The 144179-nt window shown below is 41.4% G+C and overlaps 1 protein-coding gene and 1 pseudogene across 6 annotated transcripts; one reads left to right on the top strand and one right to left on the bottom strand.

The window, feature by feature from the left end:
• Positions 1 to 32471: 32471 nt before the first annotated feature.
• LOC148037166 (GDSL esterase/lipase At4g10955-like) lies at positions 32472 to 129868 on the bottom strand. 6 transcript variants are annotated; one of them, XR_015690781.1, is made up of 4 exons: positions 129659 to 129867; positions 128961 to 129374; positions 53576 to 53802; positions 53342 to 53482 (listed from the first exon to the last, which is right to left on the bottom strand). XR_015690781.1 is itself a non-coding variant. In XM_087677254.1 (4 exons), the coding sequence occupies exons 1-3, from the start codon at positions 129751 to 129753 to the stop codon at positions 53772 to 53774; spliced, it is 540 nt and encodes a 179-aa protein (XP_087533380.1). In that variant the 5' UTR covers positions 129754 to 129867; the 3' UTR covers positions 53480 to 53528; positions 53758 to 53771. The 6 variants fall into 6 exon arrangements, 5 of the variants coding, with proteins under 5 accessions (XP_087533377.1, XP_087533380.1, XP_087533378.1 ...); XM_087677254.1 differs by having other exon boundaries at positions 53480 to 53528; positions 53758 to 53802; XM_087677251.1 differs by lacking the exons at positions 53342 to 53482; positions 53576 to 53802 and adding an exon at positions 32472 to 32538.
• On the top strand, positions 97507 to 109673 carry LOC148037167 (uncharacterized; annotated as a pseudogene).
• Positions 129869 to 144179: the final 14311 nt, after the last annotated feature.

Below are 144179 nucleotides of genomic sequence, written 5' to 3'. Positions count from 1 at the left end.
GCAGCATCACGAGGGTGTAGTCCTGGGATGTGTCTATGTTGTCCTGCTTTTTTGATTGAATAATACAAGTGTATACCTTAACCTCACATATCATGTTGCCTTTCTATGCTGTGTTGAGTGTGTAACGAGTGCAGGTGCATCACACTTGGTATCAGAGCAACTCTTTCTCGGAGTGAAGGAGCGCTTACGGAAGCAGGAGAGAAGATCTAGTGCCCCAAAGAGAACGAAGTCGTAATGACCCACAGCACGACTCCCCACGTCGCATCAACCCCCGTTGCCTCACCCGCGTCACATCGACCCTCGGCATGACGTCCCAACCCGACACCACCCACCGTCGTCTGAAGTAGGACGCGGCTTCCCCATGGCATGACCACTTCCACCATAGGCGAGACTCGGCTTCCCCATGCCGAAAACACCACCAACCACATGGAGGACAAAAGGGAGAATGTCACCCTCCCAACAATGGAGGAGAGGAAGAAGAGTAGAGGGCAAGAATGGAGAGTGGCCCAAGAGGAGAACATAGCCGGACTGGAAAGGCAATTAGAGGGCATGTTAGGCATGCTGGAGTCAATATGGAGGAACATATAGATGAAGAAAGAGGAAGAGGAAAGGAAGAGAAAAATAGAAGTGGAGCAGGGCTATAGAGAATGGGTAATACAACAACAAGAAGAGGAGAAAAGACACAAAATGCATGGATTTTTGTTTGGGATGCAAGAATGGGCTAGAAGAGATGTGGAGAGACAGGAGCCAACGAGCTTAGCAGAAGCCATGAGAATGGCCGAAAGACTAGTGGACCCAAAAGGCAGAAGAACGGCCCAAGGAAACCAAAGTAGGTTCAACACCAACTCCAACAACAATGACTCATAGAACCAAAGGTCCAATGCCCTTAGAGGGCCATTCACAGATACAAAGAGCCAAAACCCCACACCACAACGGCCATGTCGCAAATCACATTGGTACCAAGAGAAGTAGTAGGAAGATGGGGAAACAACCATTACAGGCCAACCCCTAGTACATCATATGGACCGACAGGATCAAATACATCATGGTGGAGACCCCCAAGCCCTTCCAGCGGATCAGATGCTTTAGATGCAGGGACCCACACTACCAAAATAGATGCCCGATAGAAGATACAGCCTCATCAAGCGGGTCGAGGGTGAATGCGACTAGCGCATATGGAGGAGAAGAACCACAACCACCACATATTCAAGAAATCCCAAGCGAAAGTGAGGAAAGCATGGACCAACCAAGGGTAGGGACAGTCAGCGCCCAACCCCAATGCATGGTGGCCAGAGTAGTAGAAATCCACCACCTATACATCAAAGGTCGAGTGAGCAAAGGAAACCAACCCATCATGGTAGACACAGGGGCCACACACAACTTCATTACCCCAGAGTGCACAGCAACACATGGATTGAGACTATCTAAGGCCCTAGACGAGTTAATAGTAACATTCGCACAAGGAGAAGCCAAGGAAGTGAAACAAGTCTTTGCAGTCCAAGTAGAAGGGTGCAAGTGGAAAGCAAAACTCAACTTCTTAGTAATCCCCATGGATGATTTTGAAGTGATCCTAGGCTTGGAATTCTATGACAAATATGTCATTGCGATGTTCGGTAAAGGTGTAAATGAAATGATGCTAGATATGCAAGGAGAAGGCGTCAGAGTACCCTACAAAAGAATGCAATTGCCTGGCAGGACCCCAATCAAAGTGCAAATGAAGGAGTTAGCCAGGAGTGTCATGTCAAACAGTGAAGCCAAATACAACCCAACCAAGAGGCCAAACCCAAACAGCACTGGTCCAAGGGATCGTTATCAGGCCATGCATCATGACGTGTAGTGCCAAGCAGGTAGAAAATTTAGTCAAACAAGGAGATATGGTCTACTTATGTATGATCCAACCAATTGAAGAAGAAGATGGCAAAAAGTCCAAACACCAAAGCAAGAACACAAAAGCAGAGATACTTAAAGAATTCAAAGATGTAATGCCAGCAGAGCTACCCAAGGGTCTACCACCTAGACGGGATGTGGATCATAAAAGTGAATTTATTCTAGGGTTCGCGTCACCGGCTCAAGCACCCTATCGCATGAACCACACTGAGCTCATGGAATTGAAGAAGCAGCTACATGAAATAGAAGAACAAGGGTTCATCTGCCCTAGTAAATCCCCCTTTGGTATCCCAGTGTTATTTGTCAAGAAGAAGGATGGGGGACTTAGATTTTGTGTAGATTATAGAGCCCTTAACAAAATCACCATCAAAAACAAATATCCAATTCCTCATCCTTCCACCTGAAGACAGATGGACAAACAGAACGAGTCAACCAAGGCATCGAAGACTATATCTGGAGTTCTGCTCGAGCGGACTAGAAAGACTAGGCCTTGTATCTTGATGTCTTGGAATTCCACTACAACAGCTCCATCCACTTGGCAGCGGGGTACACCCCCTTTGAATTAGCCACAGGGAAAGAAGTCATTACCCCACTGGCCTTAGCTTCCGGAGCAGCCAAAGCGGAAGATCAAGATGCAAAAGAGTTCTTGAAGAAATGGAGAGATCGAAATGCAGTGATGTAATGAAAGAGACCTACCTGACCTAACTAAGGGAGAGACGAGAGAGAAGGATTGTAGAAGAAGAAGAAGAGGAGAGAGAAAGATAGAAAGAAGAGAGAGAAATAGGGGAGAGGGAGGAAGAAGAAGAAGAAGAAGAAGAAGAAGAAGAAGAAGAAGAAGAAGAAGAAGCCATGAAAGCTTGTGAAGGTGAAAATAGAGATTCTTGATAAATCTGTGATGCCTCAAAATACCCTCTTACACCTTATATACCATCAGTGTGACTGGTATGTTCCCATGCCAAGTTCCCGTGATCCCTGCTCATTACAAGCGGCCAAGCAGAGCCTAGAGCAAAGCAAAATCACCATGACCAAGAAAGCCAACAAAAAGAGGAAGGCCGTACTATTCACCAAAGGAGACATAGTCCTAATCAGCTCTAAGAATATGTCACTTTCCAAAAGCTTGACTCCCAAGTTCAATCACTGTTACTATGGACCCTAGCGAATCACTCAAGTGCTGAACAAAGTCACCTACAAACTGGACCTTCTAGACACTGTTTGTGTTCATAATGCTTTTCATGCTCGTCTTCTGCACAGGTTCTATCCAGACAACCAATGGGGACGGCGCGTACCAATGCTCCATTCCAACGGTCCCTTCGAAGTAGAAGCATTCCTCCGACACTGAGAACAAAGAGGATTCCCCGAATACCTCACCAAGTGGTACGGGCCTCCACTCAAGGAGGCCACTTGGATCTCAGAAGTAGAGGCTTGCGAATGCAGCAAAGACGCCTTCGCCCTTTGGCTCGAGGAGAACCCCCCTGCTCCTTCCAATGACCCTTGAGCCTCTCCAAACCAAACAAAGCGATTCTTAATCATAGACCCCAATATGCCTCCACTCGTCAAATGTAATTGAGTCGAGGGTGGACCCGCATGGTGATCCCAGCATCAATAAATCTACCAAAGCCCCCAAAAACTAGTCTAGATGAGCAGACACTGACCAGCTTACTAGAAAAGACCATGTTACGACCCCCAAGTCCTAGTGCGGCACACACTGGCCAGTCTGATAGTATAGACTGTGGTAAGACCCCGTGGTCACATAGACCGGTAGACACTGACCAGCTTGATAGGAAAAGCTATGTTAAGACCCTAGATGAGTCAAATAAAGTGCTACCCTTAGATTGCTGAGGACAACAATCCAGTAAGCGGGGGTGAGTGTAAGGGCTTTGTAGCTACACCATGCCGTTATCACTGAATGCACCTACATAGGGAGTAGTAGTGACTCAAAGCCCTGCCTTGTTTTCACACTACGTGTGATTCCGTATACCCAGTGGTGAACCCTCTTATGTGCGGCGTCATGAGGGTGTAGTCCTGGGATGTGTCTATATTGTCCCGCTTTTTGGATTGAATAATACAAGGAGTATACCTTGAGCTCACATATCGTGTTACCTTTCTGTGCTGTGTTGAGTGCGGAACGAGTACAGGTGTATCATACCCCCCTCCCCCCTCCCGCCAATTTGAGTCAGACCATTGGAGAGATGACGCAAGGAATGTTCCCAGGAGTATTGCAACCCCAAAGGGGAAGTATAGTTAAGATAATAAAGGACGCGGAGTAAGGGTTTTCAATGTTTGAGACCAAGGTTTTGCATGAAGTGAGAGAGATACTTCACAGCAAAACAAAGATCATGACGGTTACCGGTAACAAGATATCAGAGTTTACTAATGAGGCGGTCATAAGGGAACTGTTGCATATATTCTACTTCATGGAGTCGCTTAGGACAAACATCTAATGAGAGCTTGTAGGTCATGGAAAGGGGATTCGGAACGAGTTTGCACTGTTGGAAGCCAAAATATTTCAATATATTATGAATGAATTTCTTTTGATGAAGGAGGAGGTGGCCAGACGCCCTATGGCGGTCAACTTAGAGACCGAGAAAATAGGTTAGGGGTCCCAAGTCAGTAATGCCAAAAACAAAACTAAGCTCTGCTTTGGCCGGAGAGATTGGAAGTGATGTGATTGGAACATCGTCTACATAAAGAGCAACAGTAAGGTGAGTGGAACTAAGATGGCATATATAGATATTGGGCTCTGTGGTCAACGGATTGTACCCTTTGGACAACATAAACAAATTAAATTTATGGAACCACAAGCGAAAGGGTACATTATTTGATTAATTCAATAATCTGATCTGCAAAAACAAATTAATCTTTTATAAAACGAATCACACTCCATATATACATCGGGAGTCCATTGATGAAAAGGGACCAACGATAGATTGAAACCAATTCCTGTGATGAGATTTTACATGATAAAGGTATATGTATTGCCGCATAATTATAAAATAAACAAATTAAATTTATGAGAATTCACATGGTAAGGGCTAGCAGGCAGAGCGTGAACAGCAAGCGGAGGCACAGAAAGCAGAAGGGGATCGGATTAGAGACACGCAAAGTAACGGAGGAGGGAAAATTTTGTCGCTCAGAGGGGGAAGATCATGATCATCTAATTTTGTCGGTGTCCTATAGCGACAAAGGAGTACACCGACGAGCCAAAGATACACATGCGAGCATAGCTGGGAGGTTCACTAAACCATAGAGTATATGGTATGCCATCAAACAGAAGAGTGAAAGACATGATTTTGAACGAAGGCCACCATTAAAACAGCCTCATCCCAGAAGTGAGTATGAAGGCTAGTGACTTTCTAACATGGAGAGAACTGTGTCCATGAGAGTGCAAATTTTCCTCTCAGCTAAGCCATTTTGTTAGAGGTACAGTATATTGGTGATGAATCCCGTATTTTGAGCAATGAGCTTTGAATAATGAATTCACATATTCACGTCCATTATTCATGCGCAGTGTCTTGAGGCAAAGATTAAGTTGGTTTTCAAAAAGATTCTCAAAGTGGCAGAAGGATGAAAATACATCCGATGATTCTTTTGTACGAAGAAGAGCTACAAATGTGAAGTGGAAATAATCATCGATGAAAGTTACAAAGTATTTATACTTTGAAATGGCTTGAACAACTAGTGTTGCACACACTCGGGGAAGTTACTATATGTATATCCTCTACATCACCCACGCTCAAGGCCTATTTATAAATATCTTTATCTGTGAATTTTTCCTAAATAAAACTTAACCCCTTTATATTACACCCTTTTGTATGTAAAAAAATATATAAAAATGATATTTTAAAAATACTTTATTTTGAACCCACATGATGCACACATAGATTTATAACTTACCAAGTCTACATAATTCGAAATGAACCAATTGTAGAGGGCTAGAGCTGTGCATGTGGCTTGGACCATAGGGCTGATTGGTCATCTTCCCAAAGATACAACCTTCGTAGAGAAATAATTGTCCCATGGATAGAAGATGAAAGTGTGTGACTAATTTTTGTGTATGCATATGATGCATGAAGTGTGGGTTGACATGGGCAAGCCTATAGTGCCATAATAGCATGTTTTCATCGACGGAATGGGAGGATTCAACCAAATAGACTTCATGGGATGAAGGTGTACATCCAAGGAGGTACAAAGCGCCCAATCTTGGGACACGTGGCCAAATAGGTCTGATCATCAGGTAATCTATGTTTAATATGACAAGAATGTTCTTTGAATTCAACATATGTATGATTAGAAGTGAAGCGGCTGACACATATTGAATTCTTAGCTATATTAGGTAAGTAGTACACATGGTCAATGGTCATCATGGAAAGTTCGATGGTGGATACCCACATCTCAAAGCAGGTTGGGCCATGTTATTTATGAAGCAAACTTTGAATGGATTTTGCAAAGGATGGTAATTTTTGAGCCAATAAACATCATGTAAGATGGCATGTGGCACTTTATCTAAAATTCACATATAGGATGGTGGTTGGGTGGACAGATCAAAGGCCATGTAGGCAAGAAGAACCTCCTCTTCCTCTTCTTCATAAGTCTTACAGTAATCAAAGTCTTCCTCCTCTTGCTCAAAGGTATCCTCCTCCACACAGTAAGCTTTCCCTTTAAAAAAGGGTGGCTTTTCTTTACTCCTTTTGTGGGGCCAACAATCCCTTGTCTGATGTCTAGACTTACAACACTTATTATAGAAGTTCCAATGGACAATAAAACATCCCAAACCATTTCGAGATGAGAAATTGTTACAGGATCACATGGCTTGACAATGTGTAATATTTCCACAATATTAATGATCCTAGACCCCGCACATCCTGCACAAGAGCAACTTAAAGCAATCTCTCACAACAATAAAATTTTGGGCTAAGTACTCCCTCCGCGTGCACTAGCAAACCCCACCCCGCATCGTGTGTAGAAAGCCGTGGCTTGAAAACCGCGAGCCACCGTAGGCCTATGTGGGAACACCCCTTCAAAGGAGAGAAAGGGGATAATGGATAATTTTTTTTGCAAATTTTTTTATAATAACCCCCTCCCCTTTCAGCCGATGCATGGCGAGGAGAGGGAGTATGTGTGGAGTGGTGGAGGGCATGGGGAGGGGGCATGCGGCCTGCCACCTGTCTGGCTACCCCCCCTCCCCCCACCTTAGTGCTATAAGAAAACCCCCTCCCCAAGCTTGAGGGGAGGAGGGAAGAGAGAGAGGATAGGCTGCTGCCCTTGCCTATGGAACCAGACCGTCGCCACGTTGCCTTCATGCCGCCAGGCCATGCGGCCTGCATCACCATCATCATCATCATCATCATAATCATGGTCGTTATCCTCACCTCTATCCTCATATTCTCTCTCCACGTCATTTCCTGTCACAGAAGCATAGAAGCTTCTATTGGAAGCTTCTAATAAGGCTTCCATAAGCCTGTTTCACCCACACCTCTCGGGTTTTTAAAACCAAGTTGCAAGGGCCGATTCCTGCGAAGGGAAGTAAGTGGCCAGTAGTGAGTTCGGAAATCGGATAAAGGGGCAAGGAGAGTTTGCTGAGCCCAGGATCTACGTCATCGATGGCTCCTAAGCAAAAGTCGCGAGGTGCACACGCGGGAGTTTCCACCCCGAGTACGCGAGTGGACAACACCCCAAATCTTAATGCCCAGGTTCTGATAAATTTCCTACATGAAAGGATGCATTAAGCATGTCTTTAATTTTATGTAGGCAAGTTTGAATACATTGGAAAATTCATATACTCACATTGAATTACCAAGTTAAATTGCATGACGAGTACTTGCATGGTCAAGGTAGTTGCATTCTTGAACGCATCTTACATAAGTTAAAAGGTGGGTTTATCTAAAGGCATCCTTGTTGCCTCACGAAAAGAACAACACATATAACACATAATGCATAGTTGTGATTCGCGTATAAAATAATCGTAGACGCCCATTAAATGATGGCCGAATAGTTGCAATGCATGGAAAGGATTTAAGTACCTTGCAAATTACACGCGATGATAGATACATTTTGGGACGGGTTAAGTGCTAAAGGACGGATCAAATCAATAGTGGTCTCATGGAATTCGCTCTTGCATGGAGTTCTTTTATTAGAGTTTGTATTTAGGAAAGGACACATCTTCATATTAAAGCTTGAATTCAATGCATTAAATGTAGGGTTTATAAGCATAGTTTTGAATGTAAATCAACGTCACATAAGGCAAGGAAATGAAAAGATCACTAAAGATTCTTTAGTTACAAAAAGGTCTACGATCTTGAATTTGCATACTCGCATGGAATGATGCATCCCACTTGTCTTGCAGTTACTTACATCTTTTAGGGGGAAAGTACTTGCTAATTCGAAGAAAGTATTTGCATCTTTAATGTGAAGATTATTTTTACTCACGGGTTGGTTGGATCAACTAAGTAATCCGCATATAGAGGAGTAGTTTTACATGGAAACCATAAAGGTATGATTAGATTTCATATGACAATCACCTCAAAGTGCTAGGTAGGGTCAAGTTATGTTAAAATTATGCCTAGTATCGCACTTAGGTTGCCAATCTAATATTTCCGATCTCAAAGGTCCTAACCACATTCACGGAATGTTAGGGTTATCGAAACGCCCATACAAGAATGATCTAGGGTTCTCACCCTAGTGATCGGATGACCAAATACTAGGCTTCCGTATGAATTTAAGAGCCCTAGGGCCAAAGTGTTATCGGCCTAGTAGGGTTAGGGTTGGATTGGGTCAAGAGGACTCCCAAACCCTACATCTTAACCAAAGGTATTCTTGACCAAGGAATACCGTGTGATGGGAGAAATACTCCCATAAGTTAGGTACGACACTTGTCTCGTGCAACAAGTTGCAATGTCGCATGGTTTTTTTCTCTAAATCACAAAGTAGTATTGTCACTCCTTAGGACAAGGTTGGCAAGTTCTAAGTACAAGTCCAATTTGCAAGAGGATGAGTAGTCATCCTGCTACATCACCCTTCTTTGAGGCCGATTTGCCAAGTTAGGGTAATTATGAATTCCCTAGCAAGCGATTGACTAATCAAGTTAGCGCGACGAGGTTACCTAGGAATTATTGACCTTAATATGAGGAAACCTAAGGTATTGACAATTTGGGTCAGCAGGGTATAAACCCTAACCCAAGGATAAAGGGTAAACAAGCAACTCAGCTTACGAAACCCTTGGGATCTTGCCAAGTCGCGATTGATCCCGGATCGAAAAATGCTGGATGTATTCAGAAAGAAGGATTCACACCTTAGCACTTGGCCATACAAACGACCACTAGAATGATTGTGATTGTATACTTAGGAGCACTGTTTATACTTCTTTGTTCAAGGAACTAATGCCGAAAATATAACTAATGCTTTAGGTTGAAAGCCTGGAGGGAGAGGCAGTATCAGTTACCCCCGACTACCTTCGGATGGATTATGGAATTGTCTTCGAGCAGGATTATATGATGTATTCCAAAGGCTGATAAATAAAGATCAAATGTTGAAAAGGAACTTGCTTGATATTGTTTTTCTATGTCAGTGCTTAAGTTATGTGAAGGAACCAATGATTAGTTGGCTAATTAAGAAAGCTGTTTTTGCTTGTCAAACTAAATGTGGTAGGTAATTAGATAACTAAAACAACCCAAGGAAAGTGCGGTGGATGTGACCATGGGTCCGTCCTACGGAAGGGTGGTCCCGATTGGCCGGGAACTTTTTTCAAAGGAATTGACTGCAAGATAACGATGACCTCATAGGGGAGTTTTGAGGTCTCGAAAATGCCCTGTAAGAGATCCTAGAGAGAGAAAAAAAATTAGAAATAAAATTATTTTATAGAATTTTTAAAAGGTTTATATTTTGGTAAGTTAAAATATCAAAATTCGTTAATAAGTCATTGTCGTGATATTCTCGTGGTCACATCAAACCTAGAAATCTAGGTCATCATAAAGTTGGCAAGGTTGTCATAATGAAGATCTTACCTCTCCTCATTAAAGTGAAAAGTAATATTCAATTTGAATTTTGGTGGATACTCGATTGTCTCCCTCCATCGTTTCTCCATCGTTTCTCTCTTCTTTTTTTCTCCTCCTTATTAGTCTCTTCTTTGTTTTCGTTCTTGCTTCTAATCATATCCTTAGCTATGGATCAATCACCCAATGATCTCTGTAACTCAACTATGGATCAATCATCTAATGATCTCCGTAGCTCTCATAAAAGACCTCTCTATCATCTTCATATTGAGTTTGACAGTGAGTATGAACCAATAAGAAAGAGAACAAAATCTATCACGGTTACAGAGTCTATGAAACATATATTGAGGTTTGAAGGAAAGAAGAATATTGATCTTTGGTTAGATGGAAAGCTATATCCCAAAGATCCTAGCAAAAATAGCACTCCTCCTTTCTATAATAGCTTGTCATTAATGAGGTTTATTGGTGATGGCTACAATGGATTTTTAGGTTATACACTTAATCTTTTTGCAGAAAAGGTTATCCTTGGACTAGAGAATCATCTTTTGATAAAACACAATATTGAGTTGTTGCAGAAGCTAGAGGATTGTCAACAAAAATTTCATTCATTAGAAAAGCGTATCAAAGCTTATCAACAAAAGAAAACTTTATTAGGCCTTTGAAATCGACAAAGAGCTCTTAAAAATATTGAGAATCTCAAACGAGGAGGAGGAGGCTGTGGTAAAAGAATCCAAGCAGCAAGGTATATTTTTTTTCACTTGAAAAATCTTAAATATGGCTTTATTTAAACTACTTGCATTGATTTGTGATGTTAATTTTGCTTAGATCTCTTCTACAACCAAATGCAAGTGAAAGAGATTCTTTAAAAGCAGCTCAGTTTTATTATCATTTTCTTCCTTCAGTAGTTTCAAAGGATATTTTGGAGAAGAAGAAATTTAAAAAGGCAAAGAAACAATGCTTGGAGTCATTTGTAAAGGATCATTCTTTGGATTCTGAGTTAGTACAAAAGACACTGGATAGTGTTGGTATCAGTCGAGATGCTTATATGTAACTTTTTTAGCTTTTACAATCAAATATGAAGCAAGGACAGGTACACAATTGCATACTTCTGAAGCCATTTGTGGTTAGGACTATCAGACAGAGAGTTAATAACAAAGTGATGGAGATTCTAGGTGAGCCTTTTCATATCAAGGCTAGCTTCAAGGGCAAGAAAAAGGAGGTTACATTCAATGAATTTAACAATATTTTCCTTGACTTGCCCACCCTACAATGCTTAATGATCAAATTTTATGACTTGTCAGTAGCAGAGGAATAGTGAGTGGCTAGATTTGTGATTAAACTTGATGAAAGTGAGATTCTGAAATGTAAAAAATTGGAGAGAATCTCTATCACCTTGATGAATAGAGCACTTTCGTCAGGTCATTGCAATCACTCAACATCATTTAGTGTTCAATCTGAATATAATATCTGGTGGCTAGGAGCATTTGAGGTAGATACTGAGATTTTTGATATACTATATTGGGTTTTTCATCAAACATCAATACCTAATGTTATTCAAAGGCAACAAGCAGGAGAAGAGCTATTTGTTGAAGGATTTGGAAACTACAGGATTGAGTGGCACATAGCTGGTGACCTAAAGACACTCAAATGTATGTATAATGTATCAAAGGGAGCTAACTCGAGATCTCCTTGCTTATACTGCATGTCACCAGAGTTAAACTCAAGCAATTGGAATAGAGCTCCCTCTAGGCACAATAAGGATCCATAGTTTAAACCAGTCTTGGACATTCCTTTAGCGAATGCCCATATTTGTACACTTCATGCACTTTGCAGGATAATTGAAAAGCTTGTTCATCTCTATATAGGATTTGCATGGAAGTTGAAGCCATTATCAACTAGAACAGATGCTATAACAAAGGTTGAAAAAGTTATCTCTGCAATTGGTTTGCATGGTGGCAATGTTGTTATTGAACCAGATCTTCAAAAGTCTAAGGATGGTAATTGTGTCCCAAAAAAACCATCTATTGGTGGAGTGAAGGCTAGAAGGTTTCTAGGCTTTCATGGGAGACTTGGCAAGATAAACTCGAGAAATGGTGGCTCAACTATTAAATTTAATCAGTGGAAATCCCTACATAATGCAGTTAAGGATCACACTGATAATGGACAAGCTCGAAATAGAAAAGCTAAAGTTTGGGAAACACTAGACAAAGTGTTTTTTTATTGTGATAAGACTGAATGGAATGATGATGATCTCAAAGACTTTAAAAACCAATTGAACCTTTTCAAAAAGGCAATGATAGAAGCTTGGGGTGATCAACACTTTACTCACTATATGGTAAGAAGTTTGTATATGTTTGTTTCTTCATTGTCGAACTCATGTAATGTTTTTTAATAACTTTCTTTATTTGTTGACTATGCAACATATTCTATACAACCATGCTCCATACTTTATTAAACAATATGGATCTCTATCTATCTGGTCAACCCAAGGTATGGAAAAATCACATTATCAAGCAAGAACAAAATATTTTAGACACACAAGACATGGAGGTGGAAGACACAAAGCCAACAGTTTATTAGAGGTCTTTCAATGGTTCTATCGACAAATTTGGCATAAATTCAAGCTTAAAGATAGAACCACAACAAGCAATACATCACCTTTAGCAAGGACTATACAAATTGTTACCCAAAGAAGAAAAGATAGATATTTAAATTCTTGCGCAAAGCAAAGATTTACAGAATGGTTACAAACCAAACAAAGAGTTGGGAAAAGATGGGTTTCAAGAAACCCTTAATCTTTGGCATCTTCTAGTCTGATTGTGTTGCAGAAGAGTCCTTAGTTTCAGGCATCTCAACAGGGCCTTCAGAGGAGTCCTTGGTTTCAGGTAGCTCGACAGGGCCTCTAGAGGAATCTTTTGTTTCATCCCACTCAATAAGACCTCTGTATTTCAAAAACTTTTGTTTCCGATAGCCTGGAAGAAGCTTCAAATTCTTACTATCTCCTACATAAGAGAGCAAATAGGAGCCAAGAACTCCAAAATATCCAGCTCTAGATCCACTGTATCCAGGCATGAAGCCAAAAACTCTTATGGCTTCTTCCTTCTCCACCAAAATGATCTTGTCCAAACCTCTGCTGAAAACTTGAGATCCAATTACCTTTGAGATAGCTCTCAAAGCCATCTGGTGGACTTGGAGAGCTTGACAATCTACTATGATATATTACAATTGTTTGATTGTTTAAGTTTCCAATATAATGGCCAAGGCTTTGATTTTTTCCAAGCTTCATTGGCCTAGAGCCCTTGGCCCTTCCAAGAAAGTTGTCCAGATCTTCAATCTCAATCTATAGAACAAACCACAACAGTACAAGATATAAGATATTTATCTATAATGCATAATAAAGTCTAACATAAACTCAATGGGTAACTTCGAATTATATTTCATACCTTAGGGTGTTCGTCTTCTTCAAGAAGACTATCATCATAAAGATTTATTGAACTCTTGGGCTTCTCATCTGATGGAGACTTCAATCTCTCTTCATACCCTACATCATCAATATGAAGTTTCTTTTGGACCTGCAAGAACTCTTCTTCTGTAGGTAGCCCCCCCTTTTCGTATTCTATGATCTGATTAATACATGTATGTAAGGCTATAGAGCTATCTTGGAAATTCTCTCCCTCAACATCAAGACTTGCTAGTGGTTCTTGTTCATAACCTATAAAATTCATGTCATTTTTTCCCCAACTTGCAAGGATTGCTAAGCAATAATCTTCTCTAAGATCGAAAAGATGTTGAATATCATTTAGCAACATATATCTCTTCTTGTTGATAAGATAAGTGGGAAATGTTGGAACACATGCAAGAGGACCTTCTTCATCAACCTGTGCACTTGGCTCGATCTCCTTTTCTTCCACCATTGTGATATTGTCACTCTTGAATAAACCTACATCAAAACCTTGGACAAGTTGATTCTCAATATATTCTTGGAACATCTCCTCCTTCTCTTCGACCTCCTTATCCATACTTGCAATATCCTCTAGCTTTCTCTGTTGGTCTATATCTGGAGAAGAATTTTCCATGTACTGAATATACACAATAAATCCAACGTCCTTGTGGATCAGAAGGCATTGGTGTTGGTACCTGTGGAAAGGGCAACATGTTTCTTTCTTTCTGAATTCCTCATCAATGAGGTTGAACCTGCCTAGCAAAGTTGACCTGGATGTATTGGTGGCTCCCATGACATCACTATAATGAATAAATCCATTGACTTCCAAACCTTGCACATGTCTATCATAAAAACATATGTACTCCTTAAGTTTATCTTCAAGATCCTCCAATAACTCCTTCAAATCAAAAGGAACATTGAAAATTTCCTTGATATAGCCAAACTTGGAAGAATTTCCAGTAGTGTGTAAGAAATCAAAGAGCCTATCATCAGATGTCTCAATTATCTCCTCCTCATCCATTCCTTCCAGAGATAGCTTCCTCTTTGTCATCTTGACCAGGAAAATATTTATCCCTGAAAAAAAAGTAGAATAGAACCAATATCCAATAAAACAAGATGGAACCATGGAAAGAGGCCCCAAAATTGATTTTCCAAGACAAAAAAATCAAAAAATGAGAAAAAATTTTAGTTGATCGGTGAAACACGAAAATTAAAGTGTCCAAGGCAAATGCCTGTGAAGAAATCGCCTTTCACCAGACACTACCTTGAACACAAAAATTATTCCAATATCTCGCCGGTGAAACGCGATACTTAGCAAAATATCACTAACAGGGACATTTTTTCGCGTTTCACTGGTCAAAAGATGCAAATCAAGAAGAGAAACATGAACTATAAATTAATTCTATGGAAACACAGAAATTGATGATAAAATCCTTTCTGGAAAAGCTATGCTGCTTTTAAAAGATACAAAGCACATAACATCTGTAATTATTCAAGTGTTATTAAAAATTCTTTCTATATTAATCAAATTTATTTTGTTAAAATACTTGTAATAAAAAAATTTGTTACCTATCAAAGATTGTTGAACTGCTCTCCACACAGGAAGCAAGGACCTTGAAGGGAAGTCGAGACGAAATTTCGGCAGATAAGAAGACAATGTCGGAGAAATGGCTTTGAAATGCTTTTATATTGACCGTTAAGCATGTGGTGATAGTTCCAACGAAAAAGTTTGTGTAATAATGGAAAAATACGTGTACACGTGTCTCACTTAACACACCGTATCAAACTCTTCAGAAGACGTGTGCACTCTCTTTTTCCAAAAATACGTCACACGTGTGTTACATAACCCTTTTCCAAGTTAAAAAAAAATTCCGGTAAGCGAGAGTACGTCACACATGTGTTATTAACACTTTGCCAAGAACGTTGAGTCCATGCAAATTCACCGCCTGCGCCTTTCATCACATTTCCAGCAAGTAGAAAACATTGCTACTCCACCTTTACCTTTGGTGTTCCTTCCAATCTCCAAGCATTTCACTGCTTCCCCAACAAAGGAAACCTTCGAGCATATTGTCGTCATTAGGCTGAGATTGTGAAGAACAAGCTAAAAAGAAGGTGTGGTTTCTGCATCTTGCTTTTCAATAACAGGCTCCATTCAATGCATTCTTTTGATACTTTTTCTTAATCCTTTATGTTATTATGAGCTTATCACCACCACAAAAGAATTTTTTCCACAGTGGGAGCATTCCTTAATGTTGTGGAGATTTAAGGAAATCTTCAAACTTCTTCCCTAATTCTGTGGATATTTTATGTAATCTTAAAAGCTTTCCTTAGATCAAAGCTTTTTTTTCTTGGTTTTGTCGATTTTTATGCTATTCATGAGTTATCAGGTGAAACACGAAAATAAGGTGCTTCAAGGAGGTCTCCTGGCTTAAATTCACGTTTCACTGGACACAATGGACAACAAGTCCAGTGAAACGTGAAAAGAAGGAGCTGCAAGGAGGCACCTTGCTTGACACTCGCGTTTCACTAGACACGCTCGAGAAAAATTCAGCTGAAACGCGAAAACGCCATGCAGCATGGATACCTCTTGTCTGGGACTCGGGTTTCGCTGGACATGCTGGAGAAGAAGTAACATGTCTTTTTTTGGCAGATGGCTAGGACTAAGGCAACAGCAAGAAAAGAGAAGATTGATCCTAGGGATTTAGCATCAAAGATTCATTAGTCTTCAAAGCCTCAGAAGCTCTCTAGAAAGTCAAAGCCAAGGAGAAAGTTTTCTCAAAATGTCAGGTGCCTAAGGGAGATTAGGAAGGCAGTAAATGCTCTTGACAATGCAATTCCAAAGTTGTCTTTTCAGAGGCTTGTCAGGGAAATTTGTGACAGATATAGTTTGGATAGTTTCAGATGGACAAGAACAGCTCTTAATTGTATACAAGAAGCCACAAGGGATTTTTTAGTTGAGTTTTTTCAAGATGCCTACATTTGTGCTGCTCATGCTCATAGGCTCACACTCATGGACAAGGACATGGTAATTCTTAGGAGGCTAAGATATAGATTTTCAAAGGTCCTTGAGCCAATTCCCCTCACTGATATGAAGACATTTAATATCCTTAATGTGCCCCCAGCTAGGAGAAAGAAAGATGATTCTGGTCTCAGGGTTGAGGATGTCACCCATGAGAAGGATACAAGGCAACATGAAAAAGAGGAGAAAGCTAAAGAGGAACAGGCAGATAAATGGAGAGAGTATAGGAGGCAAAGGGTTGAAGAAAGGGAAACAGAGCAACTAGAGTCCTTTGAAAATGAACTAGCCACCCTTCTTGAAGCAGCTAATCCAAAAGGATTCAGTGTGTTTTGTTTCTTACCTGGTGACTTAGGCAAAAGAACTGAGGTTATCTCCTTTGATGCTGCATGTGTTCAGATTCTTAAGCATAAAAGAAGAGAAGTAAATGACAGTATTATTCTTGTTAGCCTAAGGTATGTCCATCCATAATTACTTATACTTTTTGATATTTTTTTAACAATAAGATTTTTCTTGTTTATACTCACTATTTCTATGCCTTTTCTAGGTGTATAATGCATGAGTTTCCTTTGGATATACAATAAAAAATTGAGGTTCTTGATCCATCTATCTCATTCTTTATGAGGAATGAGCTTGATACAAGTTTTATTGAGCACTGGCTCAATTTGATTGACTTCGATACTTTGGAGCTCCTTATAATTCCATATAATGAAAAGTAAGTGATTCAATATTCTATTAGAGTTTTTGAGATTTTATCCTACTAATTTGTTGAGATATGATTGCTTTTAGTTCTCATTGGAGCTTGATTGCAATAGACCTTGTGGATAAGCAATGCTTTTTAATCAACTCTATGAAAGGAAGCCATGGAAATGCTAAATTGTAAGTTATATTGACCAAGGGCTCCTTGATATTTCAATTCTTTTTTTTGTAAGTACTCTAAATTTCAACATATTTTATATACAGAGGTGCCAAAAGATTAATTGAAGAGCTAGAGAAAAGATCCCCTACGCCGTCTGATTTACTTGCAACAATGCAATATAGACAAGTTGCGGTAAGTTATTCATTAAAATAATTGAAACATGAGTTTATTCTATAAACTACCATTCGTCCTCTTTATAGTTTTACTTTGTGTTGGTGGTTGCAGTGTCCCCATCAGGATGATAGCCATTCTTGTGGCTGGAGGGTGATTGCAAATGCTAGAAGAATGGTTAACTTTGTTTATCTTAATGATGATAAACATGTAAAGGTAATATGAAAGATGCTAAACTTTAAGATAGATATTAATTGCAAATAGTCCATTGATGATAAAAATATAGTCTATTGTAAGAACAATAATGAACTAAAACTCTTTTTTCTATAAATATGTGACAGTTTTCGAAGGATTGCTATACATCTGAGCATGTTTGGTACATCAGAGCAAAGCTCTTGAAGTATATAATGGTCAATTGTATACAACCAACAACAGAGGTTGGTAGGGATTTGCACCATGAAGGAGATGCGGTGCCTATAACCATGGAAGGCAAATCCACAGCTTCAACACCTTCTATACCCAAGACATCAAAGAAAGGAAAAAGGACTCCTAGAAAGGATAGTTCTCCAAAAAAGAAATAGCTTTGCCATATCGCCTTGTAAGCCTTCATATATAGAAATTTTCCCTTCAGCCCTTGTATATCTCATAGAGATGGCAGATAGACATCTGCTACAAAATTTGTACATATATTTTATATTGATAGTAAAGATATCTTTTCTTGAATGTCCTTGCAGTGTATATTATTTTCTCTCCTTTTCGATATCTGCAAAAAATATATTACAAATGTTTGTTAGTTAGAAAGTGAGATCTTGATATACATCTAAGTAGATATAATATGATGTGAAAACTTACTCGTTTCTTGTCAAGTTGGAATAGAAAGGAGCATGGTAGTTCAATGTCTTCATTTTGTAAATCCATCCTCACTTGATGTAGCGTACATGATTTTTTTATCTTTAAGATTGCAATAATATCCTCGTTGAACCAAATATCAAGATCCACTATAGGATCCTTGTTGCTGAAATCATTAAGATTCTGGTCTAAAGCAACTAGACTACTACCAACAAAATGCCATCGACTATAGTAAAAGCTAAGGATAAAATTTTGAGTGCAATCATATATTTACAAGCTATAGAGTCTTGATCTATCTTACATATAATTTTTCCTTCTGTCCTTGTATCCCATCCTTCATCAACAAATTGTATGATATGATCATATGTTAGTCTCTTCACTGAAAGCATGGTTTTTGTTATTCTTATCTCCATATTAGAGAAGAAATCAATAAATATATTAATAGGCATAAATAAAGTAACTTTACTTAGCCTACTTGAGATATTAGATTTTAGTGCTTTCTAGATCTCAGAAAATATCTTACATCTATAGCCCTCACTAGTAGCTGGACTTGGCAAAGGCCACTCAAAGCTTGAAAAATCTGGCAAAGGAAGGAGTTTTATTGATCCCCATTGGCAACGCCGCATAGGAATAACATAAGAATGGTCATAAAAGAATATTCCATTCTCTGCAAGCTCTGTCTTCTTTCTGCCTCTATACATTTCTTCTCCAATTGAACCATGTATAACATCAATAACATCAATAATAGATTCCACTAGTTGCCATTCCTCAAGATTAGAGGGATAGACATCTACAAGACAAATAAATATTATAATGGAAAAACCTAAACCATGTTTAAGAAAGGAAAAACTTTAAGAATCAAATTCTTACAATTTGGTCTATTCATTGGAAGCTTTGAATATCCAGGTTTCAAACACAGCTCTCTATGCATGAACACATGTTGCACTAGTACCTCTTTGATGCTATTCTTATTTGCTCCAAGCTTAAAATCTCGGATTCTGCCCTTCCAAGTAGAGATAAACGAGCTCTCATGTCTTTGTCTTTTTCCACGTTTTGCTTGTTGCATGGTGATCCAACTACCTTTGCTAATGATAGTAGGGATCCATCTTCCATCAGTTTGGAATGAGTTAAACACTGATATGGATGTGATTTGGGAGCTTGGACGCCTTGTTGAAGGTCGAATTTCTGTATCCATGGTAGAAGAGAGAGATACATGCACAGAGAGAGAGAGAGAGAGAGAGAGAGAGAGAGAGAGAGAGGACTAGGCTACCATAACAGAGGGAAATACAATAGAGGAATAAAAGAAAGGAGGGAAAAAACTGAGCGCCATGCTTTTTACCAATTTGAATTTCGATTACATCAGTCATTATCATTAATCTAGAAACATCATTAAATAAAAATAGCCGAGACTCTATGCCATTAATGCAAAAGATGTCATAATCACGAATATAAGAGACTAAAAATACATAATAAAAATAAAAATTCGTAATATTATCATATTTATATATTTTTGTAAAATGATTTTTAAAATTTTTTTAAATAGAAGTTCTGTTACGGAGGCTTTGCTCTTATTGGTCTAGAGCACTCTCTCTCCACATCCTAAAAGGCATTTTCGAGACCTCAAAACTCCCCTAATGAGAATCTAGAGAACCAGAGTCCTGATTTATACTGTTTTAGGGGAACGGAATGGGACTATGCCTTACGGGCAGAGTGGATGAGCTTCGCATCTCTCTCGTCTCCCATTATCCTTGAACCAAGTGCAGTATAAATCCGCTTCGACGCTGACGTTTTTGCGTAAAGTAGTTCGTTTGGGGCTTGATGCTAGTTACCTCCAAGAAACTTGACCATTAGGGAAACCCTGATTCAGGTCGATCCTAAGTGGGAACGGCTGGAATGCTTCCGCTTTGTGGCAGACTCGGGAAGACCTAGATCGCAAACCCTGTGACGTTTTGTGGGAGTGCTGGGCGGCGCTTTCTGGACTCTCTTCCCGATGGGTTGCTAAGACATGTCCTACAAGTAGACAGGTGGACACGTTATAATTGGTATCAGAGCGAACCAACGGATCTAATATTTACAAGGAAACTTAATGAGAAGAAGTAGAGTAAATGTTGCTGTTAAGAACATTTCCTTATTTTACTTATGGATGCTGGCCTGGAGAGTCCCAAAGCATGGAACAAATTCTTGGTATTTCAGATTATATTTATGACTGTTATGCGTGCCTCGGATTATCGACGAAGGCTAGGTATGATGAATATCCTAGACCGCATCTACAATCCTTCACCCCTGTACGTGGAACGGAGATGGATGGGTGATTCAGGAATTTATTACATAGCTGCCCACCGACTTGTGTACCTTCGGACCAACTTGAAGAGAATCAAGTGGACGGAGGACTTAAAGATCGTGAAGCTGTTCATCTTTTTCGAGGCTCACGCAAACACAACCTTACATGTTGGCGGTCGAAAGGTCAAGTAGAACAAGTATGTGTACGAGGAAGTGACTTGAATAATCCCTGCCGACAAGGTATTGGGACATTATGAGAAGAATGGGTATCAAAGGAAGGGATACCCTAAGCTTTCTATGACCTATCAATTCCTGAAAATCCATGACCCTAATCCATATTATTACTCACTTTCCGTAGCCGAATGTAACACAATCTTATTCTCCCCAAATTAATGTATCAGCTTGTTCTACCCTCTTAAATAAATGTACTCGAAGGGGCTACCTGTCTATTTGATTAAGCTAAATAAGCTAGATCAGAATCAGGAGTATAGGGAAGAACCTTCATGGCTAAAGGAGTACACAGACATATTTCCTAAAGAGCTGAGAGAGCTTTCTCCTCAAAGGGAAGTCGACCACGAAATCAAGCTAGCGTCAGGAGCTGCACCAATCGCAAAGAGACCATATAGGATGTCCATCCCGGAAGCGATTGAGCTAAAGGAGTAACTCAAGCAACTGTTAGACCAAGGTTACATTCGTCCTAGCAGTTCGCCATGGGGAGCTCCAATGTTGTTCGAGAAGAAGAAAGATGGAACGCTTCGGTTATGCATTGACTACAGAGGGTTGAATCAATCAACCATTAAGAACAAATATCCTATTCCAAGAATAGATGAACTTTTTGACCATCTTCAAGGTGCGAAGATCTTCTCTAAGATGGATCTCAAGTCTGGATATTATCAAATAAGAATCAAGGAAGAAGATATCCCAAAGACAACATTCAGCACAAATTATGAACACTTTGAGTTCCTGGTCATGTCATTCAGGCTGACAAATGCTCCTGCTACCTTCAACAGGCTAATGCAGGATATCTTTAGGCCCTATCTTGATGACTTTGTACTCGTCTTCTTTGAGGATACCCTAGTCTACTCCAAGCAAGAGAAAGATCATGAACCCCAACTTCACATTGTTCTTGAAACAATGAGAGCACACAAGCTTTATGCCAAGAAGAAGAAGTGTGAATTTTTCAAGCGACAGATTGAATATATGGGATCCATTGTATTAGAGGAAGGAATTTTAGTAGATCTGGCCAAGGTCAGAGACGTTCTGGAGTGACTAACACTAACAACTGTCAAAGAAATACATAGTTTTCTTGGATTGAGAGGATGATACAAGGTCTTTATCAAAAACTATGCCTTGATTGCAGCTTCTCTGACCAATCTACTGAAGAAGCAAGTATCAATTGTATGGTCACCTACTGAACACACCAACTTTGACAAACTAAAGAAAATCTTGGTATCAGCACCCATCCTGAAACTTCCTGATCTTAGTAAGGAGTTTGAAGTGATAACTGATGCTAGCACACTTGCCTTAGGATGTGTCCTTATGCAAGAAGGTCATCTTGTAGCTTACTCTTCAAGGAAACTAAAGAGCCATGAGAGAAATTATGCTACCCACGATTTAGAGCTGTTGGTTGTCATCCATGCTCTCAAACTTTGGAGACACTACTTGCTAGGTAACAAATTTACCATAGTAACGGACCACAAAAGTCTCAAATGGATTTTTACCCAGAATGAGCTCAATATGAGGCAACGTCGATGGATTGAAGTGCTGGAGGAATATGATTTTGAAATCAAATACCGGCCTAAAAGGAGAATGTAGTTGCTGATGCACTCATTCGTTGCAAGGCATTTCTGAATTCTCTGATTTTGTAAGATCCATCAACAGCAAGATCTCTAGCCACAAAAGTATCCATGCCAAACAACCCAATTCTTGAGCTAGCTAAAGAAGAGGCATGCCATGATCCAACCTATCAGAAATTGCTAAGGGAGATCCCCATCAAGGATCAAGACCAGAAGCTACAAACAAAGTATCAAGAATTCTCTATCAATAATGGACTTGTCTACTATAGGACAAGATTATGTATACCGGCAAGCCAATCACTCAAGCAGAAGATACTTTGGGAAGTTCATGACTCCCCCTTCTCAGGACATCCTGGCTATGCCATGACCCTTAATGCTGTCAAAAGGAGCTATTATTGGGAGAGGCTTAAAGGTGACGTCCTCAAATATGTCACGGAATGTTTTTCTTGTCAACGCATTAAGGCCGAACATGTCAAAATGCCAAGGAAATTGCAACCACTTGACATTCCCCAAATGAAATGGGAATTCATTAGTATGAACTTTGTTGTTGGCCTGCCCCAAGTTCAAGGAGGATACAACTCCATTATGGTCATAGTGGATATGCTCACCAAGGTTGCATATCTTATCCCTGTTAAGACAAACTATAAAGCCTCAAACATCGCAAGGTTATTCATCAAGGAGATATTTAGACTGCATGGGTTACCCAGAAGAATCATTAGTGTTCGTGACTCTCTCTTCACATCACACTTCTGGAGGGCTATCTTTGAGGCCATTGGGACTCAACTCTGTTTCAGTATAGCTTATCATCCCCAAACCAATGGTCAAACGGAGCGAGTCAACCAAGTCATTGAAGATATGCTTAGGGCACAATGTTGTTCGCGAACCCAAAAAGTGGATTCAATATTTACAACTGGTTGAGTTTCCTATAATGCTTCTTACCAACAAAGCATTCAGATGACCCCTCTCATTGTCAACCAACGGGATAGGACGACTCAGCCCGTCAAATCCCACAATAGATCTGCACAAAACAACCAAAGGAAGCATCAAGCTGATACAAAATAGATACATATTAAACACAGCACAATGCTCACCCTACCCCCTGACAAAACCAAGGCATGACATCCACAAGGAGTAGGCCTAGCATAATCTGATAGAAGGTCTGAAGCTAGTCATTGACCAACTGCTCCAACACGGCCAAACTAAAAGAACTGTCTAAGAGGTTGCCCTAAGTGGTGGTCTGAACTACCTACCTAACTAAGGACAACACAACTAGGATCTCCTACTAGGCGAGGACTCCTATAGCCTGATCAAGAAGTATTTTCTTGTAGCACATTTCCTCTTTTAGGGTTTTTATTTTCCATACTCGGGCATGTAAAAAGGAGGGAGCTGAGCGTAGCGACCCAAGGAGAGCAGGGCATCGGCCTCAGGTCCTGTCTCGGTACCCAAGAACCTACCAAGCCCTCGCAAGGTGACACTTAATCCTTTTTTGATGCTCACTTTTATTTTAGCTCCAACCTTCCTTAATTTCTTCTTTTCCAGCAAGATGCCACCCCTAGGAAGACAAGGCATCGGCCCCGGGTTTGACTCGTCCCCAGGAACCTACCAAGCCCTCGCAAGGCGATGATCAACTACTCACAAATTTTCCTTTCTTTTCTTTTCTACTTGTATAGAGGTTAGAACCCCTTTTTACACACCTTTGTATATATTTATTTTCTTTGAGATATTCAAGGTTTCTTTTCCTTTATCATCATTATTTTCTTTTGCAAGCCTCTCTAACTGCCTCACAGCTAACAAGAACTACTAGAATGGCCGCCTAGCAGGCTAGCAGAATAGGGTCACTAGAACTCCCTTCTAAAACAGGTATTTCGATGCCTGGCAATGTCTTTATAGGAGGCAACGACTACTCAGACCTCCCAAAAATATACCGAACCTAAACCTCGGGACGTCATGCCTTGGACGCCGGTCCCCAACAAGAAACGAAAAACCCCTTAACAAGTACACAAACACATATAGCATAAAAACCACAGTACTCATAAAAGAAAGACATCACCTGGACAGGTCCACGAGAAGCTTCCATGCAACAAAATGTTCCTTCCAAGCTCTTCTTCCAAACCTGTCTAGCACAAAACTAAAACAAGAAACCATTAACCGCACCTGCACTAAACAAACAACTGGCCCTCTTGGCCTAATGAAATAAAGCACTTCACCACAAAACTTAATCGGCCCTCTTGGCCTAACGAAATAAAACATTCAAAACCTCGCAAAACAGGCCCTCTTGGCCTAACGAGATCAAACAGAATAACACCTACACATCCTTCCCTGAAATTGTACAGATATACAATAATAAGCTCCTTTCCAAGGAGGAAAAACAGGCTGGTAGCCCTAAACTAAATGCATAAGGTTATGACCCATCCCTCCTGCATATATAGCAAGAGGCGTACGCATAATATGTTGTCTAATCAACCTATGGGTCCAAGATAATAACGGTAGATTGGTCGCGGCTACTCTTTGCATCACCCATATCAACCATTGTCTGCCATATATTGCATGCTCTGATAACATTCCCCACAAGCGACCAGGTCCTGTTTCATCATTGATAACAATATCCAAACTAGGACCACAATTGAAGAAGAGGTCTTCCTCATAAGCAAGATTTGCCAATGAATCTGCAAACTGATTCCAATAACGTGGAATCAGCTAAAAAGACACTCTCTCAAACTCTTCAAGTAGGATTATTGCAGTTCGATGATACATACAAGGAATGGGATCCCGCACTGTGTATGTCCCATCTAGCTGATTCAGGATCAATTGGGAATCCCCTTTTACTAACAACCGACGAAAACCACCTTGTTTGGCAATATGCAATCCCATAATCAAGGCTTTATACTCTGCCATATTGTTAGTGAATCCTAACCCGAGATAAGCAGCTAACTTCATCGTAACTCTTCGTCGGGGATCTCGGATTACTACTCCAACACTCCCTTTTTTATTAGGGCCCCTGGACGCTCCGTCAAAATATAATGTATACGTCCACAATGGGTTTACACAGCCTGCCATCACGAACTCCTCTATTCGTAATTATGGTAATCAAAGTTTAGCATGTTGAGAGGATGAACTGACGGCTCCATCCCACCTTCTTCATTAAACTCAACAGGGATACTCGTCAACAGTCGTAAGAAGTGATGGTAGAAGACTTTGATCTCCCACACAAAGGTTCCGTCTTCTTGCTCAATCACATTGTATCCTTTGCTCCACCAGATAAGTTTCCCCTGATGGTATCTCTGCTCCAGATATGGGTGCTCCAAGTAAGGGATTAACCGACCCATCAACTAGCTTTAAGCTGTTTTGCAGGTCTCAAATCATCCCCAGTATGGACCTGCAATGCATTTCTCTATATTAGCATACTTAGAAATAATAAGGTTTAATCTTATTAAGATTAACCTTATTTTTAAACTCTACTCCATGTAGATCAACTAACAGGGCCGTAGACCTATTTTTCCGGAGCCTAACAATCTTGTAGGGACCATCCCATTTAGGTTCCAGCTTCCCTGGAAACAGCTCCCTACGCACATCATAATAGAGGACTAATTGCCCTTTTTTAAAGGTATACTTATTTGCTCTAAGGTCATGCAACTGCTTCATCCGACGCTTGGATACCTCCTGATGTAGTAAGCTCTGCAACTTCAGCTCATTCAGGTGGGCTATGGTCGTGAAACGTTCAAAAAGGGAATCCTTATCTCCCAAGGAGTGGTTAATTGCAAACTGTATGGTTGGCAATTCAATTTCGAGGGGTAACACACACTCTTCCCCATAAACCAATTTAAATGGAGTATGGCCGGTAGCTCGCTTGAACGTTGTATTGTACGCCCATACTGCCACATACAACTTCCTGTTCGAGTCTCGTTTCTTCTCAGAGACTATTTTACACAAGATACCCACAAGCTGTTTAGTAGTGCTTTCAACTTGCCCATTTGCTTGCGGATTATAAGGAGTCGTTTTATTATGCTTGATTTGTCAAGCCTCAGTCAGGCTTTTGATCACCTTATTCAGAAAATGGGTTCCACGGTCCGACACTAATTCCCTCGGTGGACCAAAACGGCAGATAATCTGCCTACTGAACTGACCACATGGCCCAACAATAGCCCATAAGGTACTCCAAAGACACACTTCCGTGGGTTAAGAGCGATACAAAATTGTCTGCAGTGCTCAAAGCAGTTTCTTAAGATAATCAACATCCTTTCCCTTATAGTGGCTGCCCCCAGGTCATCAATAAATACTTTCGACTCATCTGGGGAGATGTCACCAAAGGTCTTGTCCGCTGTTTATTGCCATGATCCAGGTGCATTGCATAAACCAAAGGCCATCACATGGTATGAAAAAGTACCAAAGACAGTAATAAAAGTTGTTTTCAACTTGTCTTCTTCTGCAATTGCCATCTGTTATATCCCGCAAAGCAATCCATAAACGAATATATCTCCCTACCCGCTAATTGATCCAAAATCTGGTCAATAAACGGCAACGGGTAGTAATCCTTAACTGTTTGCTTATTCAGCTCTCTAAAATCCACACATAATCAGATCTGGTTGTTTTTCTTCTTCCTGATAACAACTGGTGAACACCATTATGTGCGCTGAACAGGGAAGATCAAACCAGCTTTCCTTAACTTCTGTAACTCTTCAAAAAGCCCGTCCCTCAATTCAAAAGGCATATGCCTTACTTTTTGACGCACAGGACGACTGCCTTCTTTTACAGGAATGGTATGAATAGCCAGGCTGGGAGGAATGCCTCTCAGCTCAACATAAGTCCAAGCAAAAATATCGTGGAATTCTTGAATCAGGGACACAAAGTCCTCCCTTTCTGCTGAACTGAGCATGGAACCTAATTTAATTGGCCGCGAATCATTCGGCGTGCCAAGGTCTAACTCAATCACATCCGCATCTCTTATCCTATCTTGAGGCTTTATCGGCTCATTTAGAGTTATCTGATAGATATCCTCTGTAGTGGACCCCTCCTTAGATTCAAATGTTTTTGAAAACTATTTTCACTAACCATGGTTTACCAAAAGTTATTATTTCTGATCGTGATTCTAGACTTTCCATATCAGTTTATTACGACCTTTTAGAGGCCAATTACCTGTATACCCTATCTATGTTGATGTGTAGAGCAAGCAGCGGTGGCAGTGGGAAGCATTGGAGGATAGCGTGTACTCAAATTATCGTCAATTTTTGATGGGCGCGTATCTTAGGCATGGCGCTTATATTTTATCGCGCTTATTTATTAAAGCGCTTCATATTTATTTATTATTATTTGTATGCGCATGGGCTCACGATTTAAATATTTGTATTAAACATTGTATTTGGGTACCGTCTGACTTCTTGGGTGCCCATTAGCTTTAATTCTTTATTGGCACAAACGAAAACTCAAAAGCTAAAGCATGCTATTTTGTAATTTGGGCTATTATTTGAGCTTGAAGATGAATAATATATAAAATACATGCTTTGTGGAGCGCTCACACAAGGCATGGGGGGAGATTGCACCCAATCGGTCTCTTGTTCATGTCATGCAAGCTTTCTTCATTGGTTTTTGGTGTAAAAAGTAGAGTTCTTTTGTTCTTGGGGACCTTCTGATGCTCACTACACGCGCATATGGCGACGGATCTGTGTACCAAGTTGTCATTTACTCTGACCATGAGTAGCATACAACTAGCTAGGAACCTAGTGTCCATGCTAGGATAAAACATATTGAGGTGCACTACCACTTTGTGAAAGAGAAGGTACTTGTAGGAGAGATTGACTCGGTATATGTCAACACACAAGATTAGATAGCTGAAATTTTCACAAAGGCACTAGGTGCAGAGAGAAGCTTTAAAAGTTTCAAGGCTTACTTGGAGTTGCAAAGTTACAGTTGAGCTTAAGGGAGAGTGTTGAGATGGCAAGCTCAACAGGTTTGGATATTGATGATGGACCACTTGGGTAGATCGGTCCACAAGTCTATACTTAGTATTTTGGTGGTCATTATGATCCTCACATAGCTACTAATCTATCACTTATTATATTTAGTTTGCTACACATATCTATAGCTGCCATAGTTATAGCGCTAGTTGATTAGTATAGTTAGTTATGCATTGTTTGATTTAGCATCTCACTTTCCTCTATATTGTATCTTAGACATCCCTTTTCTCCAACATGGGCTTGTCCTTGGGAGATATACTAAGGTAATCCTCCTTCTCAGGTTCCGCAGAAACATTCACAAGTATTTTCCCATACACTTTACCCATCCTCTCGTAGTTGATGGGACCAAGTGATGCCGCTTTCCTCTTGTAAACTTCGTCTTCAGTTTTCAAGACCTCTTGCATTTTTTCTTTCAAGATAGACTCCTGCTGACTGGCATCCCTTGTAGAGTAAAGGTGAGTGACATCCTCGACCTTTGGCTTTTTCCCTTTCCTAGACAATTTCGGGGGAATGTTAAGGATGTCATAGGCTTTTTGATTGGTGGAAGGCAAGGGCCTCAACACTTTATCGAACCTATACCTGATTCTGCTGATCATGCTAAAATCTTTATTCATTTTGGTAATTCTATGAGCATGTGCAGCGGCAATGTAAGCATCGTTCATGAAATCAATGAGAAAATCTTCTGCCGCCTCTTGTAGAGCAAGAATTGCTGAGAGTTGCCACTTCTTATGAAGACCACTCTAGACAATCTGTCAGAGATTTCTGTTACAACTCTTATGAAAGCAGCCTTTGGAATCACGTGCTCTGTGGCTTTCTGGGCTTTTCTAATCTCACTGAAACACCTCTGCATGTAGAAGAACCGAGACTTTCTCTTTTTCTTTTGTGGCTTGGGAGACTCACTGGCTGCAGCAGAAGTAGGCTCGGGTGCAATTGGAGGGGATGAATCCTTCACAAGGGAAGCCTCACCCTTAGCTTCTTCAACTTCAGGAGAAGAAAAATTCTTTGCAGTGGAATGCTTTGACTCCATGGAAGATGCCTGCCAACACCTGGTGTAGGGGGATCTTTGTGGCAATATCCTCTGGGGCCTCTAATGGCCCAGCCTCAGCAATATTTGAAGGGAGTTCCTCCTCAGATTCATCAATTTGTAACTTCCTTCTACCCCTAGTGTTCTTCCTATCTACATAAACTTTTCTTGTAGTTTGCGTTGTCCTTGCCATGCAGAGGAGGAAACAACATTGATACGGCGCCAGGAGAAACAAACACGGAAGATGGATCTGAGCGTTCGCGCCGTATCAGAGACGAGCACAATAGATGCGAAAGCAAAGAACTCCAATGCCTGCAAAAGCCAGCCCGATATGACGCGAGAGGGCAATAACGTGGACCACCAAAAGACGCCCTCGCTCTATATCGAACAAGGGGCCATGAAACGGCGCGATAGGAGAAAATCGGGAAAGACGTAGAAGCACCCTCGCTCTGTATCGGGCGAGGGCAACTGATACAATGCGACAAGAGAGGAATACAATAGGCGTAAAAGTGGGATCGCTCCGTATCGCGTAAGCATGGCCTGAGAGCTCGAGAGAATGTAAAGTGTACACGTAAGCAAAAGGGTCCCTTATATACCCTCGTCAACCATGCCACGTGTCGTGACACGTGTCTCGCATTAATTGTGCCACGTGTCTATCTAACGTCTATATGCCACGTGTCGACTAACGATCGGGCCACGTGTCGCTTTGCCACGTGCCTTGTTGACGTGTCTCATCCCACGTGTTGTTTGCTACGTGTCGCAACTCGGGCTTGCCACGTGTCGCACCCTGATTTTTCCACATGTTTGCCAGCCACGTGCCGCATCACGGTAGTGCCACGTGTCTTGGCCCAACGGCTAGTTGCACGTGGCTGGCATGTGGTTGCCACATGGATGCCATGTGTCGATGCCCAATGGCTAGTGCCATGTGGCATAATTGCATGCCCTATATAAGGAGGTGTCGGTCATGTACGGCTTTTTTGGCTGCCTTTTTGGACTTCTTCGTTCGTCTCCCGATACGGCGTGAGGGCGAGTGTTCATTTTTTTCAGGTTTGCCTTCTCGCGTCATTTCAGGCGTAGCCTTCTTCTTGTCTCGATTTGTCGCGGCCTTTTGCTTTCCCAGATTCTCGTTTGTTTCCGTTCCCCTTTGAATGTTTGTTGTTGTACTTTTCACCATACGGCGTGAGTAGCAACATACGTCTTTAACATTTACGTCTCAAAGTGTCGTATCGTGTAGGCCTTGCAAATATGTCTAAACCCAGAGATTTTTAGGGCTCCAAGATTCTACCAGGGAGTAGGAAAAGGAGAAGGCTTTCTATAGGCTCAAGGGCTTCAACATGTGATGAGCCTGTGCATTTTGTTTCTTCCCCATGCTCCACCACCAGTGTCAGAATGCCAAGGACATCTCTAGGGAAGGGAAATTTTGCAATGAGAGTTCTTGGAGTATCAGAGCTTATTGATGTCACTCCATCAGAGAGGCTTCTTGACTTTATCCTTCAGAATGGCATGGATCTCTCTTTCTATGGAGTTGTTAAGAATGTCTTTAATCCTGATTGGGATCTTGATAATGTTTTGTAATATTGTAAAAAATATTTTTTGGAGGACTTTTTGGAGTTTGAAAATCTAGCAGGTCCTGCTATTGAAGTTGATACAAAGGAATATGTCCATGTTCCTATTGGGTCAACAGGCAATGAAAATTCAGTGTTTACTAGGAGGTGTGGTGCCCACTCTCTGGACAGGTTTTATGCAAGAGACATATTGTGCTCCACTCATTCCAAGAACTACAAGATTATGTCAAAGTCTGCTACTTTTATTGTTTTCACCCTTGTCAAATATCCTATGAAAGCTGATGAGCAATAGTTAGAAGGAGAAAAGTCTGCTAGCTTTTGTATGTTAGATGACTTGGTAGATGAAAAGGAAACAGAGGAGGTTGTAGATGTAGATTTTGAGGCTTCTATTGTTAAGAAGCTGGATGTTGCTCAGTTCAAAGCTGAGACCATCATTGAGGAGAGCCAAGGAAATGCAAACCCTGCAATTGATGAGAGTTCTCACTATACTGTTCCTTCTCTACCATCTATACCTTTCAAGGAGAAGGAGTACATATTACTGTCCGATATTCAAAAACTTTTCAATCTTAAGGAAGATTATTGTCTGGCCATTATTGCAGAGCCTTCTGATGCTGCAAATGGGATAGTTGACATAGATAATGAATCAAAGGAAGAGATACTCAACTTGATACCGAAACTGGAGATGATAAGTTTATTGATGCTGGTGAAGCCCTCTCTCTTTGTTTTGACAAGGCAAAAGATGCTGAGAAAGAGTTAAGTATTACTGATGAGGAGTTCGATCGCATGCAAAGCCAACTTGGGATCTCCAATTTTGGAAGAGAGGAGTCTGAGTACGTTAAAGAATTGATAAATACCAACAAGACATCATCAATAAATTTATTGAATCCAGTTAAATTGTAGTATGATGAAAACCAAGTGGTAAGATTATTTCGAATTTGCTTTTACACATTGGTAGGTTTGAGTTCCACGCTCATTTGGTATGGGTGTTATTTGTAGTTGGAGATTGCTGATTCAGATAACTTCTTGGGATGTGGCAAAGGATCGAGAGCTGGTGGTAGTACATTGAAAGACATTGCACTTGGCCACTACTTAGCTAGGATTGATCCTAATTCATTTTTGGTACTTCATAGTAGTTTCTCAGAGGATGTAGCATGGCCCATACTTTGTACTAAAGCTCTTACAAGGCTTCTAGGTTTCTCATGATTACAATATAATGCCCACAAAGTAATGTTTTTGGAAAAGACTGCAGCAATTAGGATTTTTGGCTACGGTCCAGGTTACTCTACTTCTAGAGCAAGATACTTTTTGGCCTTCACATCCTACGCATTGGCTGCAAACCAAATTGATGTAAAATCCATAGCTAGCTACAAGAGAAGAAAATTTCTATGTTATAGAGGAAAGATCCCTAAGGAGGAAGAGAATGTGAGAGCTTTGGAAAGCTAGCTTGTATATATTCTATCTTATATATAAAAATGTGACTGCTCATGTGTCATTGCCATATTTTATCTGCATTCTTTGAAGTTGTCATCGAAAAAACCAATTGAATAGCTCCTCCAAAGCATTGCTTTTTGTAACTCCTCCCCCATGCCTTGTGCTTCGAAAATAACTTGTGTGTGCTTGATAGTGGGATTTTTCCATGGCTTGGCTACTATAAGTTGCTAAGGGGCCGTGCTCCTCCACAAAGTAAGGCCCATGAATATGAAGAATATGCTGCAAAATACAAAGTAACACTCATTTTATACCAATTGAAAAACCTATCAAAATAAACCCATATTAAATAATTGTTACTTTACCAGATAAAAAGTGATATCTTTTTCTCCCCATGCCTCTTTTATCGCTTGAATAAGATTTGTGATTGATCTTTTGAACTCTTCCGCATATGTATATGTTGTCTTATGTTGCCTGAGGAGTTTTAGAAAAACATCAAGGTGTATCCAAACCTCCATTCTAAGAAACACAAGCCTGGGCATGCTTGCAACATTTGTGGTGATCTCACATAGCTCTCTCCAATACTCCCAAGCCGCATTCACCTGCTTTCCTGAATGGTTTCCTAAGAATCATCTAGCTTTTGAGCCTCCCATAGAGACATCGGCCAAGATATCTCTTGTTTTTCCTGAAAGTGTTGGATCCTTTCTCAAGTGAACTTGGCCTCCATGAAATCCCATTTTTGATAGTAATGCCTCACATTTATCAATACACTCATCTGATAAAGATAATGGCTTAATGGAATATGCGTAGTCAAGATGCAACCTAAGAAGCTTATCGACTATTCTAATCTCTGCATGCAAAGTACAAATATGAACATTCTTAAGAGAGATTGAGAGAATGGGATCCCAAATGTCTTCTATGTTTTTAAATTTAGTCAAATCTATAGAGTCTCTATTTGGGGCTCTTTTTATTGGTCGCAAACTACTCCAATCTTTAGATCCAACACTTTCCATGCAATAAATGCAAGGATATTTTGCATTTGCACCATTACATATTCCAAGCATACATTTGATAGTTTTTAAATCAGCACTCATATGCCATTTCACATTAAAATTACCGGCCCCATCAACTACCAACATTTCGCCTTCACTTTGAGACTTAATGATATTTGGAATATCTATATGGTTGAACAACCATTTCAACGTTTGATGATTTTCAATTGGTACCTGGGCTGCACCAATCCACCAAATCTCCATCTCGGATTGGATCTTATGCAATGGAGCTTGGCCCTCACCATTGCTGTGGTCCAATGCCATGTTCATGAGGCAAATGCTAGCTCTTTCCATCTTCTGTCCCTTTTGAATCTGTGCTTTATCCAACTTCAAGGCAAACTTTAGAACGCCATAAATTTCTTCTACTGTGATTTTATACATGTGAACCATTGCAATTTGCACCTTTTTTAGATCAACCCATATATTGTTAAACGCATTGTGGCAATTCTTGTAGTCGAAACTGCAAGGGCTCGGGGCAATCCAAATGCAGTTACCCTATTGCGTCTAAGATTTTTAAACCATAATCCAGAGATAGCATGATAACCTTTCAGACTTATACCCACAGTATCACACATCTCTACAATTTCATCTGCTTTTATCGTGCCTTTTAAGTCCTTCACTAACTCTTTGAGAGTTGGACCTCTCAAATCCGCATTTGGGTGACTTAGGAATCCTCAAAATATCTTTCTTATTCATGGTTTCCTTCAAAAGTTCGATTCTTTCCTCATTCTCTCGAATATTGATGCCTAATATGTTAGAGACATATTTCTTTGTAAGATTTAGTATCCTTTTCTTTGCTCTCTTACACAAGTTGGTTATATTTTTTAATGGTCTCTTCCTCTCTCTAAATCCTACTGGAGTTTCCCTCAAGCATGTTAGCTTATCCTGCAATGACTTGTTAACATTTTTCAAAACATCAATCTGACTTGTCAACTCTAAAATATTTGTTTGTGCAGTTTCTAGTGCTTTTTCATTTCGTGCATTTGAGCTATATATGTGTAAGATGCAGAGTATAACCTCATACAGTAGCCAAGCATCCCATTGTAACCTTCTCCAACATATCTTATATAGTCATGGACATTGAAAAAAGGAGGTGGTTTACCTGTAGAAGGATCCCTAGGATAAATATTTCCGTCCACCCACAAATCTATATGCTTCATTCCTTGTGTTCGCAACTTGTTGGCTTCGATCTCATCTATCAATACTCGATGATGTATACTTCTCCAAGATGTGTAAATCGGATCTAGTTGAACAATTAGCTTGTATTTACGTGTGCTTGTGCTTGTGTTATTTGAAGAGGTATTGCTAGACATTTTAGCAAATGAACCGAGCAAGAATCTCACAGTGATAGGAAGCAAGTGCAACAAAAAGAATGGCGAAAGAGAATAGTGTGTAGAAAGAAAATGCGGGAGCAAACAAATGTGATTTTCGTGCAAAAATCTCAAAAATACAAAATCTCTCAAGTTCAAGACAAAAATGGTCGAAAAGGTGACCCCTGACTTGGATTAAAAGATGAGGACAATTAATGGCCGACCTCTTCAATGAACCAAATATTCTCTCATTAATCACATCTGGACAACCAAATTTAGAGGTTTCATTCTTCCTAAATCTCAACTAATTAGCAACTTAATCACTTTCTTACAAGTGCCTTTTTTGAAGCCTTCTTGGCCCTAATGGGATTCAAGATGTTTTTGGAGAGTATATCCATATAGAAGGATCTATGCCCTATGAAAAACATAAAACAAAGGCCTTTTTTGAATACAACACATTTAATAATATTTAGATTGATCTTAAAAGAGTCCAGATTGCAATGGTCCATATGTATAAATTTAATGCCCAAGAATGTGGTGGTATTTTCAAGTTCACACTAAAATTGGATGAAGCACATATTCAAAAGGGACAAAACATAGAAAGAGTCAGCATCTGTATCATGAACATGGCATTGGATTACAGTACTGGTAGGAGGCAAGAACAATAGTTTAAGATACAATCCGAGATGGAGGTTTGATTGATTGGTACGGCCCAAGTACCAACAAAAAGTCATGAAATCTTGAAATGGTTTTTCTCTCATATAGGTATTCCTGATATTATAAAGTCTCAAAGTGAAGGTGAAATGTTGGTAGTCAATGGTGTTGGTAGTTTTAATGTTGAATGGCATATGAGTGGTGACTTAAAAAGTATCAAATGTATGCTTGGATTAAGTAATGGGGCCAATGAAAAATATCCTTGTATTTATTACATGGAGAGTTTGGGATCTAAAGAATGGAGTACTTTGCAGCTAGCAAGAAGAGCCCCGACTCGGAACTCTATACATTTGAGCAAGTTTGAAAACGTGGATGGCTTGTGGGATCATATTCTCTCAATCTCTCTAAGGAATATTCATATTTGTATATTACATGCGGAGATTAGAATAATTGATAAGTTGCTTAGATTGCATCTTGACTATGCATATTCAATAAAACCAGTATCTTTGTCAGATGACTACATAATAAATGTAAGGCTTTACTGTCAAAAATGGGTTTTCATGGAGGTCAAGTTCACTTGAGAAAGGATCCAATAGCCTCTAGGAAAACAAGAGAGGTCTTAACAGATGTTTCTATGGGGGGTGCAAAAGCTAGATGATTTCTAAGAAATCATACTGGTAAACAAATGAATGCATTGTGGGAGTGCTGGAGAGATTTGTGTGTAATCACAACAAATGTGGCTAGCACACCACGAATTGTATTCCTATGAATGGAGGTTTGGAGACATGTTGACATATTTTTAAAAATTCTTAGGGAACAAAAGATAACATCTAACTATTCGGAAGAGTACAAACGTTCAATTTGTGAATCTTGTTTAAGCAATTAAGGAAGCTTGGGGAGAAAATGATATTGCTTTCTACTTGGTAAGATAGACATAAATTTGAACCTTTCTACTTTGAAAAAAAGGTTTAATGATTTAAACTGATTATTTATTGTTGGGTTGTCACATCATATTCTTCTTGTTCATGGGCCTTATTTTGTGGAAGAGCAAGGTCCCCTAGCAACTTACAGTAGCCAAGGTATGGAGAAATCTCACTACCAAGCACGTATATGTTTCATTCGGAGCACTTGACATGCAGGAGGAGCAACAAAAACCAATGCCCTTTAGGAGTTATTCAATTGGTTTTTTCAAAGACAACTTCAAAGATCGAGAACGCATTGTACTGTAAACCTGAGTATCCAAGAATCCTTGTAAGTGATTTAACATAGACAATTGGCCATGAGGCCTCCTTTGAAAAAGTGCTATGCAAAACCAACAGAATATTGGGATCAATCTTCGATATATAATGCCCAAGTGCAACATCCTTCAGGGAACTACCACCAACTCTCAATCCTTTGGCTCTTCCCAAGAAATTATCCTCATCTGCAATCTCCAATTGTAAAAGCAATAGTCAGAATGAAAAAAATGAAAAGATATATGTGGTTCCACAAAAACAAAACAATGCATTACCATTTGATTTTCATCACTCTCAAGTTTTCTTGGATTCCATAAGCTAATTGATGTCTCCTTGGTATCCTTGAGCTCCTTTACATATTCTGACTCCTCCCTTCCGAAATTGGAGATTCCAAGCTTCTCTTGAAATTGGTCAAACTCTTTCTCAGCAGCATGTAACTCTCTCTCAGAATCTTTAACCTTGCTTAAACATAGGGAAAAAGCATTTGATGCATCTACAAACTTATCATCAGACATTTGAGTGTCTAATTTAAGTAAGTCCTCCTTGGACTCATTTTCAACATACACTATGCCTTTTGCATCTATAGATGCCTCTGCAACTACCAAGCAATAATCTTCTCTCAAATTGAAAAGAATTTGGAGATTAGACAATAATATGTACTCGTCTTTGATTGGGAAAGTAGGCAAAGATGGAGCGATAAGGCTTGAAGGAGTGTTAGATGGCTCATCAACCTCTATAGTGATCTCTTCAATTACTGTCTATGCTCTAAATTGAGCAACATCCAGGTCCTTTGCAACTAATGCTTCCATATGGGTATCTAGTTGCTCCTCAACACCAACTTCATCTACAATCTCTTTAAGAAGGCAACAACTAGATAATTTTGAGGTTTCTTTATGCTTTTCATCAGATCTTAGAGGGTATTTCACAAGGGAAAATACAATGAATACATTAGATTTAAGCATAAGCTTGCATTTTTATGGGTGTAAATAGCATAACTCAGGTGCATAAAATCTATCAAGAAAATGATAACCACATTTCTTGGTAAACAAGGACTTCTCAATGCCTGACCTTCCAACTAGGGTGTGAACATACTCCTTGGAATCCAACTGAACAATAGGATATGCCAACTCTTCAAACTCTGCCAAATGTTCCTTGATAAAGTCATTTGAGAAATTAAGAACTTGATCAATGTCCCACCCTAGATTGAAAATCTTCCTAGCTGTTGGATAGAAACCAATGTCAATATTGTTTTCTATGAGAAAATCCAAAAGCTTCTCCGAGGCTGTGACATCTATAATTTGAGACAGCCCTAGGATCCTCACAAGAGACTTTGAAGCCTTTCCCTTCTTTGGATTCTTGCTTGAACCTTTAGTTGTCACAAACATATGAGATGCTATTGAAACATCTGAGGAAACTAACTCCTTTGTCATTGTAGGCTCAAGGACTCTTTTCCTCTTCATAGATGTGGAGGTAGACATGTGTGACATCTCTGTACCAGACATCTTCTTGAGATTCAATAGCTCTAGATTGCTTGACTATACAATGCGAATATCAAGGTATAAGCCTCTTGAAGTGATGCACTCGCTCAGTATTGGATTAATTAGGAATACGACGCAAATAGGAGCCTTTTGGAATCTCCAAACCCCAATATCGCACCGTTTTCATGAGATTAGGACGAGTTAGGAATAGAACGAGCTAGGAATACGACGTGATATTATTGTGCTTGCGGTGAGGATGACCTTGACAGAGGGGGGTGACGGAGTATGGACAAAGGAGGCGACATGGTGTCGGTGATGAACAAGGAGACGGAGGGATGATGTAGGGGTTGACGGAGGGGGTGACGGAGATGGTGTCGGAGACGTTGGATGCACGAGGAAATGGAGAAGAAAAGTGCGTGAAAAAAATTGGGTGGCCTTAAATAGGTGCAAGGGGGGAACAAGGAACATTTGAGAGACCCTAATCAAATGGCCAATGAGAAAATGACACGTGGAGATCATCACCCACGAGTATATAAGATCTTCTCAATTGGCGCAAACGCGATTTCACATGTTACATCACGATTGCCATTCGTCCTACAGTTTTGACGTATCCGACCAACAGAGGTGTCGTAGTCCAACATGTCCGACTGACAGAGCTGCTCACTTCAATAACTTAAGCAAGAATCTTCATCACATTGTATGGTGCTCAGTTCTCCAAAACAACGCGATATCATACTTCAAAAATTTTGCAACAACCTTCATATCGCATCGTATCGGACTTCACTGCACTGTGGCTGGAGAACTCATGCATTCGGGTTGCATCAGAATCCACCAATACGAAGCGATTAGGGCAAATAAAAAACTCAAATTCGATCTATTACATTGTATTGGTTTAGCCTTTATTACAGTGAGGAGGAGTTCAAGGCTTCCATCTAGTCTCTGTTATGGCGTGATGGGAGTCAGTTGTCTTCATGTTTAGCTTCCTTATCATGCCGTGTGGATTTCAATGGCCAAGACAAAACAAACTGTAAGGAAGGTCTTGGTGAAGAAATCTTCTAAAGAAGGTCCTGAGCTGGAGATAGTTGAAGAAATTGTTGTCCCTGTTACACCAGCTGGTAAAGTTTGTTCAGATGAATCCTTAGAGAATAAGTTATCTGATAAGTTTGAGCCCTCAGCTTCTCCTCACTCTGAGGTTCCCAAGGAAGCCCCTATGAGGAAAAAGAGAAAGTCAATATGGTCTTACATGCATAGATGTTTTGCAGAGATCAAGAAAGCTCAAAAGTCAACTAGTCACCTCATTCCTAAGGTTGCATTTTTTAGACTGGTCAAGGAGATATCTGATAGGTTGTCCTCTATTTCTTCTGTGGATGACCTCAAAAAGAGATGGAAATTGTCTGCCCTACTATGCTTGCAAGAGGTAGCAGAGGATTTTTAATAGATTTTATGAATGATGCTTATATTGCAGCTGCCCATGCACATCGAATTACATTAATGAATAAAGACTTTAGTATGGTTAGCAGACTTAGATATAGGTTTGGCAAGGTTTTGAAGCCTCTTCCATCAACTGATGAAAAGGCATTTGAAATCCTTAATGTTCCACCTAGGAGAAAGCAGAAACAGCCACCAGCACCCAAGATTGAAGAGGTTACCCATTTGTATCCTACAAGGGTTGCAAGTGAGTAGGAGGTTGTCTTAGAGGAGAAAAGGAAAGAGGTAATAGAAAATGAGGATCTGATCTGGCAAAGAAAGATTTTGTCTCTTATCCCAGTGAACTACAAGAGGATGGGCAAAGTGTACGGCCAAATGATCATGAATGTTTCTATTAGTCTCTTGAGAAAGAAGACTACCTCAGCATTTCTCCAGAGGATAAGATCCTATTTGAGAAAAAGGATTCTTAACTAACAGATTCACTAGTTTTTTATTGTTTGAGGTAAGGCCTTTTGCTTCTCTTTATTTATAATGAAATTTTCCAAGGGTCCTTATATTGCACTCATTCTCTTATTCATTCTTTACTTTGTATACAGGGCATATGTTGCTTCTCTTAGCATTAATATTGCCAAGGGTATATTTGTTATTGATCCACTTCTCTCTGTGGATTTGTTTTCAAAATTTGATTCAAATATTGCAAGGCTTTTTAAGGACTTCGAGAGTGTCACAAACCATCATATTTTTTTTCCATATATTGAAAGGTACTTTCTTCAACGTTCTATCTCTTGATGATTTGTCTTTAAGGTTGTTTCTCACTTGTGTTTTGGTTTGCAGAGGACACTGGAGCCTAATCTATATTGACATTCTTGCAAGAGAGGTCATTTTTATGAATTGTCTTTCAGGAATCCATGGCCAATCAAAGATGTATTTTCAATAAACACTCTTTATTTTATCTTTTATTGGATAAAGTTTATAGTATTTGCTAATAAGTTAATATGTGCAATGCTGCTAGACTTGTTACTATCCACTTGGACATCAGCTTTCAAAGCATTGTTGATCCTCATAGACCTTTCAAGTTTTTGCTTCAAGAGGTCCCATTGCAAAATGACGTACATAGTTGTGGCTGGAGAGTGGTTTCAAATGCTTCGAGGATAATAGATTCAAAGTTACTGAATGTAGAGGGGGTGAATGTAAGTTTCCTATGCTTTATCCTTTTTATAGTGAAAGTCTCTTGCTACTTCAAATAACTTGTGTGCTGTGTTATAGTGAAGAAACTACCTTGATTCATATATGTGGTGGATATGGGAGAGGTAGACTAGTTTTAGATAGGGCAATTACACTGGTGGACACAGATTCCCCTCTCCCAGCTAAAAATTCCAAAGGATAAGCAACAACGAAGGGCAAAGGCATGAAAATGGCACCCAAAAAGAAGTCTCCAAGGTCCAAACAAAAGGGGCCCAAAATGAAGGGTATGTGGTGGACAAATCGGATGGCGTAATAACGCGTAGTGAGCGTCAGAAGGTCCCCAAGAACAAAAGAACTCTATTTTTTGCACACAAATCAATGTAGAAAGCTTGCACGACATGAACAAGAGACCAATTGGGTGCAATATCCCCCCATGCCTTGTGTGAGCGCTCCACAAAGCATGTATTTCATATATTAATCATCTTCAAGCTCAAATAATAGCCCAAATTACAAAATAGCACGCTTTAGCTTTTGAGTTTGCTTTTGTGCCAAACAGAAATAAAGCTAATGGGTGCCCAAGAAGTTAGGCGTACCCAAATACAATTTCCAAATACAAATATCTAAATCGTGCGCCCATGCGCATACAAAAATAATAAATAAATATCAAGTGCTTTGATAAGTAAGCGCGACAAAATATAGGCGCCATGCCTAAGGTATGCGCCTATCAAAATATTGATGATAATCTGAATACACGCTATCCTCCAATGCTTTCTACTACCACCGCTGCTATCTCTACACATCAACTGAAGCATTCACAATCGTTAGTAAAATAATACAATTAAATCGACAAAAGAGAATACCTAGCAGTCTTCAGCTACATAAATAAATTGGTTATAAATCAATCCTAACCTTAATTTATCACGATGCCTAAGGTATGCGCCCATCAAAATATCGACGATAATTTGAATACACGCTATCCTCTAATGCTTTTCACTGCCACCGCTGCTATCTCTACACATCAACTGAAGCATTCACAATCGTTAGTAAAATAATACAATTAAACCGACAAAAGTGAATACCTAGCAGTCTTCAGCTACATAAATAAATTGGTTAGAAATCAATCCTAACCTTAATTTATCACGAGTGCGCACTCTAAACTCATAAACGTTATTACTTAAATATGTATTTTACGAAATCACCCACTATGGAATCACCCATGTATACATAAAATTAACAAAATGCCCGAAAAGGATAGGTGTCCCCATCGACTTCTCGCACAAAGAATCCACTTTGTGTATGAGCCCTGGTAATAAAATCTTACGGAATCCACCGTAAAACCTCACGGAATCCACCGTGGCACGGAATGCACCGTGAAATATGCCTCATGGCATCATACCCCCGGGGTGGGATAGCAATTGTCCTCAATTGCTATTAGCTCAATGTGGAGCTAACAGAGTGGGGAAAGCATTTAAGTCTCTAGCATGCATCCATTGGGCCTCTTCAGTAGGATGGTTTTTAAACTTGACCAAATATCTGGAATATCTACGGCCAATTCTAGTGGTCATAAAGTCAGTATCTATAATAGTTTCAGGCTCAAGGATTTAAGTCTCATCATCTAACAAAGGTGGGTTTTCATAGACAGGGTGTACAGGTAATTGGCCTCTAAAAGGGTCGTAGTAAACTAATATGAAAGGTGTTGTGGATTTTCCAATGTGGTGGTAGTTCTAATTTAAATGCATTGTCATTGATTTTGTGTATGATCTTGAATGGTCCATAGAATCTAGGTGCTAATTTCATAACTGGGTGTTTATCTACACTTTGTAATCTACGTTTTTCTATTCGTAACCAAACATAGTCATCAACTTTAAAATTCATGGCCTGTCTTTTCTTATTGGCTTGTTTTGTATATGATTGTTGGGCTTTGGCAATCATATCTTTAACTTCATCAAAAATAGTAGCGTGCATGTTAGCAATATCATCAGCAGTCTGAATTTTATTTGATAATGATGTAATAGGTGTAGGCAATCTATAACCATAAATAACTTCAAATTGTGCTTTCTTTGTAGCTGTGTGTGGTGTATTGTTATATGCAAACTGAAGTAAATGTAGATGTGTATCCCATGTGTGTGGTTTAGAAATAGTGTAAGCACGTAAAAGATCTAAAATAGTACTGTTAGTATCTTCTATTTGACCATTTGTTCTAGGATGAAATGCAGATGAAAAATCAATCTTTGTTCCCAAGTTAGCAAACAAAGTAATCCAAAAATTATTACAAAATCTAGAATCACCATCAGAAATAATAACTTTTGGTAAACCATGATTAGTAAACACAATTTTCAAAAACAATTGAGCTGCTTGAGATGCAGTTAGAGTTTTCTTGCATGGAATGAAATATGCTTGTTTGCTAAACCTGTCTACAACAGTCCAAATCATATCATGGTTAGCTTTAGTGTTAGGTAAACCAGTGATAAAATCCATTGAAATTTGTTCCCATGGTCGTGATGGAATAGATAATGGCATTAGTAAACCATATTGTTTACCATGATGTCTTTTAACTCGTTGACAAACTAAACATTCAGATACAAAGTTAGATACATTAGTGTCCATATGTGGCTAATAAAAATCTTCAGTTAATGTACGCAAAGTAGATATAATACCTCTATGACCATGATATGGAGGACAATGAATCTCATGAAAAACAAAAGATCTAAATGGAACTGTCACACATAATCTCTTTTCATAAAACATGAATCCATTATTGTAAGATTGAATCAATTTGAAATTCTTTCTGTTTAATTTGGTTATGCCTATATGGTGCTTTACATGGTGGTTGTGTACCAGGAATTAAATCTATTTTGTGATCTTCAGGTCATGAAGGTGGTAGTCCAGGTGGTAAATCAGCAGCAAAACAATCTTTAAATTGAGCAAGAAATTGTTTATGTCTAGGATGCATATGTTTTTCTTTAGCTTGAAGTTCATTCACCCAAATTAAATAAGATTTACTACTTTTACATAATGCACGTTTAGCCTGAGTATGAGTAAGCAGTGGAAAATTATTAGAAGCATGTATACCATGCAATATGATTTGTTTTCCTTGAAAATAAATTTTAATTGAATGTGTAGACTAATCTATGTCAGGATTATACTGATGACGCCAAGGCATTCCTAAAATAATGTCACTAGACTGCAAAGGTACAACTAGGAAATTTCTTCGTTCAGTATATTCACCAATTTTAATTTCTAAATTAAGCACCTCTTGTGTTACATTATATCTTGTACCTAGGAATGCAGCTTTAATGCGATAATGTGTAGAAACAGTTTGTAAATTCAATTCTTTAACTAACTTTGCAGAAATAAAGTCATGTGTGCTTCCATCATCATGTAAAATAATATTTTCTTTACCATGCACAAAACATTTCATGGTTAACAAAGAATGTGGAGTTGGCATACCTGGCAAAGTATCCAAAGTAGTACCAATGTCGTCATCATCTTCTGTAAAGTTAGGCATTTCCTCATGTTCTTCTTCTTCCATTGCTCCAAGATAATTGATATGGACAGGTGGCTTTTTTCGATTGACAATTGGCTGCTAGATGTCCAGGTTGATGGCATTTGTAACAAACTATAGGTTTGGCTTTAGATACATTGTTGGTAATGGCAGGAAGTTTAGGAATGTTGGGATTTGGCTGTGAGGATGGCATTAGCTTGAAATTGTTGTGGTCGCTTGTCTCTTCCGCGAATCTTGTCTTCAGTGTCATGAGCCAAGGAAATTGCATCTTCAAGGGTTGTAGGCTTGAACATATTGACTTCAGCATAGTAATATCCAAGTAAGCCAGACATAAACTTGCGTTTGTGAGGCGCTTCAGGTACATCTTCGAGTATGCGTAGTTGCAGTAGGGCATTCCAAAAACGTTCAGTGTATTGGGAAATAGGTTCGCGATCTCTTTGCTATAGAAGATCCCATTGCTTTATGGATTTTTCATGGAAATGAGAAGGAAGGAAATTCTGCAGAAACTTCCTTTGGAAACTCTCCCAGGTAGTGGGACAATCAATGCTCTTGCGAACCACAGTCTACCATAGAGATGCTCGATCAAACAAATGGTTAGTGACACAATTAATTTTGTCTTTCTCAGCATATGTGTCTTCATGAAAGTAATCATCAAACTGACTGATAAATGCAAGTACAGTCTTTCCATCTCGAGATCCATTGAAAGTATGAAATTTGAAGTTTCTTTTACTTATCTTTGTTTCTTTGCGGATGGATTGGGCTTCGAGTGTCGCATCGATGGTATGTCGTATAAGATCTTCGGGTTGCGGTCCATCTTTGTCAGTGGTAGATCGTTGCAGATTGGCCAATTGAACTTGCGAAGCTTGTCGGGCTCTTCATTCTTCATCAAGCTGCATCATAATCAAATCCAATTTTTGTTCCATCGTTGGTTCGGGTAAATCACCTTCAACCATTAAATCGTCCATGTTTTGTTCCGTCATCCTGAAATCCAAAAGACCTCACACTCTCGAAATATGATTAGCAGGATGAGCGTAGCTCAAAGACTTGATTAACCTTTGTGACTTGCAGAACTTGGAGGAGTAAGAGAACTTGGTGAACTTAATGGATTAAAAAGCTTAAGTAACTAAGCTTCAATCTGACTGTCGATGATTTAGGGGGGGCATTTTTTGCACTGATTCTGACGCGCTGAGGTGCCGTGATACTAGATCGTCAAATTTCATGAGTTGAAGCTTTTTAAAGCTTCTTCTTAATCTCACTATTAAGCTTTTTAATCATTGACATTAAGCTTTTAAGCTTTTAGGCTATGGAGTCTTATCTCTGTTTGAAGACGACTTGATGAAGGTGATGTACAAGTGATCCTCTGCCTCCTTAGGCCGGTCCTTCACGATCAGAGGCTGCAGATAGGGGTTCTTGACCACCAGGAAGTCACCGGTATCAACCGTTCGCGATGAAACTGACTATAGAGCTTGATCATTCCAGGAGCTTCGCCTTCGCGCAAGATGGTAAGCGATTGGAAGCTCTCTATCTCAGCTTCGCTCTGATACCACTGGTGCATAGATCGGATGCCGTAATCGCGTGTAGTGAGCGTCAGAATGTCCCCAAGAACAAAAGAACTCTACTTTTTGCACACAAATCAATGTAGAAAGCTTGTACGACATGAACAAGAGACCAATTGGGTGCAATCTCCCCCCATGCCTTGTGTGAGTGCTCCACAAAGCATGTGTTTCATATATTAATCATCTTCAAGCTCAAATAATAGCCCAAATTACAAAATAGCACGCTTTAGCTTTTGAGTTTTCTTTTGTGCCAAATAGAAATAAAGCTAATGGGTGCCCATGAAGTCAGGCGTACCCAAATACAATGTCTAAATACAAATATCTAAATCATGCGCCCATGCGTATACAAAAATAATAAATAAATTTCAAGCGCTTTGATAAATAAGCGTGACAAAATATAGGCGCCATGCCTAAGGTATGCGCCCATCAAAATATTGATGATAATTTGAATACACGCTATCCTCCAATGCTTTCCACTGCCACCGGTGCTATCTCTACACATCAACTGAAGTATTCACAATCGTTAGTAAAATAATACAATTAAACTGACAAAAGTGAATACCTAGCATAAATAAATTGGTTAGAAATCAATCCTAACATTAATTTATCACGAGTGCGCACTCTAAACTCATAAACGTTTATTAATTAAATATGTATTTTGCGGAATCACCCGCTATGGAATCACCCATGTACACATAAAATTAACAAAACGCCCGAAAAGGATAGGCGTTCCCATTGACTTCTCGCACAAAGAATCCACTTTGTGTATGAGCCCCGGTAATAAAATCTTACGAAATCCACTGTAAAACCTCACGGAATCCACCGTGGCACGGAATCCACCGTGAAATATGCCTCCTAGCATCAGCATGCCTAAGCTTTCTCCATTGAAATTTAGTCCATCCCCTCTAAAGCCCAAGGAGAAAAGAGTGCATGAGGCAATTAAGTTCTTTAAGCAACCAAGAAAAACACCTACTACTAAGAGGAAACTAGTGACGACGAATGAAAGTATGGAAGATGAAGCAACTTTTCCAAAGAAAGAGAGAAGTCTTAAGGATGGAGAAGCTATAGATCAAGGAGAAGCTAAAGAACAGCTTGAGGATGGAGAAGCCAAATATCAAAGAGAAGCTAAAGAATAGCCTTATAACTACCAGTTCGCCTATTTGTATTGAAGTAATAGTCCCCGTGTGTATACATCTATAGTGCAATATTCTAACAAAAAATGTAATGATATGTCATTTTGATCTTACCCATGAAAGATGATTTTTTGTTCATAGAATCACTACAAGGATTTGAGCTGGTAGCGATGGCGAGTATCGGTGTCGCTATTTGCGTCGCTTTTTTGCGACACTATTTATGTTGTCATTTGCGTCGCTATTTTGCAACGCAAATAGCGACGGTCCACAGGGAAAAAAGCGGGCCGAAACCGAGCGCGGCTTTATTTCGCGTTTTCGCGTTTTGTGTTTTGAGAGCGAGAGCGAGGGAGAGAGCGACCGTCATGAGAGAAGGAGAGGAAGAAGACTTGCTGCCGCCGCCACCGCCGCCAAGAGAGGAGGAGCCTTCATCGCAAAGAGGAGCCGCCCCACACTCCCCATATCTTAGAGAAAGAGAAAGAGAGGGAGAGGGAGAGGGAGAGGAAGGGGGAGGAAATGAGAGAGGGAGAGAAAGAGAAAGAGAGGGAGAGGGAGAGGGAGAGGGAGAGGGAGAGGGAGAGGGAGGGAGAGTGCATTCTCTCTCTCCCTCTCCCTTTTGCTTGTTTAAGATTTAAATCACTTTCTCTTTTGCTTGTTTAGGAGAGGAAATAAGAGAGAGAGAGAGGGAGAGGGAGAGAGAGGGAGAGGGAGAGAGAGGGAGAGGGAGGGAGAGTGCATTCTCTCTCTCCCTCTCTCTTTTGCTTGTTTAAGGTTTAAATCACTTTCTCTTTTGCTTGTTTAGGAGAGAAAATGAGAGAGAAAAGAGAAAGAGAGGGAGAGGGAGAGGGAGAGAGGGAGAGAAAGAGAAAGAGAGGGAGAGGGAGAGGAAGGGGGAGGAAATGAGAGAGGGAGAGAAAGAGAAAGAGAGGGAGAGGGAGGGAGAGTGCATTCTCTCTCTCCCTCTCCCTTTTTCTTTTGGAGAGTGTTAGGATATATTGTGAGAGGGAGAGGAAATGCGAGAGAAAGAGAGGGAGAGAAAGAGAAAGAGATGTATACTCAAATGGATAGCTTTATGGAGATGTATGTCTACTCAAATGGATAGCTTTTGTCTACTCAAGATGTAGTCCACCTGTGTGTGTATATATTGGAACGATAACATATCCATGATTATGGTAATGGTATGCACTTTGCTTTTTTTATGGGTACCATTACATCGACTCCTTAAGAGGGCTAAAAATTAGTCATACACTTTATAAAGTCTAATTAGTAGATTTAAGATGCACGATAATAGACTTATCGATAATGGTATGCAATGTGCTTTGCCATGGGCCACGTACATTGGTGACTCTTTAAGATGGCTTAAAATTGGTCATATCCTTCATAATGTCCAAGTAGGGGATCTAATTGTGATATGCATAATTCATTGTTTTTGTATTAACTTTAAAGGCATAACAAATTAGTAATCATGCCAACTAGTCAACGGAAGGACTAAAAGAAAATGATACCCTAGCTAATGGTCATTATGGTACTTCATCAAAATGAACCCAAAAGTATTGCTATAGAAGAAGAATCCCTTAAATTGAGCATATGATATTTTATTCAGATGTTATGACTATGAGTAGAATTGATTGAAACAAATTTTATTACTATAGTTGATAAATTTCATAGATGGCATTAATTTTTATACATGGACCTAGGACAAAAAAACCACATTTCTAAGATGCTTTTTGTTGAGACTGATTTATTATTAGACTAAGAGATCCTCAATTATGCTCATAAATGGATTACCTATACTCAAAGCCCTCTAGTGCAGTTGTATAAGTAATCCTAGTAGAGCCCCTCTAAGATACTCAAAGTACATAACTTAGAGACCGTAGCTAGGTATATAAGGTATAATGGTTGTACAAGAAGACACCTCAATAATTGACTGATCACCACTAAATCCCAAAGAAGAATCATGTTCCATCCCCTTCAACTCTATATTCACCTCGTGAAGAACTTCATTAATCATAGCAGTCTTGTCACCAATCTTTTTGTTGCAATGATGAAGTAACATATTCATCACTTTTCCTTTTAGCATCTAAGGCATTATCCAATCTTTTAGTCAAGTCCAAACATTTAGTCTTCGACTCATGAACCTTATGAACCAATGCTTTTTTTTTTTACAATAATAAATAATTATCTACCCGGACAAACAAATCCTTGAGCATGCACTACAACAGAAACGAGGCATAGACGCGCATGTTAGATGCACAAAGTCGGGCGCATCTATTAGTGCGTCTATAAGTGCGTGTAAACATGCGTGTAAATAGATGTGAATTTTGCATCTATATATCCGCGCAAATAGACGCTAATATAGACGCACCAGTAGATGCACAATTATTTAACCACCTAAAATTAGCAATTCACATAATTAAAAAACCAAAGTTAATAATTATTTAACCACCTGAAATTGATTCTTGAGCATGCACATGTGCGCATGATAAAAACCATAGAATTAAGAATACACATTGAATCATTGAATTAAAAAAATAGAGTTAATAATTACTTTTTCATTGCTCTCTAATGAATGGCAGTTTCTCTAGTTTATAAGCCTGATATAAGTAATTAGCGGCAAGCGACAGAAACCTTACAATTAGTAGCAAGCATTGCAATATGTATCTCGTAATTTCTCTACGTACTTGAAGATGATAAAAGATACTTCCTTTTTATTATGGAAAATTCAATTTAGCTTTAAAATTGACTATTGATTCTTGAGTATGCACGTGTGCGCATGATAAAAAGCATAGAATTAGGAATACACATTGAATCAATAAGAAAATTAAGTATGTTATAGTGAATGATCCATCTCATCTTCAATGAGATCAGCCCTTGCTAAACTATCTACTTCTAGGTCTATGTTACCAAGAGGTAACGAAACAAATAAGTCTATCCCACTATCAGATGTGTTGCTATATTGCTCAATAACTTCATCAATATCATCGACAATCACATTATTGTCTTCTTCTGCGTTTCCTTGAACATCCTCGCGAGGTTCATCTTGTACTATATCATGCATATCATCCATTATGGTGTCATCATGTACATCATCATTAATTGTTGGATTGTCATCTGCTATCTCCATGTCGGTAATATTACCATATATTAGTTTTGAACGATTAGATATAGGGATGACATACCACCATCGGTTATTGTTTACCATTGGATGATACACAAACTGTATTTGAAAAACAAAAGCAAAAAACTTAAGTACTTATTATATTGTGTATATGTATCTCATGTATACATATAAAAAAATTAGCCTTTGCATATATACCTGCTCGCATTGTTGAGGTAGTACTAATGTGTCATTCTTATTTTGGTGAAATTTTGTAGAGTCAATGATTACAAAACCACTTGGATGACGTCTGATTGTGTAATGCTCACCATTTGTTACCACTTCTTTAAACCACTTCACATCCAATACATATATAAAGAATTGTCTGAAGTCAAGCTTCAAAATATCTTGAATCAAGCCACAATAACCTTCCATGGTACCATTGGCATCCTCGAAGTGAGCAAGGACACCACAATCTTGGGTATTTCTCTTTTCATCTATACGTTGAGTTCGAAGATGTTTACCCTCACACCAAAGTGCTTTGAATAATGTGCACTAGTAGTAAAAGATAAAAGATCAAACATGTCAATTATTTATATAAAATAAAACTTATAGAAATAAATTAATTGATAGTATGTCTCACCTTTGATAAGCAACCTCGTGCGTATTCCCACTCTTCTTGAGATATATTAATTTCCTCCTCTTTTTCCATTCTCTCCATTTCCTCATGTAACCAATCTATATCAATATGACGTGGGAGCGCATTTAGATGATCTGGAAATGAGACATTGCGTCCATATCTAGTGCGAAATTCTTGTCTTTCGCTTTTTCTTCTTGCCCTTACTTCATTATATAGTGCCACCCATTTGCTCATTACATCACTATTGAGCACACAAAAACTATTTAACTTACGAAGTTCTTCTTTTGATAGCAATTTACTCATTCCTTTTCCTTGAGGTACTATAGAGGTCATCCTCAAGTCTTCATCATCTTTCCATAGTCGTGGTTGAGAGGGATCCACTTCAGCAAGATATTCAGAGATATAAACAAGGGATGATTGCACTAACCAACCCTCAGCCATGCTTCCGTCAGGCCGTGCTTTTTGCCTCACAAAATCTTTCAAGGTTTTCATGAAGCGCTCAAGACAAAATATCCACCTTACATGAACTGCCCCATAAAGTGCGATCTCATCAATCAAATGTACGAGTAAATGTAATTGAGTAGTCAAAATGGATCGAGAAAAAATTTCCTCCACTAAACAAACCACCTCCAGATAATACTCGAGCATCTTGCAATGCGTTTGGATCAATTTCCTTCGAGCTCACGTATCTGTCAAGATGTATTTGAGAATTGTTTATTTTTGTGTAGAAATTCAAAGATATATAATGAGAAAATACAATGTATACACACCTCACAAGCTCTCCCATCTTGTAAATGATATCACGTACATCTTTGGATACACAATGGGATATGCTAGTATGAAGTACGAATTGAATGTAAACAATATTCATAGATCAAATGATTAGTTGAGGAAAAAGTCATCATACCCCAAAGTTTACACATAGTTACTCCACTAATTACTATATTCATGGTTAGAGATACCCTTACTTGAATCATTTTGTGCTAATCGTGGGACTTCAAACCAGATAGTTGCTCCACACCTCTTTTCTTTTTCTTTATGAAGGCTCCCTTGAGACATCTCATACATCTTATGGGTGTTCGAAAGCTATATATTTGTTCCTTCACTATTTTTTTCTCATTTTTTGACAACATCCAAGGTGCATGGGGTAGCTCAATATTTCCTCTAGGTCCAATGCGTGGCCAGGCTCGTCTCATGCGACCAATGTTACGTAAATCCTCCCTTACATTAACTGAATCACGAGCCCCTATCAAGTGACCCCATAATGTAGATACAACATTTTTGAATATGTGCATGGGGTCCAACACGTGATTGATCTTGAGTTCAGTCTAGTACGGAAGACGAAAAAATATAGATAACCTAACAAACAAACAATATATTATGTAAACAATTCATCATGCTAAATACTTTAAAGTCAATCGAGAGAAATACACTTCTTACCGACTCATGCCGAGTGGAGGGTGGCTGTCGGCATTAATCCATCTCTCCTTCCAATCTCGAATGGTTAGAGATTGTGGAGTCATTCCATTAGTAGGGAGACCATATTTAGGATGGTCAATAGGAAGAAATTGATGATTATTGTCGTAGATAACCTTCTTTAAGCATGCCGGCCTAGAGGAAACTAGAGAGGGACCGCAAATAGGACATACATGATATCCTGACGTGGTTAAACCTGAAAAAACAAGTGAATTAATAAAATGTAATTTATTCAAGTATTGAATTTCAAATATAGAGTTATATACATGTACCTGAACACTCTCCGTATCCTGGAAAGTCATGCATGGTCCACAACAACATGGCCTTCAATGTGAAATCTCTAGAGGATGCAGATGCACTTGTATCTTGCACCTCAATACCTTCCCATAACATTTCTAACTCTTCAATCAAAGGCTCTAAGTAAATGTCCATGTTTTTTACCTTGTGCTTTCCAGGAATCAGAAGGGACAACATCACATATCCCTTTTTAATTGCCATGGATGGAGGAATATTATAGTTCACCAATACCACTGGCCATACACTGTATGATGTGCTTTTGATGCCAAATGGATTGATTCCATCCATACCTAAACCAAATCTTAAATTTCTTGGCTCTTCTTTGAAAACGGGCCATAAATTATCTATATGTTGCCATGCCGGTGTGTCTGCAGGGATCCTCCATTTTCCATCACTTGAACGATGACTAGCATGCCATGACATGAGCTTTCCAATAGACTTACACTTAAACATAAGTTTTATACGTGGAACAATTGGAAAATGTCGCAAAACCTTACGAGGCACATCCATTGACTTCATCTCCACTTCGTATCTTGATTCGCCACAAATAGGACACTCTCGTGCGAACTCATGAATCCCATGAAATAAGACACAATCATTGACACATGCATGGATCTTGACATAATCGAGGCCTCCCAGAGATGTCAAGTAATGTCTTTCTTGCTCTCTCTTAGTTGGCAATTTGTTTCCTTTTGGAAGCATTTGTGATAATAACCTACATATATTTTTAAAAGTGAGTTAAAAAACCACCAACATATATTTCTGTCTGATTTCAAAATAGAACAATTAATATTATGATTCATAAGCCAAACTGAATTGATACCTACTTCAATAACGCATCCAAACTGACATTACTCCATCCATAAATTGTTTGCAAGTTAAGTATCTCGAGGGACGCATGAAGAATGGAGTACGTACAACCTTCATAGAACGGAGTAGATGATGCTACATATAGTGGATCATCTGGCTTCGTAGAGTGACCTTCTCCCTGAACCGGTTGCGAAAATAGATGGTGTACCATGTTGTCCAAAATCTCATCCTCTAGGACTTGATGGGGCATTTCATGAGGGCTACTATCATGGTCGTCAGTCTCTACTCTTCTTGAAGACTCTGCCTCCTCGCATCGACGTTTTGCAGCCTCTCGATGCTCGGGAGGGAGTATCTGAGGATGTGGCACTGCATCCTACTCAACCACAAAAGGGATTTTCATGTACGTTGATATATAATTCCTGTAACATAGACATGCAATCTTAGTGGTAAAAAAAACAATGAATACCGGTGATTTTTCTCGGTCCCATTCTCCATACAAGCTGAGGTGTGACATTGCAATTCTACGTGCTCGAAAAATACACCCTCGACAACAATCACACATGCATTTAATTTTTTGTCGTAGCCATGCATCTCGATTATGAAGACGCAGTGTTTCATCCTCACTTGCGGATGTGCTCATTGACTCACCAGCTTGCACCGCACTAGGTGATGACGACGTCGACATGATTAAACCTAATTCACGATAACATCAAAATATTTGTCATTCATATGTTTACATAAGATCTCAATTTTAAATACATAAAAATCATCATAAATATATTAAAACTTATGATAAGAATTCACTATCAAAACTTATCTTAAAAACAAAAAATTATGATAAATCCCAAATCCAAGTCTATATCCGCGTTTAACTACGCGTCTATATTGGCATCTATTTTCGCGTCTATATTTGCGTCTATACTCGCGTCTATCTGAACAATAGACGCACATATACACGCGAAAATAGACGCACACATCAAAATTCAAACCATACTTAAATCATTTCTTTTCAAACTGCGCCTTTCCTTTCCTGCGTTTTTTGCGGTTCTGAAGCTTGATTTTAGCCGACATGCAGTCTCTTCATGCCTCACCTAGTCTCTTCATGCCTCACCTCCTCATGACTCACCTCTTCTTTCATTTCAAACACACAAGAAGGGAAAAAGGAAAGCCAAGGAGAGGAAGAAAGAGAGAACAAGAAAGAGGAGAAGAAGAAGAAGCAGCAAGCAAGCAAGCAAGCATCAAGGGAGGGTAACTTACCAAGGAGAGGAAGAAGGAGAAGGAAGAAGCGCCACCACCCGCCACATCAAACACCCAAGGTGAGAGTTTCTCTCTCTCTCTCTCTCTCTCTCTCTCTCTGTTTCTCTCTTCCTCTCTCTGCTTTGTCTGTGTATTTAGGATTTGTGATTCCATTATGTATTGCATTTTGTAAATCATCAATGGCGATCGTCGGCCTAAAATCGGCCAACCGAGTGCGTCTGATAGCGCGTCTACATCTCAGTATAGACGCGAAAAATGTTTCCTCTCAGAGATTCTGAGGGCGCGTCTTAAAGCGCGTGTGATGGCGCGTGTGCTCTGCAGTGTACACGCGCTGCACAGAAGGTTGACCTGCAGTCTACAAGCGATTATACACGCGCATTGACCTGGGATGCGCATCTAATAGCGCGTCTATGCTGCATGTTAGATGCACAGATAGACGCGCTAGACAGAAGGTTCACTCTGGAGCGCGTCTGAGGGCGCGTCTAACCTGTAATGTAGACGCAGGGATACACGTGCCAGGTCTCCCAGTTCTGATAGTAAACAATATACTTTTGCAATGATGAATGTGACCAATCCCATGTTTGTGTTTATCAGTTTTCTTGTTTAAGAGAAGCATTAGCACTTAAGTGTTATGCTCAATGTCTAAAGAAAGCTATTTGAAAATGTAGGTAATATATTATTTTTTGTATGCAAATAAATTTGTCTTTTTCTTGTGTTTTTTTTATAGATGTCGTATCCTGGTTCATCTAGCAATGACCCAGATGTGGATCGCATGAATGATACATTGGCCTCCTTTGGTAGGGGGGTCAATGCATTTTTTGGAGGATTTTCTAGTAGGGAAGACTTCATGGGAGAGATGACCAGACACCTTGGCCACTCTCCCACAGCCGACGAGGTGTTCACTATCATGTCTGGGACACCTCTAGTGTCTTTACCTAGCACTACTGCCCGGACTCCACATGTAGGTACTCCACATACAGGTACTCCATATGCAGGTACTCCATATGCAGGTACTCCACGTGCTCCACGTGCATCGGCTGAAGCACAAGCATCTGCAAAAGCACGTGCATCTGCAGAAGCTCGTGCGTCCAGCGAGGCAGAGGGTAGTCGTTAGAGAAGGAGGAGGGAGGGTCAAGGGGGAGGACGAGGCTTGTGTGGGGGTTGCCTAGGAGGTGGCGAGCGATCACCCTCACTAGTAGATCACGTAGAGGAGGTTGTACGCCAGTACTATAGAGTTACAGATACTGGTGGCATCTTTCATGATGATGAGGGAAGAGATGTAATGGTGTACATGAGGAGCGTCGTGCATGCGACATATAAAGATTGTTTGATTGCCTTCAAAAATCAGAAAAGCGGCTTGTGGCAGGAGGTGCTGAGGGCAGTCCATAGGAGGTACCCAAATCCTGAGGGTCAGCGATTCTCGGATGATTGGGGACGTACAAAAGTGAGGGATATGCTTCACAACAAAAGATCCCACCTCATGACACGGGCCAGGGACTCACTGCAGAGGCTGGAGGAGGGGCGTGGAGCCTATAGCCAACCACCTATATGCCACCGCATAGAGTGGAAGAAAGCCAAGAACAAAGCAACTGAGAAAGTGAAGAGTCGCCAGCATGCAGAGGCGCGACGGATCCAAATGAAAACAATGGGATCGTCGCATTACGGATCGGGCGGCAGAGAGTCGTGGGAGGCAGAGTTTGTAAGTATATTTTGATTTCTAGTTTTTTTAAATTTATATTTCTTTCAATTCTTTATATATTTTAGTCTAATATATTGTGACTCATAATTGCTTGTATATCTCTAAATGTTTTGTAGACTACCATCGTTGGTAGGACACCTACTCCTAGAGAGGTAGGTTACCATCGAGGCCATAACCACGTAGCGACATGGCTTCACTTTTATGAGGAGGATCTCATCACTGAGGACCAATACAACCGGGCCATGAGGATTCGACAGCCAGAGGATGTATGTTTTTCTTACTTTCCTATTAAAAATGTAGCTAATTATAACTTTTTCTCCACCTTGTCTATGTAAGCAACCCTGATCTTTTGTGTGTGTAGGCGAACCCCGATGTGGAGCATAGCGAGGAGGGGGATAGCGACGCTAGTAGCCATGGTGGTACTAGCGAAGATGTTTCCTCTTCAGATTTGTAGAGGAGCACCATACCTCCTCATGAGGCCTTCTTTTCTTGTATATATATGATATCTCTTTGAGCCTACTGCTTGCGGCCACGCTTTAGGTCGCAAGCACTTAAACTTCCCTTGTAAATGCTTTTGATATATAATGAATACATGGACTTTTATTTTCAATTCTTGTGCCCGTAAGATACATTGTCTTTTTCCCAAATACACAATCTAATGTATGGGAGGGAAAAAAAAAGTCCAATTCTGTTTTGTGCATCTATCAGCGCGTCTAAATTGCACATAATTTGCGTTTATACGTGCGTCTATAATGCAGACTACACGCGCTTCATAATTCAAATTTAAAAAAGAAATTAAATATCTTTTTTTAAAAATGACATTTTTTGTTTTTCGTTCGCGTCTATCAGTGCTTGTAAAAGCGTGTCTACCAGCGTGTCTATATGCGCGTGTATATGTGCGTCTATTGCACGTCTATTTGTGCATGTAAATTCGTTGATACATGCAATTATAGACGCGCAAATAGACCGGCAGATAGATGTGCCCGTAAGAATTTCTCTATGTTCAAAAATCGCTTGTAAATGTGCGTATATGAGGCCTTTTTGTTGTAGTGATGGTATATGGCCGAGATATAACATCAATAAATCTCTCAACTACTATGTCCAATGCATTCTTTACATCAATCAGTAAAGCATTTCTTATGTCTTAAAGTTTAGATTTCAACACCATGGATGCATCAATATCAACCTCAATGCTTTACAAAATTTGCTTCTCAAGCTCTTGCAGAGGCTAAAACCTCTCAAGCAAGAGCTTATGGTCAACTTGCAACTTGACATACATCTCCATAAAGCTATCCATTTGAGCCTCGTTTGTTGTAATGTAGATAAGATGGAAAACGAAGAAGCTCTTATTGTTCAAGATCAAGAGGCGTATCTTAATCAGCATGTCCCATGTCCTTGCTCTCAATGCAAGTTGGCAATTAGATGAAAACATCGATTGTCTATAGAACACGTACGACGATTTGGCGAGTTTCAATGTGAGATCATTGATCAGGCGATTGCGGATTTTCAGCAAATGGTAATTTGAAGTTAATATTGATCATGCATTGTACTCGCAAGCTAATTGAAAACCATACACAATAAGATTGGGTCTTGTTAGCAAATTTTCTATCTAGGGAGGTGATGTCTCGTCCCAAGGGGGAGTGCACCCTTTGCGGCCAATTAGAAGAGTTCGTGGGCGTGCGATGGATGGAGTGTAGGAGCCAATCCACCACTCACAAGGCCAATCTATACCGTCAATGCCAGAGGAGACAGACAACCTTCTAGACCTACCTACAATCTTGGAGCCTAAGATGGAGGCAATGATCGATGCATTGATTCCCATGGATGTCGAGACATCTGATCCACTTATAGAGGAAGCATCCATACCATTATATGATGGGTGCCGAGTATCTCGGTTGAAGACATTGCTTACACTCTTAAGTGTGCAAGCAAAATACGGGTGGAGCAATATGAGTGTGACCGAGTTATTCAGGTACCTTGCACATGTTAGAAATCAAGCTCACCGTCAGTGTGCCTTTATCTATGACCGACATCTATGACAGCTAGTGGGTGTAGCTGTCTACATGTGACTACATTAAATAAGTCGTGTTAGTAGTCAGTTAGTGACCTAACTAGAGTTAGTCTGTCTAGTCTACATTTACACTAGGTCACCTTATCTTTGTAAGTGTGTGTGCTTTTCAGTTTGGTGTGTGGAACATGAAGGAATGAGCTTGAGAGCCTGAAGGCTCATGGATATGGTGTTTTCCCTGTCTCTCTCTCCTCTTTGAACATGGTATCAGAGCATTGCAAGGTTGAGCTCTCTAGAGCAAGAGGGAGTCAAGAAGACTTGAAGAAGCTGAAGAACAAGGTTTTTTGAAAACAAGAACAGGCTGCCATTACTCTGTCAAGGTATGCATTTGCTCATTTTGGACTCCATGCTTTATCACAGTGGTTGAGGCCTTTTTGGGAGCCTTGGTGGGCATCCTTGAGCATATGTAAGTGGTCATTGAGCCTCATGATGAGGAGGACCAGCTGTCAACAAGGTCTAGAATTCTGTGTGAACTGCGCCTGTTGATCTGGGTGGACTGCAACTTGTCAATCTTCAGTGGGGCACCTGGACAAGACTCATAGGGCATGTATGCTCACTCTTGAAGATATCTGAAGTGTACAAGAGGTAAATGCTTGTGTGGAAGCTCTGTTATGAGTTGGAGTAACAGACACAGACCTGTAATCAGTTCTGAACTGCTGTAAACATGAATGGATAGCATGCATTCAGTCATTATTGATATACATGAGCCTTGTACTACACTCAGAAGGCATCCTTGGAGCACAAGAATGTGTCAAAGCAAGTATACATTGGATCAAATGTCTTGGAGCTAAGATTTCTTGCTCACAATACTCAGATCTGAAAATTATTGACAAGCTGAAAACTGTCATACACAGTCAATGACAAGCATTGTGTATTACTGAAGCAATACAGGTCATCTTGGGGGTTCCATTATCTATATGAACTGACCTATACATGCTGAATGTATGGAGGATTGAAGCAAGCAATGAGCATCATTGAAAACTGAATTCTGAAGCTAAAGTAAATGCAGTCACATTGTCTTGGTTAATTACCAACAGCTCATGAAATTTATGCCATTGGTAAATGAAGGCAGGTTGTCTATGCCTACTTAGATGCTCATGTATTGAACTTGCCACTACAAAGTAAATGTATGACATAGTCGGAAGACATTTTGGAGCTACTTGGAGCTTGATATGCTGAATTTTGGTTGACTGCAACCTGCAACTAAATTTGTTGACACTTGTATATGCTGGTTATGCATTGTTCTGTGTCTCTATGCTCATGTCTTGACTGCCAAATGTACTAGCAGCTATCTGAGAGACTTTGGAACATGTATGACATGATTACCACTCAGTTTTGGACTTGAAATTGCTGCTGGTTACTCACAGTTTACAGTTTTCAGACTGCATGTATGTACCCTGGCAGTGAGGTTATAGAAGCTTAAGATGAAGCAAACACATAGCCCATGTATGGACAGTTATATCTACAGTTGAGACCACTTGTTTGTGGGTTGTTTTGGGGTGTCAGTGGGCTGAAATACCCTGTTTTTTTCTGCAATTTAGTGCAGAAAACTCTCATAAACTGTTATGGACTGAACTTGGTCAGTCATACTTATTGGTTTGCAGGGAGTCAGGCACTTGATAGACAGTCTATTGCATCATGGCTAATGCACATGGGACTGACAATATCACTCAGATAGTTGGAGAGAAGTTGGATAATAAGAACTTTGCATTATGGAAATTCAGAATGAAAAACTTTCTGGTTGGCAGAGGTTATTGGGATCTATGTACAGGAGATGAAGTTGCTCCTGAGTTGCCTGCACACAATCCAACAAATGAACAGAAAAGAGCCTACAGGCTATGGAATGAAAGAGCATGTAAGGTGCTGCATTGGTTTTCTTTATGTATATCTGATGCTATGGTAATTCAAATCACTGGATGTGAGACTCCGAAGGATGCTTGCGACATACTAATCAAAAATTATGAAACCATGACACATGCAAGGAAGATCCAGTTGAAACAGCAGTTCAACAACATGTCTAGGAATGGCAAGAGCATCCAGGCGTATACCACGGAGATTAAGACCATAGCTGATCAACTTGCTACTATTGGCTCAAGTGTATCAGAAGATGATATGATTGCTATTGCTTTGAATGGCTTAGGCAAAGAGTACAAAGCTTTTGACACTTCCATTTCTGTCAGAGAAGAGCCCCCTAGCTGGGAAGAGCTAGTTGCCTTGTTGCTGCATGAGGAAATCAAACTTGGTTTGAATACAGGTTCCAGTGCATCTCAGAGTAGAGACACTGTGTTATACTCTAGCCAGCGTGGCAGAGGATCTAGAGGTCATGGTTCATTTCGAGGTCGTGGTGACACTCGTAATGCGTATGGACAGCAGCAGCAGCAGAGTAATTGGCATGGTGCAAATACACAAGGCCAGCGTGGATCTGGTGGGTTTAGAGGTAGGGGGAGATCACCCCAAGGTAGAATGGTGGATCTGGTTCATGGCAGTCATCTGATCAGTCCAACAGGGACAAGGACTGCCATTATTGTGGCCGGTATGGGCATATTGCAAAGGATTGTTACAAAAAGCATGGAGATATGAAGGCAAAGGGCAGATAGCACGGGCACTATGCATCTTCTAGTGGTGCTCATGATGAGCTAGTTGATAGACTCTTTCCCATGCAGCATGTATCTAAAAATGCATCGAGACATGATAGAGATGACAGATGGTACATTGACTCTGGAGCGTCAAACCACATGACACCGCATGGAGAGTGATTTGATGAGATGGTTGCAGGTACACATGGTCATGTATGTACTGGGGATGACACCCAACATGACATAAAACATAAAGGGATTGTTCCTCTTATGATGCCTGATGGCAAGAAGAAAGGCCTGCATGATGTATTATATGTACCGACCATAACAAAGAATCTCTTGTCTGTGGGTCAAATGGCAGAACAGAATTTGCAAGTGAGGTTCAACAAAGATGGGTGTTTCATTGAGGAGTATGGAAATGGCTGCAAGTTAATTGCCAAGGGCAAAAGGGATGGTAGGATGTTTACATTGGATGCGACCATTCTGGGACTCAAGGCAGCCATGTTTGCTCATGATGAGAGTGCCATTCGGGATGTAGAGATTTGGCACAAGCGGATTGGACATGTCAATGTACAAAAGGTGAAATCTATGCAGCAGAAAGAAGTAGTACTTGGATTACCTAAATTCAAGTATAATGATTTTGGTCATGTATGCCCTGCATGTCAGTTTGGGAAGCAGGCACGGTTTCCTTTCATGAGACATGTAAAAAACAGCACTAGGCCTTTACAGTTGGTGCACTCTGATGCCTGGGGTCCTTCACATAATGCTTCTTTTGGCCGTGCACGGTATTATGTCTCATTTATTGATGATTTCAGCAGGTACACTTGGCTTTATATTTTGAAGCATAAGGATGATGTGTTTGATGCATTCAAAGACTTCAAGAAACATGCTGAAAATGAATTGGGATGTTACATATCATGCTTGAGATCAAATGGAGGAGGTAAATATGTCTCGAACTACTTTGACAGGTATCTTTCTAAACATGGGATTAGAAGACAGCTCACATGCAGTTATACACCGCAGCAAAACGGTGTTGTAGAGAGGAAAAACAGGGTTTTGATGGAGTCAGCTAGAGCTATGCTAAATGAAAAATGTCTGCCAAATGGTTATTGGGCTGAAGCAGTGGTGACTGCTGTCTATGTGCTGAATCAAACCCCTACAACAGGGATTCATGATGTCACTCCGTATGAACGGCTGTATGGTCATAAACCTGATATTTCACACTTGAAGGTATTTGGCAGCATTGCATATGTGCATATAACGGATGAGAAGAGGAAGAAATTAGATCCTAAGGCAGTGAAAAGTGTGTTTATAGGATAGGCACAAGAACGGAAAGCTTATAAGTGTTATGTATCTTCTACGCATGAAATACTCATAAGTAGAGATGTGGTATTTGATGAGTTAGCATCTTGGTATGGGAATCCTGTTGTAGTGCCTACTGATGGCTCACCCAGTATGAGTCATGCTGAAAATACTCCTGCAGAGAGTACTTCCATGATTGGTCAGACAGGTGATGTATCATCTATAGTGAGTCCTTGGACAGGACGATTACGAAGTTGCACTACTGCATCCACTGACACGGATATGTCAATGAGGGGGAGAACAGATAAGGGAAAAGAAAAGGTTTTTGAAGATGTAACAGGTCCACTCACTGCAGGTTATGATTCATTTAGCAGTGACAGCTTAGACAGTGAATTGGGGATTCCATCTGTTATGACGCCAGGTGCTAGGCAGAGCCGTTATGTGCCGCCTCATGAGAGGCAAGCTCACAGTGAGCCACAGCTTAGGAGATCAGAGAGGGTCAGACGACCTGTTGACAGATATACTTACACTGGATATTTAGCCCATCATTATGCTTATATGACGAAAGTAACAGGTTTTAGAGAACCAAGTAAGTTTGATGAGGCAGTGTGCAGATGAGAATTGGCATGCTGCTATGGATGAGGAATATTCAGCTTTGGCTAAAAATGGTACATGGGATTTGGTACAGTTGCCTGAGGAAAAAACGCCTATTGGATGCAAGTGGGTGTATAAGGTAAAATGTAAATCAGATGGATCATTGGAAAGATATAAGGCCACGCTGGTTGCAAAAGGGTATGCGTAGCAATATGGTCTTGATTATGAGGAGACTTTCAGCCCTGTAGCAAAGATGGCTACAGTTAGAACTGTGATTGCTTTGGCAGTAGCTAGAGGCTGCAAACTATGGCAGATGGACGTAAAGAATGCATTTCTCAATGGAGAATTATAGGAATAGCCTGAAGGCTATGTACATCCAGAATTTCCAGCACATGTATGTCAGCTGAAAAGGCACTATATGGGCTGAAACAGGCACCCAGAGCATGGAATGCTCGCATTAGCAGTTATTTACAGTAACATGGTTTCCGATTGGGAGATGCTGATCATAGCTTGTTTGTGAAGAAGATAGATAGTGGCTATGTTTTCCTAGTTGTCTATGTTGATGACTTAATCATTACAGGAGATGATGAAAATGGGATTGCAGAAATAAAGACATGTTTACAGGCTGAGTTTAAGGTCAAGGATCTTGGAGAGCTGAAATATTTTTTGGGGATTGAGGTTGTCTCTACACCTCAAGGTATATGGCTGCTACAGAAGCAATATGCTCATGACATGTTACAGAAATATGGTATGGCTGATTGCAAGCCTATGGATACGCCTTTGGAGCAGAATGTCAAGCTGCAGATTGATGTTGGAACAGAGATTGAGAATGTTACTATGTACAGACAGATGGTAGGCAGCTTGATCTATCTCACGATCACTAGACCTGACTTGAGTTATGTTGTGGGGCTGATCAGTCAGTTCATGCAGAAGCCTCGCAAACCACACTTGGATGCAGTCAGAAGAATTCTGAGATATGTAAAGAGTACCACAGATCATGGACTATTTTATGCATATGGGAAACCCCTTGACTTGATGGGGTACACTGATGCTGACTCGGCTGGTTGCACGTATGACAGGAGGTCAACCAGCGGCTATGCATTTGGATTGGGTAGTAGCATGATCAATTGGCAGAGTAAGAAACAACCTACAGTTGCATTATCTAGTACGGAAGCAGAGTATCGTGGTGCGACCTTAGCGGCCTGTGAAGCTAAGTGGTCACAGAAGTTGCTGAATGACTTCGGAGTACACTTGGACAGCAAAGTCAAGCTGTACTATGACAATTTGAGCAGTGTTATGTTAGCAAGCAATCCTGTTTATCATGCAAGATCAAAACACATTGAGGTTCACTACCATTTCATCAGGGAAATGGTTTTAGCAGATCAGATTGACTTGAAGCATGTGAAGACTGAAGACCAGGTAGTAGACATCTTTACCAAATCACTTGGTAAAGATAAGTTCATTCACTTTAGACAACTACTTGGAGTGATGCAGATGATTTGAGTTTTATTTTTGAGCTTGAGGGGGAGTGTTAGAAATCAAGATCACCGTCAGTGTGTCTTTATCTATGACCGATATCTATGACAGCTAGTGTGTGCAGCTGTCTACATGTGACTACATTAAATAAGTCAGGTTAGTAGTAAGTTAGTGACCTGACTAGAGTTAGTCTGTCTAGTCTACATTTACACTAGGTCACCTTATCTTTGTAAGTGTGTGTGCTTTTCAGTTTGGTGTGTGGAACATGAAGAAATGAGCTTGAGAGCCTGAAGGCTCATGGATATGGTGTTTTCCCTGTCTCTCTCTCCTCTTTGAACAGCACATAGGCTTCATTGATTATTTTTTTTGACACTATTATTACAAACATTTGTGCTTTTTCAAGGTGTTTTATGATTTTTTTCAGGTTATTGAAATATCATATATTACCACCTGCAAATACCATGCCTGAGTCTCGTGATGATGCACGACATGTTTTACAGAAGCTTGGCATGGACTACAATAACATCCATGCATGTATCAAGGATTGCATATTGTTTCGAGAAGAATACGAGACTATGGAGACATGTCCAAAGTGTGGTGCTCACAGGTATTGACAGGACTTGCAAGGGAAAACCATCCCTCAAAAAGTTCTCAAACACTTTCCGCTCATCCCCCGCATAAACCACATGTTTCGTACGTGCGGCATGGAGAGCTTGACAACGTGGCATGTGCAAAATAGGTCCATGGTGTCGTACTGCTGCGCATCCGAGATGTGGAATCCACCAAAATGTTGTGTGTGTGACATTTGTTACTTTGTACATACTTAGTCGTTATGTTTACATTTATTTTCTGCATGCGAGTATAGTGGAGAGAAGTTTGGAAGCATAGTAATGGATATGTTTGGGAAGTTTGGATCAGTTTCAGAAGCACTAGAATATCAATTACCATCTACCTTGGATTTTGCAATGGGTTTAAGAGTTCTGCAACTGATAAAAACAGCTTTAAGATACTGCATTCTTGGCTTATCTCATTGTTTGGGGATGTGACAATTGATGTAGGAGCACTTACAGAGACCATCCTCAAAGATGATGATTCCTGTGAATCCTTGCTTTCGTTCACAGATTCCATCCGTATCTCGCTGGTCGTATGGTGGAAATATTGGGATGGGTTCGACTATGTGGATGGGCTAGGTTACAAGGCATGTATATATGACTTCCTACAGTTTTCCTCTCAGTATTCCTTTGTGTTTGAGATCAGGGTATGGCTGCATTTTTTTTTGTGGATGCACAGGGTGGGCAGCTGGAAGCATTTGGAATTGAGCTTGATTTTGGTGATGTCACCGAAACGGATACACAAATCCTATTATTGCTAAATATGTTGGATTGGAAATGAGATTAGTGGTGTGTGGGTGCCTGAAACCCCTTTGTGGTGATGAGGAGTATGCGCGCCCTTGGTTTGTGCACTTGTCTATAACCTGTATGTTCTATGTTTGTTTGGTCTCTACACAAGCATATTACAGTAGTCCATGTCTTGCATCCATGATGTATAGCCTGAGAATTGTGAATGCCTTAAGGCAATGGGACATATATATGTCTTACAGGGGAGAACAGAGGAAGCATGAGCAACAGAAATAAGTCCAAATGATGTTGAGGCTTGGATGGAAATGGCAGAGTTACTGGTATCTACTGATACAAGTCACACACTGGATGACCTCTCATGGGCTTACTATTGCATTTGGATGGTACAAGTGTAGTTGCAGAAGACATTGGGCGTCAGTTGCTCACATATGGGCGCAGAAAACCTCTTCCTGAATTGTTTGCAAGAATAGATGCAGTCGATGAAGCCACAATCAAGAGGGTTGCTGACCGTTTCATTTATGACAAGGAATTGACTGGCAGAAAGTGTGATGGCCTTCAATACAAATTATAGTGCGCGTATGGAGCCACATTGACTCTACCTTCCCAGGCTTTGCGCAAAAGCCAAGGAATCTTTGGCTCAGTCTTGCAATGGATGGCGTGAACCCATTCGGTCTGCGCTCAACTTCTTACAGTGTGTGGCCTATAGTCCTTGTCAACTCTACAACATCCCTCCATGGCTTTCTACGAAGAAAGGACATCTCATCCTTAGCTTGCTCGTCCCAAGCCGCTACAAAGTAAAAAATATGGATGTATATCTTCGTCCATTAGTCAATGAGCTTAAGATTTTGTGGGAGGAGGGGGTCACTGTGCAATATATGAGCAGGCGCATCGGCGGTCAGCCAATATTCGAGCCATTCTCATGTGGACGATGCATGACTTTCCGGGATTGGGAGAGTGCTCGGGTGAGCAAGCCTCCGTTCTCGCTAGTAATATCTATATTTTATCTCATTCAATCAAGTATTCACTAGGTCATGGTGTCGGAACAGGTCTGATTACCTCAGATTATCATGCATGTCCATTGTGTGGGCCACAATTAGACTCCCGAAGGTCACAAACCATGAAGAAGATGGTATATCAAGGACACGCCGCTTTCTTGTCGGAGGATCATGAACTCAGGGAAGGTTTCCTTGGACGACCTCCAACACGTATGAATGCCGCAAGCTGGTACGAGCTAAAAATGGTCCACTCGGAATCACATCCAAATGGATTGCAATCGCAGGATGCCTTACTCCGGAAATTCGCGGGGCCATTTACAAGTTGTCGGCTTTGGTGCAATGGATCTCACAGAAAGAGATTAAGACGTCCTCAATTGAATCCACGAGGCGGGGAGCAGTGGAGATGGTCTGTCTCTTTGAGAAATACCTACCCACTAGCATGCTCATGATACAAATCCACCTTCTTGTGCATCTTGTGGACGAAGTGGAGATTGCTGGACCTGTCCATACGCGATGGACGTTCTTCCTGGAGCGCTTCATGAAAACCCTGAAAGGCTTTGTGCAACAACAAGCTCAGCCAGAAGGTAGCATGGCCAAAGGTTGGTTGGTGTCAGAGGCGTTAGTGCATATTTCACAATGGCTACCAACGGTGGAACCAGACAATGAAATGCTATAGACGCTGAAGGATGATGATAGACTGACTAGAGATGTGGTGGTTGGAAATGGGGTAGAAAAAAGAATGGATGCCTCAATGGAAGAGAAGGTGAATCGCTTTTGTATGTTGCACCATGCCTCCATGGAGACGTGGCTCGCCAAGTACCAGATTGCAAGGCAAGATCGAGAGAAAGCGCGAGCTGAATTCCGACATAGTACGCGTCATCGACTGATTTGATATCCCGAAGGCATGGAGGATATGCCGTGGTTTATGTCAATGCGATGGTTGCATGGAGCCTTGACCGTAGCATCCAGCGAAGGGACAGAGGTCTCAATGGAGAAGTGGGAATTCTTGAGGGGATGTAGTCCAAAGGTGATGAGGGGTTTAGAATCTGTCATATCTAAATTTTATATGCGACATCTAATTTGAGTGTTTCAATGTACAGTACAGTGCAGCGTGGTCACGCGGACGGCATTTTCGCGCTGAGCGTATTGACAAAATGCGCTCCACAATGGATTGTGGTGTCATGGCAAGGTTCGAGCAAGAGAGCCGACGACGAGCAACGAATCCAAACATGGTTGTGGATGAGATGGAGTATTTTGGGAACTTGCAAAGTATTATTACGGTGGATTACCGTAGCTTCTCCATGATACTATTCGATGTGCAGTGGTTCAAAGTGGTACTTGGAGGAGTTGGAGCAACATTTCAACGAGGTCCATCGGGATTTCTCGAAATAGATTTTGAAAAAAAATGGACGGATTTGCGCTACACCTTTGTGTTGCCGGTCCATTGTGAACAGGTGCATGGAGTCATTTGCTTGCTAATTGTATTACGACATGGTTTATGTCACAATGGTTTGAACTCGCTTTGTACGTGTTTGTGAATAGGTAATCTTCTATCCAAACCCCTGACAACCTCGATGGTGGTATGTTATACCTTCAACTCCCCGAAGTGCGAGAGTATATGATCAAAGCGATGTTTCGAGCATAGATGAAGATAATATGCAAATAGAGAGGTCGATATTACAAGGGGTGGAGGCCGTCGAAAGCTTGGAGCTAGCATTGGCTAACAATGATGGAAATACAGGAGTCGAAGAATTTTTTGAGAACGAGGCAGACTCATTCTTTTGTGGTGACATGTCTATCGACCTTCTAGTGTATGCAGAGTTGTGTCAGGAGATTAACATGGGACCATAGGATACTTCATACTTGCAGCATCTACTTACTCAATTCGTTGACCAATCTCTTATAAAGGTACATAAGATATGCATTTTAAGAGAGATTTTTTTAAAATGATTTATATTACTGTGCTTTGTATAATTTAAATTGATTACTCTAACACCATCTTTTATCTGTGCAGGTGACATTTTCAGGATGAGTCGAGGGATGAGCGATGAGGAGTTGCAAGACATCTTTGCACGCATGTCTCCAGACTAGCTTGCGAGATTCAGAGAGATGGTAGACCAGGAGCTGTCTCGTTCTTCATCAACGTGCTTTGCTAGATCTCCTTCAGCGCGATCGGATGCTTTGGCTTCGAGCAGACGATCTCGACGCTCACAACTTGGGCCAGAGGGAGGGAGTGCATCGGGATCAGGGGGATGCTGCTATGGAGACACGGATGTGGTGTCTCCATCTCATCATTCAGTTGGAGCTGTGTCACCTCCAGGATTTGTCACACCTGTGGGGACGTCTACTCCAGTTACTCCGGCTTTTGCGCAGCCGTCAGCAGCAGCAGGTGTCACCCCTTTGGGTGCCACTCTGAGAGAGATTACCCCCGTCGGTACACCGGATATAGAGGGGTCTCCTGGATATGCCCAGGAGCGTAGACGCAGATGGGAGAGGACCCATCTTAGGTAGACTCCTAGGGGTTATGGATATCTAGTCGATAGTAGGTCAGGAGCCATCATCATGAATGATGAGGAGAGGAGGGTGATGGCTCGCATGAGAGAGTTGTGCCAACAAGTTTTTCGACACAACATCCTGGATCATTGGAAGAACATACCGGAGGGGAGCAAGGACTACATAGTAGCATCCTTGCACAAGGAGTTTCCGGTGCCAGTTGCAGTAGATAGATTATCTACGGGCTGGATGATGGATTGCATGCGTGCATACATGTCAATAGACGATCCGATGCACGCAAGGCAATCAAGAAAGGGGCTGCAAAGCCCGACTGGTTAGATGCAGACGACTGGCGCCGACTGAGGGAGGAGGCTACAGATTCTCTAGGACGTTGGAGTCAGCAGCGCGAGGCAGCGAGGGTACGACTCGAGGCCGGAGTGGTCCATCATCTTGGGAGTGGCGGCCACATGACATATTTGGAGGACTTTGTAAGTTTTTCTTTTGTTTTGCTTTTTTTTTTTTTGAAATATTCTTTGTACTGACAATCATGTTTCTAACAGTTAGCATTTTATTTCCTTTGCAGCACTCCATTACAAATCGCGACCCGATAGGCCTTGAGACTCGATATGCAGGGAGGCATGGTCTCAACACATTGATCGACCGATTGTATAGACGCGGCGGCCCTGTAAGTCACTCATCTTTCTTGTTCGTAGTTACTATGAGATATTTGAATGCATTATTGTATGGTGGATTGATGTGTTGTTTCTTTTTCTGCAGAGTCTGTTCGATGCTCCTTTGCGGCGGGACGAGCTTTCGGGGGACGAGGACTTGTAGCTCGCCCTTGGATCCTTGGAGCTCACAAACCTTTATTTTTTAGTCGCCTAATCTATGTAGACATTTTCTATGTATTAGTGATATCCTGTCATGATTGTACCAATCGCTTTTTATGCGATCATGTATTTATTTCATGTATCAGTTTTATGATTTTCACTATACATTCTTTTTGTTTGCAAGCGCTTTGTATACTGTAAATTTTTTTTTATCCCTGTTATCGTCGCTATTAGCGTCGCAAATTTACTGCTCGCGTCGCTATTGCCGTCGCTATGCGCGTCGCAAATTTACTGGTTGCATCGCTATTGGCATCGTTATCAGCGTCGCAAATGCGGCGCTGATAACGACGCCAATAGCGACGTTTCTATGGCGTTGTTAATAACGACGCTTTTTGCGACGAGGGGGCAAATTTTGTTGTTTGTATTTTCGTCGCTTTAAACGTTGGTATAAGGTCTATATCTTGTAGTGAATCATAGAGAATTATAAAGCTCCTATTAAATTGTAATGTAATTTTTTTACTCATGATATAATGTAATCATTTTGGTCCACAAATGACGATTTGTTATTCATAGAATCACTGCAAAGATTATACCAAAATTTTTTTAAATAGTACTTATCAATGTGTATAATTCCATGTTTCTGGGGCAACAATATTTGTGAGCAAAAGAAAGATTCAAAATTATTTATACATGCATACTTATGGTCCAAAACTCACAACACTAGGAGACAAACAACTTATACATGATACAGAGCTCTCAGCTCTTTTTCCAATTATAGCACCATTTACCTTGAACTTATATCCAGGAGTAACATTCTCTAGAAACTCTAAGGTGCCTCTTACATCCTTAAGACTCCACTTTGAAGTAATGTTCACCTCCTTTACTTCTTGGGCGGTAACTTGCACTGTAAGTTTCAATGTTTTACAATCAATATCTGAATCTAAACGAACCCAAGCACCCAATCTAAGTTTGTATCTTTTGTAATCAAAACCTATGATAAGAGATTGTCAAGATATATTATAGGATAAACCCAATGATTGAGGGCACACATTGCACCTTATAAAGTCACATTTGTGGTCAAATTCCTTGACTTTCCAACATAGACCTAAAAAATTTTCCAAATTTTTCTCTGGAATTTTTTTGTTTAGCCATGAAACCTTCATCCGTTGTACACATGCTGTTTTAAAGAAAGCTACAAAAACATGCAAGGGTAAAAACCACGATAAGTGTACTCTTCTCGAGATCCTTCCAGGAGTCATAGCCTTTTGAAAATCTTGAGCAATCTTGAGTTTAAAACTCTCCATTGTTGCCTCATCAGGCATCTCCCAATCCAAAGATGAGAGGCTTGGTAACTGCAGATCTTCAAGGTATCCATACACACCTTGTCTTGAAGGAACCACATATTGTGCATAATACACAAAAATGTCACTTTCATGAAAAAAAACTAGTGGTTTGATCAGCATAAATTATGTCTGCAAATTCTTTATGAATGGCATGGAATGTTTCGCTAAGGCTCTCCACAGGTTGCCACTCGAAACTTGTTGATGGAAATATATCTACAACCAACAATCCATTATTTAGCATATGCTTCAAACAAAACCATATACTCACCTAAACCTTACAACTCAAAATTACAACGTGCTTGTTGGGAAAAATATTCCTGTGGAGCCAATTGCATATCTCTAGCCATGTAGACATGTTGCACCAAAGCAAACCAGCCTGGATGCGTGGTTTTGAAGGCAAAGATATGTCCCTTCCAATGATATTTGATATCCCCTTGTTTTGTTTTTTTCACTCTGTGAGAGCCCTTGCAAGATGATAGCATTGTAGCCCAATGATTTATAGTAAATATTTTGGGCTCCCATTCTCCATTTGCACTCTTGCTATACATGGTGCAAGAGTTTATGGAATGAGAAGGATGCCTTGTGGATGCCATGTAAAAGACAACGAGTATGTAGACAATGTGCAGAGAAAGAAACCTAAAGAGAGAGGTCAAGGAGACAAATTAAAAATACTACAAGTACCAAGAAGTTTTAAAATTCTCCGGATTTTCAAAATGATCTTAATTAACTGAACTTTGTCATGTCTTTGTTAGAGGTTTTGACAGCTTTTATTAGTTAATAGGGGCCGTTGGGACTACCAAAACTTGTCAGAGTTCGAAGATTTTGGCTAAATAGGAGGGGAGAACCACAAAATAAACTCTACTATCTCAAAAGCAGAGGAGAATAAAATACCATATTTTTGTCCACGTGGAAAAATCTCTTTGGTCTTTTCTTTAATCCATGAATTAACAAAAGTGCCATTTTTTACGTTGTTCGGCCCTAATACTTGTATTTATATTTTGAATTATAACTAATTGAAAATAATAATTAAATGATAAATTAATTATATTTACTTGTTAACTCTATGTCAAATTGAAAAAACTTTCTACTTTTGATATCTAGCAATGCAAGTTGGCATGAAATGTTACACCATTGATGGAATATTTTGGTAAAACTCATCAATCTATGGAATATGGTAACCAAGTGTACCTAGCAATTACGAATTATTCCAAATATTCTAACCTTTCCTCAATAAACTACTACGTTTTGAAGTGATGTAATAAACTATCGTCTCTGATAGTTAGTGTATATTTCTTGTATATGAGAAGTTACTAATTAGTTTTTATTTCGAATTCAAATATAAGGTTGGTCATTCATAGCTTGAGGGAATTGCATTAATGTTGTTTTACTATGGGTCTAATGATAAAAAAATTTAAGGTTATGTTGAGTTATGAGTAATACCACATATATTGCAATACGACAATAGATTACATAACATTGGCTTGTTTGTGATTCTTTTAAATTCATAATTAAAGATACAGATGATGACAGTGATTGTTACATGATAAACCTAATACAAGACAAACATTAGAATGTAGAAAATGTCAAGTTTATTGGTGTAATGAGGGATTCAAGCATGGTAGATAAGGTTTGCAATGAGGGTGGGCCTAGAAAATGCATATGTGAAGGCTTGAAGATATAGGAATTATAAACTACAAAGAAAGCAATGAAGTTAATTATAGTTTGCACAAGCAAGGTGACAATCCAAAGCAAGTTTTAAAAAAAACTCAAGAGCACATTAATTTCAAAGTCTATACTTGAAATCTGGTTAGATCAATGTGAGAAGACTCGTAAGAAGTTGAGGGAGCAAAACCCATCATGAGATGATAGATTTGAGATTATTACAAAAGATCTTGATGGTACACCCTTAGCTTGAGTATGGTGCCATGAAAGTGAAGCTCCTTATGGATTAAGACTCATTGACAAGCAATCTGTTTACTCATGTATTTCTAATTTCATGAGAACCCATGTGCTAGAAGGTTAAGTACATCAAAGAAGATATTTGATTAATTGAGGGTGAAAGGTGGGAGCAATATCTGGGTCAAACGATGTAGAAGAAAGAAATGAAGATAATATAGCTATAGTTTTAGCTACAATACAGGAGATGGCTATTTTTAATAGTACTCGTCAAGGTAAGTGACTTCTTTCTAACCATTAAAACCTTGAGTAAAATACTTTTTTCATACATGAAAATTATTACTTTATGAAAGAGTTGGACTTAAGCTATCTTTGGGTTTGTCTTGAGATCATTTTACTATATGTTTCCTATGGCTGATTTCTAATCATTTTGAATATTAATTTGTGAGAGTTTTGACATCAAATCTATGATTTTGAGCTCATTGAGATAACCTTGGATGATTACAAAGATAAAGGGAGAGTAAGAGTTGTATGCAATTATGATCAGAAATGATTTTATTTGTAGCATCCACGATCAAACTTGCTCACAACTCTTACAAAGAGGATATACCTCCATAAAAGGAGATCGCTCCAATGATAATATATACTAAGAGTTAGTCTTGTATTTGCACATGGAAAAAAATCAAACAATACACATATAACTTCATAGTAATCTTAAACGGAGTACTAAAAAGATATATGATAAATGTACACCAAATATAGGCTAGTGTAGTATACACTTAGCCACATACACTGCACTTTAGAGAGGGAAAATGTGTGGTCATGAAGGAATAACTTGCCCTTTATAAGGAGGAAGGCTGCCTTGAGATAATGGGGTATTGAAGAGGGGTGATAGGTAAGGAGGAGTCCGCTTTTGGAGTTGATGCATCCTTATGACTATCATAGTTATGATTTCTTTTATGCTTAGCATTTTCGCGGACTAGTGAGGGGTGTAACCGCATGGTAGCTAGCTCGCCTACTAACTGTGCCAGGATGAATATGTAGGAAAAGTTGGTTTGATTATTAAAGTATTGCCAATGACGTGGAATGAGGTGCCGCATGGAGGATTCATTATGACGGATTAATGTGAAGATTCGAAAGCTAAAAGATTTGTAAGGCATAGATAGTGAAAGAAAAATATTTGGACATGTTATGATTATGTAAGGTACCAAAGTTACTAGTATAAGGATTAAATATCCAACCTCTTTTTTAAATTAGGGTTATGGGGTGACACAAGCTTATCTGTAAGAAGAATAAGGGGGTGCAAAGATTGGCCTTGCAAAATTGGGTGCATGAAATGGAAATGTGTACAACATTCCTCAGTTTCCAAGAGTGCACACATATGCATGTGTGCTAGTTCCTTTGTGCCTATGAGTGAATGAAGTTAAAGGTCTATATATGTGTGCTTGGACTTGTGGAAGAAGGATAGAGTGTGTAGTGAACTAAGAGACATTAGGTAATTAGTTCAATGGTTATACTTGAAAATTAGCCTACTTGGTGTTGATTGTGGAGGGAGCTCACACTCAACCGCCGAGACCCACGGATTGCTTATTGTTTCAAGCGTTTCAAGCAAGCTCTAATGGATATGTGTTACCTAGCTGATGGGCCTTTGAACCTATGAGTATAATGAGATTACCTTGATGCTGAAATGAGTTGCCTCCTCCCTCGCACACACCGATAGCTCCACTATCCTAGATACTAGCTCAAGCATCCTCAATCCTCCTCCATCGAGCTCCATCCACCATAGCCACACACGTGCAAGAAAAGAGAATAGAAGAAGAGAAGAGGAGACGGTGAAGAGATTCACCCTCTTGATCCCTCACTCCCACACACTCACTCCCTCACACTCCCTCTCTCAAGAGCACACACACAAGCAAGGTGAAGTGAAGAAGAGAAGAAGAGAGGACTCTTGTTAGCCACACACCAAAGAATGAGCTTCCATTCACTTTTTGAACTTTATATACAAGCCCTAAAATCCCATGGATACCCATCCCTTTTTACATGAGTGACCATTATGGCAAGGTCCCTTTTTCTATTTCCCTCTTCTTGCCTCATGCCTTAAGCCTACACCCGTCTATTCTTTTACAAATGGCATAGGAGGGAGCCTGACACTCTTTTACAAGAATTTTTAGAGTTTTTTGAGGTGCCTTCTATTTAAAATTGCACTTTTTGCCTTAGCTTACCTTTAGGGGCTACCTGTGCACCTTTGCTCTTTTTCTGTCCTTTTTTTGATCTTTGCTTCATATTTCCGCCATCTCAAATTGTGCACATTTGCTCTTTTTCTGTCCCTTTTCTGCTCTTTGCTTCATATTTCCACTATCTCGAATTGAGGTTAACATTACCCCCCTCCGAGACAAGTGCCAGTCCCATGGCACTCAGTTCTTTGTTGTGGAAGGGTGGTGGACTCTGGGCAAGTGGTTGGTGGGGTGATGATAGGGCCACATGTGGACTCTGTTGATTGGGAAGCTTTGGTAATGATTTGGATAGAGAACCCAAGGTATATTGAGTGCATGATGGGGGCCTCCGAAGTTGGTGGTTTGCAGCATCTTGTTGTACGTAAAAGAAGAAAGTGCTCCACCCAGGGGAAGCGTCTACCTCACCATGTAGTGCACTGTGCTCGTGCTGGTGGAACGAGGAGTTGGGTCTAACCATAGGAAAGCCTTGTTGATGTCCCACATTTGAGGACCCCGTTCATGTGAAGGGAGGTGCGGAGTGTGTAGCTTTGGGGTGACAGGTCTAACCATAGGCGAGTGTTACCTCCCTAGGTATATCCTGGCCTTGAGGCGCCCTAAGCATGAAGTGGGGAGTCAAAAAGAGCTAGGGGGTTAGGAATGGATCCAGTCGGCCAAGGCCACTGGATGTGCCCAACTTGAGGACCCCTAGGTGCAGTGCTGTGAGCTATATGCTGCGAATTGTGTTTGGACGTGTGGTGTGCTCCTTTCATTGTTATTTTCTTGTTGTCTTTGTATTTGGAATTCTCTTTTCTTTTCTTTGCTTTTTTTAAAAACTAAACTTGCTAAGTTACATGATTCGGGCAGTAGCTAATTTCTAGTTATCATCATCAGAATGTGGTGGGGAAGGGGATTTAATGGAGTGACTAAAAAATTTCCAGATTTGCATGTAATCCTTAAGGTTCAAGTGGACATGGAGAGAGGTGGTGGAGAGGAATGGGTGGTTACAATGGGTGAATTGGCCATCACTCATATCCTCAAGAATAGATAGGTAGAAGGAAGGTAGAAGGCTTGCTCACATCATTAGGTGGGTCATTGCGCAACTATGTATGGCATTAGGATAAAAAAAGAGTGGAGGGAGGCCATGTTTTACCACCGGGTGGGGATCCTACTTAAGTAAGTTTTTTAATAGCCTAAGGTAGTTGCATGTGGTAATGAAGGTGGGATTGGGACATGAGGAGAAGTTAGCAATGAAGTGGGTCATGGTAGCATCTAGGCTTTTTGAGGTGAAAGTGAGGGCTTGTGCTAAGGTAGTAGTATGGGGGTTACATATGATGGGGAAGTCATAGCGACCATGGATATTGGTATCAAAATCTACTCCTACCCTACAAGGATATGCCATGAAGGTGGGCTTGTTTCTCTTAGAGGGAAGAGTATTACAAAAATCCATCCAGGAGAACACATTGTCGTCGCAAATGCGTCTCCGCCACAGTGGCTGGTGCTCGAATCAGATCGAGGCACTTTAAAAACCTTATTTTGCCAATACTCCGCATCCTCGATGCCCCAGTGGGTGGGATTCTTCTCTCTTTCTTCCAGCCATTGTTGGCCTAGCTAGCTTCCAACGCCGATCATCTCTTCAACTACTAAGGGGAAGGACTCTACGCAAGCCGTTGGGGAGGAGGAAGCTGAAGTTAAAAGGTTGTTTCTCTTTTTCTTGTCTCTCCCAACTACGAGTTCTACATGGAAGCTGGCCGGTAGGTCACCTGGGCATGGTGGACGAGGTGCAGATGACAGTGCCATAGGTTTGGCCCTCAATCTCTCTCTAGCTTCTTCCACCATTTTCTTTCTCTTTTCCCTTTAGGTAGTTTTTCTTTCCTTAGATGTGTCTATTGATTGCAGCTGTTCTTCAGAGTGGGGTAAAGGGGGTTGCAGGATCACTTCTTGTTCAAATATGCCCATGTCAAAATGCAACTTAGCTTCACCCCTTTGGCGATCTTCTTGCTGTACCTCCTCTACAAACCCTAGTGTATCAATCTCCTAGGGGGTTAGGCTGGCCAACAACAGGTACTTCCGTTGTTCATCAAGGCTAAACCCAACTACAACAAGTTGTGGTGGCATGTGTAGCCATGCTTGCAGAGCTCTGCTTGCTATGCTTAGCTTCTTCTTTACCACCTCAAGGGACTCCCCTTCCTCCATGTGAGTGGCATCCATCTGAGTATTCAGGAAAGCTGCTTGTTGAGTAGTGAAGCCCACTTGGCTTGTTTCTACTCTACTTTTTGCTAGGACTTTCTCTTTTTCCGCGAGAGCCGGCAACACGCCAAGGTATTCACTCTTCGTTCATTTTGGCCTACCCACTCTTTGGCTCTCTTTTTCATCTCTTGGTCTTCCAATTCCCTGCTCGTTCTCTCTTGCTCTTTTCTTTCAAGGCTCAACTTTTCAGTCATCGTTTCCATCTCTCTATGGTGTTGCTCCTTTTTATTCTTCCTTTCTTTTTTCCTTACGGCAAACTCTTCCATGCCTCATTCGATCTGTTTTGTTTTTGCTGCCAAATCCTCAAGTTGCATGATTAAAAGTTTATATCATCTTTGCATTTTCACTAGCTCATAATTTTCATCTTCAAGCCGTTGCCGGAACTTTCCTTCTTGTCATCTTTGCCTTTAGTTCCTGTTTTAGATCAAATATCTCCTTTTTTTGCATAGCTATTTGCCTCGTCTTTTCAAGCTGGAAGGTTGCCACTAACCCCTTTTCCTCTTTCAACTTGGCCACCGCTATCTTTCTTTCGTCCTTTGCCTTCTCTAGCTGAGAAAGCCATTCAACAACATATTCATCATAGTTTGCTGATGGCATCATAGTAGTAGGGATTGGAGTGGTCGAAGCTTCCAGATTTTGGCGTTTTAGAGCCTGCCTAGAATTGGCATCTGTGGCCAGTCTTTTCTACCTAGTGGCCATAGTCTGCACACTCTTTCCTTGGGCTAGTTCCTTATTAAAGAAGTATTGCATCCAGACCACAAAATTGTTTACGTAGGCGCTAGCTAGGATGCTTGGAGTGAGAGTGGTTGCTTCACTGGTGGGCACCAACAAGGGCAGGATGGGATGGATTGAAGTGAGAGTGGTTGCTTCATTGGTGGGCACGAACAGGGGCAGGATGGGATGGATTGGAGTGAGAGTGGTTGCTTCACTGGTGGGCACCAACAGGGGAAGGATGGGATGGATTGGAGTGAGAGTGGTTGCTTCACTGGTGGGCATCAATAGGGGCAGGATGGGATGGATGGAAGCCTTGCCCTTGCCTTAGATGACCATAGGCGGTATGACTTTGGGTACATGAGTGCTTGAGCCAGGTCCCTCATTGCTGGGCAACGGACTCAAAGCCCCTAGGTCATTGAGTCGACATTGCTGTTCTATGGACCGGCGAGTTGCTTCGGCCATGTATTTGCTTTTTAGCTTCTTCCTTCTATTTCTTCTTCCTCTCTTCAGCCTCTTTTTCCGACTCCTTCTTGGCTTTTCTGGCTTCCTCTTTCAACTCCTGCCTCTTGATTTTTCTTCTTCTCCCTCTCTTCAGCCTCTCTTAGGGATTTCCTTTTGGCTCTCTCTAGATCTTCTTTTTCCTTCTTCCTGCCCTCATCCTATTTCTTCTTCTGAGCTATCTTTTTAGTGGGCTTCTTTGATTTTTTCCTTCTGGATTGAGCCTCCTAATCCTCCTTCTTTGTCTCTTAGTTTCTATCTTGTCACTCGATGGCTCTTTCTCCTGGTGGATTCGTAACCTATTTGAAGTTTCATCTTCTCCTTGCTGAGCTTCTTTTATAGGTTTCTGGATGATGGCTTTCAGCACACTTCCATATCTAATGAAAGAGGCTTTCGAGGAAGGTTTCTATCTCTTGGTATTTTTAGAGGCTGGGGACTCTCTGCTTGCCAGCCTGTTGCTGCCCACCAGGGGTAGTGCTTTGGCTACTTGGTCTATAGTCTTGCATACGTAGCCATTCCAGTCTACCTCATCAAGGTGTGGGCTACCACATTCTTCAGCATAGGCACACTGATTCATTGCATGAGGGAGTTATAGCGCTGGCTGGAGAAGAGTGAGTGCACCAATTTTTCCTGTCAGGGATATCCTGTATGCTGATACTGTCGTTTGTCAAAACATCCTCCCTCTTCATCTTTAGCATAGCATATACATCTCTCTTTTGTTTCTTCTCCACTTTAGGTTCCAACCCCAATGTCTTCTTCACCAAGGCCTGGTTCAATTGCACTTGCACTTGTTTAGCATTCTTTCCTCTTCTCACACTCACGTTTCGCATTCTTGATCGTGGTTGTACGTGCTTAGAAATTCCACACAATTTGTGTGGTCAGGCTTCTGTGCAAACTTCTTTAGGTACTTCGAGAGGTTACACTGTTCCACTACTCTCCTTACAACCTCCTCCTTTGCTACCACCTCCTCGAGGTTGTGGATACTTCGGAATTTTAGCTGATTATAAACATGATTTTCTATTCTGATGTCGTACTACGCCCTTTCCTCCTCCGTGAAAGGGAGTTGGTGAGCACGATCTTGCTGGGACCTCTTGTCAAGATTGTGGGAGATAAGGAAGGAGTCTCACTTGTAGCTTTCTTGCTTGCACAATGGGGGAATACACACAAAGGTGGAGGCTGAAAACAGTTTTCCTCTTCTTAGTTGTGTAAGCCAAAAAGAACTCTCATACAAAGAAATAGAAGAACCCTATATATGGGTCTCAAACCAAACTCAACTAACTAAGGTGGCATACTAACCAAGCCACGAACTAGAGTAGATAAGGATAGCTATCATGTAGCTATTATTCATGGGCGGTGTACCAACCGCATCTGCAACTAACACGTCGGTGACATAAATGCACAACGGTCACCCTGGCATATCACGAGTGGAGCTCGATATCTCAACACTCCCCCTCGAGCTCAATCCCAATTCCTGCACACCAAGCAGGTCTCTGAACTTGCGCAGCTTCTCTGCGCCCAATGCCTTCGTAAATATGTCAGCTACCTGATCCTCTGTGCTGACATAAACTAGATCAATAAGACCTAGTAAAACCCTCTCCCGCACATAGTGATAATGCACCTCAATGTGCTTTGTTCTAGCATGATAGACTGGGTTATTTGCCAAGTGTATACTACTCATGTTGTCACAATAAATGACAACTGGCCCATCTGTAGACTGATGCATATCATAAAGTAGCTTCTGCAACCAAGCTACCTCACATGCAGCCATTGCTGCACCCCTGTACTCAGCCTCTGTGCTCGACAAGGCAACTGTAGGCTGTTTCTTGCTGCTCCAAGTGACTGCAGCACTCCCAAAAGAGGACACATATCCAGTGGTAGATCGTCTATCAGAAATACTACCAGCCCAATCAGCATCAGTGTATCCATGCAACTGTATCTGAACCCCAGTCTCATAAAATAGTCCATACTGCAATGTGGACTTCACATACCTGAGTATGCGTCTAGCCGCATCCAAATGCGATTTCCTTGGAGCCTGCATAAACTGACTTACCAATCCAACACCATAGCTCAAATCTGGCCTGGTAATAGTCATATAAATCAAACTTCCTACTATGCGTCTGTACATAGTAGGGTCTTCCAGAAGCTCACCTGCATCTACGCTCAGCTTCACATTCTGCTCCAAAGGAACTGAAATAGGCTTACAGCCTGTCATCCCATATTTGGACAGCATGTCCAATCCATACTGCCTCTGCAAGAGCTGTATCCCACTTGGTGATCTAATCACCTCAATGCCCAAGAAATAACGCAGCTCTCCCAAATCCTTCATCTCAAACTTCTGCTTCAATAGCATTTTCACATGAAGGATATCTTCATCACTGTCACCTGTCATAATCAAATCATCAACATAAATGACAAGTAGCATAATACCTTTCTCTGTTTATCTCACATAAAGTGAGAAATCTGCCTTGGAAATCTGAAAGCCAATAGTGACAAGATACTGTCCTATCTTGTTAGACCATGCTCTAGGTGCTTGCTTCAAGCCATACAAAGCTTTCTTCAACCTGCAAACAAACTCAGGATGAACAACATGCACATAACCTGGTGGCTGCTCCATATAGACCTCTTCCTGCAAATCACCATGCAAGAAGGCATTCTTTACATCCATCTGATGTAAAGACCATCCCTTTGATGCAGCCATAGCAATGACTGCTCTTACGGTTGCCATCCTTGCAACCGGACTGAATGTTTCTTCATAGTCAATGCCATATGTTTGTGCATACCCCTTGACTACTAATCTTGCCTTGTATCTGTTCACAGAATCATCAGCATTGTGCTTCACCTTATAAACCCACTTACAGCCAATTGCATTCTTACCTTTAGGCAAAGGTACCAATTCCCATATAGCGTTTGCTTCCAAGGCATCCATTTCTTCATCCATGGCTTTCTTCCATTTTTCTTTTCCCATGGCTTGCTCAAAAGAAGTGGGTTCTGGTTCCTGTATCACCTTGACCATATATGCATAGTGAATGGCTGTAAATCCATCATATTTCAGCCTATCCACAGGATACCTAACTCTGGTAGACCTGCACAAAGTGGGTTCACTCCCAGGTGCTCTCAAAACATCCCTGGTCTTCCTTACTCCAGGTGTAACAATAGAGGGAATACCCAACTCATCATCAATGCTTTGTTCTGAGCCACTGGATTCACCATCCACATAAGAGTGACCTGCATTCACATCAAACATGGGCTGATCAACCTTCTCTTTTCCTTTTCGTGATACCTGCATACCACTATCTGCATTACTTTGAGAAGATTCTCCTGATCTCAATCTGCCTGTCCATGGTGAAGAATGTGAACCACTGCTAGAGGACGCTCCAGGTCCACTAATATTTTGTGACTGCTGCTATGAATTCTGTGCAGCATTACCATTTTGTGCATCTACATCATCAATCACATTTACTGGTTTGTACCAGCTACTCATCTCATCAAAAACAACATCTCTGCTCACTATAAACTTACGAGTAGAAGGGTTATAGCATCTATACCCTTTTTGCTGCAGAGAGTAACCAATAAAGATGCACTTCTCAGCTTTTGGATCCAACTTGGATCTCAGCTCATTTGGCACATGTACATAGGCAATGCAACCAAAAATTTTCAAATGAGAAATATCTGGTTTCCTACCAGTATACCTCTCCTCTGGAGTCATTCCATGTATTGCTGCAGTGGGAGTCCTGTTCATTATGTAGACTGTTGTAGCAACTGCTTCAGCCCAATAAAAATCTGGCAGGTCTTTTTCATTGAGCATGGCACGAGACACCTCTCCAATATGTCTGTTTTTTCTTTTTGCAATTCCATTTTGCTGTGGGGTATAACTGCATGAATATTGCTGCTTTATGCCATGCTCCTGCAAGAACCTTGCAAACTCATTTGAGAGGTACTCTCCCCCTCCATTTGACCTTAGGCATTTTATTTGCAGACCTGTTTCTTTTTCAACCATAGCTTTAAGAGTTTTGAAATGCCCAAACACTTCACTTTTCTTCTTCATAAAATACACCCAAAGTTTTCTGCTATAGTCATCAATAAAAGTGACAAAATAATGACAGCCTCCAAGAGATGCAGCTTTAGTAGTCCACACATCAGAGTGGATTAATTCTAATGGCTTCTCACTCTCTTGAACATGTCTAGGAAATGGTTTCCTTGCCTGTTTTCCAAACTGACAGGCTTCACATATCTTATGCATTTCTGCAACCTTGAATTTGGGAAATCCTGCAACAATATTTTGGGCCTGCATTGATTTAAGTCGCTGTACATTAACATGACCAATGCGTTTATGCCAGATATCAATATATGCAACTACATCGGTCCCATGTGCAAACATTGCTGCACTCAATTCAGACATGTCTGCATCCAACGTAAACATTCTGCCCTTCTTATTTCCTTTTGCTATCAAGCGACCTTTATTTTTCATATCCTCAACAAAGCATCCATGAGGATTAAATCTGACCTGCAAGCCCTGCTCAACCATTTGACCAACAGAAACCAGATTCTTGGTGATATTCGGGACATGAAATACATCGGACAGGTATTTCTTTTTCCCATCCTGCATAGACAACGGAATTTTTCCAATCTGCACAATAGGATGTGCAGTATCATCACCAGTCTCCACAAATCCTGGTTTTTCCATTTTCCTTGCATCCTCCATCCATTCTGCATGACCTGTCATGTGGTTTGATGCACCTGAGTCAACATACCATACATCATTGCTTTCTTCTGCACTTGTCACAGAATTGTTCATGTGCTGCACCATGAACAAATGCTCATTTCTGTCATCACCCTGTCTGCTAGAAGATGCATAATTCCCTTGTTGCAGTTTTCCATTCATGATGTCATTCTGCTTTTTATAGCAGTCTTTAGCCATATGACCCATTTTACCACAGTAGTAGCATTCAACATTACTGTTTGCATTTTGACCTCTTTGCCATCCACCACGACCTCTTTGGCTCCCCCTGCCTCTAGAGCTACCACGTCCTCCTCCATAGGACTGGTTTTCTTGAGTTTGCTGCATATTCTGATTTCTACCACGGCCTCCAAATCGGCCTCCTCTACCTCTGCCTCTACCTCTTCCAGCATTTGAGTAGAAGACAGCTTCTTTTGAAGTTCCTCCTGAAGAAGATGCACCACCATTTCTCTGTTCCTCAGAAATTAGAAGAGCAATCAACTCCTCAAAATCAGGAAATCTTTCACGAACTGAAATGGATGTCCGAAACTGTGCATAATCCTTTCCTAGACCATTCAAGGTCACAGAGACTAAATCATCATCTTCCACTGGTGACCCAATGGAAGCAAGTGCATCTGCAATCTTCTTCACCTTCATGTGGTAGTCATTGATGCTCATACTTTCTCTTTGCACATTATGCAACTCTTGCTTGAGCTGCATTTTCCTGGCTTGCGTATTTGTGCTATACATCTTTGACAGAGTATCCCATGCCTGCTTTGGCGTACTTGCATCCTGAATATGCACAATCATAGAGTCTGAAATGCTGATAGACAGCCAGTACATAACTTTCCTGGCTCTCTCATACCATGCTTTGAATGCCTGCATTTGCTGTTGATTGGGAACATCAGGAAGAACTGGTTCTTCTTCATTTCCTGCAACAAATTCCCAATATCCTTTTCCCATAAGGAAATTCGTCATTCTAAACTTCCATGCTTGGAAGTTGTTCTTGTCAAGCTTTTCAGTGACAATCTGTGAGAGAGAATCAGACGCCATTACAGAATACTGCAAAAAGTTCTGTCACTGCAAAGAACACAGCTTCAGTCTCACAAGGGCAAATCTGCAAAACTGGCGAAAGTGGTATTTGACCACACAGCCACTTTCTAGTGACGATTTTGCATAAACAGGAACCAAGGATGATTTTGTAACTCCCAATGTCTCTGCACATAAGCATACGATGCAATTTCTACAGTAACTTTTCACCGACCTGTAGAACAGTGGCTGCATAGCATAAAACTGGGCTTTTTCCTGAGTGCGTGCAGAAAACTTCCGCCTCCAAAACAGGCCCCGAAATGGCCTCAAATCAAAAAAATAAGGTCGCCAAGGGCTAAAGCTTGCCCGCAGCATATACTGCCCTCTTGCTTCACCGCGAAGGGCGTCTCAACCTGAGACAATGCACTCCTGCACTTTCCGGCTGTGCTACCTGCAGAGATCTGCTCCCAAAATAGAAAATGAAAGCAACACTGCTCCTCTTACCAGAACACCGCGAGCTTGGCTTGCTTTCTTGAGCTCCTTACCACGAACAAGGCTCTGATACCATGTCAAGATTGTGGGAGAGAAGGAAGGAGTCTCACTTGTAGCTTTCTTGCTTGCACAATGGGGGAATACACACAAAGGTGGAGGCTGAAAACAGTTTTCCTCTTCTTAGTTGTGTAAGCCAAAAAGAACTCTCATACAAAGAAATAGAAGAACCCTATATATGGGTCTCAAACCAAACTCAACTAACTAAGGTGGCATACTAACCAAGCCACGAACTAGAGTAGATAAGGATAGCTATCATGTAGCTATTATTCATGGGCGGTGTACCAACCGCATCTGCAACTAACACGTCGGTGACATAAATGCACAACGGTCACCCTGGCATATCACGAGTGGAGCTCGATATCTCAACACCTCTTTTGTTCTTGTCATGAACCATGATTCCCATTAGTGCTTTTAAAACAATTATTTGCTGAAAAGAAAGACTTCATATTTGTTGAATGAAAACCTCAAGCTCCAAAATAGACTTCGCATGAGCCAAGCATAGAAATCTGGATTGTACTCCAACTAAGCTTCACCGTCTAGATCGAAGAGTTGACTACCTAGTGTGTAATGTAAGTAAGGACATCCGTTAGGAAGTCACTGGAATCAACACGGCTAGCAATATGTAACTCTTCCTCAGTCAGGAGACGGTTAGGAGGGCGATGAAGGTAAGGGTGTCCTTTGATGTGCTCTTCCATGGGTCGGCCACAAATAGTTGTTAACACCCTATATGAGGTTGGAGCGACATAATTTTGTAGTCATACTTTGATGTCTTGATTGCACGTCGCTACTCAGCGTTGGTCATTTTTTGGCATCCTTTGAGTTTCCATTGCAATCAAAGAGCGTAGCAGTTCCGTAAGAATGGGGATTCAATTTCAGCAAGCTATTTCAAATCCTTGATTTCTTAGTTAGTGATAGCAGAAGTAGCTCACTTATCGTATGATGTAATGAGACAATGTTTGATGGCTTGCTCTCTAGATATCTTAGTGCTAAGCAACTCTACAAAAATTGAGTGGGGTGCTTTGACAAATTCGAATTTGAATGTGTCCCATGAACAAGGCATCGCATGCACTTCGGTTGCTAAGGGCTCTTGAAACAAGTCCAAGTCCAAGAGGTCAAAGCTCAGAGCCAACGACATGAATGTGGCATCTAAGCACCTAAGGCAAGCAATCACGTCATCCCCTCTATCTTCGGCTAGATCTATGGTGGCCAGTGTCAAGAATGATTTCGTCTAAGGCCTATGGATGGTTGGGGTTTGACAGAACTAGAGAGTGGAGGAGATGGTTGTGGTTTCAGTTGTTCTTGAGATTGCGGTTGGATCCCTTGCACAATGGGTTGGGAGGACTGGACTGCTAATGGGGCATTGCTACTTGCGGATGCGGCTTCCTGAGTCTTGGTAGAGTTACTTGGTACTGGTTTAGGAGTAGAAAGCTAAGATTTGGGCCGATAGACTTGGTTGGTCTTCATGGGCATAATCAATTGTGAGTCTATGGGCTTGGTGTCTCGAGGATTATGCGGCTTTAGGCCTTGACACATTCATTAGGGCCAAAAACGCTTCAAAAAATGCACTTTTGTTAATCACGGGATTAAGAAAAGGGCCAAAGAGAGTTCGCCACGTGTGCAAGAATATGGTATTCTTGTCTCCTCTTTTTTAGAGATAGTGGAGCCCATTTCGTGATTCTCTCTTCTTTTTTAGCCAAAACCCCTAAAGTCTGACATGTTTTGGAGTCCCAAAGACGTTATTTACTTACAAATCTAACAAAATACGTGATAGAGATGTGATGAAATTAATAATGAGTTTTTTGAAAGTCGGGAGATCTTTCAATATTGTTTTAGGCGCCCAATACATACTCATTTGTATTCTTGGCGCTACTTTTTAGTTCATTCACCCCTCTTTGAGCTTCTTTCTCTGCGCTTTCATTCTTTTCATGGATTCCTCCAGGCGCCCTTCTCGTTTGATACACTCTCGCACGGTCTATAGCCAGGGAGCAGATGGAAATTTTGAGCCCAAAACCTTTGCTGTAAACGATTGGGTTACCATGCTGCCATCTTGCAAGGGCTCTCATAAGGTGAAAAGAAGAAAATGAGATGATATAAAACATCACTGGAAGGGGTGTATCATTGCCTTCAAAATTATGCCCGAAGGCTGGTTTATCAAGGTGCAACATGTTTACATGGCCAAGGATATGCACTTGCCTCCAAACGAATGTGTTCCCCAACAAACACATTGTAAGTTATTAGTTGAATAACGTATATAATTCTTTTCCATTTATGCAAGTTCTAACAAACGGTTCGTCATTGTAGATATCTTTCCGTCAACAAGTATTGAATGGCAACCTGTGGAAAGCCTAAGTGGGACTTTCCATGCCATTCATAAGGTATTGGCAGACATTATTTATGCCGATCAAACTGTGTCTTTTTTTAGTGAATGCAAGGTTTTTTATATATTATGCATAGTATGTGGTTCCCTCTAAAGCGGATAGGTATGGGAATATCGAAGATTTGCCATTGCCAAGTCTTTCATCTCTAAACTGGGAGATTCCTGACAAGGTAACTGTGCAGAGTTTCAAATTCAAAATATCTCAGGATATTAAAAAGTCCATGACAGTTGGAAGGATCTCAAGAAGAATATGTTTATCATGGTTTGTACCCCTCCATATCTTCGTGGCTTGCTTCAAAACAGCAAATTTACAAAGAACGAAGGTATCTTGGCTAAGTAGAAACTTTTCGGAAGAGGAGCCTGCCAGCACTGCGAGAAAAAATGTAACAAGTTGGTAAAAAGGGGTCCCTAAAAAAACCAACAATATGAAAGAGACTTACATTCACTCCATCTATCTTAAGTATCTTTGAATCTATTGTCCTGCAGACATTTGAAAAGCACTCTTTTTCCATAAGTATATGTATGACTTTGTGACTTTGCAATGGTACTTCTTGCTAGAGAGAGTTATATGGTTTTCTAGGATCAACAATATCCTCATATGTGGTGTACAAGAAGGTAGTCAGCAGCCTGCCAGCACTACAAATGGAAACATGTAACTAAAATAGATAATCAAATAAAATAAATAATTAACCAAAAAGCAAGCAGTATTCCATTCAACCCACATTCTTCCTTGGCCATGGATACCACTTAGAGAGTTCATGAGGATAATTTCTCTGGTGAGTGTATCCGATGTAATAAAAATTTTTATGGTAGTTGTGATGGAATCAAAAGCTTTGAAAGACATTGTTATATTTGAACTAAATCTAAAAAAAAATACATTGTTATATTTGAACCAAATCTTAAAAAAAATTCCATTGATAACAGTGGATCAACAATACACATAATTTTAGAGATTTATTGGCTAAGAGATGCAATCAATGTCCTAAAGCTAATAGCAAAAATAAAGGAGTGTTATTTGCAATCAATAGCATAATTATTCTATATACTAAAATTTTTTAGAGTCAAAATGCCTTACCTTATGCAATAATAAACTACAGAATCTAACAATTAAATATCCTTTTTACAACTAGCATGGACTTGTCCTCATGAGATATGCTAAGATAGTCCTCTTCCTCAGAAGTGCAAGAAACATTAATAACCATTTGCCCATACACCTCACCCATTCTCTTATAATTAACAGGTCAAATTACATCGATTTTTCTCTTGCAAACATCATCCTCGGTACCTTATTCTGCTAATCATATTAAAATCTTTATTCATTAGGGTGATCTTATGAGCATGAGCAGCAACAATGTAAGGATAATTCATAAATTCATAAAGTCAACCATGTGAGGATAAGTTGATATGACGCGAGAGCAGCAAAGCCAAATTTTCGCAGGGTCATATTCGCACCGTATCGTGGAGCAGTTCATACGGCGCGAGCGTGGCAAAAAGCATAATGTTTGGTACTATACTTTTCACTGCATATCATGGATGACTTGATATGGTGCAAGAGTGGCACAACAAAATCTCCGTAGGGGTCCTCCTCCCTCAGTATCGTGAAGGAGTAAACATGCGCGTGCAAAGTACATCCCCCTTGTAATGACTTATTTTTTGTGAGATCTTAAACCTATCAAAAAAATTCAAAAAAAATTCCATGAGTTTATTAGGCTTTGAATAAAATTTTAGGAATTTTTTCAGATTTTTTTGAGCTCATTTGCTATTTTTAAAAATATTTTTAAGCAAAAAAGGCCTAAAAAAGACCTTAAAAATCACAAAAAAAACCACCAAAAAATAGCATTGCCGATACGGCGCGAATATGGGTATCCGAGGCGCCTCGGATACCCATATTCGAGGCGCCTCGGATACCCATATTCGCGCCGTATCGGCAATGCTATTTTTTTGTGGTTTTTTTTTGTGATTTTTAAGGTCTTTTTTAGGCCTTTTTTGCTTAAAAATATTTTTAAAAATAGCAAATGAGCTCAAAAAAATCTTAAAAAATTCCTAAAAAATTTTCAAAGCCTAATAAACTCATGGATTTTTTTTTGAATTTTTTTAGCTCTTTTGCTATTTTAAAAATATTTCTAAGCAAAAAATGGCCTAAAAAAGACCCAAAAAATCACAAAAAAACCATTGCCGATACAACGCGAATATGGTACCCCCTCGGATTCATCAAATTTTAACTTTCTTCTACCCCCACTGTCCTTCCCATCTAGATACACTCTTCTTGCAGTTTGCTTTGTCATTGCCATCCAGAAAAAGCAATAATAACAACCAGAAGGACAATAACTGAAAGAGAAATTAGCGAGGAAAGTGACGAAATAAGCAAATCCAATACGGCGCAATATGAACAAAGCCAACACAATGGAACAGCGCCTTCGCTCCGTATTGGAGATCACATGCCGATACGGCGCGATATGGAGGAGACGAGCAGACCGTTTGGACGCTATCGCTCCGTATTGGAGATCACATGCCGATACGGCGCGATATGGAGGAGACGAGCAGACCGGTTGGACGCTATCGCTCTGTATTGGAGGTCAGATGCCGATACAGCGCGAAAAGGAGGAAACGAGCACACCGTTTTGAAGCTATCGCTCCGTATTGGAGATCAGCTGCAGATACGGCGCGATATGGGAAAAACCAACACTGCGTAAGGACACCCTCGCTCCGTATTGGCACGATATGGAGGAAACTGCTGATACGGCGCGATATGGAGGAAACGAGCACACCGTTTGGACGCCCTCGCTCCGTATCGGCACACCTCTTTATGGTCTGTATGCCACGTGTCAAGTAATGACCGGTCCACTTGTTCACCACGTGGTCATCCGCCACGTGTTGCCCAACGGCTTTTGGATTGTCTTGCCCAATATTCATGACTGATTTGTTGGCCCGTAGCGTTAAGACTTTGCCTAAGCGATACTCCTTGTGGCGCAGTCGCATCTCTCGATTTTGGTGGAGGGGGTGAGACTAGCATCCTTATGCTAGAGAGATCCTCGATCTCATCCTCTAAGATAGGCTTAGCATCTTTCAGGTGTTCTTGGGCCTCCTTTACCCACTCCTTTACCTTCTGGATGGCCTCTAGTTGGCGCTTCGGGTTGGGGTGCTCCTCGACCTTAGCACTTCCCTTTTCAGTCGTCTTTGGGGCTGATACCTCTACCTCAACGTTAGTGACTTTCTTTTCAGCAAATAGTGTTGTGGCACTCTCAGTTTTGAGCATGACTTTATCTTTGAGTGATGGGATCTAAAATGGGCCGACACTGGCTATGGCACTAGTAGTCGGACCTCATGCTCATAACAGACAAACACACCCTCACGGCCTCGCGGACTAGGAGCATCTATCTAAAGCTAAAGGACAAACTACCCTAAACCCTAATCTATGCGTTTATAGCTTTGTAGTTTTTGTAGTCCAACGTTTCCCTTTTTATAAACTCCACAGAGGGAGAACCCATACACATTGGCAATGCCATGATAATCACATACATGGAGGCAACCTCTCGGTAGAAACAACGCGGCCCCACTGCAGCTCTCCTACATCGCATATATTAGCCCCTTGATGCGTTGCTCAAACATATAAAACATTCGAACACAAACTCCTCTCTTTTATATTTCTTGTATTTCCAGGAGATATACCATGTGTCCTTACTTAATAGTCCCTTAGGAAACCGACCCTCTATCCTACGGCAAGGGATAACCTTACGCTCTCAATCGTGGGTCAAAGTCCTAAGAAAACAAGTCCTATGCACTCTAGGAGCTTTTCTGTTGATACCATGAACTATGCATAGTACATAATGTGAACAGTTTAGTGCACAAACAAAAGAAAATCAGCATTCTGCATCGTGCGAAACCAATCTTTTCATGATTTCCACGCTAGCATTTATGTAACGAGAAAAGACACCGAGCCTTACGCTCATGCTGCCTTTCTCTTTATTTTAAAATAGCGTCCTATAGGCATGATGCAACACATAAACTAGATTTCAGTTTATATTTTGATGCTCAACCTCCCTCTCACCCTACCGTTTAATGTTTTGCATTCGTTGATAGGTGAAAGGGTCGTTTTATGTGTGTTTCCTTACAAAGAAAGCGATAAACATGAACGAAAACATAGAAACAAGGGTAAAACGAGGCCAACCTCATGCTTTACCTTCATTATACACTGTACAAATGCACATGTAATTTTTTGGAATTTTTCTTTTACCGTTTCCTAATTTTCTCCCATTTAAAACCCATTTTTCACCATTTTTTGGTATTTTTCCTCTATTTTCTTCAATAAAAAATGACTAAAAATTAAGATTGATTGTGGGTTGTGGCCCTTAGGTTTCTTGATAGTAAAATTTCAGGTTTTGTAGGCATTATGTCTCATATTTCCCATTAATTTTGCAAAAATCCCATTTTTACCCCTTAAACGTGTGTTTTTCGGGTTTTATAACATTAATTTCAGCTATATCACTTATGATTTTCTGATTTTCAGATTATAAACTATTGAAACTCATAGAAAACAACATCATAATGAATAATCATCCCATGGGAACAATGTTTCATCAATCAAATAGCATCAAAACTCATTTTTCCTTCATAAAAATTGAATTACCGCTTAGGTTTCATGTTTCAGGATCTCGGTTTTGCTGCGAGACTACTGGTCAGCCCACATTCAATGTCCATCATCTTCACAATCAGCAATCTTCATGTCTACATTGACCCGGAAGCAATCCGATCCCAACCAGACAATCTTTCCTTCACCATTCTTCATCTCCTCTTGCACGCAGGAACAACCCTTTAGGGGAGAGAGAGAGAGGAGAGAGAAAGACTAGATTTCCATCTCTTCATTCCCAGAGCCATTTCACGAGCGAAGACAGGCGATAAGGCTGGCAAAGAGGGAGAGGATCGAGGGTATCATCGGTTGCATAGAGTCTTCACAGCCCCACATCTCCATCTCCATCATCATTAAGCGAAAAATGCACCCTGCGCCTGCACGCCATGCCTCTCCTTCTATCTCCATGTTTTTTCATCAAAAGGTGCATAAAATTTTAGGGGGGGGTTCCAAACTCCAAAAGGCATGCCCAATTTTGGCCTCAAAAGTGTCCACCTTTTCAAATATTGACCGTTTCTTGGCTCCTTCTTCATCCGACATCCAAATCGAGCTCTGAAAAATCCTAGGTGTCCGGCTTGGCATCCCGCATTGACTGGAAACTCCTGACAACCCGCACGGCAGTCAAAAAAAATTATCAAAGATCCACAAGTGTCGCTCTGATGCCTTTTAAAAGTCGTCTTTCACTTGGTGCTTAAAGTCGTCCTAGCTGGAGCTGCCGCCTTCGATGTTGAATATTTTTCCCCTAAATTTCAAAATTTTTGGCAAATTTTAGGCACATCCCGGGCTCAAAACTCCACTCTCATCGGGTCTCTTCTTCCTTTGCCTACGGATCTTCGTTCCTATCAAGGCTGCGTCAAGATTGCTAGAACATGGCATTGATATGCTGGCCTCCTTTGTTTGTGCATGGGTCATGACATGCAATGGGATAGGTGTAGCCTCCCCATCAAGATTCTCGACATCAAACAGCCCTAATGGGATGGATGGCACGTTAGCCGAACTCAAGGATGGTTTTCGCTTTGGACAGTCAACGAAGAGATGAGTGATTCTACACTCAGGGCACCTTAGGTCAGCCTTGTCTCTTTTTTGTTGCTTCCTTTCAGGCTTTGGGGTTTCACTATATGTATATTCTCTATATAATGTGCGTTCATGGCCTATTTATAAATATCCTAATCTGTGAATTTTTCTTGAATAAAACACAACCCTTTTCTATTCAATCTGTAAGTAGCGCCTTTATATGACACCCTTCTGTATGTAAAAAATGTATAAAAATGGTGTTATAAAAACCCCTTATTTTGAACTCATGTTATATATACATATATTCATGTGTGACCCCCCCCGAGCTTTTAGGACAGCGTGATGAGACTGTCCTAGGTGATTGGTTCTTGGGTCTACCCTCGTAAGCCTCTACTTCATCCCCTACCTAACGCCATCACCAGTACTGGTTGATAGTCTAGAAGGACTGCATTGCACTCATCACCGTGTGAGACATAAGGGTATATGTAAGTCTCTTCCTTATTTGGCTCTTCCACATAGTGGATTGGAGTGTCACTCGCAGTGAATGGATCACATAGGGATCAGGTGGTCTAGGTATTCCAGTAGGATTTATGTCCATCCTAGGAACAATCGTCTTAACGTTGTTTGGCGTGGGAAGGGCCAATGGGGCTCCCCTTTCAAAGAATTGTTGCAGTCTATTTGCTAGGTAAGATTGATTGTATGGTTGTGAGTATGGAAGTCTTCTAGGCAATCTACAATGCACAACATCGTGACCAAACCTATCGCAATTAGCACAAGGTCATGACCTGGGGTCTTGACACTCGGCTGGCAAGTGGTTTCCACCACATACACACATTGGACATGTAGGCGCGTTGGTCGTCTTAGCATCTCCTCCTACATCTTGGCTATTTCCATTTTCATATCAGCCAATTCTTGGTTGGTGTCCGTGGCCTTTCCCTTATCTTAGGTACTTGTGCCTGATCACTCTCTGGATGTTGAAGCTCTCTCCAAACTTCTAGAGTTGGTCTCTTCTTGGTTCGAGTTCTTGGAGCTCCTCTCCTTCAACTAATCATCTACTCGAATGGTTTCTTTGAACACCCTAGCTAGCACGTCTTGCTGCAAGCTCGAGTTGCCTGCTAAGGCTCTAGAAACATCCTCATTTCGTATTCCATTGATGAATACCGTCGACACTGCTCTCTCGGCCGATCATTCACCCATTGGGATTCTCTTGAAGAGACTCCTCACGTGGGTCACATAGTCGTGGATGTTCTCTTTTTCTTTCTGCTTGACATTCATAAGTTGTATTAGTAGGTTGTCAGAGTATCCAAGCTCGAAAAATATCTTAATGAAGAGGTTTTTAAGGCCATTGAAGTTTGCTCACTCTGCGACATCTAGACTTGTGTACCAACCCTTGTCGCCTAAGCAAAGCTTGAATACTTGAGAGCATTGAGTCAAGTTGGTGACACTATTGACCTTGTAGACCTGCTCAAACTGCTCTATGAAGCTGTATGGATCATAATGGGGCTAGTACTTATTGAGCTACTTAGCAATTGGTATCTTAGACTGGCTCTTGAAGCCTTGGTTTACCCCTAACCCTACTAGTAATGACATTGCTAATGCTGTAGCACTTTGCTCTACTGTTGTGTTGCCTAGAAATCGCCTCATTATAAGCTCACTTAGTGTCAAGTCTCCTTCTAACACTCTCATGGTCAATTCGATTCCTGCCTGCTAGGTTCAGCACTCACCATATCTCTCGCATCTCTGTGTTCTGCCTCAGGCTCCTAGTCTGGTGGTCTCGATTGTATTCCACTATGCCTTGTAGTGCTTTGTGGGCTAGCTTCCTTTCCTCCTCTAGGTCAGCTATGATGGCTTTTGCCATTCTACCATATGGTGCTCATACCGAATGTGAGAATCATAGCTGTTCACCAACTGCTGGATCGCTTCTGGGAAAACTCCTAAGTCGAGTTCCTCGTTCTGCTTGCGGTCTGAGCTTTCTTATGATATGGTTGCATTCTCATGCTCCACCAAGCTGTCGATAAGGTTAAGCAGGTTGGGTAGATCCACCTCTCTTTCACTGCTCGCTTGGTCCTACGCTGGGCTCCGATTGCCCGTCTATGTCTTGGGACCTTCTCCTATTGGTGGGTTCCTTCAAGTTCTTTTATCTGAGTGAGTTCCTTCATTATTGTATACAATCCTCAAATTACCTCCACTCAGCGTGGGTGTGTGTGTGCATGTGTTCTTTTCCATGCACTTGTGCTCAATCAGTATTTTGGCTGTTCTTAGGTGTACTTCAAGTGCTGGAAATCAAGGTGAGCGCGAAGAACAAGTGTCTAAGCGGCTTATGCACTCTCCTTTCGTCTTAGGCCTGATAGGCTTCTTCAATCAATTTCTCACCATCTTGATAGCTTTTAGGGTTTCTTACTGCGTCATCTTACTTGTTTTAGGTTCTTTCGGGGTCTATGACTCCATTAGCTACCATTAAGGCGCTCTCTCTCAACAATCTACTCAAGCTGCGAAGCAGCTGCGTCTTGTGAATTCACCTATTCCTTGCACCAGAATCGAGTTCTCGGTGTCGGGATGGCTCACAAAGGTTTGTGCGGTTGAAATCTAGTTCGGTCTAGTGCAATTTTCCAAAAAATTTACAAAAATCTAACTCGTCCCGATTGTAGGGGCTGACTGGTGGATTCGAATGGGGCCGAGAATCGAATAGGAACAGTGGTCGAATTTGCGACTTGAACTGCTGAATGGACGTGGCTGAGTGGAAATGACCGAGTTGGTTTGGGCCGAATCAAGTTGGCCGAGTACCGAATCCAAACAGGGCCGAATGGGATATTCGGATAGGCCGAGGCACAAGGGCGGAGGGTTGAATTTAACGGTGTTGACTAAGTTGTCCATTTGGACGGGCCGAATTGGCCAAATGCAAGAGAGCCGAGGGCCGATTTTGGGACTCGACCCAAAACCATGCCACTCGGACGGGCCGTGTTGTGCGCGATGACGGCAGCGCTGAGGATGATTTCATTAAATCCAATGATCCAAGCAATCACAAGGCACACAAACTTCTAGATCACAACAAGGAAATAGAAGGAAGGGTTTGATATACCTGACGCATGCAAAGAACTCCCCAATCGCAAACTTGAATCGAATCACCAATGGAAGCTCTCTCTCTCTCTCTCTCTCTCTCTCTCTCTCTCTCTCTCTCTCTGCCTTCATCGCCCGTCAATATGCCGACGATCTGATCGAATGTTCCTTATACCCTGACCCTTGCATCTGTGACGATCCTGATTGCGCTAGTTGCTGTTGCCGGGCGCACGGATGGCGCTCCACCAGGCCAATCGATTTATCTGAGAGCTTCACGCAGAAGCCGGGACGGAAGCTTCTCATTTCGCCATCGCTGTAGCAGGCGCTTCCACAGTCCGTGCCTGTCCCATCGTGAGCTTTTCGAGCGGGCCAGTAGGGGGAGCATCCAAAACTAAGATACCACTCACACCCAGTTGCTCCACTGATTGTTCTGGAGCAAATGTGATGCCCAAAACAGGTCTAGTAATCTTGCCATACTTAATCAATTGATCAACAATGCCGCTGACTGTATCAACAGGGATTGAAAAACCAACACCAATTGATGCACCAGATGGAGAATAGATTGCCGTATTGATGCCAATCAGATATCCAGAGCTGTCAAGCAAGGGGCCCCCGCTGTTGCCAGGGTTGATAGCAGCATCTGTTTGAATAACATCCTGAATAGGACGGCCAGTTGCAGTCGAGCTTATCTCTCTTCGCAGAAGGAAGGCTCTTGGAACGTGCAAGCTGGGACAGCATTTGTGGATGTGCAGTTTTAGGAGGAGGTGAAAAGTGGGAAACTTTCTTCATTGAAGGTGGTCTCTCTGACATTCAACAGGTCTATCGAGGGGGCTTTTTCCTCGTGAGGCGACATGCCGCTCGAGATCCATAACGTGGAGCTTCTAATCAGCCAGACTATCAAGGAGGTGAAGAAAGATTTCAAGAAGGATGCGGATAATGCCTTGAACCAAGAAACCCGCCGGCTCCATGAGAGGATCAGGCGACTGGAGGAGATGGTGAAGACACTCACGGAAGAGAAGAGGGATCTCAAAACCGACCTGGACAAGCTACAAACGGAAGTGTCACATCTACAGGAGGCAAGAGAGGACGCGGATTTCAAAGCGGACCTCTGAGAGGCTATCACGAAGGAATGCCGAGAGGACCTCCAGGTATGCATTAAAACCGAAGTTGAGGCTTCGAGAGAGGGATGGGAGGAAAAAATCAAAGCAAACATGAAGGAAGAATTAGAAGGGAATAAGGAGGGGTGGATTGAGGTAGTGAAGAAGAACATTAAGAAGGAGGTCCAAGAAGAAAATAAAAAGGAGGAGGTAGTCCGGGTTCAGGAGACCTTAGAGGAGGAGAGGCTCAAGAATGCGTGCAAATTGAACGTGCGTATTACCGGGCTCCCCGAAGGGGCCTCTTCGGAGGAGGACGCACACGGGCTATGCACCCGACTAGGGTACACGAGCATGCCCTTTACTCAGGCATGGCGTGCAGGACGAGATACTACCAGGGTCAGAGCTCTGATATTACATATGAGCACACCGGAGGACAGAGCCGCTTTCTTTCGGAAGCGGATTTCGCTCCGAGGGATGACTGGGGCTTCCATCTTCATGGATGAGGACCTGACTCAGATGCAGATTGCACACAGATGAGCATGCATGCCACAGATACTCCAAGCACGTAGAGAAGGCCGTAAGGCCTTCTATCGAGATGGCGGGATTTTTATAGATGGACACCCCACCAAATAGGGGGGCGCGGCCTATGAGACGGGGCAGAGGACTGTACAGAAAACCCCGATACGTGTGCCAGTTTGGAACTGCAATGGCTCCCTATGGTCATGATCGGACAGACTTGAGGAGATTTTATCCGACCATGATGTTATATGCCTCACAGAGACACATGAGAGCCCAGAGAGAGGGCTTCCACGCATTACAGGATTTGAGTGGATATCTGCATACCGGGCTACTACTAGGCAGAGCACATCTAGGGGCTCAGGAGGGGTGGGAGTTCTATTCCGTCAGGGGATACAGAGACATATCCAGTTAGTGAGACGAGATGAAGAGGCCAGTTACATATGGATCAGAGTGCAGATATCAGATGAGAGATGGATCTATATGGCAGTATGCTACTTTTCACCACGAGGGTCCAGATATGCTACTACGCAGGGTGATATTCAGGCCAGAGATTCCCCCTCCCCTTATTCACAGCTCTCAGATGACATTATTCTGTATTCTAGTTTGGGTGAGGTCTTCCTTATGGGGGACTTCAACGAGCGCACACAAAGCCGACAGTGTGAGAGTTTTGATATGGAGCGGCTAGAGATTATGAGAGCATTAGACCCTGAGGAGTTGGGGATCAGTAGGGAGTCAGCAGATACTAAGCTAGATGCCACAGGGTATGGAGGGCATTTACTTGAGCTTGGTAGTAGACATCATCTCGTTATTTATAATGGGATGGCACGATGGCCATATTCAGGAGGTCTTACATGCTTCCCACATGGGGGGGCGAGAGTACTGTAGATTATCTGCTCGGACCGATCGATGGGATGCATACTATCGAGTCCTTCTGCCTTGGGAGACTTCCACTCGGTGCCGATCACACCTTTCTCAGTTTCTCACTCCTCACCTCATTACCATCACCACCTGCAGATATCATACCCCACATGCATACTACCATACACTTCACTCATAAGCTCTCACATATTTACTCACAGCATCTGAAGGAGCACATCACGTCACTTGATCCATACGCACCCCTTGATACACTGACCACTGATATCACACGCATTCTGCATGATTCTGCTACACTCAGTTTTCCACATCACACATACACGCACCCCCCTCGGACCGGTACCATGCCACAGAACAGGTGGTATGATGATGAGTGTAGAGATCTACGTCGACAGCTACGCTATTTGGAGGCCAGAGGAGAGATCACACACAGACAGGCGCAGAGACGCATGCACCGCTTGACCCGCCGTAAAAAGCGGGAATGGGAGGAGGAGAGATATTGGGATATATACCACCTAGTATGGCATGGATACGCACAGAGTTTATATCATGTACCCGCACAGCCGCTGATACCCACACCATGTACACCGAGACCGGGTATTTCATCCTTTTTCACCACTAGTATGGTGAAACATGCTATCTCACGGTTACAGTATGGCCGCGCTCGAGACCAGTTTGATCTTCAGGCAGAGCATATTATATATGGCAGAGACACATTGGCTCCACTCATTGCTCACCTCTTCAACCGTGCATTGTCGGAGGGGTTCCCTGACTCGTGGACAGAGCACACCATTGTACCTATTCACAAGTCAGGGGATCCTATGGATCCTAACACATATAGGACCATCATGATTGGGCGAGTTTTGTCCAAACTTTATGGCACGGTGATGGAGGAGGAGCTCAGCACGCTAGCAGAGAGAGAGTGCATGTGCACACCCGGACAGGCAGGGTTCAGACGGGCATTTTTTACCATAGACCACATCTTCACTCTCCATTGTCTGATCGACCAGACACGAGTGAAGAAACAGAGATTGTACTGTTGCTTTGTGGATTTTCGCAAAGCCTTTGACATGGTTCCGAGAGAGAGGCTTTTCAGATGCCTACTTGATTTTGGGGGTGGATGATGACATGATGTGGGGTATTTATGCACTATATGAGCGGGTTACTGGCAGAGTCAGATGTCTGGGAGGTATATCAGATCCCCTTGTGAGCACCATTGGTGTGAAACAAGGATGCCCACTCTCACAGACTCTATTTGGGCTATACATTGATGAGATAGCAGAGTTTATTTAACAGCGAGCCGGTGGAGGTATAGATCTCAGTGGAGCCACAGTTCATATCTTACTATATGCAGATGACATTGTGTTGGTCTCAGACTCAGCTCAGGGATTACAGCAGCATTTATTAGCATTGGATGATTTTTGCATACAGAGAGGCATGACAGTGAACCTTCGTAAAACCAAGGTTCTTATATTCCATACATCAGCTCAGATACGTAGACAGAGTATTTTCATGGCAGCAGGAGGGAGTATTGAGGTCACTTGATCATATGTATATTTGGGAGTCACCTTTACAGTAGCTTCAGGGACTTTCTCGATGACACAGGCAGCTCGTGACCGCCTCACTAGAAGATACTCAGCATTGGCTCTTATGGAGCGATAGTGTTATCAGGCACATTTCCAGGAGCCCTGCACCAAGGGGTGGCTCTTTGATACTCTAGTCACTCCAGCACTGATGTATGGAGCAGCTATATGGGGGCCAGGCCTTGCCGATTATGTATGGACATTGATGGAGAGACCTCAAGTGATCATGATATCTAGATTGATTCGCAGCAAGGCCTCAGTCCCACATGACATTGTGCGAGCAGAGCTTGCCACACCGCCCATGCTAGTCGAGGCATTATTTCAGACAGTCTGCTTCTTACATAGATTTCAGGATATGGACAGAGATCGCATTGCATATAGAGCATATATGGCATCTCAGGAGATGGCTCGAGCGAGGGATACCACATCATGGTATGCACAGACTAGAGCTTGGTTTAACAGACATGGGCTAGACATTGATAGACTCCCACCTCTTCTATATGATACTCAGGCTCCCACTTACACCCTCTCTCTCTCTGAGAGGAACAGAGTCATCAGACAGGAGATATGGCATATTTATATACAGAGGACATGGGTCAGCCCTGCATAGCCACTGCCATCGAAGATGGCACATTATTATACACAGTTCTTGAGCATATAAGAGCAGGGATTCATAGAGATTCCGAGATATATGCAGATCTATATGCCACATCGATTGAGAGTTCTTATTGGACAGCTCAGGGTATCATCACATCAGCTTATGATTGAGAGTGGCAGAGCCAGTGGCATCCCACGGGAGGAGAGGATATGCCCCCTTTGCAGATCAGAGGTGGAGAGTGAGGAGCATTTTGTTCTCAGATGCCCAGCATACTCAAAGTTGAGATCTAGATACACATTGAGCAGCTCACTTCAGGGATGTATGACTGATATGGATCAGAGATCATTTGGCCGTTTTCTGGGAGAGGCATGGCACATCAGAGAGCATAGCACACAGCGGGTCCCAGTCAGAGAGGAGCCCACCCAGACGACTATTACACAGTTCTTTCAGACAGAAAGAGTGAGAGCTACTATACCAGCCTCCAGCCAGACCTCCGAGCTCACACTACAGCAGGCTGAGGACCAGTGTTCCCGACGCCGCACGAGGATCCGGGGGTTTTGAACCCCACAGCCACACCGACAGGAGATCCGGAGGATTCTTGATCTACATCGACAGCAGACTGAGATCCGACGACACTCGACACATTGGATCTCAGATCTCCAGTTTGCTCTTTCTCCACCGCCGATGTACCACATCCTGCATCCAGGAGGGATCACCTGCTATTAGCGACTTCGACGACTGCTACTACATCCCAGGATAGTATATCTCCCTGCCTCTATTACATATACACATCGCACCACTTTATCACAGCCGACAGTTGTTCCCCTATCACAACCGACATTTGTTCCCCTTTTGTAGCCATTATCTGGAGTACTAGAGCTACATACGCACATACACATATACGACACTTATCACACTCACAGCACCGTATTTTCAGTTTCCAGTTTTTAGCTTTTCATTCAGCACTTTTATTTTGGATAGCTGGACCTCATCAATTGTATCACAGTTTCTCTCATAGGCCAGTTTTGGTCTTTAGAAGACGTTAATATAACTTTCTTTCTTTCTTTCTCTCTTGAATGCTAGGGTAAAAAATGAGCTCTTCTAAGGTCTCCTAATCCTTAAACCCCTTCTCGAGCAAGGACTTACTATCCCCAATCACTCGTCGAAATTAATAATTTCAAACACTCTTTTTTTCCCATTTACCACAATTTGTGCCTTGTTTTTCCCTATTTTATAGTAGTAAACCCTACGATTTTCCAATCCAATTTCTTAATCCTAACCTACACTAAATGCAAAAAGAATCGAAAGCAAATAACTGAAATGATTATCCCTTCTTTTCCAATCATCAAACAACCAAAATAACCAAAATACTTTTATTGAAGATAAAATCACCCAAATTTTCTACCTATCTCAAGCTCTGATTCGGGGATCAATCCCTTACTTCAATGCTTGATATGAGGCATGCAAGTGCTCAAGCTTGAATTCGTTGGTCTCGCCAGCAAAACCAAAATGTGGAGGGAGCTCACACTCAACCGCTGAGACCCACATACCACTTATTGTTTCAAGTGTTTCAAGAGAGCTCTAATGGCTATCTATCATCTAGCCGACGTGCCTTCGAATTTACAAGTGTAGTGAGCTTACCTTGATGCCGAAATGAGTTGCCTCCTCCCTTGCACACACTGGTAGCTCCACGATCCTAGATGCTAGCTCAAGTATCCTCAAGCCTCCTCCATCAAGCTCCATCCACCATAGCCGCGCGCGAGAGAAAAGAGAAGAGAAGATAAGAGAAGAAGAGAAGAGGAGATGGTGAAGAGCTTCACCCTCTTGATCTCTCACTCCCACACACTCACTCCCTCACACTCTCATACTCCCTCTCTCAAGAGCACACACACAAGCAAGGTGAAGAGAAGAAGAGAAGAAGAGAGGACTCTTGTTAGCCACATACCAAAGAATGAGCTTGCATTCACTTTTTGAACTTTGTATACAAGCCCTAAAATCCCATGGGCACCCATCCCTTTTTACATGACCGACCGTTGTGGGAAGGTCCTTTTTCCTATTTCCCTCTTCTTGCCTCATGCCTTAAGCCTACACCCATCTATTCTTTTACAAATGGCACAAGAAGAAGCACTGTGTTCTTTTACAAGAGTTTTTAGAGTTTTTTGAGGCACCTTCCATTTAAAATTGTGCTTTTTGTCTCAGCGTAGCTTTAGGGGCCGCCTCTACGCCTTTGCTCTTTTTCTGTCATTTTTTCGCTCTTTGCTTTATATTTCTGCCATCTCAAATTGTGCGCCTTTGCTCTTTCTCTGTCCTTTTTCTACTCTTTGCTTCATATTTCTGCCATCTCCAATTGAGGTTAACATTGACTTAGGGTAATTACTGTAGTGATGAGTGTTAGGTGAAGATTCCTAAGATAGCATCCAATTGCATGGCCTCATCTAATCTTGATCAAGTGATTGAGTGATCGTGACATGGTTTGATTGGATAAACCTAGTGCAGTTAAGTGTTTATATCTGGTTAAAGGTACATGGTCAAATTATCTTTTGCGTATGTGATTTAGAAAACCTAGCACCTGCCAGTTGGTCAAGATGTGTGAATTTATTCTACTTATACTAATGTGTATCCCGACACACCTATTGACTATGTAGGGATCATTGTTAGATTGAATAGAAAGGAGGTGTGTTTTATTTCAAAGAAATTCATAGGTAATGATATTTTTAAATAGACCAACACATGTGGTATAGAGGGTTTATATATAGTGAAGCCCCTAAGCAACATCTACAACACACATTTACTTGTATTAGTCCTTACGAATCAACTATATTGCTAGTTTTACATGTAGCATGTGCAAACTCTCCATACCTTTTGATGTACTTAGTTCTCTAAAATGCTATTGCTAAAAAGTTATGTAATTTATTGTCCCTCAATTATGGATCTCCTTGCATGCCCCTTGTAACTCTTAGTAAAGCAATGAACACTCCTTCATCAACCTCGCATCAGTTGATCATAAAGGCATTTTGTTGTTGATATAATTTTTATTATGTATTACCATAGCCTTTGTGTAACACACATACACACACTTGTGTATGTGTGTAAGAACCATCCCATGCGCATGTCAATCAACCTATTTGAGTAATTAATTAATATTTGATTTATAGTTCACATGTAGATAAAAATAAAAGATGGACCATGTCAAGAGAGAAGTTTGTAGCACACCAATACTTTTATATCATGCTAGCTTTACTTCAATGAGTTCACAAATAGTCTATTTTGAAGGGCACTATCAGTTGATTACAAACAAGTTCTTAATCGAACAGAAAATAAGGTGAGGGTATGTGTTATACAGACTCATCAACTTGACTAAGTTTGCACAAGTCAATTCGACTTGTATCTGCCATGACTCTATCGCCGAGTTACATAAACTATGTGCTACAAGTTTTAAATGAGTGTAGAGAGCATATTTAACCTTTTTTTATAATAGGAAATTTGGAGAAAAATCTATAGCATGCTTGATTTCTTACTATATGTTTGATTCTATTTTTCAGCACAACCAATGGGCAGAGAGAGAGAGAGAGAGAGAGAGAGAGAGAGAGAGAGCAGGTGTGTGTGTATGTGTGTGTGTGTCTGTGTAAGTGAGTGAGTGAGTGTTTGTGTAGCATCCACTTGCACAGACCATTTGGGCGACAAGCATTAAGTGAATGCAAATACCATCTTTTGTAATTTATTTGTAGAGTGTGAGTTAGACAAACAATTCTAGAACATGGCTTCTTTCTTATTACATGTTTGATTCTATTTCTAAGCATGTGCGCGTGCGTGTGCGCACGCGCGCGCACACACACACACACACATTCAATGAAATGGAATGTTCTAAATTTATTGAATTGAATAGTGTATTTTACATAAGAAATTTAAGATTCGGACCAAAGCACATAGTCAAATAGAGCAAAGGATGGTTTCTGAAGTTTAGTTGAGTCACTCATGACTTTTCTAAATTGTGCAATGTGGATGATAGCTGGCTTTTCCATTATTATATTTGAATATGATTTTACACACAACTCAATATGGCCTATAAACTATGATTTTTATGATGCTTAAATAGCCTTAGACTTCATACTCATGAAAGTCCTATGCAAGTTTGTCTACTACCTATTATAGACAAAGTGCGAGACCTTTGGAGTTTACTACACTTTTAAAGTCTAGCAAGTAAAGTTAGCCACAAGGGACTATTGAGATTGTAAGTGATATATCCAAATGGGATGGTCTATGGATCCTACGCTTCACAACTTTGCTAATTGTGACAAGGGCTCATTTTAAGAGAGCAACGATTTTTGTAAAAGTTTAAAGCATGTTGTGGACAGGAACCATGAGCCACATCCCAGATGTATATTAGTTGGTGTATTTGCATAAATTCATTTTTGTCCAAGTTAAAGTCACTGGGGTAAGAGTCCCACAACACACAAGTACATATACTTGAAGTGGTGAGATTGTTAACAAACAAGTTGACGGGCCACTTGATTTAGAATACTTGACTATATTTAAGGATTCAATGTGCTAAAGGAGGGGAGAGAAGATTTGTTTGTAGGGAGAGAATCGCCACATTGCCCATGTAAACATTGCTTTTGGTGGTGAATCTAGTAGTCACCATTTTTTATGGTACTTGGTTTACCATATGAAGTTCATTTTTGCCAATGATGAGGTTAGGTATAATCAAGATTTTCTTGCCACACGAGCTATTTTTTGAGCTTTGTTAAATCTCCAGGTTGATTGACATGTGGTTGTTCTAGCTCTAAGGGGGCCAACTAATGAGAAAGTCTTGAAGAAGTGCATTTGACTCTCTCAGGAGAAAAGTCGGTTTTTAGAGTGGAGGAAGTATTAGTTGTTTGCACATGTGTCGACCATATGGAAGAAAGCCCTCACCAGTAAATATTGATGCCATAAGCAAGATGCACACATATATTCATGAGTAACTTACTTGAGCAAGATTGAATAGAAAAGGGTTATGTTTTATTTAGAAAAAATTCGTAGATAAGGATATTTATAAATAGGCCTTGAATGCACATGTTGTAGAGGATATACATATAGTAACTTCCCCGAGTTCTATGGTAAAGCATAGAGATGGATTGCAACCAACCTATCCATTGTCTATGTATTACAAATGGGTAGTTGATTTGGTTACCATGCCTACAAGTTTATAGAATATGAGATATCTTGTGCTTGCACAAGAAGACTTGACAAATCAAGTGGAAGGTCAAGCTCTTAGTACAAAGACTACTCAAGCAGTTTGCATGTTCTTATTGGAAGAAGTCTTTTGCAAGTATGGTTGTGTTGATAAAGTGATTGCAGATTAAGGAGAATTGGATGCAGATGAGGCTTGTGACTTCTTTTCACGATTGGGATCAAGTTTCCTTTAACTTTAGCCTACAATCCTGAAGCAAATGGCAAAAGTGAAAGAGGTCATGAGTCTATCATTAAGGCATTAGCAAAGTCATGCAAGGGCAAGATGAAAAAGTGGCCAAGAATGTTACCTTTTGCTTTATGGACTAATAGGATCACTCATAGTGGAGTTATAGGGTATATGCCTATTGAATTAATATATGGACAATAGCCAACCATGCCTATTGAGGAGACTATTGGTACTTGGAGTGTTCTACTATGGGAAGAGGGTTTGAATAGAGAAGAGTTGTTGGTCCTACGCATAATACTCTTAGAAAGAAGACGTGAATACATTGAGATAGCTATGAAAAAGTTGAAGACTACAAGGATAAAAAACAAGAAGAGGTTTAGCAAGCGACACAGACTTCAACCACAAGCTATACAAGAAGAGGACTAGGTGCTAGTTTATGACAACATCTTGGAAAATCAACATAGTGCCAGTCGAAAGATGCCAAAGTGGTGGTTTGGTCCATATATAGTAAGGTTTGTTTTTTATAATGCTACCTATGCATTAAATGAGATGGATGGGACTACTCTAAGGATTCCAATGGCTGGAAAACATATCAAGGTCTTTAAATGTAGGGATTCTTCAGTATATGAGTTGAAGAAGTTGGATACTGAGCATGAACATGAAAATATGGAAGAAGAAGAGGTAGAAGATGAAGACATTGATATGACAGAGGATACTTCTTCTAGCACTGCAAATCCATAAGACTTTGGCACATGCCAGAGAATGTGCAGGTTAGGAGGGGTTGGATGTCATGTCACTACATAGTCATAGTGTGAAAAACTCCAAAGTGCATCGTCACTTGGCTTTCTTAGCAATCTAGAAAGCCAATGCCATATTAGTCATTAATGTTAGTATCCGTAGTGTGGATGGTTCAAAAATACTAGGATTTTGGACAAGTTTAGCCAATTTTTGATATTTTAGATACTATCTCTTGTAAATATCCAAAAATTGTAGACAACTTCTAGAATAGAATGACATGTAAAAGAAAGCAGGTAGCTTTCAGCCATGTTTGGGGGATTTTATACAAAAAGAAGGATTGACAAAATCATGCGATACGCAATTGCAATTTTCAAGCAGTGAACATCACTCCGAACTAGGTGAAGAAGAAGGAGTGATTTGGGAGAATTCTCTTAAAGTGTCCTGCTATTTTACCCCCCTTTCAGAGCCGATGGAAGTATCAAATTGGCAGTCTGAGTATCAGAGATGAAGATATTGTTTTATGCATGTTTTTGGTCTACAAGAGATTTATCTTCTCAGAATGCAGAAATAAATTGACAGGCTTTACCTCTATGAGTATTCTTCTACATCTTCTATTTCTTTAAAACCCTTCTCTTCGGTCTACTCCTCTCCTTGAATCTCCCTTCACCCTACTATCTCTTACCCACATGTTAGACTTTCGACCCCAAACGCTCTGACAGCGACATCGTGGCATCCTCTACCCGTTTGGATAAATACCTTGTATTCACTTTTATTTTCAGTCCACTATGGCACTCATGAGCCAGTATCCATTGGGAGGGGGGGTGTAAGGGCTTTGTAGCTAAACCATGGCATTGCTACTAGAAACACCTATATAGAGGGTAGTAGTGACTCTGAGCCTTGTTTGGTTTCCACTCTAGGTATAATTCACTATACCCAGTGGTGAACCATCTTATGTGCGGTGTCATGAGGGTGTAGTCCTAGGATATGCCTATGTTGTACCATTTATTTAACTCAATAATGCAAGAGTATATCTTGCTCTCATACATCATGTTACCTTTCTGTGCCATGTTGAGTGAGTGAATGAGTGCAAGTGCATCACACTTGGTATCAGAGCAACTCTTGCTTGGAGTGAAGAAGTGCTCACGAAAGCAGGAGAGTAAATCCAGTGCCCTAAAGAGAACGAGCCAAAATGACCCATGTTGTGTTGCCCCACATCCCGATGTCCCACGTTGCATTGACCCTATTGCGTCAACCCCCGTAGCAATGACCCGTGTAGCAATGACCCCCGACACGGTGTCGTATTGCTGTGCATTCGAGGTGTGAAACCACCCAAAAGTTGTGTGTGTGATTTGATACTTTGTACATACTTAGTTGTTATGTTTGCTCTTTCATTCTATGATGAAGACGGAGAAGAACAAGGAGTTTTGGTAGATTGGTGACTCGAGATGCAATCTCATGGACCACTTTGATTGTGACCAAGGGTTCGTTTGAAAGCCTGTGGCAGCATAGGAGCATTCCCAATGGGCCAAGAGATACATGCTGAGATCATCCTAAGGGGCCTAGAAAGAGACCCTGTTGTTGGTGACATGCTCGTGGACATGTATGGAAAATGTGGCTTTATCAAGGAAGGACGAGAAGCATTTGAGAAATTGACTGTCCATGATGTTATATCGTGGACAATAATGCTAGATGCCTATGTTCATATTCGTGAAGGTGATATGGCTATGCGATGTTATGAGGAGATGCAACATCAAGGGGTGCATGCCAATTCTATTACATATATTATCTGCTTGAAAGCTTGTGCAACCATAGGAATAGGATAAGTCGACAGAAACTTGATTGAGGTCTTCATCAAAGGAAACGACAAAGATATGGTTGTGCCAAAGAGGCCCACGAAAGAAACAAATTTAGATGGCTATCACGAAAGGAACAAATTTAGATGGCTATTTTCAGGAGCCGCTTTTCTGGAAAAAGGGGAGAGCTTTTTGAATCAAAAATGGGGGGGGGGGAATCTAATTGTGTGGTGGAATGGGAAAAGCATGAACGGGTTAGATAAAACAGAGAAGAGAAGGCACCCTGCACGCATTGTTTTTTTTTACTGCGGCTCAGAGGCTGGAAAGACAGAAACGGAGATTAAGGAAGCATATCTTGGGGGGAATGATGAGTGGAAGACAGAAGAAGGGATGCAGTCTTCCATGTATGCAAGCCTCAAGGAGGAGCTGTGCTGCTTTTGCGCTACGATGAGTGGAGGGATTAAGACACCATCACCAATGCTTCAGCTGTATTCTTGTTGTCGCTTGTTGCTGCATTTTCCATGAGGGAGGATAGATTGGAACAATGTTTGCTTTAACGACTACAATAGAGTGTGGAAAGACAAGTGATGAAACACATGCAGAGAACAAATTGTAAAGGTATATGTTTAGGATGACAGTTCAGTCGTGGAAATCGTTTGCAGCAACAGGAAAGAAGTTTGCAGATTGATCGGGTACTGGAGGAATTCTGAGAAGGGAAGAGGAAGCAATTAGTTGCTTCGTTGCTGTGACGTTTGAAGTGTGAATTGGAAGCCTTCGCTTGGGAGTCTCCCAGAGGTGGCCGCCTGAACGCGCAGAATTCAGAGAAAGAACATACATCAATACTCACATGCTAACAGAGAGCCTTATGAAACAGGGGAATGCATCAATCCCTCCGTATTCTGCCGCTCTGCTGCTTCAGTGGGGAAGAGGGGCAATTGAAGACATGAGGCGACAAGATATGCAAGCGATCCTGATTGATTTTCAAGTGGAGGCAGTGCGTAACTATAGAGATGATGCAAGCATTTAAGGGCGCTTCTTCGTTTTCGGGTGCTTTATTGGATCAGGCGGGCTATAGCCTTTCATGGATGCCAGCCCATCTCCGTGTAGTCACACTTTTCCTTCACTCGTCATCAAGGTGCAGTCTTTCATCAGTATATATTACCAGTTCTCCTGGAAATGGCAATAGACACCTATACTCTCTGGAGGCTGCACACGAGGGAAAAGGGAGAGATTTCCATAAAGATGATGAAGCTTTTCGAAAGTGCTTCACAGAGATAAACGGCCTACTGTACTAAGCATTAATTTCCCAAGAGATAGGTTGGAGAGCAAGGATTGGCTTTCGCTGGAAGCAGTATACAGTGATGTTTGGCTTCTCTCTGTTGCATTCTTCTATGCAGCATGATTTGACAAAAATGATAGGAAACACTTGTTTAATATGGTTAATGAGCATCCAACAGTGCTAGAAGTAGTGAGAGACAAGAAACCAACTAAGGAGAAATATGTTGTCCAGCATATTAGGCAATTTGAACTGGAGACTTGCCAATCGCATGTATAGTGTTGACTCAACTCTTGAAAATACCCTGTCATAACTCTGCAGCTAAACAACAAGCTGTTCTAAAAGCCATGATTAGTACAATGCAGTAATATGCTCATATATCAATGTGACCAAGATAAGTTACATTATCTCATAAGTCAGAATGCAACTGCTGATGATATGTCTGTGAAGGTAATGTAGTACTCTTCATATGTTAATATTGCTAACATGGAAGAGAAAGATGTGTCATACATTGCCGCAAGTCAGTTTGTCGGCTTATGGAGAATGTAAATGAATACATGGTTCTAGATCATTCCGTTCCCAACCCTCTTGTTCTTGGAAGGGAGCCACCTCTGAAAAGACAATGCTGAAATTTCTGCCTGAAGCTGATAACCAGATTTGTACTGAAGGTTCCTATATTGAAGGATGAATTCTATGCTCAACAGAAAACTTGCTTTTGGTCTTATCGTTGCTACATAGACGAGGTCTCGTTGGAAGCTTGGTGGATCTATTACTGCTCACAGATCCCTCTTCTTTCTTTTTAGTATGATTAATCTTCTATCCTGAAATTAGTCAAGGTCCTCTGCGGTCGCAACTTTTTTTCGAAAACCCTTCGACATCTTTGGGGAACCCGACGTGAAAGCGTCGCAGAAAATTTCAGGATGGGAGATACTTCAGCCTCTATTTCAACCTCTTCTACAATTCAGCTGCGTCTACTTCAGCTCCATCTATGACTGCTGCGTCAAGTACTTCAACGGAGGATCTAAAGCAGATTTTGCAGAATATGTCCATGTATATGCAGCTCCAAAATCAGCAGACACAATTCTATATGCAGCAGCAACAACAATTGCATCAACAGCAGTTGTCTCAGCAAAGGCAACTCTATTCGGAGCAGGAGAATGCAAACAGCGCGACTAAGGCTATTGAAGCAGTTGAGAATGAGAAGAAGCTATTTGACGGGCGTAATGTTTCAGCATATTTGAAGACATATGAGATCAAGATGGGGTTTTTTGGAGTTCCTGCTGGACTTATGAGTAAGTACTTCCTTCGTCTTGTCACACCTGCTTTGAGGACAAAAGTGACTGATCTTTTTATTCAAAATACACATTGGCAAGATTTTAAGAAGGCCTTGAAAGAAGAATACTTCCTTGAGGACTTTGGTATGGCTACTTGGCGGTCATTCCGAGAGTGGGTCTACATGCCAAACAAAGGTCTAGCTGCTTCGGAATTGATTCGAGAATTTGAGGAGAGGTATAGTCAGCTTGATGCCATTGAACAAAGAGCATTGGATGTTGAAAAAGTTGAGCTTTTCTTGCAAGCTGCAGATCCTGCTCTTCAAGAAGAATTGGGTGAGCTTCTTGAAGATCGCACGAAGCCTATGGGTCTTAAAACTGATTGGCAGGATGCTCAGGATGAAGTCTCGACTTTGACCAAGAGGAGGATATGGAAGACTCGTCTACAGAATGGTTCCATGACATCTACACCATCATCAGCTCCTATGCCTACTTCTATCCCTGTTATTTCTTCTCCTCCTCAGCCAGTTTCTTGGCCTATGCCAGTGCCTACTGTTTCCACTCCACCTATTCCTCCTGTTCCATGACCGATGCGTACACCTTCTGCTCCAAAACCATCCGCTCCATCGGTGCCTACTTCTCTTCATGACATAATCAAAGGCATCATAGATTTGACACTGGAGTCAGTCAAAGCGGAGTTGGTGGGAAAGTTGAAGGAGCAGTTTGCTTCGACTGCGCCTACTACTTCTTCTAGTGCTCCTACTGCACCTAGGAGTGCTCCTAGTGCACCTAGGAGAGATCAGAGATGTATTTGGTGTGATAGTACGGACCATCAGCATTGCAGGGATTGTGAATCTTTTCAGGATGCAAGGAGGAAGAATTTGGTATATTGGGGGCAAGATGGTAAGATTTGGTTGACTGAGACAGGAGCTCCACTTGCTACCAACTTTGGTAAAGGTGGAATGAAGAAGTTAGTGGATGACATGGCTGCGCGTACTTCTTATGTGACAGCTAGAGGTGATGCTTCTGCATATGGAGTCCAGATTGAGAAGGGTTCAGAGACTCAGTCAGCGCTATGGACTTATGCTATGGAGACTGCAAACAAGGGGAAAATTCAGCAAACTATTTTGACTAGTGCAGGCTCTAGCATCAGATCAGAGACAGGTTGGGACTCGCCTATTGACAAGTACTCTATTTATGCTTATTTGGCTAAATCTCATGGTGCAGATGTACTTGTTGAGGAGAAGCGTAAGAGGGATGAAGAAAATCCAAGTGCAGCTAAGAAGACTAGAGGGGGTGAGTTTGTTACTCCACCTACTGCAGGACCGTCTTCACGATCAGGTGAAGATCGACAGATGGAGGATGCTCAAAAGAGAGAAAAGAGGCAAGAGCCTAGAGAGAGAAAGCAGCCAGGGTTTAGATTGATGTCCGATATTGAGACATCTACAGACATGAAGAAAATCTTTAATGATAAGATACTTGGCAGTGAAGTGACTTTCACTATTTCTGAGATTTTGGGCATCTCGAAATGAGAGTTTCAAGATCAGTTTCAGGAGGTCCTGAAGAGGAAAAGGCATGCATTGTCTACCACTGATACACATGGAGTTTTGATTGGGGAGTTGGATGAGGATGAGGATGTGGTTATGGTTGATAATGCTTCTGTTTTTCCGCAGGTAGAGAAGAGGGTTCAGCCTATGCATTATGCTGAAATTGATGAGCCTGTCATGATACCGCGTAGTCATTTTTCGCGGAGCCATTGGGCTAGGGCAACTACAGAGACGATGGTAAAGATTGGAGAGAAACAGGTGCCTTATGTTGCATTGGTTGATCATGGTTCAGAGATTAATCTCATAGTTCGTGGAGTTTATGAGAGTAACAAATGGCCTATGGATGTAGAGCATGGGTGGCGTATGAGAGCTGCCAATAACACTGTAGGTGATTTGTATGCCGCCTGTCCTAGTGTCAGGGTTTCTATTGGTGATGTAGAGGAGGATTTTCATTTCTTTGTGCAGGATTCATGCTCTTATCCCATAATTCTTGGTCAGCCATTCATTACAGAGATGCGCATGGAAACAAAGGTCATGGATGATGGATCTGCTTATGCACGGATTCGCAGTAAAGATGGTATGAGAGCAGTTCAGTTTATGACTGTATGTGTGAACCATGTTAGAAACAGGGATACTCTCAGAGATGCACCTTTGCCCACTGTGAGGGATTCGGGTTTTCATTAGGTACCGCCGTTTCGCGAGACGACGGTGGTACAGAGGAGAGGAGATTGGAGTTCTCGCCTCCTGGCAGCAGTGTTTTCTCCTCCGGTTATGTTGGGATTTCAGCAAACAATTCGATGAGCTATCAGAAGACTTCTAGATTGTCTAGAGCTGCCAGGCAGTATATATGCAGGAAGGAGAAAAATTTGAAAAATGCAGGAATTTTGGAGGATGATGAGCACATAGATGGGATGTATGACAGTGTGATTTGTGCAGATACGATGACAGAGATGGGAGATATGCTGAAAACTGATATGCAGAATTGTCACAGTAATGTATTAGTGCAGTCCCTGGACATGTTTCATGAAATTGCAGATTTTATGTCACAGATTGAGTCAGAGGCTGAGGTAACTCAGCAAAGAGTGTTGAGTGCTGAAGAAATTCAGCAAACAAAGTTTCCAGCTGGTTATGATCAGCTTTCAGAGAGATAGAGGGCTGAAAACTTTCAGCCAACAGAGTTTACTGCTGAAATATTTCAGCAGAGTTTAGGGCTGTTTCTATGTAGTCCATAGAGCAGAGGGCTGAGGATATTCAGCCATTGGTGTGCAGAATTGCTGATTTACAGCAAGATTTATGTAATGCAGAAGAGCATAATAAAGCCAGGGTTGACATGAAATACAAAGCTGTGGATAAGAAGGTGAAGCCAGTTGCTGTACCGCTTCCACCTGACAGTGATCAGCAAATAGAGAGGGCTGCTAAACAGCAAATTTTGAGGAATCCGAAGCATATTGGTCATAAATTTTCAGCAGAGACTCTTGCTGAATTGAAAATTGAAAATGGTGATTTCTTGCTACCCATAGAGAAGCAATGCTTTCAGGAGATGCTTGAGCGTCATGGAAGGGGATTTGTTTTTTTCCCGCATGAGATTGGATGTGTGAATCCTGATATTGTTGCTCCAATGGTCATTTTGACTATTCCTCATATTCCATGGAATCTCCGACCTATTCCAGTGCCTAAAGCACACTTGCCAAAGCTGATTGATTTATTGAATGAGAAAATCAGGATGGGAATCCTTGAGCCTTCATCTGCACCATACTCAAACAGGTGGTTTACAGTTCCAAAGAAGAATGGTACTCTTCGATTTATTCAGGACATGCAGCCAGTGAACAGAGTTACTATCAGGAATGTTGGTATAGGTCCAGTTGTGGATGAGTTTGCAGAGGCATTTGCTGGACGTGCCATCTATTCTTTAGGTGATTTGTATTCAGGATATGATCAGTTTCAGCTGGCTTTGGAAAGCAGGGACATAAGCATCATGAGAACTCTTATTGGGCTTGTCAGGATGTGTACCTTGCCTCAAGGTGCCACTAATTTTGTTGCACATATGATGAATGCCATGTATAAGGTCCTTCGTGATTACATACCTCAGCTTACTATGCCTTTCTTGGATGATGTGCCCATTAAGGGGTGTGCAAAAGAAGAGAAGAATGAGAGTCTAAATGAGCAGGGATGCAGATACTTTGTGGCTGATCATATTTCAGCATGTGAGAAGATTTTGGCCAGGTTAGAAGAAGTGAACTTGACACTTTCAGGGCAAAAATCTGTTTTTGGTGTGAATGAGGTTGTCATTGTTGGGCATATGTGTGGATATTATGGCAGGAAACCCTCACCTGATAAGGTGAATGCTATAGGCAAGATTGCAGAGTATTGTTCTACTACTTCAGAGGTACGGAGATTCATTGGTGCTTGTGTGTTTTATATGATTTGGATACCTCATTTTGCACACATAGCAGATTGTTTATATCAGCTGCTTCGAAAGGGGCAGAAATTCTATTGGGATGAGAGCCACACTAGAGCCATGCGGAAATTGAAGAAGTTATTGCAGAATGCTCCTACTCTCAAGAAATCGGATTATAATTGTGGAAGGCCTATTGTATTGACAGTTGACACTAGTCCAATTGGCATAGGTTGGGCTGTGGGTCAAGATGATGCAGATGGAAATAGGTATGCTATTCGGTTTGGGGCGAAAGTCCTAAACGAAAGACAGAGGAGATATCCGCAAATCAAGAGGGAGCTATTGGGGATTGTCACGACTCTCAAATGTGACAAGGAGTACTTTATTGGAGCTTCAATTGTGGTAGGGACAGATTGCTTGCCATTGATTGGTATGATCACGAGTTGCTCTACTCTGGATATAGCTATGCTGAGATGGATTGCATACATCAAGTCATTAAATCCGGAATTTAAACACATAGCAGGGAAGGATAATCCAGTGGCAGATATGTTGTCTAGAGCCAGATATGATGATGAGGAGACTCTACTTGCAGAGGAGGATGATGCAGAAATTTCAGCCACTATGGTTGATCATGTTTGTCATGTCTATGATATTGTGGCTTTCACAGAAGAACTCTATGTTGGAGATTGGTTGCAGATTGGCAGGTACCTTAGTACACTAAGCAAAAGAGATGAATGGACAGATGAAAAGTTCAAGAAGATCAGAAGGAAAGCCTATGGTTATTTTCTCAAGGACGGATTTCTTTGGAAGCATCCGAAGAAAAGAGGCGGATTACCTTTGCGGGTTGTCTGCGATAGAGAGACACAGTTACAGGTGATGAGGGAGTTTCATGAGAGTCCTTGGGCTGGACATAGAGGAGTGTGGGCTACTTATGAGAAAATCAAGGAGAAATATTGGTGGAAAGGCATGTATAGAGATGTTTCTCACTTTGTTGAGACTTGCAGAGACTGCCAGATGTATTCAGTAGTGCGTCATCGAGATGAGCTTCATCCGACCTATCCGCTATGCATTCATTATAAGTGGGTAGTTGATTTGGTTACCATGCCTATGGGTCTATGGCAGATGAGGTACATTGTTTTGGCTAGAGAGGATCTTACCAATCATGTTGAGGGCAGATCTTTGAGAACGAAGACCACTAGTGCAGTGTGTAAGTTCTTATTGGAGGAAATTTTCTGCAGGTATGATTGTGTGGGTAAGATCACTGCGGATCGTGGTGAATTGGATGCAGATGAAGCTAGAGAATTTTTCTCTCAGCTAGGAATCAAGTTGGCTCTAACCACAACATATAATCCAGAGGGAAGTGGGAAGAGTGAAAGAGGGCATCCGCGATATTCAAAATGGAATCCTTTATGTGAATCAATTTTCCCACATGCATTGTGCCCTATCAAGAACATGCTTTGGGAAAGAACTTTGTGCCCAATCCCTCGTGTAGTTTGCAAACAAGGTTCCATGCAATTTTATCAATCGAGCGATTCTCCACACAAAATTATGAGTGCATTGAGGAATTTGTGTCTAGCCTAACTACATTTGCTTGTGCGTTATGCAAAGATAAAAGAAACACACAAAAAATAAACTCATAATGACGCTCACTCAAGAGTCCAAAAGCTTGACAAAAAAATTTCCCCCACGTTTGCAATGGTAGACAAGCCATTTGCTTTATGGGCTGATCGTACCACTCATAGTGTTACCATAGGATATATGCCTGCAGAGTTGATATATGGTCAGAAACCGGTTATGCCGACTGAGACTTGTGCTTGGACTTGGTCAGTTTTACCTTGGCAGGAGGATTTGACGAGAGAGGAGCTCTTAGCTCTTCGGATTCGACAGTTGGAGAGGAGACCAGAGGATATTCAGCTAGCTATTGACAGGTTGAAGGTTGCTAGACTAAGGAATAAGAACAGGTTTGACAGCAGGCATCGCTTGCGGCCTAGAGCAATAGAAGAGGGAGATTGGGTATTGGTCTTTGATAGCAGCCTTGAAAATCAGCATACTGCACTTCGGAAGATGGTGAAAAGATGGTTTGGGCCGTACATAGTTAGACATGTCTTTGATAATGCAACATATGAGGTGACAGAATTGAATGGGATAATGCTTAGAGTGCCTATTGCTGGAAAAAGAATCAAGATTTTCAAGAAAAGGGATGATGAGGACTATGGATTGGAAGAATTTTCAAGAGAAGAGCAACGAGAAGAAACTCCAATGGAAGAGACAGATGATATGACAGATAATCTTGTTGATCTACCGGAAATGCATAATGAAGAGATTGATCTGATTGTGGATCTTGATGATAACGATCATGGGTACTTGGCCCATCCGGAGGATGCGCAGGATTAGAGGGGGTGGATGTCGTATTGCTGTGCATTCGAGGTGTGAAACCACCCAAAAGTTGTGTGTGTGATTTGATACTTTGTACATACTTAGTTGTTATGTTTGCTCTTTCATTCTATGATGAAGACAGAGAAGAACAAGGAGTTTTGGTAGATTGGTGACTCGAGATGCAATCTCATGGACCACTTTGATTGTGACCAAGGGTTCGTTTGAAAGCCTGTGGCAGCATAGGAGCATTCCCAATGGGCCAAGAGATACATGCTGAGATCATCCTAAGGGGCCTAGAAAGAGACCCTGTTGTTGGTGACATGCTCGTGGACATGTATGGAAAATGTGGCTTTATCAAGGAAGGACGAGAAGCATTTGAGAAATTGACTGTCCATGATGTTATATCGTGGACAATAATGCTAGATGCCTATGTTCATATTCGTGAAGGTGATATGGCTATGCGATGTTATGAGGAGATGCAACATCAAGGGGTGCATGCCAATTCTATTACATATGTTATCTGCTTGAAAGCTTGTGCAACCATAGGAACAGGATAAGTCGACAAAAACTTGATTGAGGTCTTCATCAAAGGAAACGACAAAGATATGGTTGTGCCAAAGAGGCCCACGAAAGAAACAAATTTAGATGGCTATCACGAAAGGAACAAATTTAGATGGCTATTTTCAGGAGCCGCTTTTCTGGAAAAAGGGGAGAGCTTTTTGAATCAAAAGGGGGGGGGGAATCTAATTGTGTGGTGGAATGGGAAAAGCATGAACGGGTTAGATAAAACAGAGAAGAGAAGGCACCCTGCACGCGTTGTTTTTTTTACTGCGGCTCAAAGGCTGGAAAGACAGAAACGGAGATTAAGGAAGCATATCTTGGGGGGAATGATGAGTGGAAGACAGAAGAAGGGATGCAGTCTTCCATGTATGCAAGCCTCAAGGAGGAGCTGTGCTGCTTTTGCGCTGCGATGAGTGGAGGGATTAAGACACCATCACCAATGCTTCAGCTGTATTCTTGTTGTCGCTTGTTGCTGCATTTTCCGTGAGGGAGGATAGATTGGAACAATGTTTGCTTTAACGACTACAATAGAGTGTGGAAAGACAAGTGATGAAACACATGCAGAGAACAAATTCTAAAGGTATATGTTTAGGATGACAGTTCAGTCGTGGAAATCGTTTGCAGCAACAGGAAAGAAGTTTGCAGATTGATCGGGTACTGGAGGAATTCTGAGAAGGGAAACCAACTAAGGAGAAATATGTTGTCCAGCAGATTAGGCAATTTGAACTGGAGACTTGCCAATCACATGTATAGTGTTGACTCAACTCTTGAAAATACCCTGTCATAACTCTGCAGCTAAACAACAAGCTGTTCTAAAAGCCATGATTAGTACAATGCAGTAATATGCTCATATATCAATGTGACCAAGATAAGTTACATTATCTCATAAGTCAGAATGCAACTGCTGATGATATGTCTGTGAAGGTAATGTAGTATTGTTCATATGTTAATATTGCTAACATGGAAGAGAAAGATGTGTCATACATTGCCGCAAGTCAGTTTGTCGGCTTCTGGAGAATGTAAATGAATACATGGTTCTAGATCATTCCGTTCCCAACCCTCTTGTTCTTGGAAGGGAGCCACCTCTGAAAAGACAATGCTGAAATTTCTGCCTGAAGCTGATAACCAGATTTGTACTAAAGGTTCCTATATTGAAGGATGAATTCTATGCTCAACAGAAAACTTGCTTTTGGTCTTATCATTGCTGCATAGACGAGGTCTCGTTGGAAGCTTGGCGGATCTATTACTGCTCACAGATCCCTCTTCTTTCTTTTTAGTATGATTAATCTTCTATCCTGAAATTAGTCAAGGTCCTCTGCGGTCGCGACTTTGCTTTCGAAAACCCTTCGACAACGGTGACCCCGACACCATCCACCACCTGAAGACATGATGTGGCTTCTTGGGGGCACAACCACCTCTTGAAGGTGAAACATAGCTTCCCTACATTGACAACCTCGAAAGCCGATGTGTTATCATGACATTGTGCGTCCACCAGTGTGAACCTGAGGGCAGAGTTTTTCGGCAGGAATTTGAACTTATTAGTCAGCATCATTAGGAATTTGTTTTCTATTGCGTGTGTATTTTTGTTTGCATTTTTTTGCACGATGCACGAGCACATGTAGATAGGCTAGGCACATTTTCTTTAGTGCATTCATAATTTTTGTGTGGAGCATCATTTGATTGGCTGCATAGCATGGATCCGTCATTACATAATTCTCAAATCATGAATGATTGGACACAAAGTTCTATTCCAAAGCATATTCTTGTTAGGGCACATTGTATGGAAAGATAGGTTCATATGAAGAAAATATATGTTTTGAAAACTCAAGGATCAAAGGGAAGCTCATAAGTCTTACATCGTCAGCGAGTACTCTTTGAAGCAAATGGTAAATGTTTGTAGATCTCATGAAGAAGCCTCGATAATACTCAAAACGTAGAATAGCTTTTCAAGTATAGAGTAGATTGTGATGAAAGAAAAGACAAGTCAAGTATATGGGGTGGTGCTGTTGAAAATATTTTTCAAAGGATGGCAGCATTGAATGGGGTAGATTGAGACTATGAGAAGGCAACATTGGACGAAGCACGAGATGAAGGATTGGAAGTTTATATATGTTATAGTCATTAAGGTTGTTAGAGAAGTTGAGAAGCAGATTGATTTTTAATTTCTGTTCTTCATCACAATCGTTTGATTATTTCATTATCAAAGAAGCTTATCCTGCAGAAGTGTACACACTTAAAACATTTGATGCATGTGTTGTTTGGAGGGCATGATAAGATATATTCGATGATTGCGGATTGGAATATAGACCATGACATCTTGGGAGGCAATGTTTTACGGTATTGATCTACAGTATGTGACAGCAACAGATGCGTTTGGACTAAGACTTGATAAGTGATGTACATGACAACTCAAATTACTTAAAGCTTACGGAGGTGAGGAAAATTGGCACATGTGCCACCACAAAGGCCAAGGGGTACTATGAGAGACACTTGCAGGGAGATCGGCTTTGTGTCTGATGATGTCGGTCTGGAAGCTGACAGCTCCTGGGCTGATTGCATTTATGACTACCCAGTTGTTATTCTGGATTTGAGTTGTTATCGATGAATTTGAAAAGAACCTACAGTTGTCTGCCAAGCATGTGGAGGACATCAAAGATGACGGTCAGAAATGGTGATGACTATGGCTGCTGTTGATGTCGACTAGCAATTGGATATTGTAACGGAGCAGGTATTGCTTGAGGCATTGCAGAGCGTGGACCCTGACGCGCAAAATCGACCAAAGATCATGAGCAATGTAGTGCATATGCTCGAGACAGATGAGGCGATGCGGAATGACATGACAGTAAATTCCGACTGGTATATGGACAATGGCCTGATCGGCTTCCGATAATGGTCAGGGCAGGTGGCTTCCTCGATGTAATGGTGGCAGTCCATGTTCTTACATACAGGCAGGAAGATAGTAACCTGATCAAATGGGCGAAATGGCGACCTTATTCATTCGGCAGGTAGTTTTGATCAAAATATGGCTATTGATTAATCACGGCCTGCTCAACGAGTTCAATGGCGATGCCGTTGCCAGCTGTGCTTCATCACCACGTGCCACTATGCCATGGCTTGGAGGGCCTGAGCTCAACTTGCCGCCCCTCGACACCTTCACCCACGGTATCAAGGACGGTTGTAACCACTGCTATCGCAACGACAATATGCAAAATAATGCAAGGCATGGCGCAACATTGCCTGATGCCGCACCCCCTACACTAACTCGCGATCCCAAGCTGGCCACCAATACCGTGAAAAAGAGAAAAGAGAGTACTGATCATGCAAACATGACCGCGGAACCATGCGATGTGTCCCAATACAGTCGAAGGAAGAGACCTCCAAGGAAGTCCCTGCACCCGTGTCGACATCCCTTCTTTTGAGGAAGACTACTGCTGCATGCAATTAGTTTTAGCAATAGACGTGATTTGAAGGAAGAGCCAAGGCTGCACTACACTAGATTTGATTCTTTTCGATTGTAGAGGTAAAAAGCCAAGAGGGTGCTGGCATATTACCAAAGCAGGAAAGCAACGTTCAAAACGCAATAACGACGGCCAACACTTGATTAAAAAGTCTATAATGCTATTCATAAAGATTTAAGCCTTAAAGGCTTTAAAAGTTCTACCAAACGACTTAGGCTTTTTGCCTTTAGAGAAAGCAAAAGCATTAAAAAGCCTTAGGTTTTTTTGGAAAGCCAAAGCAAAACTCAACATGATATGAGTGTATTTAAAAACTATATAAGGAGGCACTTGTGGTACTCTATGACATCGATTTTCATGTAAAGCTTTTGAATCTTCATGAGAAGCTTTTTGTGAAAGTGAAGGACTTGTGTAGTTTTATTCCTTGGGAGGCTTCTTGTATCATTGAAGAGGTTTCTTGAATTTTAATTAGAGATCTTTTGCCGTACTCTACTTCTTGAAAATTTTCTTACATAGTATTCTTGCAAGAAGTGATTTTCGTGAAGGAGGGCTTTCGTCTTGCAAAGTGTCCCTGCGACAAGCAACTTTTCGTGAACTTTCACGCGTATATTGTGCGACACCGCGGCTTCCTACAACCACATGGAGGACAATAAAGAGAATACACCCATCCCAATAATGGAAGAGAGGAAGAAGAGTAGAGGAGGGCAAGAATGGAGAGTAGCTCAAGAGGAGAAGGTAGCCAGACTAGATAGGCAGTTGGAGGGCATGTCAACCCTATTGGACTTAATTTGGAGGAACATGCAAATGAAAGAGCAGGAAGAGGAAAGGAGAAGAAAACTAGATGTAGAGCATGGTTATAGAGAGTGGGTGTTACAACAACAAGAAGAGGAGAGAAGCCAGAAGCTACAAGAGGATATGGATAGATTACGATGTCATGCCACTATGAGGACACGATATGAAAAACTCTGGGGCGCATCATCATCCGACTTTCTTATTGATCAAGAGAGTCAATGTGATCTGAGTCATTAGTACTAGTTTAAGTGGCATGAATAGTCCGAAAATACTAGATTTTTGGATCATTTTAGCCTATTTTTTATATTATTTATTGTAAAAATCCAAAAATTTTAAAAAAGCTTCTAGATTAGGATGGCATGCAAAAAGCAAGTTGCTTTTTCAGCCAATTATGAGATTTTTCATAAAAAAGATAGATTGGCAAAATCCGCACGTTGCAATCGTTATTGACAGGCTAAAAACTGTACTTGAACTGGAAGAAGAAGAAGAAGTGATCTGGGAGATCCGTAACCAAGTATCATAGGGTTTTATCCCCCTTCTGAAGGCAACGGAGCCATTAAATTTGGGTTCCGAACAGTAGAGAAGGAGCTGCTATTTTGAAGCATGTTTTTAGTCTACGAAGAAGCTCTAGGAGATCTAATGCCTGGAGATTGCTTATGAGTAGTGCCAAACAAAGGATTTTAGGTTCTGTCAATAAATATTGATTCAATTCATTGTGCTTTGTCTTTGTCATTTTTACCTCTTGTCTATTCTTTTTTCTTCTTCTCTACTTCCTTCTATCTCTGATCCCCCGGTAGATACGACCTTTCGACAAAAACCCCTCTGACATTGGTGAACCCGACGTAAAAGGTCATCAGAAGAAGGAAAGACAAGATGGGAGAACCTTCAAGTACAATTTCCAGTTATGTTTTGCAAGCTCTTGCAAGTAAAAAAATTGAATTGTTTCTACAGGTAGCTGATCCTGAGCTTCAAGAGAAGCTTGATGATTTGCTGGAAGATCAGACTACAGAGACATGTTTGAAAACAGAGTGCAGACATGTCAAGGAAGCTATTGCTGCACTTGTGAAAAAGCATAGAAGAAGAGAAAGATTGCATGACTCTAGCTTGCCCACTATTACGGGTAAAACAGTTGAAGTATCCACTAAGCCACCCGCTTCTGTGGCTAACCCTATGGCTGCACCTGCTATTGTTCCCTCTATGAGAGAAGCTGCTTTAGATGAATTGGTCAAAGGCATGCGGGATCTTCAATTGAAGGTTACAAAATTGGATGAAAAAGGCCAAGAGGAAAGGGGACGGGTAGCAGCCCCTAAGCGAGGAAAAAGATGTATGTGGTGTGATAGTTTGCAACATGAGAGAAAGGATTGTGCTGTCTATTAGGAGGCCTTGGCATGACAGCTCATCTTTTGGAAAGATGGAAATATCCATGCACAAGACACAGGATTGCCTCTTGCTTTGAATTTTGGAAAGGGAGGTATGCAGAAGTTGTTGGAAGACTTGGCTATTCGAAATGCTTATGCGGTGGCACATGCTTCTACTTTTGGTCTATAGTTGGATAGAATGCATGGCCAAGTGATGGTTGGTCCAAAGGATGAAATATGGGCACATGCTTTACATACAGCTAAAAAGAGAAAGGTTACTGAGAGTGAAATGTCTCATGCAAGAGGGCAAGGTAGTCGTAATATAACTGGTTGGGAATCACTGATAGATGCATATTTAGAAGAATGACAAAGCATGGATACACTTGTTGAAGAGAAATAGATGAGAGATGAAGACAATGCAGGGATATCTAAGGAAGTGACAAGAAGATGTATGGATTTGTCTAAAGCTACAAATCAGTCACCTCCCGAGTATGTTAAAGAAGAAGTTTTGCACGATCAAAAACAGGATAGCAAGCAAGAGGACAAACACTAGGGATATAAGCTACACTCTAATATTGAGACAGTTATGGATACCTTGGAAGTTCCTGTACTAGAATATTCAGTCATTGTATCTATGGATTTTCTTAATGTATCTGAAGAGATTTATATAGATCATGTTTTACTTGATGTAGGGAGTCAAAGGGAGATTGATGACTTGTTGGATGCACATTATTTGAAAGATAAAGTTATTACCTATGAGACAGTTCGCTTGAGGATATGCCTGTATTAGAGGACGTTAGATATGATGCTTTACAGTTGGAAACTGTTTCAGATGCTTTGTCAAAGGCCTTGATAGGAAACTCTAAGATGCTTCAAGATATGGATTGCTTCACTATTTTTGGTAATGGTGAGAATGTGTTGAATGCACGTGAGACTCGGTTTATGTTGGATGAGGAGCAAAAGGGTTATTAGAAGCAACTTTCCATGCGATAAACTTTGAAATAGCAGGCATGTTGCTATGTATTGTTGATGGGTGTATTGACAGCATGTATATAGAGATTCAACAACCTCTAATGTATGATATGCACCCAAGGCCTTATGACCCTAGAGGGGGTACTAGATATGGCTCAAGATTTGTACAAATGCCAAGTATTTTAATCTATGATCCAAGGGGATGCCTTCTTATATGCATGATGAGTAACAAGTTGATGTTATGGGTGTTTAGTCCAAGTGGTGCATTGGTGGCACATACCAGAGGATGTGCAAGTTCAAAGGGGGTGGATATCATGATGCTATGCGGACAGAGTGTGAAAAAGCATGGAACGCATCATCATCCGACTTTCTTATTGATCAAGAGAGTCAATGTGATCTAAGTCATTAGTACTAGTGTGAGTGGCATGAATGGTCTAAAAATACTAGATTTTTGGATAATTTTAGCCTATTTTTTATATTATTGAAAAAATCTAAAAAAGTTAGAAAAGCTTCTAGATTAGGATGGCATGCAAAAAGCAAGTTGCTTTTTCAACCAGTTATGGGATTTTTCAAAAAAAAGACAGATTGGTGAAATCGTGCATGTCGCGATCGTTGTTGACAGGCTAAAAACTACACTTTGAACTGGAAGAAGAAGGAGTGAACTGGGAGATCTCTGAGCAGGTCTAGGGTTTTACCCCCTTCCAAAGCCATCGGAGCCATCAGATTTGGGTTCTGAGTAGCAGAGAAGGAGCCATTATTTTTGAAGGGCATGCAATGGCAATGGAGAAGAAGAAGAGGAAGATGCGGGAGAGAAGAGCATACAGAATGTAGGTGTTGTCCAACTGAATTGACAGCCCTATTGCACTATCATATTATATATGAATAAACAATGGGCGATCACAGTGTATATACGGGCAAGCCCAGAGGCGTTTTATCCCAACAACCTCCCACAAAAAGGCCAATGTGGCTGGGGAGTGAAAACAAAGAAAAGAAAAAAAAGACAAGGTAAGAAATCATGACATCTCACCCAACGCCCAATTGGAAAGGGAGCTGTGCAAGAAGTATCGAGAACCTCTACAAAAGAAGAGTCAAGCATCCCCGAGTCCATGACATCCAGGAGATAAGTGATCCCGCAACTCTACACAATGGAGCAATCCAAGAATGCTTCTCATGAAGCAAGCACAACTCATCAGTGCACGGTTGTAAAGCATCAGAGTCACGCATAGCATCACCGTGACGCATACAAGATAGCGGAGAGTAATCAAACTCTCTAGAGTTAATCACTGAAAGAGAGCCAACATCTCGGACACTCATCCAACGAGGTCTCAAGACTACATGTGGCCTCAGCGAAGCGGAAGATTGACACATGGCTGGCTATCCAACCTGCAAAACTACAAGAAAATGGCTCTCATAAGCATGCAAGGGATCTAACAACTTATCACCAACATCCTGACCCTGGCTGTTATGCATAGCTATGTCATCTGGGCCAATAAGTGCCTCATTTTCAGCATAAACAGCTTGTTGTAATGGCACTATAGCTATTGCAAAATCAGCCATAAAGCGTACTACATGCTCATCAAGAGGCCTGAGAGGTGTCGACATCTCATAGAAGACAACATGACGGCTGTGTATGACCTGCTGGGCATCCAAATCCCATAATCTATAGGCCTTAAAGTCACCATCTCCATAACCAAGGAGGATACATCTACGTGGCATAGGCTCATGTGGCATACGTACAGATGCATGGCAGCCAAACATCCTCAAGTAATCATAGGAGAGCCGCATGCCACTCCATGCCTCATGGGGTGTAATACCATCCAAGGTCAAGCACGACGTCCTGTTAACCAAATAGACTGCCGTCATAAGGGCCTCAGTCCAAAAGTCATAAGACAACCCCATTGTGGAAAGCATAGAAGCAACCTTTGCATGTAAGGTCAGGCACATGCCATGAGCAATCCCATAATACCGTGGGCACAAGAAATCGATGTCATACTGCTAACAAGAGGTCTGAAAGCTGGGAGAGAGAGCATGACTCTCATAATCCATCTGCAAGCACCTAGGCCTGGTACCAGCAGAAACTATAAACTTGTCAAGCATAACTACAGCATCCTCAATCTGCGCCAAGGTAAAAGCCCAAACACGGTGGGTAGTATGATCAACAAAGGTCACAAAGTACGACCTCCACCAAGTGACTAGGAAGGCATAGGTCCTGGACAAGATCTAGAGGAGCATGCCTCGTACGATTGTCATAAGCCAATGGGGCTCTACAAGGACCAAGAGTACAATTAGGGCAAGCATCAAGATCTGTAAGTGACATAGGAGGCAACAATGAGTCTAAACGAGACAAGATCTCCATCTCTATGTGGTGCATATTGCCTAGGCGATAATGCCATAACAATGCATGTGGTATCCGGATAACTGCAACCATAGAATCTCCCAAATGAGAGACATGCACTGGGTAATGAGAACCAACTCTAGAACCTCTGGCCAAAACCAAGCAACCATGACAGATCTTTCATAACCTATCCTGAAGAGAAATAGTATATTCTATATTATGCAACTGACTGACAGAAATCAAGCTCTTACTAAGCATGGGAACATGTAAAACATCCCTAAGTATAAGAGAAGTCCCATTAGGCAAAGCTAGTTGTATATCCCCTATACCAATAATAGCATGAGACTACTCAATGCCCAAATCAATACATCCGTCAACCTCCGTGTAAGAAGAGAACCATGCTCTATGAGGGGTAACATGGCAAGATGCCATAGAGTCCAAAACGTATAGGCTTGATCACTGAGCAAGTAAGCTGTAGGGAAACAAGATGACAGGAGTGAATGCTCAACTGCATCATCATGGGTAACTGTATGTACCTCACCACTAGTAAGAGTGGTAACACCTACTACATCTGCTATATCTCTGACTCTCCGCTCATGTTGAGTCTGTCTCTATCTCTACTACTCTCTAATCCATCTAAAGCATTTTCTTTGAACATGCCCAAGCTTCCCATAATGGGAAGCAAACAACATTTGAAGTAGAAGAACCTATAGAAGACGACAAGGAATCAAAGTCATCATGAATAGGGCTATCTATAGCATCCACAGAGCTCAAGTAGTCGAGGGTTGTCCCAATGGAGGGAACCTGCTCATAAAGACGATCAACTGCAAGTACATTAGTGGTAGAAGCATGCTACAAAGGCTCATGAAACCTCAACAGATGAGAGGACATAAAGGTATCAACCAAGGATGCCAAAGCTCCCACATGAAGAAGAGTCTAGTGATCAAGGAGTAACCCGCAAAGAACCAAGCATCAATGAGCAATGAAATCTCAATAACCAACTACCAAGAGAATGGAGCAAGCACTTCTCAAAACATGTATCTGTATCCAAGTAAATCCAAGATCCATAATCGGGGCATTAAGGTCCAAATAGCATCCAAGCTGCATAAGTGATAAGCCAACCAAATGTAAATTCCTCCACAAAATTCTCAAATGCAAGTCGATTCAAGCCCAAACATCTACCAGGATGACGTAGCTGAACCCAAAAGCATCAACATCGGATATCAGTCCCATAATGGGTAGCAGGAGGCATAAACCTTGTCCGTTAAGACCCTGTGAATGTCTCACAATCCTAGACCGGTAGATAATAGCCACCTTGTTAGCAGAAGCTATGTTAAGACCTCAAATGAGTCAAATAACCTCTACCCTTAATGCAGTAACTAGCGGTGAGTGTAAGGGCTTTGTAGTTATATCATAGTGTTGCTACCAAAAATACCTATAGAGGGGAGTAGTAGTGACTCTAAGCCCTGCTTGGTTTCCACTCTATGTGTGATTCCCTATACCCAGTGGTGAACCCTCTTATGTGCAGCATCACGAGGGTGTAGTCCTAGGATGTGCCTATGATATACCGTTTCTTTGATTGAATAACACAAGAGTATACGTTAATGTGATATATCGTGTTACCTTTCTGTGCTGTGTTGAGTGAATGAATGAGTGTAAATGCATCACTCGGCGGAAATAGGGGAGCTAAGTTTTAAGTTTTTGTATAATTGTAAATAAAAATATCTAAAAAGCAATTTAAAGCATGCAATTGTGTTTAGTTGTAATGATCGATATGTGTGGTATATACAACACGTCTGGGATTCAATCCTTGATGACCAGGGTTCAATATTTTGTTGTTTGGTTTTTAATATTTTCCTTAAAAAAATTCTAACTGCTGCCAATAAATCTTACTGGCCCCTTCCGGTTACCCGCCAGAGACGACAAGGCCAAACCCCAAGTTATATACCCTAGCCCGTCCTCTACTAAGCAAGTACCTGCTGTTGGCTCTCAAATGGTGGAAGAGAATGTGGACGTCGGCGATGAAGTCTTCTCTGCAGACGAGGGTGCCGCGGAAGGCCACCACCAGCTGTGGAGCTCCCATGTGGCCGCGGTTGGGATGCAGGTGGCTCCAGTACACCGCCCCGAACAGCTTCCCGTCCTGCTCCGCGATAGGCCTCACCATCTCGTAATGGAACGTCTCCCACCACACCAGCGTCTTCCTCTTCATCGTCTCCAGGTCCTCCGCCCGCCTGCACGACCACCACTGTCCCCCTGATTCCCCTCCATATCCATCTTCCAGCTCATTAATCTGCTTGTATTCCCACAGACCTGCCAGCCTGTCATTCTCCATTCTGTACACCCCCTTCACCAGCGACGCCATTATTGCCCTCCTGTGCGTTGGCTCGGTCCTGCAAAGGAAAGCAGCCATGGATATTCAAGCCCCAGAGAGACAGAGAGAGAGAGAGAGAGAGAGAGCAGATAATCAAGATCTGAGATCAACTTCGCAGTCATAAGAATTAAGCTACAGAGAGAGAGAGAGAGTAATTAGATAACTAGCGCGTGTCCTGAGCTCTACAATTCACAAAGATCTGCTAGTCACAGTCAGAGTACTGGCCTCCTTCGCGGCCTGTGTTTGAGAGAGAGAGAGAGAGAGAATAGAGCATTATTGCTGATGCTTAGATCCAGTGCTCACCATATCGGCCCAGGGGAGCGATAGTCGTAGGCCCCCAACGCAAGCTGCTCGAACAGTTGTTGATTCTTTCCGGTGCTCGAATCCCCCTGCGGCATTTCTCTGAAATGCTTCAGTGCCAAAGGATGGTGTACATACACAGAGAGAGAGAGAGAGAGAGAAAGAGAGAATAGAGGCGTTTTGTGCAGACTCACTGCAGAGGGTGATGAACGCGCTCGCGTCAACCTTCAACTGAACCAGTGCTTTCTTTTTGTGACTTATCTATCGAGCTGGTCGTAACGACGGCCGTAGCCTGTCACAATGTTTGTTTTTACTCGACCTATCTTCACATTAGCTGTCACTATGTCCGCGCAGTAAAGTAACCAGGCTTGTGAAGAGGCACTAGGGGACAAGGGTCAATCGTGAAACTTGTAAGGGTAATAAAAGAAGGGAAGATGCTGAGAATTTTGATTAGCTGTTACTCATTGATCTACTAAAGAGTGTAACATTACTAGCTCATTGGAGTAGGTATAGGTGGTCCATGGATCATCTCCTCTTTCTAGGGATCGTGAAGAGAAGATTTCTAAAACAAAGGAGGCTCTACATAGTGAGTTCAAGATGAAAGATCTTTTGAATTATGCACTTTTGTTTATAATATAAGGTTTACCCCTACCCCCCCAAAAAAAAGTAAAAGAAAAGAAATTACATATTTTAAATTGAGTAAGAGATTCTAATAATTAAAAATTCAATATATAGACTTAGACTCAGTCAATTCCTCTCGATGTCCTTTATATGATCATATATTCAAATCACAAAAGTAACGAATGTACAATTAGAAACACCCTCCCCCCCAAAAAAAAGATAAATAAATACAAAACACAAAATCCTGTCACAATCAACAATATGATCGGCCACAAATCTTCTACATGCATGCTCATTCAACTCTTCATTCTTCTCATAGATATCACATCTTTTGATCTGCACATCATCAAGAAAGGGTAAGGTCAAATGAGGAATATACTCCCCCAAAACTTTATGCATAGCATTCATCAAATGTGCCACTGAATTGGTTGCTCCTTATGGAAGCATGCACATCCTAACCAATCCAAGTGGTGTCTTCATGGTAGTGATACCCCAGCTTTCTAATGCAAGCTAGAACTGATCATATCCTAAATATAAATCTCCCATAGAGTAAATTGCCTTGCCTGCAAATGCTTCTACAAATTCATCCACTGTCAGGCCTGGTCCAACATTCCTTATGGTGATCTTATTAACTAGTTGTAAATCCTGTATAAACCTCAAAGAACCATTCTTCTTTGGAACAGTAAATCACCCATTCAAATATGGAGTTGAAGAGGGCTCCAAAATTCACATCCTAATCTTCTCGTTCAAAAGCTCTAGCAGCTTAGGCAACTATGCTTGAGGTACTGGAATAGGCTTTAAATTCCATGGCACATGAGGTACTGTAAAGATCACCATAGGTGCAACTATGGTTGGATCAACACATCCAATTTCATCTAGTTGAAACACAAAGGCTTTCCCATGCCTTGTCAACATCTGCAAGAAACAAGCTCTTTTTGTAGGTAAAAGAAAGCTTGTATCACCAATTTTTAACTTTTGTAAAGTTTCAGCTGTAAATTTATGTCCTACTCCATGTGGATCCCGTAAACTAGGTTGTTGAGTCACGTTTTCAGCCTACCCATCACTTTCAGGTGGTAAAGGCAAAGCCATAGGCTTAACCTTCTTTGCAACTGTTTTGTACTTTGTGTCCACCCTTGCATCAGCCCTGTTTTACAGCCCATGTTGCAACCCACAACATTCATGCTTAGTAAACTCTTGAATGACTTCATAAATTTCTAAAGTGTCAACATAAATAACCTCTTTTTTTGCCATGTTTCTAGCATTAATTGCTGTAAAAATTTCAGCCACTATATCAACATTAACCAACCCTGAAATACCTTCATTTGGAGCCATCAAACCATATGTCTTCAGCTCTTTTTCAACCCATCCTACATTTTTCTTTTCAACCTTGCACATGGCTGACATATTCTTAATTGTCCATTCTTGCAATCCAGAAACAAACAGTTTCTTCCTTTCTTGGAGGCATAATTATCTTTCTAGAGGCAGTACCATAGCCTCCACTTACAACATTGCTATCTAAAAACCTTTAAACTCTCGTGCATTAGGTGGCATGTGATTATCCTGCAACCTATCCTGATTGTGGGGATGATTCACACAAATAATGAGAAACTGTACTGCCTTTGTATTGTCTTTACTCCAAAACCAAGCATATGAAGAACCATCATCCAAGGCTTTTGTTTCCAGCCTTGATTTCAAAATATAGGGCTGTCCCAAAATCACTGGATAGCTACATGAATCCTCTACAAAAAAATAATATTCATCCCTAACATCTCCAGTAGATACGGGTACATTTGGACAAGATGCATAAAGATCCCTTGATGAATTGTTTACTACCCGCATGCACCATCCTGGATCTACATCAATCAGTCAACCTCCATTCTCATACAAACTACATGCCATAACATTAATTTCGGAACTATGATCCAAGAGAGCTATGCAAAGCGTTTCTCTTTCTTCCACTTTAACAATTGTCTTTGTTGTAGCACGAGCCCAATGCATTCGTGAATAATGACTGCTTGGAATAAAATGAGCATCTTCTTCTTCATGTACTTGTTGATGGACATCCCCATCATACATAGCCTTCTCTCTATGCTTACTACTATCCATAAGACTAATTTTAGCCACAAGCTTACTGCTTACACTTCCATTTAATCCATTTTCAACATCAATTTGATCCAAATTAGCATTACATGTATCATTAGATTCCCTCTGAAGTTGTTTCTCTGTGTCTCTATCAACTTGCATCAATGCTTGTAAAACTTCACCATCAAATTATCTTTTTTGGTTCAGCATATCAATGATTGCATCATGAAATTCACGCTTTGCAATTCCAAGAACTTCGCCAAGTGTGAAGCCCACCCTACTACCAAGTATGCAATCTTCCAAGACCTTTTTAAGGTTTGTGGCAGTCTCAAGATCTGATTGTAACTTGTAACCGAGCTGCTTGCCCCTTTTCTTTCCTTCTTATTTCTTCTCTTGAGATGCATCCTCCATAACATGCTCAAGCATGGCTTTTTCAACCTCTTTCTTTGCTGCTCCATTTTACTTCGTGCTATGCATTTAGATGGGCCTAAAGAGGAAGGATCATCAATGTCCTAATCTCTTCTTCTCTTTTCTTCCACAAGAGCTGCTTGATTATGAACCTCAGCCAAATAAGTATGGGCTGAAAATGAATCCACTGGTATACTCAATCTTGTTCTCCCTTGTATTAACTGACTTGCAGCCAATTTAGACTTTGTTGTTTTGCCCTTTTCCATGCAATCTAATGCCTACATCCAAATGTGAGATTTTGCTTTAGCTATGCCTCCTTTATGAGCTTCTTCAATCCTTTTAATTCTCAACCCATATGTGGCTGTATCTATGGTAACAAATGTTGTCCTGGCTACCATCTCTTCCAGCCTCTTCTTCATGCCACCATTTCCAAAATTCGGCTCTATTGGAAGACTAGTTTCTATTGCATATATTTTGCCATCTTTCCAAAAGACTAACCTTTTTGCTTTCGCTTCATGGTAGGCTGTACAATCTCTCTTTTCATGTTGTAAATTCTCACACCAAATGCATCTCCTCTTGTATCCTTCTTTGTATGGTCTTTGGGTTGTTGCCCAAGCCTTCTCTTCTACCTTAACATCCAAATTTTCGACCTTTGCATAGATTTCTATCAAATTCAGCCTTAAAACACACATGCCTTTGATTACTTCATCCACAGTATCACCTTTAAGAGCTGGACCAACATGTATAGCCGATTATTCCATCATAGCTACACACGCCTTGGTTGCAATTTCAGCCCCCTTCTGAGCACTGGTAGGTGTGGTGTGTGTGCCCATCTTAATTTCATCCGCTCTCTCTTTAACAACATATGTATTGCCTCAGTTACATTAGCCCAGTCTGATTTCAACCCCATTTTAGAAGAGGCATCTTCTAAGTGATCAGTCAGCTTCTCCTACAAGACGTGATCTGCAGCCTTCAGAAACAAATGAAATTTCAAATTTTCCAATGATTGCTGCTCATCGGCATCCAATTGTGCATACAGACTTTCAAATTCATGGAGCAAAGTTGTAGCAGTCAATCTTTTATTGGGCTTTTCAATCCAATCTGTAAATGACATTTTAGTTACCAATCATGTATCTTCCAAGAAAAACTCTTCTCTCAAAGCTTTCTTAAAAGCTGCCCAATCAGCATCTCTTCTATGTAACTCATCAATCCAATCATGCAATGCATGCATGGCCAAATGAGAGAAATACTAACTACATGCATACCATGGTACTCCATGAAACAACATCTTTTTTTCATACAACCGGATGAAGGCCAAAACATTTTGACCCTTAAACTGCTTCAATTCTTGTCCCAGTGCCTACAATGCATTCATAGCTAAGAAATCAATTTTTTCTGCTTCCTACCGAGTTTGCATCTACTATTGTAATAGCAACTGCTATTGTTGTTGTTGCTACAACAAAATGATCATCTATTGTAAAGCATCACTACCACTTTAACCTATAGAATCACCCATCTTTATATACCTATTGTCGACTTTCACGTTGGGTTTACAATTGTCGAAGAGTTTGGGATTGAAAGTCTACCATGGGGGTAAGAGAAAGTAGGGTGAAGGTAGAGAGGAGTAGACGGAAGAGAAGGGGTTTAAAGAAATAGAAGAGGTAGAAGAATACTCATAGAGGTGAAACTTGTCAATTTGCATTCTGAGAAGATAAATCTCTTGTAGACAAAAAATGTGCATAAAACAATAGCTTCCTCTATACTGCTCAGACCATTAATTTGATACTTCCATTGGCTCCGAAAGGGGAATAAAATATCAGGATACCTGGCCAAAATTCTCCCAGATCACTCCTTCTCTCAGTTTTCAGAGTGTTGTTCATTGCTTTAAAACTGCGGTCACGCGTTGCATAATTTTGCCAATCCTTCTTTTTGCATAAAATCCCCCAAAAACGACTGAAAGCTACTTGCTTTCTTTTACATGTCATCCTATTCTAGAAGTTGTCTATATTTTTTGGATATTTACAAGAGACAATATCTAAAATATCAAAAATTGACTAAACTTGTCAAAAAATCTAGTATTTTTGAACCATCCACACTACAGACATAGAATTAATGACTAATATGGCAGTGGCTCTCTGGATTGATAAGAAAGTCGAGTGACAATGCACTGTAGAGTTTTTCACATGCATGCGTCTCGGTCCACATTCACACAAGAAGAGTTTTAGACATTTCTCATATGTAATTCAAGACTAGGGGCTTGTTGCATTGACCACAAATGACATTGTAACTCCCCTCTTTGCCAATTTTGTCGCAATGGGAAAACTGAGATGCCTAAGGTTGTTGCAGTGGGAGGTGTTAGAGACATTGTCGTTCGTTTGTGGTAGATGTGGGGTGTGCAAGTGTAATGTTTTCGGAGGGGTTTTTGTCGAAAGGTTGAATCCACCAGGGATTAGAGGTAGAAGGAAGTAGAGATAGGAGATGGAAGTGAAGATAAAGAATATAGAAGAGGTAAACACAATAATGACAAAGCACAATGAACTGAATCAATATGTATTAAAAGAACGTGGAATCCTTGCACACTACTCAAAAGCAATCTCCAGGCATTAGATCTCCTAGAGCTTCTTTCTTGTAGAACAAAATGTGCATCAAAATTACAGCTCCTTCTCTGTTGCTCGGAACCCAAATTTGACGGCTCAGTTAGCTCCAAAAGGGGGGCAAAACCCTAGGACATGGATCTCCCAGATCACTCATTCTTCCTCTTCCAATTCAAACTACAGTTTTCAACCTGTCAATAGCGATTGCGACGTGCGCGAATTCAGCAATTTGTTCTTTTTATGAAAAATCTCATAATTGGCTGAAAAAGCAACTTCACCCTACAGTCTCTTATCTTCAAGAATTTGGCTTGAAACCTTCAACCCTTCTGTTATCTCTACCGTCTCCGGAGTAAAAGCTCTTGAACCCCCATACATTCTTCTCTTACCAAACCCTTGTGGTGACCTTCAACCCTACGCGCTGCAACATTGGTGACCCCGATGTGAAGGTCGGTGTAAGAGAACTCCAAGATGGGGGATTCTTCAAGAGATACTCTACAACAATTGGTGCACATACTGTAGCAGACTCAGCAAACAACAACAAATCCAAATGTTACAACAACAACAACAACAACAAAGGCAAGACGAAGAGAAGTTTGATTCCACAGCTATCAAGGCCCTAGAGGAAGTTGGGTGGAAATTAAAACAATTTAATGGTAAAAATGTCTCTTTTTTTATTTGCTTGTATGTTGAAAAAATGCTCTTCTTTGGTGTACCACAACATGCATGGAGTCCCTATTTTGCCAGACTAGCCAAGCACGGTCTTCAAGAGAGAATCCATGGTTTTTTTCAGTAAGATGTGGATTGGGCTTCATTCAAAAAAGCCCTACGCGAAGAATTCTTCTTAGAAGACTTTGGCCTTATGATGAAGAAAAGTTTCACTGAATGGGTTGAAAAACCCAACAAAGGTTTAGTTGCAACATCTCTATACCATGAGTTTGAAAGTAAATTTGGACAACTTGATCTTGAAGACCAACAAAGTATGGAAGGTCAGAAGATTGAATTATTCCTTAGGGCTGCAGATCCCATTCTGCAAGAAAATCTTGCTAATCGGCTAGAAGATGCTACCTCCAAATCAGGAGTCAAGACTGCATGGACAGATGTTACTGATGCACTTAACATGATTGCTCGAAGAGAGCAGATGTGAGTGGGCTCTACTTCAACTTTAATAACTCCATTGATGGAGCTTGTTTCACCTTCAAAATCCCCTATTCCTTTGACTAATCAATCAACTCTTTCTTCTTATGTTCCTTCTAAAAATGATGTAATGGATGAACTCATTAAAAGCATGCATGACCTTCATCTGAATCTTACAGAAATTAGTTCCAAGGTGGAGAAGCTGGATGTCAAAGTTGAAGAACGAGGATAATCATCAACTTAAAGACCCATGAGAGAAGGCTTTAAGAGGCGTTGTATTTGGTGCGATAGCCAACAACATGACAAGAGGTAGTGTTGTGCCTTCTGTGAGGCTAAAGTAGTGAAGCTCGTCTTTTGGAAAGACGAAAAAATTCATGTAGCTGAAATTGGTTTTTCACTGGAGCCAAATTTTGGCAATGGTGGAATGAAGAAAAGATTAGAAGATTTAACTGTAATGAATGCCTACACAACAATTGATGCAGCTACCTATGGGCTAAAATTTGAGCCAACTAAATCAAGTTTGAAAGCATGTAAAGCTAATGTGCAATCTAAAGTATGGATTCAGACACTAGATCAAATGGAACGTCGTAAAACAGCCAAAGAAGATTTGGCTAACATCAGTCACTGCATTGGAGGAATAACTGGTTGGAAAGAACCGGTAGATTTTTTTTCCGCCTTTGTACATTTGGCTGACATCAATCATAAAGAAGTCTTGATTGAAGAAAAGAGAAGAATAGAAGATGAACTAGGGCCTTCCTCTTCTAGCCCTCCAAAACGGGTAACTAGAAGAACACCTGAATAACCAAAGCTTGCTAAAAATATAACCCCAGATCAAGATATGGAAGATGTGCCATAAACAAAGAAGACCAAAGGAAAGAAGAAAGGCAAGCAACCAGGCTACAAATTGCAGTTTGACATAGAATCTACAACTGATCTCAAACGAGTCCTAGAAGAACGAATTCTAGAGAGTAAAATTCAATTCACCTTAGGCGAAATTCTTGGAATTTCCAAACGTGAATTCCATGATGTAATTATTAATATAATCAAAAGGAAAAGACAATATGCTGGTGATGAAGCTGAAGAAACAGTGCATGCTTTTTTGCAAGTTCTTCAAGTTTTTGTGTAGGATGAAGAGAAGCAAACTTTACAAGGAATTCATCTTGAAGCAGTTAAAGAATTAATTGCAGTAATTGAAGTTGAAGATAAATAAAGTATGAACGTAAAAATTAAAGAAGTGAAGTTGAAAATGTAATGGTCAGCTGGTCAAAACTAATTGGGCAGCTCACCTCTAAAAAAGAAGGCCGTCTAAAGCACATGCATGAGGAGGAAGAGGCTCGCACTACAAGGGACTGGGGCAATAGCGACGCCGATTAGCGACGGCGTTTATCGGCGTTGCTATTGGCGTCGCTATATGGGTCGCTATATGCGTCGCTATTTGCGTCGCAAATAGCGACGCATATAGCGACGCCGCAGGGAAAAAAAGTGCGGCCGAAACCAGAGCGCCGTTTTCATTTTGTTTTCTTCGCCTTTTGAGAGCGAGAGCGAGGGAGAGAGCCAAGGCTTTGTGAAAGAAGAGGAGGAAGAGACTTGTTGCCGCCGCCGCCGCCACCGCCACCGCCACCGTCGTTGTTCGCGAAGGAGAGGAGGAGCCCTCGTTGCAAAGAGAAGCCGCCCACGCTCGCCATATCTCATTGGTGAGTCTCCCTCTCTCTTTCTTTTACTTGTTGAAGGTTTAAATCGTTCTCTTTTGTTTATTTAGGAGAGGAAAAGAAAGAGAAGGAGAGGGAGAGGGAGAGAGAGGGAAAGAAAGAGAGGGAGAGGGAGAGAAAGAGAGTGAGAGTGCATTCTCTCTCTCTCTCTCTCCCTTTTGCTTGTTTAATGTTTAAATTACTTTCTTCTTTGCTTGTTTAGGAGAGGAAACGAGAGAGTAAGAGAGAAAGAGAGGGAGAGGGAGAGGGAAAGGGAAAGAAAGAGAAAGAGAAATAGAGAGAGAGGGAGAGGGAGGGGGAGGAAATAGGAGAGGGAGAGAAAGAAAAAGAGAGGGAGAAGAAGGGAGAGTGCATTCTCTCTCTCCCTCCCTCTCCCTTTTGCTTGTTTAATGTTTGAATCACTTTATTTTTTGCTTGTTTAGGAGAGGAAATGAGAGAGAAAGAGAGTGAGAGGGATAGGAAGGGGAAGGAAATGAGAGAGGGATAGAAAGAGAAAGAGAGGGAGAGTGCATTGTATCTCTCCCTCTCCCTTTTGCTTGGAGGATGTTTAAATCACTTTATTTTTTGCTTGTTTAGGAAATGAGAGAGAAAGAGAGATAGAGAGGGAGAGGGAGAAAAAGAGAGGGAGAGGGAGAGGGAGAGGGAGGGGGAGGGGAAGGAAATGAGAGAGGGAGAGAAAGAGGGAGGGGGAGGGAGAGGGAGCGAGGGAGCGAGGGAGAAAGAGGGAGAAAGAGGGAGGGAGAGGGAGAGGGAGGAGGAGGGAGGAAATGAGAGAGGGAGAGAAAGAGAACGAGAGGGTGAGGGAGAGGGTGAGAGAAAGAGAGGGAGAGGGAGAGGGAGAGGGAAGGGAATGAAATTTAAGATAATATACGTATCGATAATGGTATGCAATGTGCTTTGCATACGGCCACGTACTTCATCAAAATTAACCCAAAATTATTGTTATAGAAGTGGAGATCCCTTAAATTGAGTATAGGATAATTTCTCTCAGGTCTTATGACTATGAGTAGAATTGATTGAAATAAATTTTATTACTATAGTTGTAAAATTTCATAGATGGCGCGCATTAATTTTAAAATGGATTACTTATACTCAAAGCCGAGATATAACAAAAAATTATCTACCGGGACAAACAAATCGTTGAGCATGATACAAGGCCGAGATATAACATCGGAAAATCTCTCGACTACTATATACAATGCAAGGTTTATGGTCAACTTGCAAGTTGACGTACATCTCCAAAAAGCTATCCATTTAAGCCTCGTTTGCTGTAATGTAGATAAGATGGCAAACGAAGAAGGTCCTATTGTTCAAGACCGCGAGTCGTATCTTAATCAGCGTGTCACATGTCCTTGCTCTCAATGCAAGTTGGCAATTAGATGAAAACGTCGATTGTCTATAGAACACGTACGACGATTTGGCGAGTTTCAACCTGAGATTATTGATCAGGCGATTGCAGATTTTCAGCAAACGGTATTTTCAAGTTAGCATTTTTCATGCATTGTATTCTCAAGCTAATTGAAAACCATACACAATAAGATTGGGTCTTGTTGGCAAATTTTGTGTCCAGGGGGGTGATGTCTCGACCCAAGGGGGAGTGCACCCTTTGCGGCCAATTAGAAGAGTTCGTGGACGTGAGATGGATGGATGGCAGGAGCCAATAGACCACTCGCAAGGCCCATCTATATCGTCAATGCCAGAGGAGACAGACAACCTTCCCGACTTGCCTACAATCTTGGAGCCTGAGATGGAGGCAATGATCGATGCATTGATTCCCATGGATGTTGAGACATCTGACCCGCTTAGAGAGGAAGCATCCATACCATTATATGATGGGTGCCGAGTATCTCGGTTGAAGACATTGCTTGCACTCTTAAGTGTGCAAGCGAAATACGGTTGGAGCGATACGAGTGTGACTGAGTTATTCAGGTACCTTGCATACAGACTTCATTGTTTTTTTTAAAAACAGTATTATTGTAAATATGGATGGATTTTTCAAGGTGTTTTATGATGTTTTCAGGTTATTGAAATATCATATATTGCCACCTGCAAACACCATGCCTGAGTCTCGTGATGATGCACGACATGTTTTACGGAAGCTTGGCATGGACTACAATAACATCCATGCATGTATCAACGACTGCATATTGTTTCGAGATGAATACGAGACTATGGAGACATGTCCAAAGTGTGGTGCTCACAGGTATCGACAGGACTTGCAAGGGCAGACCATCCCTCAAAAAGTCCTCAGACACTTTCCGCTCATCCCCCGCATAAACCACATGTTTCGCACGTCTGCCATGGCAAGCTTGACAACGTGGCATGTGCAGAATAGGTCTACGGATGGAGTGCAACGAATATCAGCAGATTCGCCCGCATGGAGCCACATTGACTCTACCTTCCCAGGCTTTGCGCGAGAGCCAAGGAATCTTCGGCTCGGTCTCGCCATGGATGGTGTGAACCCATTCGGTCTGCGCTCAACTTCTTACAGTGTGTGGCCTATAGTTCTTGTCAACTACAACATTCCTCCATGGCTTTCTACGAAGAAAGGACATCTCATCCTTAGCTTGCTCGTCCCGGGCCGCTACAAAGTAAAAAATATGGACGTGTATCTTCGTCCATTAGTCGATGAGCTTAAGATTTTGTGGGAGGAGGGGGTCACGGTGCAAGATATGAGCAGGCACGATGGTCGGCGGTCAGCCAACATTCGAGCCATTCTCATGTGGACGATGCATGACTTTCCGGGATTGGGAGAGTGCTCAGGTGAGCAGACCTTTGTTCACGCCGGTAATATCTATATTTTATTTCATTCAATCAAGTATTCACTAGGTCGTGGATCACCTTGCAGGTCTCGTTATCTCAGGTTATCATGCATGTCCATTGTGTGTCCATTGTTGGATCCCATGCATATTTTCAAAAATGTGGGCAGCTTGCTATGGGACCACATCACAGGAAAGAGAGACACTATAGGGTCACGAATGGATTTAAAGGAGGTAGGTAAGATGGAGGCGCTTTGGCCGCAGTCGAGTGCTGAAGGGGGAGTGCAGCTTCCTCGCGCTCCCTGGGTTTTGTCTACCAAAGAAGAGCGCATTGTGAAGCAAGTAATCAAGTCTATCCGCACTCCGATGGGTATGATGCGTTCTCTCAGGTCCGCTGAATTCCGACGCAGTACGCGTCACCGACCGATTCGATATCCCGAAGGCATGGAGGAGATGCCGCGGTTTATGTCAACACGATGGTTGCATGGAGCCTTGATCGCAGCATCCAGCGAAGGGGCAGAGGTCTCAATGGAGGAGTGGGAGTTCTCGAGGGGATGTAGTCCAAAGGTAATGAGGGGTTTAGAATGTGTCCTATCTGAATTAGTTTGCTACATCTAATTTGAGTGTTTCAATGTGCAGTACAAAATATATAGTGCAGCGTGGTCGCGCGGACGGCATTTTCGGGTGGAGCGTATTGACAAAATGCGCTCCACAATGGACTGTGGTGTCATGGCAAGGTTTGAGCAAGAGAGCCGGCGACGAGCAACGGATCCGAACACGGTTATGGATGAGATGGAGTATTTTGGGAATTTGCAAAGTATTATTACGGTGGATTACCGTAGCTTCTCCATGATAATATTCGATGTGCAGTGGTTCAAAGTGGTACTTGGAGGAGCTGGCGCAACAGTTCGACGAGGTCCATCTGGATTTCTCAAAATAGATTCCGAAAAAAAATGGATGGATTTGCGCGACACCTTTGTGTTGCCGGCACATTGTGAACAGGTAATCTTCTAGTCATTTGCTTGCTAATTGTAATACGACATGCTTTATGTCACAATGGTTTGAAGACGGTTTGTAAGTGTTTGTGAACAGGTAATCTTCTATCCAAATCCCCGACAACCTCGATGGTGGTATGTTATACCTTCAACTCCTAGAGGTGCGAGAGTATACGATCAAAGCGATGTTCCAGGCATAGATGAAGAATATATGCAAATAGAGGGATCGAAATTACAAGGGGTGGAGGCCACCGCAAGCTTGGAGCCCGCATCGGCTAACAATGATGGAAATATAGAAGTCGTAGAATTTTTTGAGAACGAGGCAGACTCGTTCTTTTGTGGTGACATGTCTATCGACCTTCCAGTGTATGCAGAGTTATGTCAGGAGATTAACATGGGACCATAGAATACTTCATTCTTGGAGAATTGTATTACTCAATTCGTTGTTTAGATCTTCCATAAAGGTAGATAAGATATGCATTTTAAGATGGATTTTTCAAATGATTTATATTAATGCACTTTGTATAGTTTCAGTTGATTATTCTAACATTATTTTTTATCTCTGCAGGTATCTTTATTTTCAGGATGAGTCGAGGGATGAGCGATGAGGAGTTTCAGGAGATGATGGCACGTATGTCTCCAGATCAGCTCGCGAGATTCAGAGAGATAGCAGATCAGGAGCTGTCTCGTTCTTCGTCAGGGCGCTCTGCTAGATCAGCTTCAGTGCGATCAGATGCTTAAGCTTCGAGCAGACGATCTCGACGCTCGCGACTTGGGCCAGAGGGAGGGACTGCGACTGCAGGAGGATCAGAGGGGTGCTGCTGTGGAGACACGGACGCGGTGTCTCCGTCTCGTCGTTCAGCTAGAGCTCGGTCACCTCCAGGATTTGTCACACCTGTGGGGACGTCCACTCCAGTTACTCCGGCTTTTGCGCAGCCGTCGGCAGATGTCACGCCTTTTGGTGGCACTCCTTTTGGTGGCACCCCCTCTGGTGGCACTCCTTTTGGTGGCACCCCCTCTGGTGGCACCCCTTTCAGTGGCACTCCGGGAGAGGGTACCCCCGTCGGTACACCGGATGTTCAGGGGTCTCCTGGATATGCCCAGGAGCGTGGATGGAGATGGGAGAGGGCCCATACGAGGCACACTCCTAGGGATTATGGATACCTAGTGGATGGCAGGTCAGGAGCTATCATCATGAATGATGAGGGGAGGAGGGTGATAGCTCGCATGAGGGAGTTGTGCCAACAAGTTTTTCGGCACAACGTCCTGGATCATTGGAGGAACATACCGGAGGGGAGCAAGGAGTACATAGTAGCATCCTTGCATGAGGAGTTCCCGGTGCCAGCCGCAGTGGATAGATTCTCTACGGGCTGGATGATGGATTGCATGCGTGCATACATGTCACATAGACGATCCGACGCACGCAAGGCAATCAAGAGTGGGGCTCCAAAGCCCGAGTGGTTAGATGCAGAGGACTGGCGCCGACTGAGGGAGGAGGCTACAAATTCGCCGGGACGTTGGAGTCAGCAGCGGGAGGCGGCGAGGGCACGAATCGAGGCCGGATCGGTACATCATCTTGGGAGTGGCGGCCACAGGACATATTTGGAGGACTTTGTAAGTTTCTCTTTTGTTTTGCTTATTTGTTTTTTTGAGATATTATTTGTACTAACAATCATATTTCTAACAGTTAGCATTTTGTTTTCTTTGCAGCACTCCATTACAAATCGTGATCCGCAAGGCCTTGAGACTCAATATGCAGAGAGGCACGGTCTCAGATCATTGATCGACCGATTGTACAGACGCGGCGGCCCAGTAAGTCTCTCATCTTTTATGTCCGTAGTTACCATGAGATATTTGAATGCATTATTGTATGGTGGATTGATATGTTGTTTCTTTTTCTGCAGAATCCGTTTGATGCTCCTTTGCAGAGGGACGAGCTTTCGGGGGACGACGATTTGTAGCTCGCCCTCGGATCCTTAGCGCTCACATACCTTTAGTTTTTAGTCGCCCGATCTATGTAGACATTTTCTATGTATTAGTGATATTGTTTTATGATTGTACCAATCGCATTTTATGCGATATCATGTATTTATTTCATCTATCAGTTTTATGATTTCAGTATAGATTCTTTTTGTTTGCAAACGCTTTGTATGCAGCAGTGCAGAAACTATTTTGTATGGCTCTCATACAGCACACAGTGCTATATGTGGCAGGGCAGCTTG

The sequence above is a fragment of the Lygodium microphyllum genome, chromosome 4, assembly GCF_053477565.2.
Source record: "Lygodium microphyllum isolate KBCC chromosome 4, Lygodium_microphyllum_v1.1.10, whole genome shotgun sequence".
Classification (NCBI taxonomy): domain Eukaryota; kingdom Viridiplantae; phylum Streptophyta; class Polypodiopsida; order Schizaeales; family Lygodiaceae; genus Lygodium; species Lygodium microphyllum.
Note: the sequence above shows the minus strand (reverse complement) of the source record. Positions and strands in the feature narration are given on the sequence as shown.

Excerpts from the sequence above, each read along its gene's own strand:
- LOC148037166 (XM_087677250.1), bottom strand. The coding sequence starts at position 129,753 with ATGCCGCAGGGGGATTCGAGCACCGGAAAGAATCAACAACTGTTCGAG. Across the intron at positions 129,375-129,658 it reads CGCTCCCCTGGGCCGATATG|GACCGAGCCAACGCACAGGA; the intron begins GTGAGCACTGGA and ends TTTCCTTTGCAG. Across the intron at positions 87,980-128,960 it reads CATTTGAGAGCCAACAGCAG|TGCTGGCAGGCTGCTGACTA; the intron begins GTACTTGCTTAG and ends TTCCATTTGTAG.